General features: G+C 40.1%; 5 protein-coding genes across 10 annotated transcripts; 4 read left to right on the top strand and 1 right to left on the bottom strand.

The window, feature by feature from the left end:
* Positions 1-13,727: 13,727 nt before the first annotated feature.
* LOC129187614 (C-X-C chemokine receptor type 4-like) lies at positions 13,728-15,514 on the top strand. Its single transcript, XM_054787149.1, has 2 exons — positions 13,728-13,814; positions 13,964-15,514. Exon 2 carries the CDS (start codon positions 13,964-13,966, stop codon positions 15,089-15,091), a length of 1,128 nt encoding a protein of 375 aa, XP_054643124.1. The 5' UTR covers positions 13,728-13,814; the 3' UTR covers positions 15,092-15,514.
* A 6,447-nt stretch (positions 15,515-21,961) lies between these two features.
* On the top strand, positions 21,962-66,608 carry dars1 (aspartyl-tRNA synthetase 1). The gene is made up of 18 exons (XM_054786868.1): positions 21,962-22,097; positions 28,554-28,656; positions 30,145-30,174; positions 30,421-30,478; positions 31,861-31,953; positions 36,291-36,393; positions 45,662-45,764; positions 46,242-46,322; positions 48,812-48,871; positions 55,043-55,154; positions 57,183-57,317; positions 60,411-60,558; positions 60,945-61,091; positions 61,216-61,258; positions 64,229-64,309; positions 64,538-64,649; positions 64,794-64,865; positions 64,955-66,608. The coding sequence occupies exons 1-18, from the start codon at positions 22,075-22,077 to the stop codon at positions 65,044-65,046; spliced, it is 1,596 nt and encodes a 531-aa protein (XP_054642843.1). The 5' UTR covers positions 21,962-22,074; the 3' UTR covers positions 65,047-66,608.
* A 1,677-nt stretch (positions 66,609-68,285) lies between these two features.
* On the bottom strand, positions 68,286-71,966 carry LOC129187704 (protein lifeguard 3-like). The gene is made up of 11 exons (XM_054787315.1): positions 71,720-71,966; positions 71,573-71,640; positions 71,438-71,502; positions 71,304-71,357; positions 71,177-71,227; positions 71,051-71,090; positions 69,787-69,824; positions 69,621-69,708; positions 69,161-69,256; positions 69,002-69,055; positions 68,286-68,846 (listed from the first exon to the last, which is right to left on the bottom strand). The coding sequence occupies exons 1-11, from the start codon at positions 71,964-71,966 to the stop codon at positions 68,697-68,699; spliced, it is 951 nt and encodes a 316-aa protein (XP_054643290.1). The 3' UTR covers positions 68,286-68,696.
* Positions 71,967-74,295: 2,329 nt separating this feature from the next.
* Positions 74,296-90,634, top strand: pnkd (PNKD metallo-beta-lactamase domain containing). Of its 5 annotated transcripts, none has more exons than XM_054787893.1 (11): positions 74,296-74,394; positions 74,535-74,672; positions 74,803-74,927; positions 75,790-75,905; positions 76,189-76,301; positions 76,722-76,780; positions 78,700-78,792; positions 78,974-79,137; positions 82,712-82,798; positions 85,162-85,277; positions 88,230-90,634. In XM_054787893.1, exons 3-11 carry the CDS (start codon positions 74,842-74,844, stop codon positions 88,401-88,403), a joined length of 1,008 nt encoding a protein of 335 aa, XP_054643868.1. In that variant the 5' UTR covers positions 74,296-74,394; positions 74,535-74,672; positions 74,803-74,841; the 3' UTR covers positions 88,404-90,634. The 5 variants fall into 5 exon arrangements, with proteins under 5 accessions (XP_054643868.1, XP_054643870.1, XP_054643869.1 ...); XM_054787895.1 differs by having other exon boundaries at positions 74,298-74,394; positions 74,864-74,927; positions 88,230-90,633; XM_054787894.1 differs by lacking the exon at positions 74,535-74,672 and having other exon boundaries at positions 74,370-74,394; positions 74,864-74,927; positions 88,230-90,633.
* Positions 90,635-91,226: 592 nt separating this feature from the next.
* On the top strand, positions 91,227-102,789 carry gmppaa (GDP-mannose pyrophosphorylase Aa). 2 transcript variants are annotated; one of them, XM_054788175.1, is made up of 12 exons: positions 91,227-91,379; positions 91,804-91,901; positions 91,993-92,096; positions 93,518-93,710; positions 93,876-93,935; positions 94,034-94,164; positions 96,976-97,110; positions 97,194-97,291; positions 97,371-97,417; positions 97,605-97,697; positions 100,966-101,134; positions 101,207-102,776. In XM_054788175.1, exons 1-12 carry the CDS (start codon positions 91,340-91,342, stop codon positions 101,305-101,307), a joined length of 1,269 nt encoding a protein of 422 aa, XP_054644150.1. In that variant the 5' UTR covers positions 91,227-91,339; the 3' UTR covers positions 101,308-102,776. The 2 variants fall into 2 exon arrangements, with proteins under 2 accessions (XP_054644150.1, XP_054644151.1); XM_054788176.1 differs by having other exon boundaries at positions 91,229-91,379; positions 91,855-91,901; positions 101,207-102,789.
* Positions 102,790-144,179: the final 41,390 nt, after the last annotated feature.

Genomic DNA, 144,179 nt, shown 5'->3' on the forward strand with positions numbered 1-144,179 from the left:
AGAAAATGTTGACTCCTGTTGCAAAAAAATCCTTAAAATAGCCCAAAAAAGCGCAAAGGAGAGCACAAACTGGGGCAATGTTTACTTGCGTAAACACACGGCAATTAGTGTGACGTCGTGTTTTGGGCATGTGCGTCACTTCCCGGATGCATCGCGTTCACATTTCAAGTCGCATTTATATGGTAATGTGAAAAGATCAGTTGTTTTTTTTTTAAATCTGAATTGAGCATCATAGCCTTGGAGGCAACTCTTTGAAGTGAATGATGGGAGCCGGCTCTTTGAGGTGAACGAGTCAAAGATTTTTCTGTTTTCTGTTTTGTTTTCTATTCAAGCCACATGTGATTAGTCAAATGTGTCGTGCTGTACATGTCGATTGTGTTAATGAGCAGAAGGGCGAGGGAGGGGTTACACACCCTGCACAGTTGTGACCACACAAACAGGAGGGAGGGAGGGGTCCCTTTAAAAAGAGCTGAAATTCCCATCACTAATGCAAAACGTAGTTAGTTCCACCTTGGCCCATATCTCACACCTCCACAATGCTTTGCTTAAATTGCACACTACAAAAAAACCTTGAAATCTAAGCCAGATTAATGTGATATTTTGACTCACAAGAGTTTTTCTTAGTTGCGCAGGCCTCTGCCAAGGCTGGACAATAATGCCAGAGGGAAGTGGATTCCTCCCTATACAAGCATAGAGGCTGATGTAACACAACTGCCAAACAAATGTAGCTGATAAAGTCATAACTGCCGTTATGCAAACAGGTGCAAACAAAACAGCTCTTCGAGCTCTTTAATGTGAACAAGCCGTGTATCAGAGTGGGGTTTTTTTTGCTTCGTTTTTTTTTATGTTGATAAATATGGGCAATTTACGGAAAACTATTTAAAACGGGAGGGTGTCGGGAAGGAAGGGCAAAATTGGGAGTTTCCCAGAGAAAATTGGAGGGTGTGATTTACATAAGTACCAACTTTTTATGACTTCAAACAAAACAACCCTCATGCAAACAAACACAGGCAAAAACGTAAAAGCTGAGGTCATTAACCAGTGCACAAACCAGTGTTATTTTCCATTTAAATGTGCATAAAGCACTTGAAGTGTTCTCCTATAGCAGGGGTCGGGAACCTTTTTGGCTAAGAGAGCCATAAAAGCCACATATTTTAAAATGTATTTCCGGGAGAGCCACATAATATTTTTTAACATTGAATACAACTAAATGTGGGCATTTTTAAGCAAGACCTCTAAAGTCTCTAAAGTTATTCTTTTTATTAACATTGTTATACTGAAGCTATCCAATAATAAATAAAATATTTCTTACCATTAATGCGACTTCTGGTGCTGCGTGGTTTTGCACCGTACTCCGTATCTTTTTCTTTTCACCATCTTCTTCGTCAAAAGGGTCGGCTCTACAGAATTAGCTACTTCTTGACATCTCAATGATGCGCGTAGGCTACCACATTATCCAGTCATAATCAAATTTTGGTGTCTGACCCGGAAAATATCGGAAGGACAGCTGGCACTGGCCACCCCACATTGAGGTAGAAAATGGATGGATGGACTAAAACGCATAAGAAAGTTTTATATTTTGAGCATTATTTTTAACACTGGGATTTCTGTAATGTACTTTAAAGGTGAGCGTACAAAAAAAAAACTAAAATACATTTTTATTGTGTTAAGACATGTTTAAGAGCCAGATGCAGTCATCAAAAGAGCCACATCTGGCTCCCGAGCCATAGGTTCCCTACCCCTGTCCTATAGGAACTAATGATATATTTCAGCATGGCAGCTGGTTGATTCCCTTTTTTTCCTCGGTCACCCGACGCTGGAAAGCTTATCTGCCGTCATCTGTTGTCCATTGTTTCTGTTATCTGAGGTGATCAAGGCTGAGCTGAGCCCCGTTCATGGCTCCTGCGCCATCTTTGCAGGCCAGATGGAGGACCTCCACCTGCAGGGAGTCTGAAAGAACACTTGCTGGGATCTTCAGTCACATACAAAAGCAGCAGAAGGACCTTATTGAAGCTTACACAAGTCATTCACAATGAAGTTCTTCCTGCGGCACATGTAATCCTGTTTGATTGAGGAAAAACCTAAAAAGAGCAAATAATTCATTAAACCTGCTACTGTGTAAGTCATTGCCTATAAACAGGAAAGTTTATGTGAAATAAAACCAATGAAGCCTTCGTTTGCAGGTGTTTTAGTGATATGTGTGAGGCAAAACCACAATGGAGACGTTGGTGAAAAAGGAAAGGGAACACCGATTGCATTTATCATGGAGTCATACTGTATAAAAAAACACCCTTCCTATGCAACATGTTGCATTTCTCAACCCTTCTTGTGGCTTTATTTGCATCTAAGCAGCATGTAGAGTTGCAAACGCTAAGGCACCGTGACCTCCTGGGGGTGCCAGAAAAATCGGGAAAAAATTCACCTTCAATATAATTATATTAAAAGTGCTTATGACTATGAACTCTTAAAATGGAAAAGCTCACACTGATATGAATGGCAATCGGCCCACCATGTGGTTATTTAAAGTATATGAATTTATGAATGTATTTATAATGTACTGTATGTATTTAGTCCCTTATTTATGGGATTTTTATTCTGTGGTACGGGTGTTTCATTTCATTACTATTATTATTATTATTATTATTATTATTATTATTATTATTATTATTATTATTATTATTATTTATTTATTTATTTCCTTATTTACTGGATTTTATTTTGTGGTGAGGCTGTTGGATATACAATTTATCAATATTATTATGTATTTCCTTATTTACAACATTTTTGTTTTTTTGGTAAGGTATTGTATTAGTAATTTATTAATACTATTATTTATATCCTAATTTATGGGATATTTATTTTTGGTAAGGTTATTGGATTTATAACTTCCTTAATATTATTGTTTATTTTCTTATTTACTGAATTTTTATTTTGTGGTAGAGGTAATGCATTTTATAATTTTTTTTAATAATATTGTTTATTCTCTTATTTACGGGATTTTTATTTTGTGGTCAAGCATTTCAGTTTTTTTTTTTTTGGTAATTTGTTAAGCGGGTAATAGGGTGACACATTATTTTACAAATTAATGACAATGTTAAAAAAAAAAAAAAATTCTTTTCTAAGCACATGTAAATTGGCGATGGAGGGGGGTGCCATATAAAATCTTTACTAGGGTGCCACTTTGTGTAGGGGAGTGCCCCTCAACTTAATTGGTTCTTGACCTGTTTCTGGAATATGTTGAGGCTCCATGCCGGAACAGGCAGCAGGAGAATTTTGGGCAGCCAGCATGAAAAGATTACCCGCTTCCACCTGTGCATGCCAACATTGTTGAGTGCCCAGAAATTACCTTGTTAGTATTCCAATGTGCGGAAAAACGAAAATAAATCCTCTGGGTCAACGACCACTACTACTGAAGTGGCGGGACATTTGTTTATGTGTTTCTATTGATGTCTTGCTGTGACCCTGAAATAGCTTGGCCATGCACAGTGGCTACAAAAGTAGGAAAGTATGAATAAATTTCATCATGGAATATAGACCCTCAGAAAGATTTTATATTCTGGGTAAATTTCTTTCTGCACAGCCCTTGCAGTGCATTCTGATTTTAGTTGAGTATGCTGACCTTGAGGGAGGTCAAGGAAAGTGCTTTAAACGAGCCAACAACACATGAAACCTTGGTGAAAAGTAGGAAGTTTAAGAGGGTGCCTTCCAACGATAAGAAGTGAGCTTTTAAAGAGGCTCTATTGTTCAAGCGTTCGCTTCAAACACAAACTCACATGCAAGCAAACAGGATGCTTTTACAAATATTTCCCATTGTGTGGAAATATATAGTAATCCTTCGTATTTGTTTCTGCCAAAAGTGAAGTATTTCCACTCACATTCAACTGTTTGTGAGAAAATATTGAGCTATATTGTCCGTGCACGTCCCCCGGTGAGGCAATTTGATGGGTCTGTTACTGACAGAGGTAGTAGCACAAAATCTAAACAAAAAGCGAGGCAGCATTAAGGATGTTCTTGGGTGAGCCTTGAGTGATTCACAGATAAAGACGTTGTGCATTCCAGGTTGGAATAGTGCACATTATGTGGGTGCGTAAGCATGCAAGGACGTTCATGTCAAAATAAGTCATTGAAAGACAACACAATACGCATTCCACTACATGCCAGACGCCACATTCTCTTATTTAAAGAATAAAATTAACCAAATGGAGAGATTAATACAACTTCATTGGTTATTGTGATATGCAGCTGTTTAAATAGAACTAATAGTTTTAATGTAACTGGAACCTCGCTTTTTGTCATGAATCTGTTCCAAAAGGCCTGAATTGAACATAAAAACGAAAAAAAAAAAATCCCATAATAAATAAGGTAAATCCAATTAATCCGTACTGGACGCCCATAAAACATATTTTATCAGGAATTATTATAGTTCTACATACAGAAAACTATTTGCTACGACTTCTTCCTTGAATTCAATACGGTTTCTCACCTTCTTTATCAAAGTGCTGGCACTTGCAATTTTCTTTGGTACCATGATGGGTTTTATTTTGCAGCCATACTCAATAAAAAAAAGCAGACACTTGTGGTGTAATTGTTTTAGTTAGCAAAGAACTACAGAGTCAACCGGTGGTGACGTCATAGATGGGCGACAGAAGTGGGGGACAATGACTTCCGGTTCCATGCTAACACGCTGCTAACAAGGACGTTTTGTGATAAACACCATATTGTGTGCTAACCAGAAAATAAGTGCAAATAGGGGTAAAATTTTGGCGTGACTTTTCGACATCCACCGAAAAACTCGCTAGCCAGGGCGTACGGTAACGTAGATGCCACTGTAGTTTCATCCATCCATCTTCTTCCACTAATCCAAGGTCGTGTCGCAGGGTCAGCAGCCTAAGCAGGGAAGCCCTCTCCTGGGAGACTTTGTCCAGCTCCTCCCGGCGGATCCCGAGGCATTGCCAGGTCAGTTGAGAGACATTGTCTCTCCAATGTGTACTGGGTCCCCAAGGCCTCCTACCGGTCAAACGTGCCCTGAACACCTCCCCAGGGAAGTGTCCGGGAGGCATCCTGACCAGATGCCCAAGCCACCTCATGTGGCTCCTCTTGATGTGGAGAAGCAGCGATTCTACTCTGTGTCTCCCAGATGACAGTGCTTCTTACCTTATGTCTAAGGGAGAGCTCAGCTACCCTACGGGGAAAACTCTTGTGGCTTGTAGCCACAATCTTGTCCCTTCGATCACTACCAAAAAGCTCATGACCATAGTTGAGGGTAATAATGTACGTTGGCTGGTAAATTGAGAGCTTTGCATAGTCCATTCCAGGATGTCCGACTCAAACTAAAACACAGAATTTTTCCCATAAGAAATAATGTAAATCCAATTAATCCGTTCCAGACACTCAAAAATACTAACTCAGTTTTACAATTATAGTTTTACATGATGAAAACTCTTTGGAATGCATATAAATGCAAATGAAAGGGATAAATGAACATTTAATGTCAGCTTTTACCTTGATTGAAGATTGTTGACAAAGACGGCTATGAGTTGGCGAGATTCACATTGACACCATCTTTGTGTTTTGCTATGAGTTATTTCTTGAATACAATTGTGTTTCTCACCTTCTTTATCAAAGTACTGGCTTTTTCAACTTTGGCCTGGGTTATGTTGCAGCCGTACGCAATAAAAAAAGCTGACACTTGTGGTGTAACTGTTTTAGTTAGCAAACAACTACAGGGTCAATCAGTGATGTCTCAGATAGGCAATGGAGCTGAGGGACAACGACTTCACACTGCAACAACAAGGACATTTTCTGATAAACACCCTGTTGTGCACTAACTGGGAAATATACATACAATTTACAACATGAACCGAAAAATACGCTAACCGAGGTTCCACTGTAGTTTGATAGGTGCAATTTTCAGCCATAGAATAAACAAGATATATTTTTGGCAATAACGTTAATCAAAAACCGAATCGTACCAAAACCGGGGCGTGCGAAAACCGAAGTAACACCGTAATAAATAGTAGCGTCATTAATTTGTTCCAAAAGATACGACTTAAACCGAAACATACGCTAACCGAATCAATTTGTCCCATCGGAAATAATCCAAGCAATCTGTTCCAGACACCTAAAAATACTAACACAAAGCCATTTTTTTAAAGTTTTACAATAGTAATCATAATGTTTATCACCTTCTTTATCAAAATGCTGGCACTTGCAACTTTCATTGGCTCTATTGTGGGTTATGCAGCAAAAGCAGAGACAAAAGCAAAAGCAGAAACTTCTGGTGTAACTGTGTTAGTTTGCAAAGAACTACACAGTCACCTGTTGATGACTTCATAGACGGAGCTGGGGAAAAGGAGTTGCAGTTCCCGTTCCCATTTTGTTAGCACGCTAATAGACTGCCAACGGGGTTTTGTGATAAAAATTAGTTACAAACATCGTATTCAACAAGTAGTGTATAAAAAACCTGACGACACCCGCCATATTGTACGCTAACCGAAAAATGTACACAAACCGAGGCAGCATTTTGGAAAAGACGCTAACTGGGGGGTTAGGCTAACCGAGGTTCCACTGTAATGCTTTCATGGTTTGACAAGTCTGACTTGAGAGCTATTTTATAAGTTTTCTAATAAACGGTGCATAGGCAGGTAGGCACGTTGGAAACTTTTATTCCTACAAGCCGTGTGAAAATGTGAAGGTGATAATTAAGAAGAGGCGTGATTACGACAAATGATCCTGCGGAGGGATGAGTTGCAACTGGAAAGCTGCTGTTGACTGAACGCCGCTGCTCTTTCTTTCCTTTATCTCGCTGGCATTCTTCTGTCTCATTTCAATAGCCATTCTTCAGCCAGCCGCCTCCTCCTCTGCCGTTCACACTTGTGGTGATTTGTATTCTAAGTAGCTCACAGATCTTTTGTATTCCGAGGCCGATAGCAATCTGAATCCTCATGCTGACATTGGAGACAGCAGCTATCCTGCCACAACTGGAAGGGAGGGGTATGTTGTTTATTTTAAGGAGGGGAATCTCTTGAGCTGAAATGGTACAAGGCAATAATCTCCATGTACATACCGACTCCATGGCGGTGCATTGAGAGTACTGATTAAACGTCTCAGAATTGCTCAAAGATGCTTACTTTTTTTTGATGCGATCAAAGAATTAAAGTTAATGAAAAACGACTGAACGTGACGTTAAAGTGATAAAAGCTGAATTTTGCTGATTTCTCACGCAGTAGATCATTTTGGAGCTAAACTGTGACTTTTTTGGCAGTTGCAATCTTGGATCTTGTAAAAATAACATATATATATAATTTTGTGACATAGACTGACTTCGGAAGACGCCGTTTTGTATTTAATTTCCTTTCCCTGAGCCTCTCGATCTTTTTTAACAGACATTAATATAGGGTGACCATATCTGGATTACCAAAAAACAGGACATTCTATATGAGACATGAGATACTCAAATGATACTGGAAGCTTACTCAAAGACGCCTTATAATTTCAATACATTTCAAGTAAGCCTCCTCTGTATGGATGGAAAATTATTATATTGTGATAAAACAAAATACTGTGTATAACCAAAGACACAAATTCAGACTGGCTTCTCAGAGCTTACTCAAAATGTTTTATTCTGCCTAAAATAATGTTTCTTCAAAAAGCCAAAATAACTTTAAAATCTCTGGAATTAAATATAGTGGAACCTTGGTTAGCGTCATTCATTTGTTCCAGAAGGTCAGACGGGTTATTCTCGTGTTGTGCTGTCTACACGGAACCTTTGATGACAGCATAGAAGGGCGACGTAACAGAGTTGACTTCCGGTTCTCGTTGCCATTTTGTTAGCCAGCTAATAGGATGCTAACAAGGAAGGATGTTTTCTGATTTTAAAAATACATTATGAATACAGTTGGACTCACGCAGTGTATTAATAACGCGACAAGACGTAAACACAAGCAAACCGAAATTGGCCTGTAAGAAAACAATTGGTTTCTTTTCAAGTTTTACTGGACAAACAAATAACTAAAAAAAATATGAAATATTATTAGCTATATTAGCAAATCCAGCCCTTATGCCGGTCAGTTTAATGGTCCAACAAAAATCGAGAAAACCAGAACATTTTCATCACTTTCTAAAAAACAACAACAACAACAAACAGGACGGTCAAAACAAGTCGAAATAACAGGACATTTTCATGGAGAAAAAAAAGAGGACGTGTCCTGGGAAAACAGGACGTTTGGTCACAATACATTATAAGACATTCTCAACCAGGCTTATTCTAGTTTATGTACAGTGGTACCTGCGGTTTTGTTCATTGGTTCCAAAACCTCAGACAAAAACTGAAACATGGTCATTTTTCCTATCGGAAATAATGTCAATCCAATGAATCCATTCCAGACACCCAGAAACATAAACAAAAATACACATTATAGAGAATTGTTATAGTTTTACAATGCAAAATCATTATATTATTAAATAAAATAATAATCGCCTTGATTGAAGACTTTCTTTGGCCCCATGGTGGGTTATGTAGCAGTCACACTCAATAAAAACGATTGGACAGTGGTTTGGCAATGCGTAGGGTGCTGTGTTTGGGCACTTGATTCCACGGAATAATACAGCACAGGGCAAACGGACTATTTTCTTAAGTGCAATAGTATCGTATGAAAATACAGTATGAAAATCGGGACAGTGTACATGCAAAAAACGGTGCTTTCAAAAGCCAAGGTTTGACTGTATTGTGTAGTTTAGTTTAATACAGTAAAATGTATTATAAAACTCAATTCCCAGCCGGAAGGCAACGACTGATCCACCCATGTGAAGGTGAAAGCACAAGGCTACACAGTACTGAAAATACACAGTCCAGTTTGTCTAAGTTAAAGGAGTAGCTGAAAACCTGCAGTAAATAAAAGTCATGACTCAGCCACAATCAGGGGTGACGTTTATCTTCAAAGCACAGAGCTACAGTCATACGCTCCAAAAGTGCTAAGAGTTTTAAATTGTCTCTGCCAGTCAGGAGGTCATCATAGATCCAGGTGCACTATGGTTTAGTCTATGTGGAGCCCATCAAATATTGCCTAAGGTAATAAAAAGACATTATTTTCACAACTTGAATAAAATGACGTTTTTGCAAGCTGCGAGATCTGAATGCAGCAGGTCTGTCCGGCTCATTTACACTAATGATGCCCCCCCCCCCGTAAGACTCAAAATACAGTCACACCTCAGTTTTCGTATGCCCCAGTTTTTGTTTGATTTGGTTTTTGTAGAAAATGTTGTCTATTCTTATACTGTCCTGCTTTTTGTACAATATTGCACATAACAAACTAGTCTGTTTACCCAGCACTGTATCGTTCTGTGAAATCAAGCACCTTACGCATTGCTGACTCATTGTCTGTGCATTTTTGTATTGTGTTACTGCTTTAAAAAAATAACCCACCATGGGGCCAAAGAAAGTTGCGAGTGCCAACAATTTGATAAAGAAGGTGAGAAACACTATTGAATTTGATCTCGCCGGGATGTACGGTAAGTGCCATCCATTTCTCATGTCAAACTGTAAGTATTCTCTATCAAACCTATCTATGTGAATATTTTAGGTTTCTGAAACAGTTTCATTGGATTTACATGATTTCCTCTAAGAAAAATTGCCTGTATTTTTGTTTTTGTCTGACCTTTGACAAAACCTCAAAGAGTAAAAGTGGCATGCGGAGTGTAAAAGATAAAATAGTGTGAATAACCAAGCCCACAGATGAAATCCAGGAGCTTACAGACTGATAACGCAACAAATGTCTGCATGTGGATAGCGTTGATAACAGCTGCATACCAATACAAAGGCCTTTCTCTGAGCTGCAGATTCTCCCTGTTCTGCTCCTCAGGAGTCCGACTGAGGACACCAAACACAAAAGATGAGTCAAAAACCACTTTGATAAGCCTCTGAGATGCAGTTGTTTATTTTTATTGTCTGTGACAGTTGAGTTACTGTGGAGTATTTTTATTTTTATTAATTCATTTTGTTGAACTTATGTCCACAGCCATTATTGTATAAAGGGTTTTTCCAAAGTAGAGTTCTCCTTTATGATAAATTGTCCTTTTAAACAAACCAAACAAAAAGTATCTCTGCACAGAAGGGGATTTTTTTTTAACCAATGCAAAAAAAAATTATATATAGATTTGTTTTTATTTTTATTGTTTTATTTATTTATTTTTATTATTTTTATTTTATTTATTTTTATTATTATTATTTTAAAGGAATAATGACAGAGCTTCTAATTAATTTTGTTTGCCTATTTTTTTTTTTTAGGTTGATGCCTCTTAAAAAATCAATCCTCATTTTAAACACACTTGAAATGAAAGTGTCTCCTCACAGAAGCTGATTTTTTTTTAACCATGCAAAAAAAAGTGAAAGGTTTTTTATTTCTTAATATTCTCATTATTTATTTTATTTTATATAATTTATTATTATTATTATTATTATTATTATTATTATTATTATTATTATTATACTGCGATTGGCTGGTGACCAGTCCAGGGTGTACCCCGCCTGTCGCCCGAAGTCAGCTGGGATAGGCTGCAGCATACCACCGCAACCCTAATGAGGAGAAGCGGCATAGAAAATAGATGGATGGATATCATTATTATTATTATTATTATTATTATTATTATTATTATTATTATTGTTGTTGTTTTTATTTTAAAGGAATAATGACTAAGCGTCTAATTCATTTTGTCTGACTTTGTCTGGCATTTTTTTAAATGATGCCTCTTATAGGATCAATCCTCATTTTAAACAATCTCAAAAAGAAAGGTGTCTCCTCACAACAGGAGATTTTTTAACCACGCAAATGAAAACGAGCGGCGAGCAGTGGCGAGAGGCTACATCACTTTTTTAGTTAAATAATGAAACATGAAATAAAAAAACAACAGTCAGGGATGTTTAAGCCTCTGGACATCACATTGATCAGCAACCCACAACAAAAATCTGCCTTTTTGATAATAGTTTGAGCTGTTATTATTCAGGCATGACTGAAGTGTGTGCAACAGCTTCCCTCCCACAGTTGCATAACACCTCACCGCTGTTTTGAAACACAGCTGTAAATTGTGGTGAGGTTTTAGATTGTAGGGGCAACATAAAGTGTAATTGACTGTTTCAAAAAAAAAAGAATGTTGTTGGAAATACACTGTACTGTATCTCACAGCATCCTGATGCTTTTTTAAATCCCACCTTACGTGCAATAAAATCAATGACACACATCAATTTACAAAATCTATCACTGCTCTCATATTTCAAAGACACGGGCCTGGCATTTGCATGTCTCAGTGTGGAAGATTAAGTTTCAGACACCCGCCAGCCTGCTCGGCGAAGGGAGGTGGGTTTGGAGAGGGCCGGGACCTGTCATCAGGAACTTAAGTGAAATCAGAGAGGATTGGCAAAGCCTTGAGAGAGTAAGAGTGGTACTCCCCAAGGCTGTGGGCTCTTTGATTGAAATCCCTCATTATGGCATGAAAGGTACTTTGCAGATCCTCTGGCGGTTATTAAGCTGTGCAGTTTTAAAACTACTTGGGCAGTGCATGAAGGAGCAAGACTGACATCCTACACATGATATGGAGATTTGTCCATGGAAATGCAATGCCTCCATCTGCATTATTATTAAACACACTTGAAATGAAAGTGTCTCCTCACAGAAGCTGATTTTTTTTAACCATGCAAAAAAAAGTGAAAGGTTTTTTATTTCTTAATATTCTCATTATTTATTTTATTTTATATAATTTATTATTATTGTTATTATTATTATTATTATTATTATTATTATTATTATTATTATTATTATACTGCGACCAGTCCAGGGTGTACCCCGCCTGTCGCCCGAAGTCAGCTGGGATAGGCTCCAGCATGCCCCCGCGACCCTAATGAGGATGAAAATGGATGGATGGGTTATTTTGTTGACCAACTCAGCAAAAGCAAAAAGGATTTCAACGAGAGCCAATAGTAGTTTTTGCTTTTATTGACTTGTTTTGCACTATTAACTTTATTTTATTAACTATTGTATAACTATTGTATTAACTATTGTATGCAATAATAAAAAGGCAGGCTTTTTGGGGGGGTTACCTTGCGGGACCACCAGCAAATGGCGAAAAACTGGGAGTAACTGATACGCCCATAAAAACGCATGCTCCCTCCTCCCCCTCCAAACCGGCCTATTAGCTTCACATTGATGTTCACCTCCGATTGGGGATCAATAATCCACACTGCTTGCCTGTTGGAATTCCAGTAACGACTTACGGTAATATATAAGCATAAATTCACCTCGCTGCAAGCTGAGAGGCCGATTTGTTGTACATGTTTCACTTTTGCGTCTCACAGCAACTATAGTTGCGTCCAAAGACCGCCAAGCAAAGTGTGAAATCAGTGAAGCATAAAGGCATAAACATGTCAAAAAATGTGGCCTTTTTTTAACAGAGGTACAGGTATGCTGTACATTTCACCTGTATTATCGCATATTTATCAATTATTACCGACTTGTGGTGAAAGAGATGTGTTTTCTGAAAAAAAAAGGCAAAAAATCCGCAAATTTGAATGCTGAATCGCGAATGCGTGGGGATCCACTATATTGTTACAATGTCTTATATTGTTGTATTCATGTACAGTCGTCCCTCGCCACATCGCTGTTGCCTATCACGTTTAGTCCAAAATACATTAATTAATCATGAAGTTGTCAAGTTATGCTGTTAATATGCATAATTAAGCAAATGTTATGTTGTTTTTGCCTAAATTAAGCATTTTCAAGCATAACATGGATAAATGAACTAAAATACAAATAGATGGCATTCAGAAGATGTGATGATATGTTGTATTCTACACCTGGTCACTAGGTGTCAGTAATGTTACTGGAATGTTTGGTGAGGATACCAGATACTGCCGTAATCCACTCCAAACTAAAACTCCACTCTGAACCCCTGACGTCACTTCCTGTCCTCCACACGTCCGGAACACATTTCATGCAACACACACAAGTACGAGTCTTATTTGTCTTAAATGTCTTATTTTCTCTTATTATGTCTATTATATTGGGTAATACGAGTGTAAAAGTGACTATAGGGCTGTTATTTCATGTCAACAGGGCTCTAATAATGTCAAAAAATATATTTAGAAGGTCGTAAACAGATTTTGTAACTATGAAAATACAGTATTTCATTTATGAATAAGGAATCTTACTGTGTATAAATTCACTTTGCACGGTTGGGTCTGGAACCAATTAATCACGATAGACGAGGGATTACTGTACATTAAAATTGTCCACAAATAAGTTTTGTTGGTAAAAATATTTTTCCTGTGTTTTATTGTGATTATAATCATGATGACTGATTAACGCCAAAACCATTCAATCATCTTGAAACATTTCTTGAAAAAGTACAAGGTACATCATCCTTGTATTTACTTGGTATCGCATCGATACCAACATTTTCAGTATTGCCACCCCAACTTGCTCCCTTTGAAGCCTTTACATCACAATCTTCCCTCAAGTGCTGCTATTTTCCTTTGATGCTTTTTGCTCACTTTAACTACATTTATAATGCATATTATTAATTTGAAGTTTTGCAACTTTTAATCAACAAACATGCTCAGTACCTTCACCTTCTCTTGAGACAGAAGTTGCGCTTTATAAAGTCCACCCGTTTTGGGAACAGGAAGCCCCTCCTGCTTCGGGGGTGGGGTCTGAGGGAGACCTACAGCATTTATTGAGGTGCTTGGAGCAACCACTCACAACACGCTCTTCAGATGCACACATGCCAGTGCTCACTTTGCATTAACTTCTTTTCTTTACTTGAAGGTGAGTTTTTACATTCATGACATAAAGTGTTGAACACTGTGTTTCTCTCCGGTGTTTATATCTAGGGTGAAATATTCTAAATGGTCTGTTTAATGTCTTATAAAATCAGGAGTAAATGATGTAGTTTGTTTATTTTTTATGCTTTTTAGATGGACATGGCCTGTTGCATATTTGACAACAGTTCTGACAACATCTCAGAGGAGTCTGGGGACTTTGACTTGGACTTTCAGGAGCCGTGCGGCCGAGCGCTCAGCAACGACTTCAACAAGATTTTCCTCCCAACGGTTTATGGAATAATAATTGTTCTCGGCATCATCGGCAATGGATTAGTCGTCGTTGTGATGGGCTACCAAAAGAAGGTCAAAACAATGACAGATAAGTACCGACTTCACCTCTCCGTGGCTGACCTCCTGTTTGTCCTCACACTGCCCTTCTGGGCCGTGGATGCGGCCAGAAACTGGTACTTTGGGAGGTTCCTGTGCGTGTTTGTGCACATGATCTACACTGTCAACCTCTACAGCAGCGTGCTCATCCTGGCTTTCATCAGCCTGGATAGATACTTAGCTGTAGTGAGGGCCACCAACAGCCAAGCCACACGCAAGCTTCTGGCGAGCAAAGTCATCTACGTGGGCGTGTGGCTGCCCGCGACTGTCCTGACCGTACCTGACCTGGTGTTCGCCAGGATACAAGACACAGGCTCCTCCAACTTCCTCTTCGGGACTGAAGAGAGCATGGAGACAGCCGACTCCAGGATCATTTGCCAGCGCATTTACCCTCAGGAAAGCAGCCTGACATGGACGGTGGTGTTCCGCTTCCAGCACATCCTCGTGGGCTTTGTGCTGCCCGGCTTAGTCATTCTTATCTGCTACTGCATCATCATTGCCAAGCTGTCCCAAGGCGCCAAGGGCCAGGCGCTGAAAAAGAAAGCCCTGAAGACCACAGTCATCCTCATCCTGTGCTTCTTCTCCTGCTGGCTGCCGTACTGCTTGGGTATCTTTCTGGACACCCTCATGATGCTGGACGTGGTCAGCCCTTCTTGCGAACTGGAACAAGCAGTGGAGAAGTGGATCTCAGTTACCGAAGCCTTGGCGTATTTCCACTGCTGCCTCAACCCCATCCTCTACGCGTTCCTGGGAGTGAAATTCAAAAAGTCGGCCAGGAGCGCGTTGACTGTGAACAGCCGATCTAGTCAGAAAGCTACTCTCATGACGAAAAAGCGCGGGCCCATTTCATCCGTGTCGACTGAGTCAGAGTCCTCAAGTGTTTTGTCGAGTTAACACGACTTCAAAATGTGAGACTTGGAATTAAGCTTTAATTATCGAGACAATACTACAATTTGTACAGATGTAAAAAAAAAAAAAAAAAAAAAGGACATTCATTTGTTTGCATTGTAATTATGTACCCAGTGGGGTGATTTTTTTTTTTTTTTTATACAACGTATCTTTGTGTTTTAGTCAGTTTTGTATTTGCAAAAACTGTGACGTTGTCATGTGGGTCTTTACTGTGAGAGATAGTAGCTGCTCCTGGGAACTGTAAATAGTTTAAAAGAGTCGTTTGTGTGTTCGCACTTAAGTTGAAAGCTTTTATTTATTGCTGTCGTTCACACTGGAAGTTTTGTAATACAAACAAATTGCATGCTGCTTTTTCAACCTTTTATACACGTGTTTTTATGTGAAAATAAACAAATTCAGTGCTTCTTATATTGATTGTGTGTGTTTTCACTCAAGCCTGCTTGTCGCCCCAGGGGTTGGGGGATAGGGTATGCGTGTGTGCGTGTTTGTGTGTTGATGGGTGGAGACTAGGGGTCTCCAAACACAAATGGCCCCACCTGATCTGACTGGAAAGCAGAAGGAGGTCTGCACAAACCCTGTAATTGCAAGAACATCTGTGCACTTTTACATCTTAAGCAGACACGCCACAAATGTTAAGAACTGGTGAGGTTGGTGAGGCACTGACTCCATTGGAGGTTTTTGTTAATGTTAATACAGGTTTACAAAATTTTCCTTGATTCAAAAAATGTTTTCAAACACTTCTTAGTCCCATTTACAGCGGGACCTTGATTTGTTCCACAAGGTCCGACTCTAACCGAAACGGACGCTAACCAAATCTATTTTCCCATAAGAAGTAATGGACATCCAATTAATCCGTTCCAGAAAGCCAACAATGTCAACACAAAACACGTTTTTATAGTTTTACAATTATAGTTTTACAATAGAGCCAAAGAAAGTTTCAAGTGCCAGCATTTTAATAAAATGGTTTAAAAACACCATTAAATTGAACTGAATTCAAGAAACAACTTGTGATAAAACAACAATGTGGTGTCCGTGTTGTGTCTCGCTGCCACCTCGAGTCTTTGGGAACACTCACATCAACAATCACGTCTTCAGTGAACGTAAAAGTAACCTTAAAGGCTCATTCATCACTTTCATTCGTCATTTATATGCATTTAGAATTGTTTTATGCATGAAAAACTATAAGAACTTGCTTTGTCTTAACATTTTTGAGAGTCAGCCATTGATGACATCATATATGACTCCTGGTTCCGGTTTCCTTTTTATTAGTAAGCTATGCTAACAAGTACATTTGTAATAAAAATTCATTAAAAACACAATTTGACTCACCCAATGTATTAATAACACGACAGGATGCATGTCACATTGTACGCTAACTGGAAAATGTACGTAAACCGAGGCAAAATTTTGGCGTGAATTTTGACAATAACTGAAAAACACACTAACCGGGGCAGACACTAACAGAGGTTCCATTGGAATGTAAAAAACATTCCGCCAAAATGTTTTAAATATATTTATAAAATATTATGGGTTAATAATATAAGTTAGAGTGTTATGACAAAAAATACAAAAGACAGTTGAAATGTTTGTGTAAATTAAAAACAACAACAGAAAAAATGGACAGACAAGCAGTGGAGAAAAAGTAATAATACACTTTTTTGATCTGTATAACACAAACTTGAGATGCAGGTGTTTTTTTTTTAAATATACAGCATAGCAGTTGTTAGCATATCTACAGTACATAGGTTGGTTTATGAAATGTAAATGGCCTCTGTACTCTTTGATTTTACCGTACGCGGCTGCCACATTGTGTCTTTGGGAACAGTCACGTCTTCAGTGAAGGTAAAAGGAACGTTAAAAGTTCATTTATCCCTTTCATTTGTCATTTATATGCATTTAGAATTGTTTTATGCAAGTAAAACCACAATCTCTCTAAACTTATGAAAAAGTGTTTTGTGTGAACATTTTTGACAGTGAACCGCTGATGACATCATAGACGGGCGACGTAGCTGACTTCCAGTTCCTGTGTCCATCTAGTGACAAGCTAATAGGATGCTAACAAGGTTTTATGATAAAAAAAAAATAAATTCCGAACGCAGCTGGACTCATGTAGTGTATTATCAATACGACAATACGTATGCCATATTGCATGCTACAGGAAAATGTACGCAAACCAAGGCAAAAAACGAAAAACACGTTAACCGGGGCAAATTCTTAACCGAGGTTCAGCTGTATTTATTCTTTTATTAGCCGACAAACATTTGGTGCTCTTACCTTTTATCTGTAAATGAAGTACATGCACCCTATCCTTTTCCAGGAAAAGTTCTGATACTTTGTTGTAAAAGTCTGATCATTTTCTGTTGAGCTTGGATATATAATCCTCCATCTTGGCAGTCAAATGTATTCATTCAACAGCACATAAAAATATCTTTAATGCATTTGGCTTGCTACTTTCTAGTTGGAGCTGCTGCTGTTAAAGAAAAAAAAAAAAACGCTTTTCTTCTTTATGGAAGAACAGCAGTGACAAGGACCTTCCAGCTCATGCACGCCCCCACCCATTCAGGATGAGGCCAGTACTGCAGCGCCTCCATGTATGACATTTCTCTTTTTTATTATCAGATTAGTGAAAAATTAAATAATGATGTCACACATATTAAATAAATTACACAGGCTATAGAAACACATGCTGACAAACAGAAACTGGTGGAAGCTATGATCCAACTAAATGCACTCACTCTAAGGAGGGCTTTCACACTAAGCCAAGAAGAGACGTTCCCGACACCTCATCTTCAGTTTCTGCCCTGTATTTGATCAAGAAATGTGCAAATTCAGAATTATTTTACTTAGAAAATTGTTAAAAACGACTGGAACCATGCAAGTCATGTCATTTTTTTTGACTGCACATCACTGTTAAGGGTCATCCTTTATAATTGATTCTGTGTAAAGTTCATCTTCGACCCCTTTCATTTTAAGATGAATACGCACCTTCCTATATATTGTAAACAAGCGTTTAATCATTTGGTTCAGAGGAAGGGCCAACGGGTCAGTTAATTTATTCCCTCAACAAATTGAGAAGATGCAAATGGCTGAACAAATTCTTTGTTCACTTTGCACGCTATTATGTGCAATAAATTGCGCAGAAATTGCTCCGTGTCGAGACAAAACCAAATTGACACACAAATTAGTACGTCTGCAGGCTCCTTTTGGACTGGTGACAAGAGTGATGTTCAAGTTGGAGACTAAAGGAAGCTGACAACAAAAGAACTTGAAGAAGAATGGGGCCGTCAAATGGCTGCTGTGCAGAGTCGGCTGCCCTTTCAGCCATCCAATGTCGGGAGCATTTCCATTTCTTTACATGTAAAAAAAAAAAAAAAGTGTGAAGTGCCTCCATCAAGTCAGATGGTTAATGGAACAGGATAAAACCAGGGGAGGTTCTTCAGTTGGAAATGTTCCCAAATGGTTTGGGATTAACATAAGACCTTGACTGCCTTGCAGCATAGGAAGAGAGCTCAGGTGAAGGCTTCACTTTGCTCATCCAAAGCCTTTTCATCTGTTTAGCATTTCACTGAAAAATAATTTGATTATACACATGTGCACTAAATGCTATATGCTTGATTGCAGTAGCCTCAGATAACATCGGCCAATCTGTATTATAAAAATGAAATATCAGTTCATATCGCTATGGGTTTTTCTGCCAATACTGATGATGCAACAAGCTTGCAGCATGTGCACAGTCTGGAATTAACTCCAAGTTTCGCCAAGTTTACAATAAAAGCGCTAGTTAAGCAAAGAATACTTCTAATACTTCTAATCTAAGGAGTACTTCTTATCATTAAGTCTGTACTAGCTTCCTTTCAGTAAGTATAAACCTTGGATATGATTGCACTACATTGTCATGTAGACCTACAAAGTACACTTGGAAGAACAAGATGTGAATAAATATATTGCAACTGATGTGAAACTGATGAGGGGTAGGATTAAATAAGCTTTGCTTCTTCCTACTCTTTTTTTGGACAAGCAAAATTGTGAATTGTACTATGTGATGTGCCACAGTTTGACTCATATGCATGTTCAGGATGAATTAAACCATTAAACCATTAATCTGTTTCTTTCATGGGTGACGTGCTGAATGAGCCAGGTTTATAATTTCACTGATTGTATTAGTTCAGCGTTTCGTACTTTGCACTTTACTTTGTTATTACAGTACATGGATGTTTGTGCCACATTGAAATGTGCAGTTTTCTAATTGGTGTCGTTTCCAGAATTATTTAATTGGATTCTTATTTGTGAATTTATTAAGATTAACTGGATTGTAGTGGTCCGGAGTTTCGTATTTTAAACTTTGCTTTGTTCTTATACGGATGTTTGTGCAACATAGAAATGTGAAGCTTTCCAAATTATGTTGTCCATCCATCTATCCATTTTCTATGCCACTTCTCATTAGGTTTGCTGACTTCGGGTGACAGGCGGGGTACACCCTGGACTGGTCGCCAGCTTCGCCAGCATTATTTAATTGGAATTAAATTTTTTGAACTTATAAAAAAAAAAAAACTTTTATTGTTGATAGCAGCAGAGCATGTTACTTTAGTTCAGTGATTTTCAACTGACTTTCTGGGAGGGTCGCAGACAGCGAGTAAAGAATAACATTAAAATATGTAATATACAACTGATATCTGACTTGGTTATTTTTATTATTAAAAATTATTATTGCAGTTCTAAGTGCAAAGATCTGATTTTGTGAGCTTATTTAGTGCCATTTTATGCATTTTATGCATTCTGTGTATGCATATAGTTATCAAATACTTTCTCCCTCATAAATTTGTCCAAAATGTACTTTGGACTTGTAATCAGGTGTATTAATGTTGCAAAAGATGACATATCAATAAAAAAAAAAATGCATTTGCTTGGCTTGACTTTCATACAAATATTTAAAAAATTAAAAGTAAATACAAATAAAAATGTTTAAGTGGGTCACGACTTAATGAATATTGTAATGTGTGGGTCCCAGGTTGAGACCATTTGAGAACCCCTGGTTTAGTTGACTAATAGTCATGATTTTTTAAAAATAAATTTTGTTAATAAAAAATATTTTAAAACACATATAACAAATAGATAGGCTCCAGCATGCCTAATGAGGAGAAGAAGAGAATGGATGGATGGATATAAAAAATACTATTTATTCATTTTATTTGTAACTTGTACTGCATATTTGTCTTATTTGGCCCAGTGTTGATATGTAAAATGTATCCAGTGGCATCACAATAAAGGAAGCATAATGTTCTTCCATTACACGAGATGTACCCTGACATGATTTTGATGGAAGAGCTGATGCCTATATCTTTATCGCTTGATATCGGGGATAGTAATGAAGTGCTGTATAATATGGAACAGCTCTAGCTGTCATGCGTTACATTCTAAAAAAGAAATCATAACTACATAACTTTAATAGAACTACTTTTACATAACTTTAAAGTGGCCATGAAACAAATCACAAATTGACAAGGCTTAACGTTATTATTGGGTTAAAGGCCAAAGCTGTTGAAATGAGTGGCAAATCGTCTGGACCACCAGTGTGAATCCATGATTTGAGCTTTACGCCTCTGGTCTTTTGCAATGATACTGTAGCACCGAAAAATCCAGAAACGCTAACTCCATAAGCTGATTCAGGCAAAATGTGATCATTTCAAAGGACTCTTACAAGCGCAGAATGAAAGGAACATAAATACCACTAGTTCCTTTTGGGCAGTGACCGCTTCACTAATAGTCTCATTGTTAAGCTGGAAGAGTAAGCAGCAGGAAGACTGTTTCCTGCAGCAATATCTTATGTAGCCATTGTGAAAAGCTTTGATGACCCCCCCCCCCCCCCCCCCAATGTATTCAAACTACCATCACTTACACAGCAAGCCAACCCTGCTAAGCGCACTTGGCCGAAGACAAAAAAGAAACACTTGACTGCTCACATGGAAGCATAAAATTACTCCCATATGGTCAGTACCTGTCATTAGTATACACTTCGGTCATGATTCATGCTATAGTCTATTGCATTTAAATGGTTTTCAAGTACCAAAGAACCCAGGCTTTGGCACTGATAGAAAGCAGAGTGGGGTTTGATTACATATGAGCATAAACCTGTGTGACAAAGAATGACGCGGTTTGATAGCAAGCTTTCTATGACACAAAAAGTGATATTTTATCTGGCATTTGGGTGTTTCTGAGTAAATACTTTGTACATTGTAGGTGTCTTATTGAATAAAAACCTGTGAAATTCAACTTTATTTTTGGTGTTGGTCTGTCATTTTACCAAGGTATAGCACTTAAAGCATGCAGTAATGCAAAACCTTTGAAATAAGTACACCTGAAAAAATGGAAAAAGGACATGGTTTTTTATGTCATAGTCCGCTTCTGACCATATTTTGGTTTATCTACAAGAAAACCAAACTCAGCAATACGGTTCCTCCCTTGGTAACAGACACAAAGAAATCATAACAACAACATACAACAACAATTATAACAAACTAACTGTCTTTAGTGGGGTAAACATTTTCACTCCCTTTTAAATAGACACTTAATTGCTTTGCTTTTACAAAGAACAAATGCCAACTAGTGCATTGAATGTACATTTGAATTCACACACTATTGTATCAGTACACACATGAATACACACTAAATCAAGAGATTTCCAAATAACGCAGCACCTCAAGCTAAGCCCCAATTAGTCTTTTAATGACATCGACAAATAACGTGTTCCATATGTTTTTTATTTTAATATAATATAATATTAAAACATTGGGTGGGAACTCTTCCACCTTTTTTGTTTCTATTCGGAACAGAAAGCAATCGGTATTTGGTGTTCCCGCAAAACAAGCCCGAACTTCCGGATCCTGAGCATGCTTTAACAGCTGACGAGGTGCACGCCTGTCTCCTGCAGTGAAACATTTTCTCTGCTTTCTCCAAGTATATAACTCGTCATGACTAAAGAGGAAGCTCTGGGGTAAGAAGCGCCTCTAAATTAATCACATATTCACGCTGGCACAAAAAATTCTCACTCGTAAAAGTGTTTCCAGGAACGCGAGTTAGCTTTAGCTGGTTGTTGCCTCCACATGCATTAGATTGCATCATCTGTCAGTGGAAGACAACAAATCATTTACCACCCCGTCTCCTATGGTAGTCGTCAGGAATTTAATAAAAAGCAATTGTTTGACTGACCATTGGGCTGTATGTAAAAGTTTGGGCTAACTTACATGTCCTCACGCACGTTTAACCGCATATAAGTCAGCAACAGCAACCTCTTGTTCCTTCAAAAAACACGGAGTCACTGTCGTGTTTGGATATGTTTGCCCAAGAATATCGTTGTTGTTGGCAATACAGCCTCATTCTTGCTTAGAGCTCACATCAAGACTGTTAGTGGAAGTAAGCTGCACCACCCACTCAATCTGTTTATTAAATAACCTTCATAAACCAAATCTTGATACCAAGTCAAACAAGCTCACAAAACCAGGCCTAAATTTTAATTTATATTGGCCATGCTTAACACGTGACAACATTGACTTGACACAATCTTTGCTATTGCATGTGAACTTTTGAATGTGAAGCTTAACTTGAGTTTTTGAAGTCATTCTGCAAAGCCATGTTTGTGATCATCCGCATTCCTCGGCTGTTCTAAGATGAGTATGCCTTGCCCTTGGGTCAGCCTCTTTGCTGTAGTGACTTGGTATTTGGTCTACATGCTGCTTAGGAGTACAATAGAGCAGAATTCTATCATGTACAAAAAACTGAAAAAAAACAACAAAAAAAACCAAATATAAAGTATTACAGTGATCCCTCGTTTATCATGGCTGTTTCCAGACTCGACCATGTTAAGTGAATTCCCACAAAGTAGGATTCCTTATTCATAAATCAAATATTTTCATCGGAAGAGTATGAAAGTATAGAGTATAAAAACGTGTTTATGACCTTCTAGTATGGTTTTTAACATTATTAGAGCACTCAAGACATTAAATAGTACCCCTATAGTCACATTTACACTCATATTACCTAATATAGTAGGGCATTTATAAGAGAAAATAAACAATTTACGCCATAAATCTTACTGGTGCTGTAAATGTGTGCTGGTTCTAGGGGACCGGAAGTGAAGTTGGGTGCTCAAGATAGAGTTTTTTTTTATTATTGGGTCTTCTGTGAGATAATTGAAACCTGCACTAAAAACCTGTTGTTCTGACGATCAAGTCTGGTGCTTGTGCGTCACACCGTACATTACAGTAACATTACTGACAGCTAGTGACCAGTGTAGAATACTACATAGTGTCACAACTTCTTTGAATGCGTCTTCTGAATGCTTTATATTTGTATTTTAGTTCATTTAGCCATTTTTATGCCTAATTTAGGCAACAAAAATGTAAAATGTGCTGATTTATACTTATGTGTATATATAGGTATATCTATATCGTCCTTAAAAATGCTATTTTTTCAGATGATATTGGTTGTATTTTCATTCGTATACAGAAAAGTTAAGTCCCACTATAAGCCTTTCAAACTCATGGATCGGAGCTTCAGGACAAGATAAGAAGTATGTAGGATATAAATTCACTTTAATATCTTAACTGCGGATGAAATATCATTAAAATCTGATGGTGTGAAATATGTACATTTTCCCCGGAATTACAGTGTACATGCAATTACTAGTGCGGCATGGAAACGAATACAGCGTGCTTCTGCAGCATTTATGACATTTGATTTCTTCCCTGGACTTTTTGATGATGAAAAAAAATGTAAACAGCTATTCTGTTGACTTTTAAAACTTAAAAAAAAAAGTTATGATATATTTTGTAGTACGGGTGTACATGCCAAGGTCCGTGGGCCGATCACAGCTTTTGTCTTGACTCAATGTTAAAGCAATGGTAATCAAATGCACTGTTTCCCGGTATGAAATTTGCTTTAACGTCTTTCATACTTGGGGTAGAGAAGTCACTGAGATATCGAATTAAAGTTCAAGACATGTTTTATTTCTTTGTGACATTCCCAACATGTGCACAGCAAAACTTCTGTCAGTGTATTCTTGCTAATTGTTGCACTGTTCTGTCAAATGGCTGCTCTGATCAGGAGGATTATTAGCCCCCAAAAAAGCCCCTGCTTCCATTGGGCCCGGGCAGGTGAGAAAGTTTCAACACCTAATTGAAGATAGCGTACCACATTCATTTGCTGAGGAATCTGCATAATGCCCCTCATTGGGTGCAAAGTGCAGGTTTGGATTGCACTATTTAAAGTAAATAAGTAATCATGCCAAGCTAGCTATACCGCCCTCTGTTCATCTTGATTTTGTATTGCATGTTCAACTATTTTTTCTGTACTCGTTGATAATTTATTCTTAAGTATGTCAGCATTATCAATATGTGGGTTCGAATCTCCGTTGGCCATCTCTGTGTGGAGTTTGCATGTTCTCCCCGTGCGTGTGTGGGTTTTCTCCGGGTACTCTGGTTTCCTCCCACATTCCAAAAACATGCATCTTAGGTTATTTGGAGAAGTCAGCTGGGATGGGCTCCAGCATACCCCCGCGACCCTAATGATGATAAGCAGTATAGATGGATGGAAAATGACGAGGGATTACTGTCCAAAAAAAAGAAAAAGCAATAAAGCTAGAAAAACGATTCAAATTCACATGAAGCCACACACTGAATTTACATTAAATCAGACTGTAGACCCCATTGCATAGCATATTTGTGTAGTCATTTAAAGTACCTTTTAGCAGTGTTTTTCAGTCTTTTAAAAAACGTTATTTATTCTAAAGTGTCTCGTAAATCTTTCTGTTTTAATGTTCGTTTTTCACATTATTTGACGTTGCTTAAGTCAATACGTGATTGGCTACACCAGAGGTGGGCAAACTACGGCCCGGGGGCCACACCCAGCCCGCCAAGCATTTGAATCCGACCCGCCAGTTGCTTCCAAAGTATGGAATATAACCTTTAACATACAAGATGGCAACATGACTTGCAAGTAGTCTAAGTCAATCTGAGACAATCTTTTGATGGTTTAAGATGCTTGTCACACGCAGCCATCCAGACAACTACATCACCCATGATGCCAAACACAAGTCAACAAATATGTGACACACAACTTAACCTACCCACTGCATTGTCTGGGAAGTAAAAAAGGAGGGGCGTTCACCTACTCTTTAATAGTCATCATAGTTCACATTGTATATCGCACATCCTTTATCCATGTCCATTTCGGTTGTCTTATTAAGTAAAAAAAAAAAAAATTGATGTGGTCTGGTGCTTCTAAAAGAACACAGTATAGCAGATTGTATGACAATTTTACAGATAAAATAAGACAAATAATTCCAGGTGGACTTTTAGAATCATTAGCTTAAAATAGTGTGCGTGTATCAATTATATAGTATTCCTCCCCTCTGGCCAATTTTGTTAACTCAATGCGGCCTGTGAGTCAAACAATTTGTCCACCCTTGGGCTACACTATCTATTTGTAGCCTGTTAATTAAGTCCATCCACCTATCTTCTTTGCCACTTATCCTCACAAGGTTTGCGGGTATGCGGGAGCCTATCCTAGCTGACTTCGGACGAGAGGCGGGGTACACCCTGGACTGGTCGCCAGCCAATCACAGGGCCTGTTAATTAAGTATAACTTACTTTGTTTAGACCAGTTGTCAGCACGATGCATTCGACTGAGTTAATTGCGTAGTAAGTTTTGACAGAAATGAAGTAACTTTTAAATGCTCGTACCAAATATAAGATTAGAATCATGTTGTGCTGAGTAATTTGGTCTTGTAACTTACTGTGCTTTGCTTGAAAAAGCCCAACATTACGTGATATAATGATACCATTTTTTTTGCAGCTGCACGTCATGTCAACATTTTTGTTTTGTCCAATTTTTGACCTCTTTATGGGATCAAAATGCCTGAAATCTTGAAAAACAGTAGTATACCTACTTACTGTTGTCAGGATGACCTGAAATACTGTAATTAGGTTTCTGTAACTATCTTTGTTTGTGTGCATTGTGTTTTAAAGGTGTGTTATTAGGTTAGCTGGGGTGCAGCTGCTCCACACTGTAATTACTAATAGTCTAACGATGTTGTTAATCCGGTTAGATGTTACCCAGTTACCCAGTTAGATGTTTGCTCTCAGAAGGACATTGTGGTGTCTGTGTATATTTTTTATGACTTTAGCTTCTAGTTCAGGCTTTATTGCTATTTATAGTGGGACTTTGATTCTTGTTATTTCCTATGACTAAACAGACACTGTTTCTAAATAGCTTGTAGGCTTCCTTTAAGTCGGGACACCTGGACTGGGAGTCATTCATGTAAATAATAAATCCATGTAATAAAAGTTAATGCAAGACATTTCGAGACGTGCAACGTTCAGCGCGTTTATGACACCTGATTAGGGCTGCAACTGTCGATTGTTGTTAGTCGATTATTCTGAGGCTTGTTGTTTTGATTAATCAAGTACTCGGTTAGGTCCTAGACGAACAAAATCAGTAAGAACCAAACACAAAAAATTGCGTATTGGTCCGCAACATAAAAGAAAAGAGGCAAAAATGCAGAATACTGCTTTCTAAAGTCAACGGTGATGTGTGTGTGTGAATATCTTGCTTTGCCTAAAACACAAAAGTAATTGGCCTGTTTTCATGGATAATGAAGGAAATTTACATTTGAGTGAAATTGGAGGATATTAACATTTTTCAATCAAGCAACAAGTAAATATCAAAATAAATTGTTGATTAATTGGATAGGAAACTACCCTAATCATAAACTAATTGTTTCAGCTCTAAATTATATACTAAAATAGTAGGTGTGTCACAAAATCTCAAAAGATTAAGAAATTAAGATGTCTCTTTCAGAAAAAAAAAAGTCTTACGAAAATAATCACATGATAAATGAAATTGAACTTGATCATATTGCCATGTGCATGTCTGTTTTCCTTGTCTCTCACCAAAGCAGGCAGGACTCCTACACTTTGCATAAAGCCATACCCACAAATGTTGCTCACAATAAAGTTACAGATGTCCGCCGTCTCCTGGTGTAAAGTATTAACTACATAACTACTGCACCTCCAGCGTTTTGTGAACACACTTTCCTCTTCTTCAGTTGAGTGTCTTTTCAACTAACGCAAACACCACTATCAACAGAGAGAGGCAGTGTACTACACCAACAGTGACTTACCCCCCCAATTGGTCCCATGACTCCAGTTCTGGTCGGCTTTCAGTGACTAGGAACGTAGTTCCACTTAGTTGGGACATTTAAGTTCGGAATTTTGCTTCTCAAAACAATATGCGTTCAAACATTTGTCTCATAAAAATGCCTATTTGAAAAAATCAGACCTCACAAATTGCTCGGTGTTATATTTGTCTCCCGCCGTATCCCTGCGCATTGTCGCCTCTCCATTCTTGTGTATGTGACGAAGACACTCGCATCTTCTTCCACTGTGGAACACACACGTAAACAAGATGGCCGCGGCGCTCCATCGCGAAAGAAGATGCGAATGTCTTCACTCGCAGCATGGCTCAGGTGGTAGAGTGGTCGTCTCCCAACCTGAAGGGTTTGATCCTCAGTCCTCCCGTGATACGTCGAAGTGTCCTTGAGCAAGATACTGAACCCCCAGTTGCTCCTGATGCTGCGTCATCAGTAGGTATCAAACTGCTTTGAGTGCCTTGGAGGTGAAAAAGTGCTATACAAGTGAAAGACCAAGCCAAACTCCTTGCTTAAATGACCCAGCAACTGACCCAGGGAGTAAGTCACTGTTGATGTAGTACACTGCTGATGGGGATGTCATACCACTTCATGTCAAGAAATTTGAACTGTCCCTTTAAACATCAAGGAAGGAATGTACCAACAAAAATTCCGGGGGGATCTAAGGGTTTTTTTGTCCAACCACTAAAAAAAATTGAGGGCGCACAAGTTCTTACACAATAAAAAAACAAAGAGCAGTAATTTTATGAGAATAAAGTCCAAATATTGGGAGAATAAAGTCATAATATTAAGATAAATAATAGTGTTTATTTCAGGAAAAAATTGTAATATGAGAAGTTAACATTTTTGGGAAATTAAAGTTGTAATACGTACTACAATAATAAAGTCAAATAAAAAAAAAATAAAATAAAGAAAAAAAACAGAAAAAAAGTGTAATGTAAGGATGCGGTCCTCTGTGGAAAAAGTTTGGACACCCCTGTCTTAACCCAACCATAAACGTATTGTGAATTTCAGCAAATGGAAAGGCAGACAAAAGCCAAGATGGCGAGACGTGCGTTTGAATCAGCCCGTCATCTTTCAACACCGATTTAACGTGCATAACAATGGGATTAAAGGCAAAAAGCGGGACATGATGACGGCCCAGAGCGAGTTGTTCCCGGGTGGTCAACGACTTCCTCTGGCATACAGGAGAAATAGAAGGTGGAAGTTGACTTCAATGTTTATGTTGTGTTTTTCCTGTCTCAGGGCGGCAGAGGAGGAACAGCAGGCCCAGTCAAAGAAAGCCCAGAAGAAACAGCAGAAGGAAGCAGAGAAAGCTGCAAAGAAGGCTGAGAAACAGGCCAAGCAGGTCAGTAGTGTATTTTTATTTTAGTTTTTTTCAGTGTGTGTATTTTTCACATCCGTTGCCTCCTCACAGCTGGTTAGACTGTGTCGTGCCGTATTGCTGGGCATTGTGGGTCCAGCAAGGTTGTTAGTCAGCGGGGGAGGGCAAGACTATCCATTGTTCAAGTATTCCTGCCATTTTAGCTTTGTTTACGTCTGCCCAAACAAAGTGTTATTTTCCTCTGCACCAAAGAATGACACGTTAGCTCTCAACACGCACATATCTTATTCCGGTAACTCTTGACAATAACTCTTATCCCAGTCCCCTGTAAATCCACATTATTACCACCAAAATGTAGATGCATTAACACAGCACATGAGGGACATATGTAACAGTACACAAAATTAAACACAAGAATTAAATCAAATGGTAAAAAACTTTATTACTGTCAATTTTGTGGGAGCAGATACTGTGAAATCTTCGGTGGCTTCCTCGGGGTAGTTTGCCTTGCACTTGGGGGACATAATGAAGGGGGAGAGTAGTCCATTTACAGCATGTGTAACAATGTAAATTTACTGTCTCCTCAAAGAAACTCAACACACAGCCATTAATGCCTAAACCCTTGGCAACAAAAGCAAGTACACCCCAAAGTGAAAATGACCAACTTGGGCCCAATTAGCCATTTTCCCTTCCCCAGTGTCATGTGACTCAGTGTTACAAGGTCTCAGGTGTGTTAAATTAGGTGTTACCGCTCTCACATTCTCTCATACCGCTCAGTGGAAGTTCAACATGGCACCTCATGCCCAAGAAAAAAAGAATTTGCTCAACATATAGATTGCCAACACCCTGAAACTGAACCGCTGCACCCTTTTTTGAGGTACGACAGCCGCCACCTTGAACAGTCGAAATATTCAGAACAACCTCAAATAAGACTGGAAATAATCCACAAAATTAACATTTGAAAGGATCAAGATACCTTTTCTTTCTACAGGTTGACCCAGTCATGTTACATACTGTAGATTGTTACATGTATGCATGGCCTTGGGTGAGAACACTATGCTGATGGTTCATTTTGAGAGCATGCTTTCTTTTTTTTGGTCAACCACTTTGCTCTACAAGTTGCTTCAGCAAGGCTTTATTCAGCCAATGCTCCAATATCATCCATCATGTGATTGGATTATCACATCAAGGGTGGGTGATTCCAATTCAGTCAAGCAGCGTCAGGCAGTTCCATACACCCGTGCTCATTTGCATAGGAAATGAAAGTGGCCATCCACCAAGACGCCATCTCTCCACACACATTGAGGCACATTTGCCTTCTTGTCAAGATGTCGAGAATATAGGTCCACTTGTGCTGTTCACATTACAAAGCAATATCTCCAGCTGCCATTCCTCATTGTCTATTTGGTGGAGCAATAAGTATGTAGAAGATCCAAACTGTACCTTTACACACCTACTGGCTTATATGTATGTAATTTCATTTCAACTCACCACCGCCTCTTTCCGTTTTAGGCTGGTGATCAGAAAACCGCGGAGGAAGATGTAAGTATCCTCCAAAGCTGACATACTTCAGCTTCTCTGACACACCTGTTGATTCACACCTTTCCTGCACTTCTTGTCTAAACGCCCCCATGCGCCCCACCTGTCAGTTCTCTGTAGATGAACTTCATTAGTTATCTTGCATGTACTTTGCCACACTGTCGTCAAAGCAAAGTGGAACATTGTTTTGGAGAAAAGCAAAGGAGATGACAATTAACCTTCAAGACCTGTCTGCTTCAAATGTTTCAGGACTTCGCCAAGGATCGCTATGGCGTGACAGCAATGGTCCAGTCTCAAGAAAAACTGGGTTAGTTTGCCAGCTATTTCTACTTGGCATTAACCAAGCGCCCAAAAGCAAAGCTGAAAATACAAATTTAGTATAAAAAAAAGAAAGGAAACCAGTCAGTATTTGGTGTGACCCAAATTTGCCTCAACTTTTTCTCTTCCTATCTGATACCGATAGAATCGACCGATACCAATATCAAGCCGATCCGATATCGGCACAAATTTGTATTCCTTTTTTGTTGTGTGGTATGGTACTAGAAAAGGCTTGATCAAATAATATTACTCATCAAACAAAGAACAATAGTCAGCAACAGTTAGAGATGTCCCGATCCGAGATTGATATTGGATATGGGGCAGATACTAGCAAAAAAAAAAAAAAAAAGTCTGATTATATTGGCCTGCATCTCAAATCTCCAACATTGGCACGTGATATGCGTTTTGTGCAGCTATCCGATATCGGCCCAGGCCACCCATACCAAACATGGTCAATGGATGGCATGTCCGGAGAGTATGCTAGCCATGCAAGAACTGTGATATTTTCAGCTTGCAATAATTGTGTACAGAGCCTTGCAACATGGGGCCGTGCATTTTCATGCTGCAACATGATGTGATTGATGGTTGTGGATGAATGGCATAACAATGGGCCTCAGGACCTCATCACGGTATCTCTGTGCTTTCAAAATCAATAAAAATGCACCTTTTTGTGAAAAGAAATTCTGTCCCCTGGGGGGGGGGAGTGACCAAAAAAAAACAAGTGAGAACTACTATGGCATTATGACACATTTATCAAGATTCTCACAGTTTTGTTGTTTTAGTCACAGTTGAAAGGGCTCAAACTGACTACTATTTAAAAAAAAAAAACATTTATTTTCTGCATGCTGATACTAAACACGTACAAGCTAACAGCCAGACCTGCCCAGAGCCAACCGTGCACCTGTTCAGCTCCATTGGCTGTAAACAAAGTGGGTTATTGCTCACCTGCATATCGACCCTGGCCGTGTTCATGTAGACAGGGTGGCCGGCGGGGAGGCTTTCATTTGGTTTGACAGAGTTTTCAGCCGCTGTTGTAGCCCTTTTTTCCTCCGCTGCAGTCTCTCTGTCTGCTACGTGCAGATAATAAGGACAAAACATGCCTCTCAGTGACACACGTGAGTCCAATTTGTCATAAATTTCTCAGTGGAGGGCCTTCAGGCAGCTTCTGAGCAAACCCACCAACACATCTTATTTATTAAGCAACTCTGTAATTTAGAAAATGTTATTATTTTCATGTCTACACAAGCTCAAGAATGTATTTTCACATTTTTTCCTTTAAAAATGTGAGGTCATACAGAGGTTGGGTGAAATGGATTTTGATGACACTCTTTTTGAAGTAATTTCTTGTTTGTATGTGTGTCTGTGAGCCAGACAGGGCTTTGGTGCTGGTCAAAGACCTGACTCCTGAGAGGGCTGATGAGTTAATTTGGCTGCGTGCCCGCGTTCACACCAGCAGGGCCAAAGGTGAGATCATCCTTCACATTTCCCCCACCGCACCTTAAACAGCCTTTCCTTAGTGAGACAAAGACAAAAATCATGTTTAAGTACTTCTGATAATCTTTGGATAGACATTTGTTTGTACATGTATGCCCTTTGGGCCAATCTTTTAACCTGAATTCATTTAGTCCTTTGTTTTTTTTCTTTGCACTCACTTGAGTTTGAGAAACACTAAAAGGTCTAAAAGAAACATTGTTATGTCTGCTAAGGAGGTTACGTTTTCATTGACGTTTTATTTAATCTGTTTTTAATTTATCACCCTAGATTTATTTTTTGGGATGGCTAAGTATTTTCCCAACAAAGTCCTTGAAATTCCAATTTTATCTGATTTAAACACTTTGAGTTTATATAACGTCAAAGCAGGTTCCCCTCTCCCTCTGATCTAAATTGTGTATTTGTGGTGTAATGCATGTTGCCTAAGCACATCAAAGTGGAGCTGGCAAGTTCTTCTGCAGAATAAGATGCAGTGTGATAAATAACAGACGCTTGAAGTGCTCATGACGTCAAAAAAGTTTGAAAAAAATAAAGTACTCACTTACTAAAACATTTTTGTCACACTGCTGTCATAGATAAATAAACAACTATGAAATGGTAGTGAAATGAAGTGGTGATTTTGACACGCCCTCCAGCGAGTTTTCTGAACCGACGCAATCTTGGTTGTGACGTCACAGCCAGACTACGTTCTGGGAACCAGATTCATACACATACAGCCATGAAGTCACAGCAAATCCAAGAAAGTGACATATTCACACCAATATCACAATAATAACATTCGCTGATATTGTGTTGTGATAACTATATAACATAAACACAAAAATGGCCACGAGTGTGTTTTTTTGACTGTCAGTATGTGACACAGACAACTGGAAAATGAAGGACCAGTTACCCCTAGAATGAAACCCCATTAGTATTATTCTAAGATTCGTAGAATAGATCTATTTAAAAAAAACAAGTATTTAGTCACTGAAACTAACAGACCAACTGCAAGAGGCTCGAAAGACGAGTGACTGCAAACAATTCAGGTCTAGAACACTTTTCCACGGTCCAACGTCTTGTGGGATTTTGTCTTTTTTTTTTTTTTTTTTCTCCATTTGTGGGTCAGTAACATTTGTCCTACGAACTTTGCCGATCTGACGAGGCGAGTGATGTCTTTTAGAAACGTGAACAAGCTTACTCCGTCTCCTCGAGTGTGTTCCAGCAAAAGCCGAACAACAGCAATTCACGAGACCATAATAGTTGAGAAAGCATTGGTGTGAATGTGAAGTCCCGGGTAGGACCGTCTGATGTGTATGTCACTTGCTCTGCCTGCTTCAGACCCGGAAGAACAGCCAATTTAAAGAAATAAAATAAAATTTAAAAAAATTCTATATTTCAGAACACATCTAACACAGGAAATATGCCTTTCAATGTTATTTTTCACTAAGGAAATAACAAGATTAACATGTGTTTTGGTGCCAATAATTCATTCTTATTAATAATAGGTTGGACAAATTTATTAATAAGAATGAATTATTGGCAAGTAGTCAATATGGTTACAGAGCCAACATTTCAACTTCTATGGCACTGATGGAAATCACGGAGGAAATCACTACTGCCATAGACAACAGAAGATGCGCAGCTGCAGTATTCATGGATCTGACAAAAGCCTTCGATACAATTAATCACACTATTTTAATTTCAAAATTAGAAAGGTACGGAATTAGAGGTTTAGTCTTAAATTGGGTTAAAAGCTACCTAGCAAAGAGGAAACAATTTGTAAAGCTAGGAGAATATACATCTGGGAGTCTACACAATACGTGTGGAGTACCACAGGGGTCCATACTGGGACCAAAACTGTTTAACTTGTACATTAACGACATTTGCAAAGTAACTAACAACTTAAAATTGGTCTTATTCGCCGATGATACCACTGCTTTCTGTTCTGGTGAAAGCACACAAGAACTCATTAAAAAGGTCAAGGATGAAATGGTCATATTAAAGTCATGGTTTGACAAGAATAGATTATCTCTGAATTTAAGTAAAACTAAAATAATGCTATTTGGTAATAGTAGAAAGGACACGTACGACCAAATACAAATTAATGGAACGGATATTGAAAAAGTGGAAGAATATAAATTCCTTGGGGTTATAATAGATGAAAAAATGAGTTGGAAATCTCATATTAAATATATACAGCAAAAGGTGGCGAGAAATATCTCTATATTGAATAAAGCAAAATATCTTCTTGATCAAAAATCACTCCACACTCTGTACTGTTCCTTAGTATTACCATATCTAACGTATTGTGTGGAGATATGGGGAAATAACTACAAAAGTAATCTTCACTCACTCACTGTACTGCAAAAAAGATCTGTGAGGATAATTCATAATGCCAAGTATAGAGAACATACAAACCCTTTATTTTTAAAATCACAGATATTAAAATTCGCAGATTTAGTACACTTTCAAACCGCTAGAATAATGTATAAAGTTAATAATAACTCGTTACCCAAAAATCTAATCAAGTATTTCTCAATCAGAGAGGAGAAATATGATCTTAGAGGAAAATTAAACCTAAAACATTTATATGCGAGAACAACGCTGAAAACCCATAGCATTTCCGTGTGTGGAATTAAATTATGGAACGGATTGAGTAAAGAACTCAAACAATGTACAGAGATGAGCAAATTCAAAAAACAATACAAGCAGTTGATGTTTGCCAAATACAAGGCAGAAGAGTCCTGATTGTTCTGTCAGGTTTGTTATTTTATTTTATTTATTTATTTTTTTATTTTCTATTTTATTTTATTTTATTATTTATTTATTTAATTAAATTTTATTTGTTATTTATTTATTTCTATTTATTTATTTATTTTTTTAAAATAATTTTCTTTGTGTTTAAAAAAAAAAAAAAAAAAGCTTTGTTCTTATTTATTTATTTATTTATTTAGTATTGTCATCATATTATCATTATTATGAATGTTCTCTCTTTTTTTGGGGGGACGGTTATCTCACCGTTATCTATTATGTGTTATCCTGACTATCACTGAAAACATGACATGGAATCCAGGAAGTGAACTACATGTACTGTACTAGATGTAGAATGGATGGGGGGTAGGATTAAATAAGCTTTGCTTCTTCCTACTCCTTTTGGACATGTGGAACTGTCAAAAAATGATTCACGAGATGTATTCCATTGTAACCTTCATGTTCAAATAAACTAAACCAAACCAAACCAAACCAAACATGAGCACTTTGAAGCTCATCGGATCAGGTTGCAATTGGAAATGCTCATGTGTTATTTTTGTTGCCAAAAACGGAGCAAAGTTTGATCCTGTCTCTGTTATTGTATAGTCAAACGAAGCGTTAGTGACTCATTGTGTGTGTGTTTGTGAAGAATGGATAGTGTTTCTGTTACAGTTGGGGCACTGTAGACAGATTCCGGCCAGGGAATCCTTTAATCGTGAGCGCCTGGGCAGTTTATTTTGTTCATAGAATGCACACAGAGCAATGAATAACTCCATCCATTTCTGTCTTCTTTCTTCCTCCGAATAAGCAGGGAGAACATTGCGCTGATGAGACGTTCTAGCACAGTGCGTATTGTGTTCTGTGTGATTTTTTTAAAATTACGGTTACAGAATAACCCATCATGACGCCAAACAAAATTGCAATAAAGAATTTGAGAAACACTGACTTTGAAGAAAATTATAAAGGTAGGGTCTGCTGCAGTCAGATTATAATGCTAGTTAGCCAGCTACTGATCAGGGGTGACAGGCTATTAACAATCCATAATGCCAAAAATGACATCTCAATGATGAACTTTGTCATTTCTTCTCAAGATAACTTCCTGAGTCAAGGGTCTCTTCCCCAAGCTCGTGTCCTCTTTCGATCTCATCATTGTGAGGATGTCCGTGTGAACAGAATAACATCCTGATTCAGTCTGCTGTGGTGGGATTATGGCATTGCTATTATCCCAAGCACACCTCCTCCTCATAGGGAACAAACATCAAAGTGCCTGGGTGGTCTGACTGTCTTGTACCTCACGAGTTTGTTGTCTAGTGTTTGCTCTCCTGCTAGGTGTGTGTGTGTGTGTTAGGAAGGTAGCAATCACCCATTCTCCACTCTGTACTCTTCAAAGAGAATGTTGCGTTCACAAATGTTTGACACTTTACCTGTTGAGGACGAGGACGACCCTTCCACCTCAGTACTCCTCAAGCCACACCTTTTGACGGGTTAAAACCTGCATTGTTTAAGAATTAACGCTGCACCTGTGTAATCGCCATAAATGTTTGCATTCCAGCATTATCACTTGGTTTTGTTTTCAGGGAAGCAGTGTTTTTTGGTGCTGCGCCAGCAGCAGTTCAACGTGCAGGCACTGGTTGCAGTGGGAGATCGTGCCAGCAAGCAGATGGTCAAGTTTGCTGCAAAGTGAGTACATAGACCGCACTTCCTGTCAGAGAAGGGGAAAACAATGGTGGGAAAATCCTGAATCCTAATTGTCCGCCGATCCATTTTCACACATTCTAAGAGAGGCGTGGGCCGAGGAAATCAATCATTTTTCACTTAACCACAAAAGCTGCCTTTTAACAGGGTAGGATATGGTAGCGTTTAATGGAGTGGTTCCTGTCGAGATGGCAGATACAGCAATGCCGTACAAGAAATGCACAACAGCCAAGCGTCATTTGTCTTGTTAGTGGTTACTTTGTTTACAGGAGGGCTCATTCATGAAGTTCTTGAAATTGTACACAGCCACACACACACACTTTTTGCACATATTGTGCTTAAAACATCCAGTTGTTGTTAGTAAATGATGGATTGTTGTTTTAAAAGGGATCAGTATCCATTCACTAAAATGTAAGACACTTAACTTCCTTTAATCTGCCAGACCAAAATGATTGTGAAATGGTGTAAAGAAGTGTTATCATCTGTCATGCCCCCCCCCCCCCCGGGGACAGAAATGAGAAATACTATTGCTAATCCGCAATATTTATTCATTAGTACAAACCACTGTATGCATTGCAGGCACAGGCATCGTTCAAGCATGAATAAAGACACTTAACAGGCCTGCCAACTTTGAGGAAATTCTATAGTATTGACTCACCCGCCTCTCGCCCCCCCCCCACCCCCACCCCCACCCCCCCACGCCTGACAGTGCCCCCGAGTGGCGCCGCCCCACATTGAAGAAGCACTGGAGTATACTGTACAAGCTTTCCATATATAGTTAGTCAAATTAATTTAAACAGTGCATGAAAAGCTATGACAAGTGTCACATTGAGGTTGCAGACTGTTGTGATAAGCATAAGGTAAGCTTCTCTACATTGCATGGGGCTGAACAATATTTCATCTTTTAAAAGAGAGAGACATTGCAATATTGAATAAGTTCACCAAAAGCAGTGGATCTGTAATTGTTATCCCATCATTGCATTGTTAATTCATGGATTATTTCATGTACTTCATGAAGGCAATATCATAAGCATCTTAAAGGCTCTTTGAATATGCTTTGTTCAGCTGGAAGCAAAAAATATAAGTATATGCCATGTTTGCCGAACCTGCAGAGATCTTTACAAAGATTTTCAAGTCTAGTGATGATAACCTTTGGATAACGTTTGGTCTTTTCTTGATGGATGATTTAACCCCGGCTATTCAGGGGGGGAAAAAGGACACAAAAACCTGACAGAAATGCGGTTTTATTGAGTGGCTCTGATATGAACGTAATTGTATGCTGTAAAATGATTTGCAGTGGCAGTCCCTATTGCTGTGCTGTTTGCAAAATATGCACACGATTTCCGCTACACAGATAATACTGACGAAGTACAGGAACTTGGAAATCCAGTAACAATTGTTGCTTTTGTGTCCACCACCATCACACATCTTAATTAGCGTGGGAAACTCCTTGAAGCTAGGCTGTAGTTATGGGACCAAATTATTCCACCTTAATAAAACATGACTAAATTAACTATCTATCCTATATATACACAAATAATGTGATGTCAATTGTTATCACTGACATGTTTTATGAGCGCAAGGTTTTATTTGACGCTGAATTTTTAAATTAACTTGATATTGCACAGTTATATTTTTCCATATTTTTTTGATGTGGCGGTGCAAAAAATTCAAAAAATAAGCAGGTTTGGAGTGCACTTCTGCTTTAAATTCAGACAACCATATTAGGTTTTAGTCAGCAGGTTCGGAGAACGTGTCATGTTTAAGTTTTGAGTCGTCTGAGCACAGTGACCTGCAAATGTTTGTGTCAGACTCCCCTGACCTTGCTATTGATAGTCCCTTTCACTCACTTGACCCACTCCATGCAATCATTGTGAAACAGCTCCAGTTTCTTTTCATACGCTGATCTAAGCAAAATAATTAATAATTGCCATGTGCAATTATTTGTGCCCCTTTCTGCTATACTGTATATGGTGGACAAACACCTTTGAACACACCTTAATAAATGAATTCAGCTATTGGGAAGAAGACTAGATCAGCTTTAGACTAGCCTTAGTTACCCCTTCACCTTAATTGTTCATTTTTGACAATTTGTCTTTCCAATTTTGTGGGAACATAGATTGGGAGACAGACCCTCTGTATCCCCCTCATCAGACTTCCCTCATATACGTACGCTCCAAAAACAGTTATAGCTGCCAGGTTCCCCCCAATACAGTTGTTAATACTTGTTAATATTTAATGTTTGCACAAACATCTCTTCTTTAAAGTACTTCCTCTTTCTGGTTCTGCAACGTTGTGGTTGGTCTGTTAGGTTGTTGTGCAGAGCATACTATGATTGAAAGCTATGACAAAGTTGCAACTCACCAAACCCTCGAGCCATGGCAATCCAAATGTTAAGCATATGTCTTTGTTGTAACAGTGCGTCTTGGCATTAAATCTTATACCGTTGGAAAGGCTGTTTATTACCCTTTTAAATGGTGATGCTTTTGTGGGATGAGCAGTGACTTGCACCCATGAAAAATGTGTCAAATCTTCTCTCTTTTATTGCTATTGCTCTTGGCTCTTGTTTTGAGCTTCCGGTACCCCTAGCAGCTAGGCATGGGCCCTGCTACAGTGTTGAGTTGCTGTCTGCTTCAAGAATCGCCACGCGACGTTTGACTGACCTTGGGTAGGGAAACTTCATGCTGCTGTTCTGCTAAACCAAGTTGCAGCATTGTGTGGAGTGCCATCTCCAAACTGAAGTTCCGGAAAATGAGCGGATGTCAGAGACAGACCATGAAGTTGGCGTTTTAAGAAGACTACACCCCAACATGATTGCTTCCTCACCCTGTCAGAAGTTACAGTATGTACCGTCGGGTGTCTTCTACAGGTTTGCAGTCAAGGTTGGTAGCACAATCAACATCAATCAATCCAATCAACAAGCCAATCTCTGGTCTCATAGGGCTTTCAGGAGGTCTGCCATGTTTGCCCTTAACTGTCATTACACCAAGTGTAATGGAACCTAAACATGTGGAGGAACATTAGATTCAGCAATAAGTCCAAATTCGGCCTACTGCAATTGGATCATAGGATCAAAGTGTGGTGAAGATACAGTGCAAGCCAAAAGTTTGGACACATACAATATAACCACATGGTCCCAACCCCATTAATAAGGCAAGAAATTCTACTAAGTAACCCTGAGAAGGCACACCTGTGAACACCATTTCAGGGCCTCACCAAGAACACCAAGGGTTTGCAGCGCTATCAAAAACCAGAACAAGACATAAAATATATGTCTAAAATATAAGATGTATTTAGAGTTATTTCACACTTTTTTTGTTAAGTACATAATTCCACGTGTTCATAGTTTTGAGAATCTGCAATGTAAATAGTAATGAAAATAAAGAAAACGCATTCAGTGAGAAGGTGTGTCCAAACTTTTGGCTTGTACTGTACAGAAAATGCTATGATGATTGCTGCACCCGTGGTGGAGAGAGTGTAATAGTGTGGTGTTTCCCTTCCTGGAAAAAAACAGGCTGTCGTCATTGGAAGAAGGGCTGGTCGATATTGAGCAAAACTCATATCTTTATATATTTAAGTAAGGGGTCTCAAACTCAGTTTACCTGGGGGCCACTAGAGGTAGAGTCTGGGTGAGGCTGGGCCTCATCAAGTATTGGGAGTAAGGCTCACGATAACGATAATATCTATAACGCTATCGGGTATGCTGTAGGAAACACATCTGACATGTTAGCGCACTTAAAGCGGTATCATCCGGCAGTGAACGTTACATCTACAAGAAAGAAAACCAGCTTAGTGCAAACACCGATAAAGTCAGCATATAAACAACCTCTAGCAAACAACTCTGACGGGGCCAAAGCAGTACCACATGGTATTGGAGTGCGTGGGTTTTCTCCGGGTTCTCCGGTTTCCTCCCACATTTCAAGAACATTTGGGGATGGATGGCAAGGGAAGTTTATAAAAATGGTCATCAGTTCCAGACAGTTGATGCCCTTCGTGAAGCCATCTTCACCACTAGGAGCCATGTTCCCACTAGCCTCCTGAAAACACTCGCGTCAAGCATGCCGAAACCAATTTTTTAAGTGATTAACAAGAACGGTGGAGCTACTCATTACTGAGTCCAACTCAGAACATTTTTTGTTCTGGTTTGGAGAGATTTTTGTTATTTTTTGAGCGATGGGCTTAAACTTTTGATCAGCTGATAAACAGCCTATTTCAGTTTAATTGTTGTTTTCAATAAATTACTTTTTCAAAATGTTTTTGTCTCACTCCCCCTTCTTGTTTTCGCATATTGTAGCTCTTAAAGCCTCATTAAGATCCAAATATGCAAAATGCAAATTCTAGCAATTTTTCAACTGGTCTTAAGATTTTGATCAGGAGTGTATCACCCAGCCTTAATTGGAAGCAATCTCAATGTAGAGAGATATCCTAATGAGATTGTACAACCAGTAGCAATCCCATTTTTATCCTCTAGCACAAGGGTTGCTGTCGATCACAGTCAACCAGACCATCTTTGCACTTTGCTACTCGACCCCGGAAATATTAGGAAAATTAAATGCATTACCACATCATCACATCACCTCCCAGCGAGTGACCAACAGACGTATCACCTGGCACGCTGAACACGGCCCTATGTCTTGTCGCTCTACAGACACGCACTGAGTTCTGAGCCCACCCCCTAAATCTTGTAGGTGCCAGTGCATGCCACACTGGCAAGCAGCGAGTATTGCATAAATGCACCTCCAAAAAAAGTTCTAAAAATTGAAACCAGGGATCTTGGGCTCAAAAAGGTTGGTGACCACTGCTTTATCATGACGCTTGGTCTCTCAGAGCGGTTTTTATCAGAGATGACCCAGAATTTGCGAGTGGAGAGAATGGAATGGCCTTCCAGCAGTCCTGGCCTCAGTCCCATTAAACACTTGTGGGATCAGCTTGGGGCCACGTTGGCTGACTTGCAGTAAATGCTGCTTGAAGAATGGGACCCCATCCCACAGCAGTGTGAGACCAGGCTGGTGACCAGCATGAAAAAGGAGGTGCGAGGCGGTTGTGGCTGTGTATGGTTCTTCCGCATGCTGCTGAGGCTCCTGCTTGTTACATGAATAAATTGTTAAATTGCCAATAAGTCATGTTTCTTCAAACTGCAATCATCCAATCTATCAAGCAGCAAACAAGAGTCAATGGCGGAATAAGCTGTTTGGCTTTGGCAGAGAATATTTGGCACATTTTTCATGGGTGCAACCCACACACTCAGCTCTGCAGCTGATCCCACATATGCATGTTCCTTACAAATGTGGCAGCGTTTGAAAACGTAATAAAAAGGCTTTCCGGTGGTATGATTTATTGCCAAGAAGCACTTTTAGAAGAAAAACCTAATCGACTAAATACAAATTTCCTTCCTTTTTGTGCTTTATGTAAATCTTAAGGGCCGCACGGTGGCCTGGTGGTTAGCATTTGGCCACAGTCAGGAGATTGGGAAGATCTGGGTTTGACTCTCCATTGGGTATCTCTGTGTGGAGTTTGCATGTTTTCTCTGTGTGTGCGTGGGTTTTCTGCGGGTACTCCGGTTTCCTCCGACATTCCAAAAACATGAACGTTAGGTTCATTGGCGACTCTAAATTGTCCATAGGTATGAATGTGAGCGTGAATGGTTTGTTGTCTATATGTGCCCTGCGATTGGGTGGCGACCAGTCCAGGGTGTACCCCGCCTCTCGCCCAAAGTCAGCTGGGATAGGCTCCAGCATACCTACAACCCTAGTGAGGATAAGCAGCATAGAAGATGGATGGATGTAAATCTTAAAACAGGTGCGACTATCATTCCCCCGGGCTTTTGTGTCGTGTCCAACTTTGCAAACTTTCGTTTGATGATTGACAACCTAAGACTCAGGATTACAAGTAAATCCTCTCACTGTTGAAGACAGTGATTATATTACTGGGCAAATCTCCTTTTGTCGATTGAATGTCTTTCTCCTCTCACATGCAGTTTAATTAGATGATCGTCACACTCTGCAGGCTCATTGAAGCTTAAGCAGTGGTCAATGCCATTTCTAAGTCTAAAGAAATCTAAACATAACTATATTTTCAGGATATTTTCCAGCTGTCAGGCTTGTGTTAATCCGTGTTTACCTACATATGTCCGGAATTGTCTTCTACCTCAGGGCCCTTCAGCGGGTGCCATTAATATTGGATTTGTTTATCTAACTGAGCTAATAGAGTGAAAAGGATTATGGTAGCAGCTGTTTTGGGGCCAAAAGAGACCCCAGCACATTAATGTTGTGTTCCACATTATTGTTTATAGAACAAAGAGGACTCAAGGGTTAAAATGGAACCGCTTGACTCCCCATGTTGGTATAGTTTGGTATGTGTATTTGTTTCATTAGTTACATTAAGTTACAATAAGGAACATCACATGGTTTTATTTGCACAATGCAACATGTCTGAAAAGGAGGAGGAAAAAGCAGAGTTAACTTAGTCCTACACCTCAATACAGTATCTATCACTGATATGTTTTGCTCACTGTGTTTTTAAAGAAAGAGCTAAAAAAAAAAATCACACTGCAATGTAATATAGATAACAGACAAGACACTACCAACGAATAATTTTGAATAATCAACAACTATGTGAGCCCTAAATGTGTAACTTAGCAGCCGTTTACAACAGTACAGCAAAGCATGCTGGGAAACAGGAAGTGCTGTTGTCGAAACCATATACGACGCAGACGTCGCATTGAACTCTGAGCCTTACGTCAATGTCGCCGCCATATTAGATGTGGCAAGGCTGCGCTGTAAGTGAATACATATAAATGTACTTACTTTCATAAAGCTCCTTTCTACAAAGAACTTTAAGTTAATGCCTCTCGTTTATACAATCAACAAAAATATAAACGCAACACTTTTGTTTTTGCTCCTGTTTTTTATGAGATGAACTCAAAGACCTAAAACTTTTTCCACATACACAATATCACCACTTCTCAAAAATATTGTTCACAAATCTGTCTAAATCTGAGATAGTGAGCACTTCTCCTTTGCAGAGATAATCCATCCCACCTCACAGGTGTGCCATATCAAGATGCTGATTAGACACCATGATTAGTGCACAGGTTTACCTTAGACTACCCACAATAAAAGGCCACTCTGAAATGTGCAGTTTTATCACACAACGCAATGCTACAGATGTCGCAAGATTTGAGGGAGCGTGCAATTGGCATGCTGACAGCAGGAGTGTCAACCAGAGCTGCTCTACCATAAGCCGTCTCCAAAGGCGTTTCAGAGAATTTGGCAGTACATCCAACCAGCCTCACAACCGCAGACCACGTGTAACCACACCAGCCCAGGACCTCCACATCCAGCATGTTCACCTCCAAGATCGTCTGAGACCAGCCACTCGGACAGCTGCTGAAACAATCGGTTTGCATAACAAAATTTCTGCACAAACTGTCAGAAACCGTCTCAGGGAAGCTCATCTGCATGCTAGTCGTCCTCATCGCGATCTCGACCTGACTCCAGTTTGTTGTCGTAACCGACTTGAGTGGGCAAATGCTCACATTCGATGGCGTCTGGCACGTTGGAGATGTGTTATCTTCACGGATGAATCCCGGTTTACACTGTTCAGGGCAGATGGTAGACAGCGTGTGTGGCGTCGTGTGGGTGAGCGGTAACCTTAAACCCCACCCCCCCCATAAAACAAAGCTGCACATTTCAGAGTGGCCTTTTATTGTGGCCAGTCTAAGGCACGCCTGTGCACTAATCATGGTGTCTAATCAGCATCTTGATATGGCACACCTGTGAGGTGGGATGGATTATCTCAACAAAGGAGAAGTGCTCACTATTGTATGTGGAAAAAGTTTTAGATCTTTGACTTCATCTCATAAAAAATGGGAGCAAAAAAGTGTTGTGTTTATATTTTTGTTGTGTACACTCACCACACCACATATACTGTACTTGGGAAACATAATAAGAGAAAATAAGCCATTTAAGACATAAATAAGACTCATGTTTGTGTGTGTTGCTCTAAATATTTCCTGGTGCTTGGGGAACTGAGTGCTGGGGGAGAACAGGAAGTGATGTTGGGAGGTCATAGTTGAGTTTTATCTTGGTGCAGGTTACGGCTGTGTTAGGGATTATTGTGTCTGTTGTAAGATAATTGTAACATACACAAAAAGCCTGTTCGTCAGTTAATTTAGGCAATAAATATTTTACTAAAAATGGACTGTATTCAGCCACAAAACAGCTTTATAATTTATTTATTTAAGTTATATTTATTGTGGAGTTGTACAGGCTCCTGGCCTTGACAGTACAGACCAGAATAGCGTAGTATCAGCTGTGATATTGTCAGGAATTGAATATTTTTATGCTGTTCTGGATTCTGCAACATATACAGGTATGTGCTGATTTATAACATAGAGATAACACATTCACCTTTCACTTGGAACAAAAAGTCACACTGTTCTTTATAATTACGCGCACACACACACACACACACAGAGTTTCATTATGAGTCAGACCAATACACCAACAAACAGTTAATGGGAAATTGTGAGGAAGAGGAATTCCGTTTCACTTAAAAGATCGCTTGGACTTCGCTAAACTTTGGCGGGTGGGCTGGCTGGTCTCTCCAGTGCTGGCATTACAATCGCTTGCATCTACTTCTTTCAGACTTCGCCCTGCTAAAAGGGCAGGTCCAAACAATTTCATCTCATCTCACCAACTTTTCAAATCCAACAAGAATTATTTGAGATGAGCAATGACCAATGAAAATGAATGGAGGTTTGTAAAAAAACAAAATATCTATCAATTATAGTTTTCATAAGAGCAGCAACCATTATATAAAATAGCAGCGTAAATAAGCAGGGTTGTTTGTAGTTCTCATGTGATGCCAGCAATCTTTATTAAAGTTTTTAACGAGGGATAACAAGCACAAACATTTTAGATGGGAGGTTTTATTTCAAGTATGTGCATGTCTTGTTTTTTTTCTCCCATGGCCTGATTAAGATGTGTGGGAACAGTTTACCAGTGTTCTGTCCTGCTGCAACCTTTAATTGCGCCTAATGAAAGTAGATACGTCTTGACACTTAGCAAATACTGTCAGCTGTGGTCTCAGCCCCCGCCATCTCTTGAATGTGCAGCACATTATATGCAAATCAAACGACTGTTCTACTTAATGGGAAAAATGTTCTCATGCAAATAGCCTCCCACTAGATTTTGTTTTTTTTCTTTGTGCTGTGTCGTTTATTTTTTCACTGTCCATCTCTGCCCACCAGCATCACTAAGGAAAGTATTGTGGATGTGGAGGCATTAGTGAGGAAGGTGGATCAGAAGATCGAGAGCTGTTCCCAGCAGGATGTGGAGCTTCACATTGAGAAGGTAGACTAATGGACAATCTGTCACAGTGTCAATCAGTGTTGCACATCACTATAATTTCACCTAATATATCGGCAAATCACTTGGCTCTTTAGTATAATAATCTATGAAACGCCCACACAGTAAAGTGTCATGCATCACTCTTGTGTGCGCTCTCTGATTTTCAACGCAAATTCACACAACACACATGCAGAAACCCAGAGACGTGAGAAGCATTCCATCACTTTTTCAGCCATTCAGGACAGTCTGGGAAATGCTGCATTTATACGGAACAAAGTATTTTTTTTCACCTATCAACTCATGAACACAGGACAAAAATTAACTGCCTGCATCAAATGTGAGAAAATCTCAGCTCTGCAAAGAACTCTTTTTTTTTTTTTTTTTTTTTTTTTTTTTAACAAAGAACTTTCCAGACACACTGAATACTACATCTCGTGAGTTTTTCGCTTATTAAGGTCAGCTTTTGTTGTGCTTTTTCAGATTTTCGTCATCAGCCAGTCAGAGGCCCGTCTTCCCCTGCAGTTGGAGGATGCTGTTAGGCCTGATGGAGAGGGGGATGAGGTAAGGATGTGAATGGAGTGCTAGATTATTAACTCATGGTGGCGGTGGGGTTCTGGTATGGGCAGGCGCATGTTACGGGCAATGTTATTGTTGGCATTTTGAATGCACATATGATACCGTGGCGAGATCAAGAGGCTCATTGTTGTGCTATTCATCCACGACCAACACCTCATTTTGCAGCATGATAATGCAAGGCTTTGTACACAGTTTCTGGAAGCCGATTCTTTCATGGCTAGCATATTCACCTGACATGTCACCCACTGAGCATGTTTGGGATGCTCTGGATTGACCGTCCCTCGCCACTTGGTGCTTCAAATTTGCAGTCTATATCATAGCTTTTACCCACAGGCCATCAGGCTTCTCAACAAAGCTCTCACATACGCCGCACGTAACACACGCGCACACTCATAACACTATTTATTTATTTATTTATTTATGTATTTATTGTTATTAATGTCTCTTCTGTTGTTGCTTAATTTATTGGTATTAATGATTCTTTTGTTCTTATTCATTTTCTTGTGTTTTCCTTCTTTCTTTTTTTTGGGAGAATGAACAGAACAACAATTTCATTGCATAGTATAACACCCTGTTTTACTGTGCATATGACAATAAAACTCTTAAATCTTGAATAAATTATCACTATATATGCCACAGGGGAGTGGTGTGTTTAATTGTGTTAATTGTTTAATTGTTGTTTTCAATAAGTTACTTTTTCAAAATGCTTTTTGTCTCACTCCAGCTTCTTGTTTTTGCATATTGTAGCTCTACTTAAAACCTCTTTAAGATCCAAATGTGCAAAATGCAAATTCTAGCAATTTTTCAACTGGTCTTAAGATTTGGATCAGGAGTGTATATATATCTACTTTTTTTCCACTAATAGCCCGTATTCAACCACAAAACAGCGGTGAAACAGATAATTTAGTAACTATAACCCAATAACTTTTTGGCACACACACACACACACACACACACACATATATATATATGGAAGCAAATTTGATGTAATTTTTTTGCCTAAATTAAGCATTTTCAAGCATAAAAATGTTAAATGAACTTCAACACAAATAGAAGGCATTCAGAAGATAAATTCAGAGACTTGATTGATATGTAGTAGAGATTCGAACCCAGATCTTCCCGGTCTCTTGACTGTGTGGCCAACATGCTAACCACTAGGTCACCGTGTGGCACATTGGTAATTCAAGAAAATTAAATCCGTCGTGTTCAGGTACCTCATTTGATTTCTCTCTCATCGTTTAGATGGTGATTTAAAATGTATTTATCCTTGAAGAGCACTAAGAATTCAAATTAGAGTGCTTTGTGCTCTAATGCAGCGGCATTAGATGCCTTTATGGATGTAGTAGTAAATTCAATTTGAGTTACTATTTGCAGATAATGGTATGAGCTTGTCGCACATTAAACAAGATTCTCTTTAGTGCACACGTCAGTGGCTGATGGCGGCATTCAAAATAATATTTAGACACATTGATAAGTGCTTCATTTTAAAAAACGGTGCATAAAAAAAATGGAACGAGCGATATACTAGCTGCTTTTCCTTTTGTTGTTGTGGCCAAACACTTACGGTGGAAAATTATGTCACAGCAACAGCAGTAACATTTCCATAATGACCTTTCAGGGTGTGTCTGCAGCCTTGCAGTGTTCATGCTTGCAGATATTTTTGACAGCAGTATATTGCTTATGCATGTCCGTTCACGCCAACGCTCATCGTCTTTGATTTGCTAAGGATACTAAATGTCGCTCTTTTTTTTTTTTTTTTTTTTTTTTTTAAAAACCATGCACCATCGAGAAGTGCAGAATTTAGTTTACTTTGTAGTGTAAGCTTAAAGACGGAAAAGTCATAACTGATGCTGGCTTTTGTTTAAAATAAAAAAGAGCCAACTTTTAACTAAGTTTAACCTCTTTGTTTCTGCTACAGTTGATGGATGCTCTTAAATCTGTATAGCACATAACGGACACAATAAGTTTTTTCATATCCAATAGCTGTTGATATATTATAATTAAACTCCTTTTGTCCAGTCACCAGGCAAACATCTGCAGCTGCAGCAAGTATTTTCTGCTGGGAGCTATAACATGTCATTGGCATACTTGAAGCACATGCCGTCCTCAGAGACTCTGGCCTGTTTGCCCGCCTGTCTAACCCTTTGTCCCTCTGCATTGGGCTGTTGGGAGCAGGATGTGGCTACACAGGCTATTAGCTCAAACCCCAGCGGCTCCTCTAAGGAAGCCAGACATGCATGACCCTGGAAGGTCTGGTTCCGCCTGTGATGAAAAATGTACTGTTTCATTTGGGGTTTTTTTTGTTGGGTTTTTTTTTGGCATTTTCTTCTCTAGGTCCAGGTGTCTTGTTTGTAAGCTGATATTTGAAATAAGGTTTTCATGACAAGCATTTCTGCAAGCCTTGGTGCATCACTGACTGTAAAGATTTCTTTAAAAAGAGCATACACATCAACACCTTTTATGTCTTCTTGCAGGAGGGCAGAGCCACTGTCAACCAGGACACCAAACTGGACAACAGAGTGATTGATCTCAGGGTAAGTTGTTGTCAAGGGACCTCTTCCATGAAGAGAGATGTGTAGCTTAGCGAAAGAACTTTGGTGCCTTAAAAGTGACTGTCGCATCATCACAAATCATCCCCGGGCTACCATAATGTCTCTGAGGAAGGCAAGACACTTGGCTCAGGTTAGAGATTTACTTTATATGTGGTATCAGTAGTTCATTTTGTCACAATTTCCACAATTTAATTCCACTTTCCAATTCCACATGTGTACCTATTGTTTAAAAGGAATGTTTACATCGGGTTCCTCCAGCTGCCTAGAGGGTACCAACATTCAAACATATGCAACTTTCTATATCCCGTCTCTTCCTGCTTTGAGTACGTAAGCTATGGTGACGTAACACGCATGGGTTATGTTAGTTCTCAGCTAATGAAAGCAAATTAACGTTAACCACACAATGACTCTGACAATGAAATTGTCAGTCGCTTCTCTGAGATATGATACCTGTGTGGATTGAGAAATGGGTTGTTTTAGACAGCAGTATTGTTTAATTGAGATTGTAGCTGCTACATCAGCCACTGATTAACTAAATACACATGTATAATTTTCCGTCTATTTGAATTAATTTGTGAATACAAAAATTAACTTCTGGTGGTAAATTATGGATCTACTGTCGCACCAGCCAAAAAATGCACAGTGAAGAGGAAAAAAACATATAAATCTCACTGGACTATACAGTATGTCACATTTTTGGGGGGAAATTTATTTTATAAAATCAGAGACCAAGAACAGACATTTAATCTTAAAAGGCAAGTTATAGTAATAACAATAAAATGGAGAACAGGCTAAATGGGCGTCTTTTAACGTAACGTGAATAGGTGGTATGTCGACGTAACATATTTATTTAAATAAGTATTGCCTAAACCTGCAAAGTCATCTATAGTATATTCATCACATTGCCACCTCCCTGAGCGTGGAGACGTACACTGTTGACAAGTCTCTCCCGGCAGCACGTTGTTCAAGCACCCATTTGTGAACTTGTTCCTCTAGCTGTGGCCAGCTAGCTTTTAGTTTTCTTAGCTTTTTTTGTTTTCTTCATTGCAGTTAGAGTATCCTACCTCCGCTTTTCGCCAGTCCATCACAAGTTTCTCGTTCACTCCAAACTTTCTTTCTGCTGCTCAATTACCATTTTAAGATGCATATTTCACTACTTGCAGCTTGCAATCTGCAGAATCAGATTTTCTTTTTGGGGGCATTTGTGTTCCGTCTTTCTACACCTACGTGTGGCGCTGTGAAGGCACACAGATGGAACTATGTGACACTCCAAACCATGGAAAAAGAATAACGGATGCACATAAGTATGCCGTCTTTAGCTTACGAGAAGTGGAATTACGTCTGCGAGTCATTATGGAGTATAACAAAATATCAGGAGAATGTCGACTGAGGTGAGTCATGTTTGTCGAAATATTCAGATATTATGTTGGTTTGTCGTCAAAGCTCACTTAGTAGTCCCGTGACGACGACGAGGCGGTGACAGATTGCCTGTATACACGGCAACGACAAGCTGGCAGTTTCAGATTTTCGCACTCTGGAAGCCATTTTCAAAAAGTATAGTTTCTGGTCACTCAAAACGGCATTCCCATGTGGATGAGAGGCTGAAAGGATAAAAATACTTTGCCGTTTTGACCTGAAAACGGTTCCATCTGGACAGCCCCTCATTTGTCTTTATTAAGTTGATGTTTATACTGTAAATTTTCAGTGGTACAGGAGTGATAGGAGTAGCAGATACTGGCACACAAGCCGAGAGTGCCCTCTCGCGGCTGTCTGTGTGGGGAAAAAAAAACTAATATAAGTCGCTCCGGAGCATAAGTCGCAGGACCAGCCAAACCATGAAAACAAGTGTGACGTATAGTCCGGAAAATACAGTAGTTGGGAGCGATGCAATAACACTCCTTAAAAAAAAAAAAGCTTGCTCTGATGATAAAACAATCGTAGATAATGCTCAATGCGACTTGTGTTTTTTTTTTCTCTCTCTTCCTGACACATTTTTTGACACATGCGAGTTAAGTACGCCAATTTTTCTGCAGTTTAATTTGTAACTGTGAAAAATCTAGGCATTTACTTGTGCAGTCTGTTCTTTTAAATAACTATTGGTAATGTGCTCGCCGGTGGGGGTGCTCTTACATTTTTTGGTTTTAAAAAATGGAATTTCGAGGAGTTTAGTGAGTTGCATACAGTCACGTTAAAGTATCCATTACTGGTTTCCAAATACTGCAACTGCTAAAAGTAGGTATGATGTTAGGGGTAGCCTCAGTGTTCATTTGTCAAATGTCAATGAAAATAGTAATCTTTTTATTAAATTCATAAATTTGCAGTAATGCAATTCATTTCTCTGAACAAGAAAAGTTGCAAGAGATGTTAAATATTCTCTTGGCTTAAAAAAAAAAGTTTCTATCAATGCATTATAAATCACTTCTGCTATAAATCTATGTGGGAGGGATGTTGTACTTAGGTGAGCAACTTTAGATGGAAAGATGTTTGTTGTAATCTGTGCCTCCTACACACACACACACACACACACACACACCATAGAGGAAGGCGCTAACACCACTACCCCACGTACTGTGTCTCACAACACCACCTGTTCCTGCAGCACTTTGAGCCCAGTGAAGCTATAAAGTGGTTCCCACACTGGTAGACAGACACTCGGAAAGGGAACCATAAAACCCTCCCAAGTGATGTAGCTGCGACCATCCTTAAGCACAATGCGCTTTGTTCTAGCACGGCGGAAAAAGGTTACTTGATTTAATTTAGATTGTGCAAATCAGCTAGACTGAACTGTTGTTCTCTTGTTGAGAGGACAAATCTGTGCTCGTTCGTCCCAAGCATTACTTTTGATAGTCTTTAGTCGACCATAAAGTTCAATCTTGTTTTTTTTCCCATTTAGTCTAAATGTGTCCCAATAGCACAGCCTTATATACTTTAATATGCCGCATTGCCTAGCGCATCTAATAACAAACAATCCAGTTAGAAAACAATGACCAAATAAGTTAATAAAAAGAAGGAAAGGTTGTAAGCCAGGAAAAATATTCAGTCAGTGTTGAAACCTGAAACTTGTCTGTGGTAAATTGCCACCACAGTACAGACTGTGCAGTCTTTTGGTTTGGGTCTATTTTCCGCTGCTTTAAACAACTAAAAAAAAAAAAAAAAAAACACATCAGTTAGGCAAAGACGCACTGTACAAAGTGTGCAGACACCCACTCATTTCAAGCATACTTGAGGCAGGAAGCGATCTTTTATGTCTCTGAACAACAGGCTCACATTTATGGTTGTTTTCCGATATTCAACAGATACAGTAGCATAGGCCACAATGTTCCTTATGAGTCATATCAGTTCAGCTCAAGTTCGGAGGTTTGGGCACCAGATTACAGACTTCTTGGTTAAATAGTGACAAATAATTGGATAATTAATGGACAGTGGTATAATCGTCAAGTTTGCAAGTGCCACGTTTTTTTCCAAAATATATGCAGTGGTTCATCGTTTTTGTTATCAATCCATTCCAAAAGGTCAGTCGAACACCAAATTGTATTAACACCAGAACAATTTCCATAGGGAATGTAAATCCAATTAATCCGTTCAAGACAGCCAAAACTGTTAACACAACGAACTTTTATCATAGAGCAATTATAGTTTTACATGCAGAAAACAATGCAAAATGCATATAAATGATGAATGAAAAGGATAAATGAACATTTAACATTACTTTTACCGTTATTGAAGACTCCTATTTGTAAAGATGGCAATGAGCAAAGAGGGAGGAGAGGGAAAGCCACATGACCACCACCTTCTTGTTTTGCTACAACGTCTTTCTTGAATTCAGTTATGTTTCATTATGTTACTGTATATCCAAGAATGCACGGACTACTGTGTGCACACACAGCTGATTCTATCGTACGCATGCAGGAGACAGCGCTTTACGACTCAACACGTCACACTGTCATGGCTGCGCAACCCCATAGCAGTATGCTACAATTTTCTACCTTTTTGGCTTTATGTTACTCTCAGCATTACGCAGTGCGCTTGAGCGCCTCATCACGTTAACAGCCGCATGAACAGTACAGGGGGCGCAGTGCTTGGTAGACACGAAGAAAGGCGACAGACTGAGTTCCACACGTAATAAAGACCATTTTAAAAATTCCTGGTCGGAACCTCTCTTTATTATCCTGATTCTAATAGAACCACAATCCATTCTTCAGCTTGGGTACTCGATTCTGCGGAATGATACACAGGGAAACGGGCTAGTTTGTTGTATCATAACCGAGACGGTGTACGAAAACCGTGACATATTTTAGGCAAAAATGTTTGTCAAAAAACGAATTCTACAAAACCAAGGTGTACAAAAAGCATGTTTTCTTTTCTCTTGACAAGTTTATAATGTCATAGTTGTTGCTCACACTATTATGCAAAGTATGTTATCCTCGTCCTAGTTTGTATATTTGACCATCCACCTCTCAATGGACTAAACATGGAAACTAGCCACTGGATGCAAACTTGCATATTTACATGAAAATGGAAATTTTCAAAAAATCAATAAAGTGTGCATACAATCTCATACAATATGTGCTTATTTTCCACTTTAAAGCCTTAAATATAACTAAGATACACGTTCCACTTTTTTGCTGTCCATCAGTTTACCATTGTTTTTCTTCAACAAACTACTGCCCACATTTATGACACATTGTTCCTTGTGAATAAACTGTAGTGAGTGCATGCATATTATACTAGAGGTTAGTCAACAACAGGGATGGGTAACTTCTGATGTGGGCCAAAATGTCACTGACCCTGACCAAAGGTTGGCCAACCCTATCATTCCAAAATTACTGTGAACCCATTTAGTCAATTAAATGACCGGTTAATTAGACTAAATTAATATTTAAGCCTGTTTTCTTATCACAACAGCACAAAGCAGGCCAATTAGTGCATAAAGTTCACTGACGAAAACAGCTGTTACTACTACAGATTTCACTGCACAACGCATTTGTGGCTAACTGGACCCATGGTTTTAAGATGTGAAAATTGTTTAATGTACAAAAAGCCGACCAATCACAACCTTTACGGTCCATGTCGCCATGACACGAGGTTAGATTTTTTTGGAGGGTGACGGCAGGATGTTTTGGAGGGCGAGGAACGAGCTGGTGTAACATACACTGGCTCTTTTACACAAAAGCAAACAAGCTTAAGACCAACACCTTCTGGTGGACAGTAGTAATTACAATAATCTTAAATTCAATAGTGTTTCTCACTTTTTATCAAAGCTCAGGCATTTGCAACCTTTTTAAAAAAATTTTTTTACAGCCGTAGACTAAACAAAGCACAAGCTATCTGAAAGCCTATTTGTTTAGCAATCAGAAATACGCAGTGCGCTTCAACGCCTCGTCAGCACAGGGTGTGCAGTGCTTTAAATGAGGAAGAAAGGAGACCGAAACAGTAGTTCATCGTTCTGTGTGCGTTTTAGGAACATATAAAGTGCCCACACACTGCCTGGCCTTAATCTGTCTATAATGTCCCAATTCTAACAGAACTATTATCCATTCTTGACACACACAAAGTCACCAACGCGTGGATGCTTTGTTTGGGCTAATGGACTAGTTTGTTTGGTGCACTGTTGAGCCATATAAAAACCAAGACATTTTTGTCATTAATTTTATTCAAAAACGGAACCTGACAAAACCCAGGGTATACGAAAACCGAGGTACTACAGTATGCTGTATTGACATAATCGTCCTTTCTTTCTTGCAACTGTATAGGGCATAGGACTAAGTGCATTAGCAAGGAGTAAAAGAGCTAAATTAAAAGTTTTAAATTGAACAACGCCCACTGAAAGGGTGAGGTCCTTCCTCCTTCATGAGCATCTGGAGTTGAAAGCCAGTAAAACAGTGGGTATTTTACGTGTGCTACTACTTTAAGGGCAGTGTTCAGTTGCGTTTTGACACGTCGTTTCTTAACTGTCACATTTTGGGGACATTACGAGATCATTTTACAGCAGTCTTGGTTAACCGTTTGTTTTACTTTTACTCTTCAAGTCTTACTCCCGGGTTTGGTTTCCGTTTTTTCCCTCCTCGTGGTCACCGGTTTGGTGTTATGTATAACTTGCACGGCTAACTCATGAGAGTAAATTGTGGTAATGTTTGCTTGTCTGTCCCAAAGACAACCACAAGCCAGGCCATCTTTCGTCTGCAGTCAGGAGTGTGCCAGCTCTTCAGAGATACCCTCACCAAAAAGGGTTTTGTGGAGATCCAGACACCTAAAATCATATCAGGTATAAACACACGCACACGTGGAGAATCTGTGACATGAATCCTTTTAGGAGCAGCACCCTTTCAGTATCACTCCCCACAAAACTGTGAGTCATCACTTGACAGTTTTTCGTCGTGACTTCCGGTATGAACTGTCAGTTACAAAAATGAAGAACACGAAAAAAAGACAGTCCACTCTTTACAAAGAGGAATGGTGCCAGTGAGTTTTTCGGTCCTGTACTATAATTCCAAGCATGCATCAACCCCAGTGTGTACTATTTTCACATTGTGGTATTAATTGGTGATTTTGCTGAAGTAAACTGTTAACTTTACCTGTCGGGTAGCTGTCTTCACAGGTGAATTAGGAGAGACAGATGTCTTGGTATAAATAGGATTAACATATCTATTTTAAGTAGCAACTAGATGAAGCAATTTCAGTAGAAATTGTGCAGGAATCTTGACGCTGAACTGAAATATAGAATGAATGTATACGCTGACTGAGGAACGAGTCAGCAACCACTAAGTTGAAAGACGACTGCTCTAGGCCCTGAGCCATGCCATCATGCACAGAATAAGCAGAATGATAAATGTAATGTTAAATTAATTTCCATCAGTAGGGGGCAACATTGAAGTTGGCCCTTTTCAGTGGGAAAAATATTACTGAAAATATTGAAATATGGGCAATATTTGTGTAATATTTTAGAAAAGTTTTGATAGATAGCCTACATGTACTGAGTGAGATTACTAAAAACGGCTGAATGTGAAATGTTGGAAAGAAAAATGAAGACTGAATGTTGACGTGTAAATAAGTTGAATGATTAAAGCGGGATCGAGGAGTGAATCAGCAGTCATCAGGCTGGGAAACAACCAGTCTACCTCCTAAGCCGTGTCACTCTGTACAGTAAACTGAATGTTATAGTAACGGAAAATGTAAATTGATTTTTCCACCAGTAGGTGTGCCTAATAAATTGCCCATTCATTTACAATGGGAAAACTGTGACAGAAAATATGAAATGAATATGACTTTTTTGAAAAGTCCGGAATGCTAGCCAACGTGTCCTGAATGAGCTGAAGACGTTGCCGTTGGATTGGTTTGAATCGGTTGAGAAATGTGGGAGGAGTTCGCAGTTGTAACCATTTGTACTTACAATGTCCATTGAAATATAATAATATTATAAATATAAGTAAATATTTGTAATATATACACCCCCACCTCCAACAAAGAAAAGCTGACAGTATTTGCACCCATGCACATTTCTTCATATTGTTCTGGAACTACTTAATACTTGTCATTTCTAATAATATATATGATTAGTTTTTCTTCTCTTTTCTGTGCTTATTTTGATAACTTTTTGTTAACTATTTTTTTTAATACTTATTTTTCATTGTAACACAGATCGGAGTCAAATTCATAGTGTGGTAACACACATGGTGAATACAGCTGATTGTAAAATAAAATATGCCTCACTGCTGCTGTACTCCTTCCCAATACAACATAACCATAAATGTCACGCTACGATGTTGAATTACCATGAAAAACATGAAACCATATCTGGCGTGGGAAGATGAAATCCTGCACAGTATTCCCCTTCATTTTGAAAATATTTAAAAATTGTACAAGACATTGCTTACGATGTCATGCACTAATCTGTCATTTCTCGTGCACTTATTAGAAAACAACTGTAGAGAAACATGCAAGACTTTCACTTCTTTCTTTCTTCAACAGCCAATGATAGTGACTGTGCTTGCCGCCTCAGAATTCAAAACTGGCGCTTTTATTTGACTGGGAAGCCACAATGTGTACTTGTTGCAAAAACCACATCTTCCTGTTTGCCAACACCCATGACACATACAGTCGACAGTTTGCAGCAGTACGGGCAGTATGTGTCATTGTCAACCACAAATGAGTTGTTTGTGTGGCTTGTCTTGTTAGATTTGTGTGTGGGTATATTATATTGTAAATGTATAGCATGAATCCATTAAAACAAAGTGAGCTCTGAGTGAGTCAGGCCTTCTTCCCTCACTAATATGCTGTCTTTGTCCACCTCCAGCTGCCAGTGAAGGTGGCGCCAACGTCTTCACCGTATCTTACTTTAAGACCAGCGCCTACCTGGCCCAGTCTCCCCAGCTGTACAAGCAGATGTGCATCTGCGCTGACTTTGACAAGGTCTTCTGTGTGGGTCCAGGTAAAAAACAACATCCTCAATCTTAACAGCAAGCAACACGAGTGTGATGAAACATGTAGAATATTAACTGACACGACAAAGCAGTCTCTGTATAGAAATACAGTTTGTACCAGAAAGCTTCTCTAGAGGTCTCGATGAGTCCTTTACAGATAATGAAGTTGATACGGTACAGCGGGGCTCTCTAAAGTACTGCACAGAGGCCATTTACGGCCAGCGGCTTTTTAAAATGATTTTATATAGAAATTCAAAGCACCAAGTGGTTGAGGGACGACGTTTGCCCTATACTGTGTCGTTCTGTGCAATCAAATGCCCAAAGAATTTGTGACTCGGTCTTGTCGTGCTATGCCTCACTTTCACTTGCACGCACTGTGTCCCTGCAGTGGTATGCAATTTTGTGTGCCAGTGGCGTGCCAATGAGTAAATTAGTTGTAAACAGGTGTGAAGTATGTGTAAACTGCGCCGGGCTGCATGAGCTAGTCGTGAATGCAACATGAACTCACCGCAACCTGTGCGCAAGCAGTGCGGGCGGTGTGTATCGGTGCATGTATGTGCGCGTCTCATTCACATGATTGGGTTAACCATTTCACCACCAGCTGCGAGTCGGGGTGAATTCTCAAATAATTTCCTCTTGGATGTTCCTTGTGATTTACTGTTAATAAGTGATCATAATGCCTAAAGTGATGTCTTCTTGTCAGCAATTCCCTCTCCCACACTGTCTGTGTCTCTTTATTTCTAGTTTTCCCTCCTTCCTGCTCTTTACACATTCGCGATCTGCAACTGCAAGAAAATATGCCTGTAGACTTACCTTTCTTTTCTGCATGAGCTTCTTCTCTGGGGTTCAATATCTTGTAGGACCCTTGCAAAAAGAGGAATTAATGACGATATAAGGGTAATTAATTAATTCCTGCTGTTGCACAGCGTTAAACGGGACACAACGGGACCAAATAATGCCACCAATAATGCCACGACTGCTTCACGGATGCGGGAAGTGGTGGTGACAAAGCATACCCATGTGGGAACAATCTGCTTTGTGCGTACTATTGTCTTGCACCAAATGTAAACGGTACCTGACGACAAGGTGTAAATAAATTGTGCACAAGCGTGGCCATCTTGCACAATTTATGGTCATGAATTGCATGGCGAGTACGTAATTTATGTGTAAACAGAACGCAAACTAGTCTTCACACGTTTCAGGCGTGCATTAAATAAATAAATGACACGCATTGCCACGGCAAATTGTGGCACAATGCGGAGGCAAAATGCGTGTAAGTGTAAACGCCGCTTTAGTAATATGCTGCGTGAATCCAACCGTGTCCGTGTCTTTATTACAAAAGGTGCCTGTTAGCCTGCTCTCGACCACAAGTCTCTGCTTTTTTTAATTGAGTATGGCTGCAAAATAACACACCAGGGGGCCAAAGAAAGTTGCAAGTGCCAACACTTTGACACAGAAGGCAAGAAACATTGTTGAATTCAAGAAAGAAGTTGTTGGAAAACATGAAGGTGATGTCCATGTGACTCTCCCTTGCTTTCATCCAAGTGCCTGCATTCGTCATTTATATTATTTTGCATTGTTTTCTGCATGTAAAACTAAAATTACTCTCTGTAAAATGTGTTTTGTATTAATATTTTTGGGTGTCTGGAACAGATTAATTGGGGAAAAAACGAAAACCGAGGTACCACTGCACTTGCCGCGGTTGCTATAGATGCCGTCGCATCCCATTTTGGATCAGTTTTCTGTCAGCAGACTTACAGGAAGTCTACTGAGGAAAGCGTGGGTCTGGAGCAGAGACGAGCAGATGTCATACTTGTCTTGTTGTGTTATTATTATTCAGGGGTCAGAGGGATGCAACTATAGTTTCTGGACTGAAATTGTATGCAGAAACAGAAATATAGTTATACATGTAGAAATTAGGGCTGTTAAAATTACCACCTAACAGCAGTAACTAATTTATTTTCTTAATTACGTTCAAATGTTGAGTGTAATTGACGCATGAGCATCATGGCAAGCCGCACCTCTGTTATGACACCAGGAGGAGGCACAATGTAACGTCCCCACAGTCTGACGCTCTTTTTAGTAATTTTATTCTGACCTGAACACATGAACAGCAATGCAATATATATTTATATAAACACCATATATTAATCTCCAACTCACAAGCACATCTCTATAGTCCATTCAACCTTGGAACGACACTTAATCATTGTCACGAGATGACCGCGAGGTGCGTTCAAGGACACTCCGAACATCACAAAGAACGTCTTTATTATGTGTATCTGAGTAGTCTAAATAAATAGAAATACAAAGAAAAACAAAGTGGATATTCTTATCACTCACTCATGTACATCTTACTGCGGAAGTACAATTTGGTGTATTTAAGAACGCTCATAAATCCCAGAAAATACTAGTACACTCAAAAGGTCATTTCAAATTACGTGCTGTCTTTGAACGCAACCCCACATTGCTTACACTAACACAATAAATGTGTGATTCAAATGTTCTGCTACTATTAAACAGACTTTTGTTAGGCAAATAGATTTTCAGACGTGTTTTAAATTATCAGTTCACTTGCCGCTGTTAATACATACATTTCATCATCCTGTCAAAATGGCCATATACCACACAGTGGCAAATCATTAATCGGGATTAATTTGAAAACTGATAAATTTGATTAAAAATTACAATCATTTGACCTCCCTAGTAGAAATATATAGTTGGCTATATATTCCTTAGACACAAAGAAAAAATGATGTGGTTGTTGATGCAGCTTTATTAAATTGCTGTCTATGTACGTGAGGTGCATACATTTACTATTCTCCTGATGTTCAACAGCAATTAGATGGCAAATTATATTTGGCAGCTAATTATTGCTGTTGTGATCACAGTAATGGTCACACAGTCATGTCATTCATCATAAATGTACCTGCCAGTCATCAGGAGGGAGTGAGGGGGAAGTCACCCAAACAGCACCTTTACATTGGATCACATATTAATTGGATCCACAAATGTCTAGAAATACTTAAAAGTAAAGCTGGACTTGCAACGGAGTGGTGAACAAAAAGCATTTATGAAGCTTCTGCTCCTTTTTGTTGCAGTTTTCAGGGCGGAGGACTCCAACACCCACCGTCACCTCACTGAGTTTGTGGGTCTGGATATTGAGATGGCCTTCAATTACCATTACCATGAGGTGATTGACTCCATCACTGACACCATGGTCCAGATCTTCAAGGGGCTGAGAGACAAGTCAGTATTACTTCAGTCCGTTGTGATTTCGAGTTGTAATGTCAACGATGAATGAATATGAGATAAGTTCTGGTTTTCTGAGGAAACATAAATCTTGACAAGATCGTTTTGTGAACCATTTTGGCTTCCTGACAAAACTATTTCAGCAGTTCAGATTATGTTCTGACAAGGATTGCTGTCAGATTTGTTCTTGCAGATGTAACTGCTAGTAAGAGGATGTTCCATGTGGTTACAGTGCCTTCTAGTGGTGGGATTCAGTAATGAGAAATAGGCTGCATTACTTGCTCCTTCTCTAGGTTCGTTTTGTCCTGTTCAGGATGAATTGATGGATGAGCGGAGCGAGTAATTCCTTGGTTGTGGTAACCTTTCCTGCCTGTTTGCATCAGCTTCCAGACTGAGATCCAGACAGTAAACAAGCAGTTCCCCAGCGAGCCTTTCAAATTCCTGGAGCCCACTCTGAGGCTGGAATACACCGAGGCCTTGGCCATGTTGCGCGCAGCCGGGGTGGAGATGGGTGACGAGGAAGACCTGAGGTCAGATATTGTCACACCTCGGCAAAATAAAATCAAAGCATAATCATGAATAGAGAAGCTTTACTAGTTTTTAAGATGCCGTTACATCACACGTTACTAATAGAAAATTGGTTTTGTTCTTCAGCACACCAAATGAAAAGCTTCTTGGCCGCCTTGTTAAGGAAAAGGTAGGTACTGGAGATGCTCCATATTGGCATTCTTACCGATATCCCATATTGTCCAGCACTATCAACCAATAGGCAGCAGCTCTTCCCTCAAACTAAGGTTGTCTAATGAACACGTTACGCTTCTCCTTCTGGATGCATTTTCACAAATAAATACAATTTGTGCAAAATCAAAGAAATACTACAATGTGCAATACAATCTACTGTATCTGTCGAAGTTGTAGAAAAAGTGCCAAAACACTGCATGTGGCTCAGAATGATTCATATTAGTGATATTAGATTAAAAGTATTGATGGAAGGCGCCTTACTCCTCCCTTGCATAATCAGCGCTTTATGTAATGTTTTGCACGACAGGCTGGACGTAAATTTTGGTTTTCCTTAGTTATCATGTTGTTTCCTTTTTTGTGCTCTTATTTTGGTTTTCTGTATCCTGTTTGGTGGAATCGGTGATTGACTTTGTGGTCGTATCATCCGACTTGCGGACATATGTTTTGGACACTCAGGTGAAGAGAGGGGCAGAGCTGTAAACCGATCACCACCTGGTGGTAAGTTGGCTCCGATGGTGGGGGAGGATGCCGGTCAGACCTGGCAGGCCCAAATGTATTGTGAAGGTCTGCTGGGAACGACTGAGTCCCCTGTCAGAAGGAGTTTCAACTCCCACCTCTGGGAGAGCTTCGACCATGTTCCGAGGGAGGTGGCGGACATCGAGTCTGAATTATATTATTAATTAATTATAATTAATTATATTCCGTACCTCCATTGTCGAGGCAGCTGATTGGAGCTGTGGCCGGAAGGTGGTCGGTGCCTGTCGTGGCGGTAATCCCAGAACTCGTTGGTGGACAGCAGTGGTGAGGGATGCCGTCAAGCTGAAGGAGTCTTATCAGGCCTTTTTGGCTCATGGGACTCCGAAAGTAGCTGACTGGTATCAGTAGGCCAAGCGTTCTGCGACTCTGGCAGTTGCTGAGGCAAAAACTCCACCATCCGGCGTCTCAACACTGTGTATGGTGGGGATGGTGTGCTGCTGACCTCGACTCAGGATGTTGCGGATCGGTGGAAAGAATACTTTGAAGACCTCCTCAATCCCACCGACACGTCTTCCTATGAGAGCCTGGGGACTCCACGGTGGGCTCTCCTGTCTTGAGGTTGTCAAAAAGCTCCTCTGTGGCAGGGGTGGATGAGATCCGCCTAGAGTTCCTTAAGGCCCTGGATGCTGTAGACGTGTCTCGGTTGACACGACTCTGCAGCATCGCGTGGGCATCGGGGGCAGTACCTCTGGATTGGCAGTCCGGGGTGGTGGTACCCCTTTTTAAGAAGGGGGACCGGAGGGTGTGTTCCAACTATCGTGGAATCACACTCTTCAGCCTTCCTGGTAAGGTCTATTCAGGGGTTCTGGAGAGGAGGATCTGCCGGATAGTTGAATCTCGGATTCAGGAGGAGCAGTGTGGTTTTCGTCCTGGTCCAGGAACTGTGGACCAGCTTTACGCTCTCAGCAGCGTCCTTGAGGGTGCATGGGAGTTTGCACAACCAGTCTTGTGTTTTGTGGACTTGGAGAAGGCATTCAACCGTGTTCCTCGAGGAATTCTGTGGATTGAGTCTCTGCTTTTTGCAGATGATGTGGTCTTGCTGGCTTAATCAAGCCGTGAACTGGATCGGTTCGCAGCCGAGTGTGAAGCGGCTGGGATAAGAATCAGCACCTCCAACTCTGAGTCCATGGTTCTCGCCCGGAAAAGGGTGGAGTGCCATCTCCTGCCCCAAGTGGAGGAATTTAGGTACCTCGGGGTCTTGTTCACGAGTGAGGGAAGGAACTCGAGATAGACAGGCGTATTGGTGCGGTGTCTGCAGTGATGCAGACTCTACATCAGTCTGTTGTGTGAAGAGAGGGTTGAGTTGAATTCACTGGTCGATCTACGTTTCTACCCTCACCAATGGTCATGAGCTTTGGGTAGTGACCGAAAGGACAAGATCGCGGGTACAAGGGGCCGAAATGAGTTTTCTTCGTAGGGTGGCTGGGCTCTTGCTTAGAGGTAAGGTGAGAAGCACTGTCATCCGGGAGATACTTGGAGTAGAACCGGTACTCCTCCGCATTGAGAGGAGCCAGATGAGGTGGCTTGGGCATCTGGTCAGGATGCCTCCCGTACGACTCCCTGGGGAGGTGTTCAGGACAAGTCCGACCGGTAGAAGGCCTTGGGGAAGACCCATGACACGTTGGAGAGACTGTCCCAACTGGCCTCGGAAAGCCTCGGGAGGAGCTGATACCATTGACTGGCCCCCACTTTCACCTGACCTAAATCCAATAGAACACCTCTGGGACATTATGTTTATGTCCTTCCGGCGCCGCCAGGTTGCTCCTCAGGCTGTCCAGGAGCTCATTGATGCCCTGGTCCAGATCTGGAAGGAGATCCCCCAGGACACCATCCGTAGTCTCATTAGGAGCATGCCCCGACGTTGTCAGGCATGCGTACAAGCACGTGGGGGCCACACAAACTACTGAGAATCATTTTGAGTTGCTACAATGACATTTTAGCAAAATGGACCAGTCTGCTGCATCATTTTTTCACTTTCATTTTTGGGGTGTCTTTGATTTCCCCCATCTATAGGGTGATCATTTTCATTTCTATCAAATTATGTGGCATCATTTTGTTACTAATACATCACCCACTTATTATCAGGAAAGATATTCAACATCATTTTTCCCCCAGTTTAGATCTGATGTGTTTTCAAAGTGTTCCTCTAATTTTTTTGAGCAGGGTGTATATATATGTAAATTGTTTTTTTTTTTTTTTTTAGCCTTTTTATACAATATAAAATAAAATATATACAAATATCAAAGTGGCGCCCTGCATCCTTTGATTTTTTATTTTTTTTATGTGGTCCTCTGTGGAAAAAGTTTGGACATAACAATCCACTGTTTGTTCACTCCCTGTATGCTGCCATCTTTTATATATACAGCAATTATTTTCCCCTTTTCTTCAGTATGATACTGACTTCTACGTGCTGGACAAGTACCCTCTGGCTGTGAGACCTTTCTACACCATGCCTGATCCCAACAACCCCGTAAGTCTCTCACCAGCTCACATGTAAGCGTTCCCAGCTACGCAGAGAACTGAGCAGCAAGATTTTACTTACAAATATTGTCAGATCAGATGTATAATGATGGCGTATTCTATGAAATTGTCACTGTATTGCAAAAATCTTTGAGTGAAAGCTGTTGAGTGATCGGTTTAATCTTTTTATCCTTTTTTGCATGAACCAGTATTGTTAATGTTGGGTTTTTTTGCGCAGAAATGCTCCAACTCGTATGACATGTTCATGCGTGGGGAAGAAATCCTGTCTGGAGCCCAGAGAATCCACGATGCTGAGATGCTGACGGAACGGGCAAAGCATCACCAGATTGGTAAGCTCTACAGTTACTGCTGTTGTCATTAAATGAGGTTTTGTCTCCCTCTGCAGGTGACAATAAGACATCACACCAGAAAATGTGTGCATTTTGTTTGAGCCATACTACCAAATATAGTCAGACATTTTTTTATCATCACAGATCTGGAGAAAATAAAGGCATACATCGACTCGTTCCGCTACGGTGCCCCCCCACATGGCGGTGGAGGCATTGGTAAGGAATTCATGAGAGAAATACAGTTGTCATGTTTAACAAAGATAATACAAGTTACTTGGCTCATGAGTGACCTGTGCCCCTTGCAGGCCTAGAGAGAGTCTGCATGCTGTACCTGGGGCTCCACAACGTGCGCCAGACCTCCATGTTCCCTCGTGACCCCAAGCGCCTGACACCTTGACCGTTCGGCCGTGTGGCGCCATCTTGCTATATTACCTGTCTATAGGATGCACATGGGTGATGGGAATCTACTAATTCACAACACTGAAAGAGAAAGGGTTTAGCAGCTAGTGCCACCTAGACACTAACTTGCAACTGTGATTCATTTCTATGAGAGATTGAAGTCATTGCAGCAGTAGGGAACTTTATTGCTTGTTTTCTACAGTTGCCTTACAACACGGAACAGTGAAGAGAAGAAGAGGACACTTATGTTAGGTTTTAAAGATGCACTTGCAGTCCTTCTTTTGGTCAACTAGGAAGTAACAGCATCCCTTCTCAAGAAGGTAACTACTAGAGGGTCTCATCTAAGTCCTAACTACCTCCAGCTAATCATCATGGCCTCCTACAGTATGTAACTACATCTTTTTTAATCAACTTAAATTGAAAAATCATGGCTCATAAAAATATTTTTCAACCCATGAAGCTGAGCTCTCGTTTATTCATTTTAACGCAGCGCTTTTCTTTTTACTCCCATTTTTCACGAGCTGAACTCCAAGATGTTAAACTTATTCTGCATACACAAAACGGACCATTTCTCTCAAACATTGTTCACAAACATGTGTTTGTGAGCATTTATAATTCATAATTCATCCACCTCACAGTTGTGGCATAACAAGATACTGTTTAGACACCATCATTATTAGGTTGACAACAATAAAAAGCCCACTCCAAATTGTATAAGCTGATCCAAAGCATCCCAAACACGCTCAATTGGTGACATATCTGGTGAGTATGCAGGCAATGCAAGAACAGGGATGCTTTCGTACGCAATAAAAGGCCACTCAAATGCTCAGCTTTCAGGAATTGTGTACTGATCCTTGCAAAATATATCATGCTGTAACACGAGGTGATGGTCGTGGATGAATGGCAGAGCAATTGGCCTCAGGATCTCACACGGTATCTCTGTGCACTCAAAATGGCATAAATAAAATGCACTTGTGTTCATTGTCCATAACATACGCCTGCCCAAACCATGACCCGGCCGCTCGATCCGCAAATTGATGGTATTTTGAATTTATGGCAATATCGTTATGAGATCCTGAGGCCCGATTTTGTGCCATTTATCCACGACTGTCGCCTCATGTTGCAGCATGATAATCCTTGGCCCTGTGTTGCCAGGATCTGTACACAATTCCTGGAAGTTGAACATTTTGGAGTGCCCTTTTATTGTGGCCAAGCCAAGGCACTTGTGCAGTAATAATGCTGTCTATTCAACATCTTGATATGCCGCAGCTGTGAGGTGAATGAATTATACATTTGTGAACATTATTTGAGAGGAATAGGCCTTTTGTGTACAAGTTTTGCATCTTTTTGAGTTCAGCTCATGAAAAATGGGAGCAAAAACAAGTGTTGCGTTTATTTTTGAGTATATTTTATTCCATTGAGGTCCCGACCGATTTTTCCCAGAATAAATTGGAAGTTAATACAGTAATCCACTTAGCCACTTAGCGCTTTGAATTTTGCTGCTTCATTCTATCATGGTTTTTCAAAAATATTAATAAATCATGCAGTTTCATGAATAAGACCTTCAAGCATAAAAATGGCTGAATGATCTAAAATACAAATCTAAGACATTCAGAAGTCTCATTCAAAGACTTTGTGACGATATGTAGTATTCTACACTGGTCATCACACATTACATCAGTAATGTTACTATGTTTGGTGAGACACACAAGCACCAGACTTGGTCACCGGAACAACAGGCTTTTATTGCTGGCCTGAATTAGCTCACAACAGTCACAATAATCGCTTACACAGGTTGTAACTCACACCAAGCTAAAACTCAACACTGAACCCCCGACATCACTTCCTGTCTGTGCCGCCAGAACACATTTACAGCACCACACACGAGCATCAGTCTTATGTATGTCTTAAATGGCGTATTTTCTCCTTTAGTTCTACTATATTGGGTAATACGGGTGTAAAGGTAACTATAGGGGTGTTATTTCATGTCTAGAGGGCTCTATACTATATTATGCAAATAATTTTTTTCTCTGATTTTGCTAAATAGACATTTTTTGCCTGATGATGCTCAAGAGGTTCTTAATTGGGTTAAGGTCAGTGGAACACGGGGGGCCCAAACCATGACTTTCTCTCCTTTTATGCCCATAACAGCCAGTGACAGAGAGGTAGGTATTCTTTATATCATGAGATGGCGGGTGAAGGTCACTTTGCTACAAGGTATGGTTATTCATATTGTGCCATGGAAGAAAGTGGTCAGTCAGAAACGCTACACACTTTGCTGAGGTCATTTTCACACCTCCTATGACCATAAAGGGCCTACCGACTACCCCCAATGATTCTGATCCAAAACATGACTCATCCACCTCGTTGCTGACATCACAGCCTTGCTGGCCATACTCTTACTTCATCCATCCGGACCACCCTAGGTTGCACGGCCCTCATCAGTAAACAGGATTGTTTGAAAGCTAATCTTCATGTATTTGTTGGCCGACTGCAACCATTTATGCTTGTGAGTATTGGTTAGGGGTGGCCAAATGGTTGGTTGATGTGGAACGGATGCCAGCCTGTGAGGCTGTGCAAGTGTATGGTGGTAAAACTCACTCCCTCTGCCTTAAGAGCTGCGCTGAAGACGCGGTCGACAGTCTGGGCTTTTGGCCGTGTGGTCAGCGCTCTCACCTCCCATTGCGAAGGTCCTGTGTTCGAGCCCCGGTGCGGGCGGTGCGAAACAGGGTGGGTTACTGATGAATAACCACAAACCTCTGGAGGATCCTACACCTTGAGGTTCATGGGACTTCAGAGGCACCAGCAGCTTCAAATATCTGTTCGCTGCTTTGTAGTGGCTTTTCAGCAGGTCCTCTCTTGATTCCATGAATTTGTCTGGCAGAAACCTTTCTCGATATGCCTTTTGTCAGCACAATCCCGACTGTCAATATGAATCAGCCACAAATTTCTTCACCGAATGTTTTCATGCCTTGTCCAAGGCATTGCAATATTTGACGCTTTTTTGTCAGCAGAGATCCTTTTTTCTTTCCTATATTGCTTGAAATCTGTGGCATGCTTAATAATGTGGAACATCATTATTAAGCAATTATTAAGCAATTAGTTTATGACAACCGTCATAAACTAATTATGACAGTTGTCCGAGATTGATGTCGGTCATCCAAAGAGCCCCAAGACACAATGGCATCCATGAATTTCATTGAAAAACAAAAACTTTTATTTTTATGATGCCAAAATCTTATTTGCATAATAATACGGAACACAGTGTAATGTTAAAAACTATTTAAAAGGTGGTAACAGGTTTTCTATGCTCTAACTACAAACAAATTCTATAAATAAAAGGATTAATTAAAGGAATCCTACTTCGTGGAAATAAATTTAGCACAAAACTGAAACTGAAACTAATAAACCGCCATAAACGAGGGATTTAAAGTTTTGCTCAGGCAATTTCCTGCCATGCCTTTTCATATCCAGCACAACAACAACCCAAAGTGCGTAAGTGTTAACAGCAAAATATATATTTTTAGCAAGAATCACATCACATTTAAAGCTGGCAATGGAACATACTTTACAATAAACACTGAATCATGTCAGCCGTTTGGGCTGACATGATCCCAGGAGAAAAGGTTCCTCTCTCTCTCCGTGAGCTTATTCGGTAGCAGCGCCACTTATTTGGAGGATGAAGAGGAAAATGTGAACAATGTCAATGTAGAGAGACAGCGCTCCATAGACGTACTCTTCGGGGCTTATCGCCAACTCCCGGTTTCCAATGAGAAGCTGTGTGTTGTATACTAAAAACTAACAAGGAGGAAATACAGCAGAGGTCGGTCATCAAAATAAATGATTTTTTTAAAACGTAAAATACATGTTAATTATAGTAAACATATTACAATTTATGTATTTTATGAATTATAAAAATTACAGGATTATTATTATATTCACATATAACTCACCAGGGTGTAAACGATGGCTCCGATGGCAGCATAGAGCATATGGAGCCAAGGCACCTGTTGAGTGACATGAGAAAAGGCCTCTGAATGGTAAATTGGTCAAACGGATGCACCCTGGGAGGAACATAAACAGACAGACTCCATCCTAAAAGAAGCCCTTACATATTGGAAGGAGAGCACGACGGCTGTCACAATCCCAATGATCATGAGCAAAATGGCAGCAATACAGAGAAACCCCCCGCAGGAAGTGAAGTCAACCTGGGATGAGAAACAATTCAAATGGCAGCATACAATTCCATGCATGCAGCGTGCTGAAAGGCAGCCAGAAACATTCTAAGGAGGATTATAATGAGGTATAAACTCAACAAAAAATGGGTGTCAAGTTCCCAACAGCAAAGATGTGACTTCTTTTTTTTTCATCTCGCTTGCATCAGACAGAAAAAGACGAATTCACATCTCCAAAAAAATCTTATAAATATTTAAAAAGGTACACGGTTCACAGTTGTAATGCGAGACAAAGGCGTTCTTTTACACTGACAACAAAGACATTCTGTGACAACCTAGAGGCGGCTCAACCACACACACAGAAGCTCTTTTTTTTTTTTTTTTATCTCCGTCTTACCTTGGTTTGGAAGCAGAAGACTGTGACAGTGATACAAACTAATGCTGTTATTCCCATGGCAAGAAAGACAGCTTTGGTTTCATAATAACTGGAGGAGATTGCAACAAAAACAATTACATCATGATGAGAATGTGCTGTCTGTGGGAGGGAAAAGTCCAAAGCAAACCTTGAAATTGTTCCCGACATGTAAGACAGGGCAACAGTCTGCAAAAGGAAGCAAATTAAAAGAAATCATGCTTTTTGTTCTATTCATTTGCAGAGCATCGCATGACAGTTATCCAACTACAATATTTTGTTTTTTGAAATACGGATCTGCTGACAAAAGTCAGATTTTTAATCGGATTAATCACAGTTTACAAATTAATCACAATGTCTGAAAAATACCCAGTTTCTCTGTATTTTATTAACAGAAGCATAAATGACAGGACATGATTATATATATTTAACATTGTCTATTAGCAGATCCAAATGTATTGAAAATGCGCATGAGCTAAAACATATGACACATCATAATATACAGTACAGTAGTTCGTATGAGATAACACACTTTTATCCTGCACAATTATATTGGGCTAGCCAGTGGTTCTCAACTGGTGGATCGGGACTCAAACTTGGGTTGCCGATTCATTCTGGGTGAGTCGCAGACAGAAAATTACATAAAAATATGCAATATACGGTACAACCGATGTCTGACTTTCTTTTTTTATGATTACTTTGAAGTAAAATTGAGCAACATTTTAGTCATCTTTCTTTTTGGTACGTATTCATTGCACAGTTATAAGTGAAATATCTGTTTTTGTGGTTGTATTTCATGCAATTTTGATATTTCATTTTAATTTACGCATGATTGCAGTTACATTCTTTCTCATTTCCTTGACAAAATGCCGCAATAAATACGTCGAAAATGCATCTTGAACATGTAATTATGTGTGTTACTTTTCAAAATATGACACGGGTGATTTTTAAAAAAACAAATACATTTGCTTAGTTTAAATAAATGACAGAATTAAATAAATAATTATAAAAACAATAATTGTTAAAAGTTATACAAATTAATATAACTAAAAATGTTTTAAATAAATGTGGGTCCCACGTTGGGAACCCCTGACCTAAGCCATTTCCCTTTTTGTGTGGAAAACCACGGAGTTCGGAGTGTCCATGAACGCACCTCGCGGTCACGTGGTGGAGAAAGAGGACGTTTTGTGAGTGACAGACGTCGTGTTTGCGAGTTTGAGATACATATTTGGTGTTGGTATTGAACACTGCTATTGCTGTTTTCAGATAAGAATATGAAGTTTAAAAAGCGCGTCAGACTCTGTGGGGACTACTCGCCGTCACAACAGAGAGGCGTGGCTTATGCTAACGACTGTAAATGCTAATTAGCCACCACCGTAATCAAGTTCTTTTCATCCATACACAACAATACTCACAAATACTCCCAGCAGTACAAGATTCCATGGAAAACGCCTCCTACACAATTACAAATAATATACAATATATATATCTGTAATTAAAAAGAATACTAATAATTTATAACCATTGAGGGCAATGCTGACCTTGGCTCTTTGCAGCAAATAAGAATGCAGTAAACCATAAAATAAACCACACTATAAAGAGACACAACTCTGACATTGTTATTGTGTGGTAGCATTTTAGAAAAATCTGGGTTTTTTTGTAACTCACAGAGATGCCCAGTAGATGCCAGGATACCTGATAACAAACATCTTCACTGGATCACTGTGAATGCACACATACAGTATTAGAGTAGTAGTAGTAGTAGATGACTATGGCGTGACATGAACTGTGTTGACACTTACACAAATGTAAAGACTGCAACAACGGAAAAGGTGACAGTGAGCTGAGCTGCTAAGATTAAATAAACCTGCCAAAAAAGCACACACACAAACGGTTCACCTTAAAATAAAATGCACACATGAGATAAATAGCCTCACCTTTCTGATGAAACCATGCCGAACGGATGTGCTCTCCCACTGCGTGTTCAGAAAACCATCCATGTCTCCTGCAAAGTTAGGATGAGATAACATGCAGACTTTGAAATAAAGATGGCTGCGATGAACATTGTGATATTCCGTCCTAACCAGGGTTTGTTGCAGGCACCCCGGCAGACAGAGTGGGTATTGTGCTGGGCATCCCAGAGCCAGGGGCTGCCCACATGCCGGGCTGGGCCCAGTAGCCAGGGGGGCCGGGGTACATGCCAGGACCGGGACTGTACGATGGAGGCGGTGGATAAGCTGAGCCATGTTGCAGCTGGTCCGGTTCGTTTCCATTCTTGGGCTGCTGTAGAGCGTCTTCATAGGTTGGAGGATGATCTAGTTTAGATGTCATACCTTCAACAATCAGGTTCAGCGGGATGTTACTGTTGTCATCCTTGCGTCTTATTGAGGCTTGTGTACGTTATTAATAAATAGTCACACTAAAGCACAGGTCAACAGTCGTACATCACTTGTGATATGGCATTCAGAAATCTACAGCATGCACGCTACATTATAGTCAAACAAAAATACAAAGAGTAAAAAAGACTGTGGTTTTCCGTACCTGCTTTTTCTGCAATGTGTCCTCCTGTACTTTCCTTCTCTTTCCCAGCTCAGTATAACATCCCCTCTGTAATAAGATCTATGCACTGTAACTTAGTCTCTGTACAGGGGCATTGGCTGGATGCTCCTATTGCGCAGGGAGATTCAAATTCTTTAAAACAATAACATTTGTTATGTTGCCCTGGCACTGTGTATATCATGTAAAAAGAAGAATAATAGTGTAAATACTGAGGAGGACACCCTGGAGGCCTTTCATATTGTGCACTGTACATACGTAAACCAAATTTGAGGAAGTCTATTAGAATATCTAATCTAAACTCTCTAAATACAGCAATGCGCAATGCAATGTGCGAGCGTGTTTTTGCTGTTTATCTGTTTGTTTGTGTTCAAAATAACTTAAAAAGTTCTGAATGGATTTGGATACAATGTTCAGGAATTTTTGGAAATGGGATACGGAAGAACTGATTAAATTTTGGGGGTGATCCTGATCACCGTCTAGATCCAGAAAGTTTTTTAAAGGATTCTTTAACATTGTGAGATAGGACCATTTTCGACATTTGTGAATACAATTCCACAAAAAAATGGTCAGAGACACATTTCCAACAGGTTCTACAGTACAAAATATCAAAGACTGAAAAATGTAGGATTATTATTTTGGTATGAATCACAATATGGGGGAAATTATGGTGCTTGACGGAGGTCTGCGCTCTCCGAGTGCTTCTCCAGCTTGTAATATTTTGCATTAATTATTTTCTTTAAAGGGTCTGTATTAATTAGAATAAATGTTATTGCTTGTGTTGTCCTGATAACCTGCCAAGATCATGCTGAGTGATTTTGAATGTTTGGGTTTTTTTTTTGCATTCTGACTGTTAGACCTGAAAATTCGATACCAAGTAAATATAATGGCCGGCATCGCTGATGCCAATTTAGATACTTTTTACTTTGTCTTTAATTTGTTGATAATGTTTGCAATCAAAATAAAACACATGGCAAAAATGTTCACATGACAAAGATAGGTTGAGGAGCTCAGCCATCCGGGAGGGGCCCAGAGTACAACCACTGCTCCTTCACATCGAGAGAAGCCATTTGAGGTGGCTCGGGCATCTAGTCCAGATGCCTCCCAGACACGTCCCTGTTGAGGTGTTCCGGCCATGCCCAGCCGAGAAAAAACCCTGGGGCAGACCTAGGACATGCTGGAGGGATATGTCTCACAGCTGGCTTGGGAATGCCTTGGTGTCCTCCTGATGGAACTTGAAGTCTGAACTTCCCAACTGAAACTGCTGCCCCTGTGACCCGGACAGGGTAATTGGATGAAAATGGAATGGTATCTGAAGTAATTCACACTACATTGGGCTGCATTGCTATTGCACAATGTAATTGTATTAATTTGTCCCGTTCGGGACAGATGAGTCAAATAAAGGCGAAGGATAGTGTAACATTGCATTTATTATAACCTAAATAGGTCACTATAGGCCGTGACCCCACCGTGTATCTCGGGCCTGTTGTCAGCTAGCTAAACACAACAAACCATAAACAGAGAGCGTCACTTCCTGCCAGTGGAAATGACAAAATACATGACTTTGCTTAGGACTATCTATGATAGTACAGATTTAAATCATAACCACAGACCGTGTACAGTATAGGTTGTAATGCAGTCTTACCTTAAATAAAGTAAAAGCACTGTTGGAAAGAAGCTTCACTGGCAGAACTACGCTCCCACCTGGCTGTACAGAAGCAATGCAAGTCAGGCTCTGTGCAGCATGTATTTACTAAAAGCCATGTACTAAAGGGGTCAAATTACCACACATTGTAAGGGTTGATAACACAAAGCGTGAAATTATCCGACAAATATTTATCGACTGTTCACTGTGCATAGCTAATTTGCCAACCACCAGTAAGTACCTTTACACAATCAGACTTCAGAAAGTCTGAACTATCCTTTTAAGATAACATGAAATACGATCACTTTCTCCTTAGTTGGAGAATGAAGCCATGGCTAAACACAAAACCTACTATGACGACGCATGAATACCAAAACTATCAACGGGAGATTTTTGTGAAAAAAATGAACTGTGTAGATTTTGTCAAAGGTCTCATTTAAGCTTTACATTAATTCAACAGAGATGCGGAGGATTTTTCACACGAACACAACATGGATGAGGTAGTTGAGGGAACAGCACGTGTCTGAGGAAGACCTACAGCGAATGGAATGGGACAAGGTATTTATTACACTGATAGGGAATGCTTCATTTGACAAGTAACACACTTTTTTTTAGTTTTAAAGATAATTTCTGGTTGCTGTATACGCAGGTTGTAATACAGTTGACCTAAGAATTCATAAAATCTGTCTTAATCTTAGATTGACTCCAGTGTCATACAACTCATGTCCGATGAGCAGTTGAAGGAATATCTACCATCCTATGGTGATCGGCTGGCTGCAGTATCGTCTGGATACTGCAGACGAAATGGAAAATAATCTGGCTGTAGCAAGTCCAAGGTTTTTGATACTTAGAGGATGTTTAATTTGTCTTTTATAATCAAACCATGTTAAATATTTTAAACTACTTTTTTTCATTCAATTCCCAGAACACAATTTTTTAACACATGGCCATTTGTATGTTTTACAGACGTGTTATTCGGCTCTCCTTCACTTCATTGTGTCCATTATGTTGCATTGCCTCTTTATAGCCAGGTGGGAGCGCTGTTCTGCCAGTGGAAGCTTCTTTCCAACAGTGCTGTTACTTTATTTAAGGTAAGACTGCATTACAAGCTATACTATACACGGCCTGTGGTAATGATTTAAAGTTTTACTGTAGTAGATGGCCCTAAGCAACGTAATGTAATTTGTTCAGTTCCCATTTGGCAACACTGGTAGGAAGTGACGCTCTCTTTTTATGGTTTGTAGTGTTTCCGGACCGCGAAGTGAAAGTTGGAGCTGCTGGCTGACAGAGAGCTCGAGATATACGGTGTAGTCACGGCTTACAGTGCCCTAATTTAAATTATAATAAATGTCGACACGTTTTGGTTTATTTACTTCCGGGTGTGGGGCGTCGACGTGACGTCATCACGCTCCCCTCTGAGAGGCTATGGCGCTTCCTGACTGGATTATTACTTTGACTGTCACCGCATCTTTCTTCTCCTTGTGTTTATGCGTTCGCTTCCGACGCACTGGCCAGATACTTTGGAGGAAATTGTTTAGCACCATCATGGCTCGCACAGAGAAGCCGTTATTCAGAATCGCGTTAGTATAACCTGCCTTACTAAAAACAGTGTTGTGGTTTATAGCGTGGCAACATTAGCTTTAGCTTCCAGGCCGTTAAACTAACGCCGCGTTCATGATTGTAGGAATTGAATGCTGGTTGCCTGTGAACATATGACTAGATTTGACCCCTTTAAGCAGTTAATGTACCATATTTGTTACAGTTCATCCACGCAAATCTAATACTGCAAGTAAAACTTTGAACGATCGTTGGAAACATGTTGATGAAGTCTCCTAACATTGTTTTGTTTAATCTGAATTGTTGATTAATTTCCAACTAATTGCCATTTATGTCACTCACTGTCTTTTTTCCATTCAGCTCTAATATTAATGTCCCTGTTTCCTCGTGGCGCAGGTACACATTATACACCAGGACCAGACTTGGCTACATGTATTACAAGAGACAAATGAGGAAAGCCCGGGAACGCTACCCTGCTGGACACTCCACAGTTCTGCCCATGGAATTCAGTGGTATGAAACATAATATACGCACTGCCTGGCCCATTAATAAATGTCACCACCTGAATTATAACTAAATAGGGTTGGGGTTGCAGCAGTTGCTCAGGTCTGGTACAATACAAGTCATCAATAAACAAGCATAAAATAAATGTTCTGACATTGCTTGTTCGTGACCAGGTAGTGTATATTCATTTTGGAAGGCTCTTGTAGTTTTGCTTGCATGTTTAATTTAGGTTGAATCTATCCACCAATCAAGATGATGTGTCACATTGTGTATATTTTGTCTTCCATACAGGTATGAAGATAATACCGATCTCTGTACTCTCCGACAACTACAGCTATCTAATAATTGACACGACCTCCAGCGTTGCAGTAGTTGTAGACCCTGCAGACCCTCAGACTGTTCAGGTGCTTTTTTGAGTTATGCACATGTTGCATTTTTTTGCTGCTAGTAAAGAAGGCTTGATTTATGTCAGTGCTGGACAATGTCTTGCATACAGGTGCATCTCAGTAAATGAGAATATCGTGCAAGCGTTATAAGATATAATCATCAAAATTAAGAACTAAATTATTGAGACATTTCACTCACTGCAGTGAATATACAGATTAGAAGAGTTTCACTTTTTGAATTGAGCGACTGAAATGAATTAAATTTTCAAATATTTTTTTTAATATATTGAGATGCACCTTATAACATCACATAACATAACGTAACAATGTCCTTACAGACTGAGCTACTGCCGCCTTCTCCCATTGACTGATTGATTTAACAAAATAATGCATTTGCAGTCATCCATGAAGTTTATAATAGCTTTCATAACTTCCTAGGCAGTCATTCAGGAGGAAGGAGTACGACTAGAAGCCATACTCTGTACACACAAGCATTGGTGAGTTTTTTGTATGTGTGTGTTCATTTTAGCATGGTGTATAGATACAGTAACAGACAGACATGCGGCTAAATACTGTAGTCGGCACCGATCATTTATGAAAGTCGAATCCAAATATATTTTGGTTAAAGTGTCTGACATTGGATCATAATAATAACAACAACTAGAAAACCTGTCAGTTTCCTAGGATCTCACGATGGTCTTTTAAGGAATTTGACCTCCATTAGGCACCACGTTTGTCCCTTTGGGACTTTGCGTTAAGCTGCAAACAGGGTTGAACGTGCCCTCGCACTGTGTGTATAAAGGCAAGGGTACATACTGTCAAATGTACAGAATTCATTTCTGACAGTGTCATCATGCTGGTGGGAATATCTTGAAATCAGATATATAAAATGATAAAAAGCAGTAAAATGTGCCATCAATATCGAAGTCCGACCTAGTGGACCCACTTATTGAGTCATCAAAGCAGGGTCCCATATATGAAAGCACAGACTAAATCTGTTCACAAACTATCGTCTGCTATCTGTTTAGTATCAGTGGTTCAGATTTGAGCTCGTTGGGTCAAAGTCCCGAGGAGGAGTTCGGCAAAATACGACCTTTGGTCTGTGCCGTGAAAAGACTGATGATGGCCCACTGTGTGTTTTCGAATACGGGTTGTACTGACTTTTGGGAGCATCCTGTCATGAAAGATGTCTCCATCACAGTTCATGACAATCCGTGAAACAGATGGTAGGGGTAGATGTAAAAACATTTATATGGGCCAGTTTTGGGGGTCTGTGTTTGAGACCACTGAAATATCATGTTTTGTTGGGCCTGATGCCCTTGCAAATTTGGGTGAGTTTAATGTTAAGGCCTCCAAAAATGTGAAGATAAAGTATGTCCTTCGCAAAGGCTTTGCTTTTAAGCTCGTGTCCTAATAATACATTTAATTTATAAGCGCCTTTCTTGACATTCAAGAGCACTTTACAATATAAAGATAGAGATAATACATGTATAAAACCCACATACAGTCCTCCCTCACAGTTCGATGCTTCATTGCGGCTTCACTCTATCACGATTTCAAACATGTATTAGTTAATAAATCATGGTTTTTCATGGTTGACTACAGCCTATTAGTCGTAAAAAATGTATATTTTAGCAAATTGTACGTATTTTTTTTTACCTAAATTAAGCATTTTCAACCGTAAAAATGGCTAAATGAACTAAAAAACAAACCTAAACAATTAAAAAGTGTGTTGTGAAAGTGATATATTCTACATTGATCACTAAGTGTCAGTAATTGTTCGGTGAGACAAGCACCAGACTTGATCGCCGGAACAGCAGGTTTTTATTGCAGGTCAGAACATGCACAATAATTATAACATAATAATAGTAATCATAATATTAACATGGGCTACTGGTGCTGTCTGTAACACATGACAGCCTAAAACTCAGCTCTGAACCTCGACGTCACTTCCTGTCCTCTACACATTCGGCACACATTCACTGCAACACATGAGCACAATTTTTATTTATGTCTTAAATGGCTTATGTTCTCCAATTATGTCTACTATGTTGGGTAATACGAATTTACAGGTGACTATAGGGGTGTTATTTCTGCCCAGGGCTCTAATAATGTTAAAAAAACTTATTTAGAAAATTGTAAACAGGTCTTTTATGTCATAACTACGAAAATATTCCATATTCCGTCACTTATCACGGTTAACTGTGATACACGAGGCATTACTGTATAGTAGGGGTGTTACAACATGTCACGAGATTAAAACGTGACAACATTTCTCGTACAGAATAAAATGTCTGAATTATTATTAAATTTATCGCAAATTTTTGGTCAATATTTTTGTCTCTCCACAAATGAAGTACTAGCCAAAAGGGCTTTGTCGAGTCAAATCACCATAGCCTGTCTTTTTTATCTGCAGGGATCACAGCGGGGGAAACAAATGGCTGAAAAGGATTTACAGCTCATGCCGAGTTTATGGAAATGCAGCTGATAACATTCCTGGTCTGACACAGTAAGTTCTAGGTGGCTCAGATAAACTGCACTTGAGTGCATGTTGTAGTCCTGTCCAGATTAAATCATCTTTCAATCGTCGTGATAAATTTCCTATGATTTTTAATGTATGCTTCTATGTTAACATGCTGCACGAGAACTATATTTATTGTATAAACAATATTTTGTTTCTGTGCTGTCAGCCCTCTGTCACACAAGGACTCGGTAACAGTCGGCTGTTTGCACTTTAAGGCCCTCTTTACGCCAGGTCACACAGTGGGCCACATGATCTACCTTTTGGATGGCCGGGCGATGGGCGCCCCCTCAAGTCTTTTTTCCGGTGACCTGGTGTTCCTGTCAGGTTGCGGTAGGTTACACAAACAAGGGGAACAATAGGAGAATGTTTTCTTTTTGTTTTTTTTTAACACTAAATGTGATAAAAAATACACACAAAACGAGAGGTATCATAAGTGGCTCCCTCTAGTGCAGGAGTCACCAACCCGTCGATCGTGAGCTACTTAGTCGATCTTTGGGAGTTTGCCGGTCGATCGCGGGAACATTTTGTTATCACATCAGTGCCTTCACCTCCCGGAGAGCGACCAACAGGCACACATTTTGTTCACTGAACACAACCCTACGCCTCACTGCTATCCAGGCGGCAACCCGCAAGTTTCAGCAAGGAGCCAATTCCCCAAAACCCGGCTGGAGGTACACTAGTACACCGGCTCGCCTCGTCTCGGGGGCAGAAGCCCAGACTTCCCGGTCCCCGGCCACCTCCTCCAGCTCCATCGGGAGGACACCAAGGCGTTCCCAGGCCAGCTGTGAGACATAATCCCTCCAGCGTGTCCTAGGTCTGCCCCGGGCCCTTCTCCTGGCTGGGCAAGCCCGGAACACCTCACCAGGGAGGCTTCCGGAAGGCATCATGACTAGATGCCCGAGCCACCCCAATTAGCTCCTCTCGAAGTGAAGGAGCAGCGGCTCTACTCTGAGCTCCTCCCGGATGACCGAGTTCCAACCGTATCTCTTAGGGTGAGTCCAGCTACCCTACGGAGGAAACTCATTTCAGCCGCTTGTATCCGCGATCTCCTTCTTTCGGTCACGACCCAAAGCTCATGACCTTAGGTGAGGGTGGGAACATAAATCGATTGGTAAATTGAGAGCTTTGCCTTCCGGCTTAGCTCTCTCTTCACCACGACGGTCCCGTACAGCGACCGCATTACTGCAGACGCTGCGCTGATCCGCCTGTCGACCTCATGCGCCAACCTTCCCTCACTCCTCAACAAGACCCTGGGATACTTGAACTCCTCCACCTGGGGCAGGACCTCATTCCCAACCTGGAGGGAGCCATCCACCCTTTTCCGACTGAGAACCATGGCCTCAGATTTGGAGATGCTGAGTCTCATCCCAGAAGCGTTACACTCACATGCAAACCGTTCCAGTAAACGCTGAAGGTCACAGCCTGATGAGGCCATCAGGACCACATCGTCTGCAAATAGCAGAGACGAGATCCTAAGGCCCCTGAACTGGATTCCATCGACAAATTCTGTCCATGAAAATTATGAACAGAATCGATGACAAAGGGCAGCCTTGGCGGAGGCCAGCGTTCACCGGAAACAGGCTTGACTTACTGCTGGCAATGTGAACCAGGCTCCTGCTCCGGTTGTACAAGGACTGAATGGCACGTAGTAGCGCGCCACCAATCCCATACTCCTGGAGCACCCCCCCACAGGACACCGTGAGGGACATGACGAATGCCTTTTCCAAGTCCACAAAACACATGTAGACCGGTGTGACAAACTCCCAAGTACCCTCCAGTACCCTTGCAAGCGTGTCGAGCTGGTCCAGTGTTTCGCGACCAGGACGAAAACCACATTGTACCTCCTGTAGCCAAAGTTCGATTAACGGTCGTACTCTTCTCTCCAGCACCCTGGAATAGACTTTCCCAGGGAGGCTGAGGAGTGTGATCCCCCTATGGTTGGAACACACCCTCCGGTCACCCTTCTTGAAAAGGGGGACCACCACCCCAGTCTGCCAATCCAGAGGTACTGTTCCCGACTTCCATGCAATGTTGAAGAGACGTGTCAGCCAAGACAGTCCCTCAACATCCAGAGCCTTGAGGAGTTCAGGGCGAAACTCGTCCACTCCCGGAGCTTTGCCACTGGGGAGCGTTTTGACTACCCCAGATACCTCAGCTGCTTCAGGAGTCCCACAAGCCTTCCATGCTCGATAGGACTCCTCCTTCAGCTAGACGGCAGCCGTAAGCTCTGGTGTCCACCATCGGGTTTGGGGCTTGCCGCCATGACAGGCACCGACCACCTTGCAGCCACAGCTCCGATCGGCTGCCCCAGCAATGGAGGATGGAGTAGAGCCCATTCGGACTCAATATCCTCGTCCTCCCCCGGGGTGCAGGCGAAGCTCTGCCGGATGTGAGAGCTGAAGACTCAACGAACAGGAGACTCTGCGAAAACGTTCCCAGCACACCCTCACTACACGTTTGGGTCTCCCGGGTCTGTTCGGCATCCTACCTCGCCATCTAATCCAACTCATCACCAGGTGGTGATCAGTTGACAGCTCAGCCCCTCTCTTCACCCGCGTGTCCAGTACATGCAAACGCAGGTCTGATGATACGACTATAAAGTCGGTCATAGACCTGCGGCCTAGGGTGTCCTGGTGCCATGTGCACTTGTGGACGTCCTTATGTTCGAACATAGTGTTTGTGATAGACAAACTGTGGTTCGCACAGAAGTACAACAACATCACACCGCACGGGTTCAGATCGGGCAGGTGACACTGTCATTGGCCACATGGGCGTTGAAGTCTCCCAGCAAAACGACGGAGTCCCCAGTTGGGGTGCTCTCCAGCACCCCTCTGATGGACTCCAAGAAGGCTGGGTACTCCAAACTGCCGTTCGGTGCGTAAGCACAAACGACAGGCACCTAGCCGGGGGGGCTATTAATAAGGCCACACCAGCTCGCTGCCTCTCCCCTGTTGCAACTCCAGAGTAGAACAAGGTCCAGCCCCTCTCGAGGAGTTTAGATCCAGAACCCAAACTGTGGGTCGAGGTGAGTCCGACTATATCTAGTCGGAATGTCTCAACCTCTCTCACAAGTTCGGGCTCCTTCCCCGCCAGAGAAGTGACATTCCATGTCCCAAGAACCAGATTTGGTCGCCGAAGACCAAATCCAATTATAAGGCATTCAGAAGATGCATTCGGAGTTTGATGAAATATAGTATTTTACACTGGTCAGTCGGTGTCAGTTGTGTTACCGTCATGCAGTGCTTCTCAAATAGTGAGAGGCAGGGAGGACTTTCAATATTAGTGCAGACCTGCCAACATGTATAAATTAGTTGTACTCAGCGTCACTGCACATTTTGCTTGTTTTAATTTCGAGGTCAGTCTGTACAGTACAGATAAATCAATAGTTTCTCAATAGTATTTCAAATCAGGGTTGGGGGGGGCACGAAAACATTTTGGTCCCCCATTGGTGGCATGACAGAAATAATTTAGAACCACTGCTGTAATGACACACAAGGGTCAGAGTTGATTCACTGGACAAACAGGCTTTTATTGCAGTTTTGATTTATCTCAACAGGCACAATAATCACAAGCTGAAACTTAACACTGAACCGCCGACATCAGTTCCTGTCCGCCTCTCTTTCAGGTCCCCTAAGGAATACATTTATAGTAACACGCACAAGTCTTATGACTTAAATGGCTTATTTGCTCTTATTTTGTATTGGGTAATATGAATATAAAAGTGACGAAAGGAGTGTCATTTTATGCCTAAAGGGAACCAATTAATACAATTATCAGTTAAACCAATTACCACTCAGATTTAAATACCCCCCAAAATGTATTGTTGTATAAAAAATGCAAGACATTATTCAATATCCTATTTAAAGCTGAGAACTACTTGAGTCAAGAAGGTTGTCGTTTACAGGGAGGATGTTTGAAGGCAGTGCCTCAACGATGCTGTCATCTCTGGATACAGTTGGCTCCTTAAACGATGACACACTTCTTTGGCCTGGTAGGAACCTTCCACACAAGTCGATGTTAAGTTAATGTATTGTATCGAGGAAAAGGCTTCTTGTTCGTCAGCGTTCGCTGACGAAGCTCTTCGGATGAGGAGCGAAATGTCCGACATCTTCTTCACAGAAGTACAGATGACGTCTCAAGAAGCCTTTTCCTCGATGGACAACTCCTGTACGACTGAGAGCCTACACAGACTTAATGTATTGTAAACATTGTGTATTGTTTTTGAAGTTCCACCAGCTCAATTTGTGTATTGACTATTCTCCAATTAACGGCATTGCATAATGGAGTGCACACTTACAGTATGTCACAAAAGTGAGTACACCCCTCAATATTTTTTTGTGGCTACCATTATTTTCCAACACTGCCTTAACTCTCTTGGGCATGGAGTTAACTGGAACTTCGTAGGTTGCCTCCGGAATCCTCTTTCACTCCTCCATGATGACATTACGGGGCTGGTGGATGTTAGACACCTTGCACTCCTCCAACTTTCGTCTGAAAATACCCCACTGCAGCAAGGCACTGGTCATCTTGGCGATGTGTTTGGGGTCCTTATCATGTTGGAATGCTGCCCAGTGGCCCAGTTTCTGAAGGCAGGGCCACATGCTCTGCTTAAGTATACCACGGTACATGTTGGCATTCATGTTTCCCTTAATGAACTGCGCCTTAAACCGCTGAACCAATGCTGGCAGCACTCATACATCTATTTTCCAAACATAACCTTTGGATATGATGAATATTTGCCTCAACTCTTAGTATTTTTATAACTCTTCAACTCAGACATTCCTGTATTTAATGAGAACTGAGCACAAAATAGCATAAAGACAATGAGCACATTGTTTGAGTGGAGATGTGCTTTGTAAATAAAGTACAATTGAAATGTTGCCAGTCACATAAAACGTGAATAGCTCACCTCTTCTTTCTTTTTCTTTCTTTTGTCAAAGTAGTTTTAATAGTGCTGGAAGTTGGCTGCACCTGCTCTGCGCTATCATAAACCTGGACACTCAATTTATACTGTTATGTACCAGTTTCTATGAGAAAGAAATTTAAATTGTTATTTTATTCTGTTAATTGGGTTATTTTTAACAAAGTAATATCTTATTGAACAATCAATTCCTCATGCATTAGTATTATGGTCTTACAGTGGTCTAGTGGTTAGCATGTTTCCACACAGTCACAGCCTGGAGATCGGGAAGACCTCGGTTCGATTCTCTGTTGGGCATTTCTGTGTGGAGTTTGCATGTTCTCCCGTGCGCGCGTGGGTACTCCGGTTTCCTCCCACATTCCAAAAACATGCATGTTAGGTTAATTGGCGACTAAATTGTGAGTGTGAATGTGAGTGTGAATGGTTGTTTGTCTATATGTGCCCTGCGATTGGCTAGCGACCAGTCCAGGCTGTACCCCGCCTGTCTCCCGAAGTCATCTGGGATTGGCTGCAGCATGCCCCCGCAACCCTGATGAGGAGAAGCGTCATAGAAAATGTAATTGATGGATAGTATTATTCTAAAACAGGCAACAAATTACACAGTTAAAGGCAAAAAAAATCCAGAAATTGGCAACAGGGCTGCACGGTGGCTGAGCGGTTAGCATGTTGGCCATACAGTCAGGAGATCGGGAAGACCTGGGGACGCTAAATTGTCCATAGGTATGAATGTGAGCGTGAATGGTTGTTTGTCGATATGTGCCCTGCGATTGACTGGCGACCAGTCCATGGTTGGGTCTTGCCTGAAGTCAGCTGGGGTAGGCTCCAGCATACCCCTGCGATCCTAATTAGGATAAGTGGCATAGAAAATAAATGGATGGAAAGTTAAACTGCAGTTCATTTACAGATTTTATTTTATTATTATTGAATATTTTTTGCTGCTGACAAACTTCTGCTCCACACTTCAGCCCATTCGTTGACAGTAACGCACAAATTAAGTAGTTTGCCAACCCACATTAACTCCTAAAGACTAAGAAAGGCGATAAACACCAAAGATGAAGGTGGCCAATGTGTATGTGAAAAGAGGTGGTATTGGAGATAATAGTACTTATCAGTAATACAGTGAAAATGAGAGGAAATGTTAATGTTTACTTTGCAAGTCGATTTCGATGTGCGACATAAATTTTCTGCTTGCGTGCCTAAAATTTTAAGTTAAGGGCCAGTGTGCTCCTTATATATATATATAAAAAAAAAAAAAAAGTTGGTGTGGAGCCCTGCACTACTTTACATTGTATCAAATATATTGTATCAATATAGAATAAAATATTTGCAGAAATATGAGGTGTGTCCTCACAGTTATGAAATTGTTTCTATGCTGGTGGCTGTGCTTCTGTTCTTGGGTTCACATGGATGTGTGTATGCTGGTCGCCCCTCAGGTCATGAGTATGCAGAGGACAATCTGCTGTTTGCTGCTGAGGTGGAGCCACACAACGCTGTCAGGGAAAACAAATATCAGTGGGTGCTGCAGCAGCGAGGCCAGAAACTGTGCACGGTGAGAATGATATATTGCCGCTCTAGTCATGCCTCCCAAGGATGTCAAGCCAGAAAGAATTCATATTTTTTAGAACTTAGAAAGGAAGCCTTATCACCTCCCTACAGTACAATGTGTCAAGGCTGTCAGTGTGCAAGTGCTCGTTCTCCTCACACATCCTCTCAGCTGGATGCGATACAATCTGTGCGGCGTGAAGGGTCATAGCTAAGCGATGGTTGCACCCATGTTTGTTGGTCCACGTCTTTTATGTTTCTGAATATTATGTGCAGGCTTTGTAAAATTTCAGTTGTTAATGTGTTTACAACTGTGTAATACAGAGAATCATTTACTACAGCCTCAACTTGGACCTTTCTGGTTGTTTTGAAAATTGATAAAACGCACTATGGATACTATTTTGGTTTAATATCCAATCTTATACCTAAATTGTACTATGGTGCTTAGTTTTCTCATTTTCATTAGGGTTGCTCCTGTCAGGGTTTTGTCCTGCCAATTTGAAATCTGACGATACCGAACACATGGATTAACTGTAATTTTAAAATTTATTTATGATGAGTGCTATCGGCCAGGGGTGCCGTATAAGGGAAAAAAGTTCACAATTCCAAGGTTCCCTGCCACTCCCAGACAATAGGTAATTACTAAAAAAAATAAGGGGGGGGGGGGGGGTGTTTTGGGGGTAGGCAGTTAATAATTTGGACAAAAACATATTTTCCTTACTTTTTCAAGACAACATATCTCACTGGTGAAACTTACAGAGGATGAGACAACTTATTTAAGGAGACTTTGAATGTGAGAGTACATTGTCTGGTGGAGGTATAGCAGGACTTCCACACAGCACGTAGGTGGGCTCCAAGTGAGAGAGAAGTCGGTGAACCTGGTGTCTTCACCCACTGAGAAAGGCAGGTCATCTAGTCCTATTAATTAAATTTGTTTTTGGGTTATTTGCTCAGCCTTCTGACTGTCACGCACATACAGTACGGGCGAGTGTTAGCTGCGTTAGCTGCCGTTTAAATGATTCTGCACCGTGAGACCTCAAAAACTCACCATACTCTGTCAACATCTGTTTGTTCTTCAAATGCCGTATTAAATTGAAGTTGATTAACATGCTACCCCCGCAAGATAGTTTTCGTGGCATGTTTTTCATTTGATATCACTCTCACAAATGGCAGATAAGTGCTACGCGGCAGACATGTTCGTTCTGGCTTCGGGACGGCTGCGCAGTGCGAAGTTAAGTGGGCGGGGGATGCTTCTCCAAGACGTTAGAGCAAGACACTACACTGCACATAGGGATCATGATTGGCTGTAGGCTTCAATTGTACTAGCCAGAGGTGATCAGCGTTGAAAGGCAATTATCAGCGTATGCCAATCATGTGCTTTTTCACGGAAATCGGCCGATATTGATTGGTGGCTGATCAATTGGAGCATGCCTACTTTTCATAGTAGATCTTTTTTTTTTAATTAACAGGTTCAAGGCCTGGTAGTTCCATCAAATACATGAAAAGCGTCCGTAAAATTTAATATATAAATATCCGCAACACAAAAGCCAATTAAATTTCATTCACTCATAATATTGTTAAAAAAATGTGCATTAACTGCTTACTTGAAACAGTTCAGTTGTTACGAGTCTCTGGAAACATGGTTGGTGGGAGGGAATTCAACAACCTGACTGTTCTTGGGATGGAGGAAGAAAGATGACACTGGGTGTTGGGCTTGGGAATATTAACTATGTAGGGGTGACTACTCGCCGAAGATTGAGTTATGCATGCTTTTGTTGTTTCATCAGGCATGGATGGTTTCATGAAGAAGTGCCTGTAAAAACTTTCAAAGGGATGAAACTTTCCTCCTATGTTCAATGGAAGAATTCCTGCTCTAAGTGGTTCAAGAATACCATCTTTATCCTTCATGATAAAGATGATACACATGTTTCAGCAGCTTGGACCGGGCATGCAGCTAATCTTGATTTCTCCACTGAGCGTCTGACAATGTCTAATTTCCATTTCACTTTCTATGCGCTGCCACCAGACGCGTCTGCCTCACTGCCTTGGGAGACACAATGGAGGTTAAAGTGAAACAGTTGGCTACAAAGAACAAAAGTGACGTCGTCCATTGTCCCGTCAGTGTAGCGATGCAATTACGTGTTACCCCACCAATGTATTAATTCACCGACATATTGCTCGGCCCCGCGTACGTACCTAGTTTGTTTTGTATGGTGTTAATTTATGGCAGTGCATACATAACCATAAAACTCCAACACTGTAAACCGAAGATAACAAGATATCTTCAAGCATAAAGACTGCAACTCCAGCCGTGAGCACGTAGGTGTATTTCCTGCTCCCCATACCAACAAAAGAAGAAAATAGAGCAATAGTTATACTTTATTAAATATGTGAGGGAAATGATGAAGTCGAATAGTGTGCCATTTGGGGTGTTTTTGAAATGCAGTGACAGTTTACACGTAACACGTGTAACACATCCATATCACTTTTTTATATAATTGTCTGTTCTTAGGTTTCATAAAATCCCGAAGGATTACCAGCCAACAAAGCATGTTTTCTTTGAGCTTGATGATTACTTTTGATAAGGTGCCGCTAAGAGTAGTTGCTCCATTTATGATTCACACTGCATAATGGGGGACTATTATCCATCATCAGCATCCTTCAAGGTATTTTGTATGCACACCATACAGTATTGTTTAGTTTCTGTGACACCGCCCACCCCCCCTCCCCCATTACTCAAAGCCTGCTTAAAATGAATGAATGAATGAATGAATTACAGCTATTCAGTCATTATTGGTCCATCCATCCATGATAATTTCTTTACATATTTCTTGAACTTGACAGATACGTCTGTTTCTGTTGAAACTGAGACAGTTAAGTTCAGACAGTTAAGATATTTTACGTGTCTATTTGTGTTGTCCTGAATCTGCTCAGTAAAAACATCACACTTCATTCGCAGAGTCCCTCCACTATCGGAGAAGAGAAGGCGTACAATCCTTTCCTGCGCAGCCACTGTGCAGAGCTCCATCTGGCGCTGGGCCTGCGGCAGCTGGAGGAGGAGGACTGGAATCAGTTCCGGGCTCGGGTGCTGGAGGAGCTACGAAAACACAAAGATCAGTACAACAGGAGATAAAAAGAGCTGGGAACAGCCGAGTGAGCACAGCAATCCCTGTTGCTATTTCTAACTGTAGACTGTTTTAAAGAGATTGTGGGCATTTGCAGGAGTTATGATCTCAGACCCTCGTGAATAACAGAAAACCCCAAAAATTACCTATTTTTGACACACTAAGCGCTGTAGTATGCCCTACACATGCATTTAAATGGTAAAATGTATGGTACATTAGGTACTCGCCACTAATGAATGATAACATAAGATGATCCTGGTGAAATTGTCGTCCTGGTGAAGGACAATGCTGGAATTGTAGACACGGTCTAGCCTTTAGCCTGGTCGTGAGGTCGTCTACCACTCTACATCTCCCTCGAAAGCGGCGCCGCTTCCCCGCACGCTGGTGGGTCGTCATGGCAGGCATTTCTCCAAGCCGCATCTACAGTACATAGTCCACACTGCTTGCCTGTTGTCATTCTATTAACTTGTGTTCACCTTGGAGTTTTGAGGCCGGATTGTAGCGAGGTTGACTGTCGGAAGCTATCCACACAGGGCGCCGCAATCTTTTTCCGTCATTATGCTGTACATTTTGTGATTTATTATCCCATGTTTAAAAATTCTTACCGCCTTAGGGTGAGTGAGGTGGGTTTCTGTGGGGAAAAAAAAAAGCCCATTTTCTGAGAGAAAAAGCACAAAAGGGTGGGTTTTCCCACAGATTTTTTTTTGTGGGGAGAGTGGTGGTATGGAATTTGCAAATATGCTGAATTGCGAATAGAGTCACTGTACAGCTGTTTCATACATTTACAGAGGCATTGCATGTGATTTTGTTTTTCGTCAGTGACTATGTACAATCAAGTCACAATTAATATTTTAATGAATAATTCCCATCCTTCCACATGTATATTGTGATCACGCTTTGTTTACAAGCACAGCGTTTTGTTTTTGTTCTTTGTTTAATGAACATTCATTAATGTTAATTTGCACGCTAGTAGGTACAACCACATTCCCCTGTGTACAGGGGTTAAATGAACAAATTAAATGTTGTATTATACTGTGTTATCTACTTCACAGCCATTGTTAGTTATAAAACAAAAAACATCTTGAAAAGCCTTTTATACTGTATATGAGGCACAGACCTGCTGACATGTCACCATTTTCACATTGTTTTTTTTTTGTATGCACTACTGAATATTTATATTTTAGATTGTGAATGAATCGGATACATTTTGGATAGCCTTTACATCAGGGGTCTCAAACTCAATTTCACTGGGGGCCAGTGGAGGTAGAGTCTGGGTGAGGCTGGGCCGCATCAAGTATTGGGAGTAGGCCTGGGAATCTCAGGGTACCTCACGATACGATACAATTCACAATACATCCATCTGATAACACCACTGTTAGTTCAGTGTTGGTGTTAATTTGCCCCTGTAAGTATGTAAGTAACACTAAGCTTGCCCGGATGTTGCGGGCTGCAGTTACACTACTCTTTGATGTCCAGTCGCGGGCCGCAGGATACGATTTGGTGGGCCGCAAATGGCCCGCAGGCCGCGAGTTTGAGACCCCTGCTTTACATGGTATTGAAGTCATTTTTTATTTTATTTTAAATGTATCTGACTGCATTAGTTTGATAAGAACAGTAGCTTCCTATTGACATTTCACTTATGAAGCAATAACGATTGGGTCTTAGCTGAGTAGGTTATTGCTTTATTATATAGCTTCACTGCGAGTTACTAAATTTATATGGTGCACTGTGTTTTGAAATGACTAATTTGCACTAATGGAAATGAGATGCTTTCTTTCTTGAATGACAAGAATGCGATTGATGGTGGCACTCATCTTATACCACAAAAAGATACTAAAAAACAGCTTGACATTTTGGGAAATTTTGTTTGTATACATAACTGTATCTTGTGATACAGTGTTCGGAATGATTGTGCTGGTGTCTATTAGGAACATGATCTTCATTTTGTGCATTTAATGCTTTCATGAAGTCAATAGAAAAGGTATCTGGATTTGTGAAAACTCTTTAGACCCCTATATTTCTGCTGTAGAAGAGTTACAGTATACCGAAGCACAGTCTCCTCCGGTGACTTGTTGACTAAAATGTTACTCTTGTTTGTTTGATGCTGTTGTGCATCTGATTTGCATATGTTTCAGTTAGGAATACCACCACATGGGAAACAGTTTGACTTTAGGTTATGTTTTAATGAGGAAATATTCAAGTAAACATCTCCAACTGTGTGCAAGCTGTTTGTTGTCTTATTTGGTGCATTCTAGCCTGTCAGCTGAGTTCTTTTTCCCACTCCTTCAACCTCTCTCAGCTCAAGTAACATAACATACATAAATAAACAGCATAGCATGAAGTCTGTAGTCACATTATACATACATTATTAAACACATGACTGGAAATTTGACAAACAGGAAATACTTTTAATCACGCGGGTGTCAAACTGCAAATTACTATGATAATATACATTAGTATGTTTACTAGAATTATCTACTGGTCTAATGTGTCAGCTGTCTCTGGTTTGTATAGACAATGGATAGATCGACTCTTCTATGCAATGTTAAAACAATGGGTCACAACATTCTTTAAGTGATACAAAATAGATAAATAGGTTGATTATTGACAGTACTACAGACATTAAAATAATAAATAATTACAAAATACATAACGAATAATATTCGCATAGTAAAATATAAAGTGGAAATGTGAATGTCCTGTGCAACGTGCAATATTTTTTTGTTAATATTCAATCAATATTTTTTTATTATTCGTGCTCTACCGCTTTATGTCCCTAGGGTGCGCTTTAACTGATTACCCCAATTTATCACTTCCGCTCCATGTTTTCCACGTGACTGTGACGTCACATTTGTATGCGGAAGTATGGATCAGTGAGCGGCAGTAGAGTACATCTAGCACCTTATTTTGAACAAAAAGAAAACAAAACGTTCATCTCTTCAATATGCTGAAGGCGGTTATTTTAATTGGAGGCCCTCAAAAAGGTGAGAACAAAGCTCTGTTGTCCGCGGTTTGTTGTTTTTCGGTGTGTAAGAATGCTAATGCTAACACATAACGCTAATTAGTTTCTGTATGTGTCGATGACGTGGCGTAACGAAAGGGACCGCACACAAGTAGAAACAACTACAGCGTTAACATTTGATTGAATGGCCGTTGTATTGTGATTGCACGCACATAGCAACACTTGTAATATGTTGGTTATGTGATCATGATAGCTTTTAATCAGTGCAACAGTGACACCTGTTACTGATGTTCGGGATGCATTCAGCAGAACACACGCGCACACGTTGATTGATATCTTTACTGTCTCTAGAGGTTCTGTTGGTGTTACATCTTAAATTGTTAAGTCAATTTCCTCAAACAAAACCTCACTTTCATTTAAATTCTGTGTGATACATGAATTGGCAGGCACAAGGTTTAGGCCGCTGTCATTTGAAGTTCCCAAACCCTTGTTCCCAGTAGCCGGTGTGCCAATGCTGCAGCATCACATTGAATCATGTGCCAAGGTGGGAATAAAATGCTTTATCAACTTTACTGGACTTTTGTGTACTTTACATGGTATTTGTATCAAATACATGTTTTTGGTTTTCTTCATAGGTGCCAAATATGAAGGAGATACTACTCATCGGGTTTTACCAGCCAAATGAAGAACTGACCAGATTCCTTTTTAATGCTCAACAGGAATTTAAAATTTCTATCAGGTGAACAAGAACACAGATGACGTAAATGTCAGTTTTCATAACTTCTTTAAGTGTTTCGTTGTCATTATAGTTGCTAGTCTATTCTAGTACGGGGATCACCAACCCGTCAATCGCGATCCACCAGTCGATCTTTGGGACTTTGCCGGTCCATTGCCAAAATATTAGAAAAAAAAGTAACATTACATCAGTGCCTTCCCCTCCCGGAGAGTGACCAACAGGTGACCACTGAACACGGCCGTACACCTTGTCGCTCTCCAGGAACGCAACCCGCAAGGTCCAGCCAGGAGCCCAGTCCCCAAAATCCGACAAGAGGCACCAGGATATGCACGTACAGCGGCTCGGCTCGCGCCGCAGCATTCACAGGTTTAGCAACAGGGAGAGATAGAGTGACGGAGCGCAGCGATGTGCCTGCTGACACAACAGTAATTATTGCACGGTAATGTGGCTCAAAGTTAGCCTTTGCTACCTCAAAATTAAGGCACAAATATAACTCCATAGATGTGTACCTCTAAAAAGCACGGCTTGTTAGGACTGACTTGTAACGCAGCCCCTCTCCCCTCAACCACCATCGCTCGCCCATGACACTGAGCCAAAAAGAGTTGTAGTTTGCTCACAGAGCCGACGCCACAAGCCCGACGCCGACGAACATCCACAAAAGTAGAGGTGGCCAAAGTGAAATACATAAAATACATAAAATCTTAACGACGTGATATCACTGCAAGATGTGTGTGACTTGTGTGTGTGACTTCACCAGGATTAGCTTCTCCAGTCAACTTTCTTAAAATCCGACGTCAAAACAAGTTAAGCAGTGTGGATTATGTAGACACGACGTTGAGAAACGCCTTCTCTGACAGCTAGCCGGGTCGACCCAGCTGTCTTCAGAGCAGGGGAGCCTCCTACTACTGCTAGCTGCTTCATAGTGAGGTGGAGGCAGCCCCACAACAGACATAAGCACGATTTTCGTGCTAGCCTGACGACCAGGCCAAAAGCTCGGCTGTCACTCCGATACTATCTGTTCTATTGCTCATCTTTCATTATCATTCATTAGTGGTAGGTACCTATACATTTTATTATTTAAAGCTGTGAGGCATATTTAGGGTCTCAACCTGGATATAGTGCATTTACCTTGTTAGCTTCCGTCGCTCGACGAGAGAGATGAAGAGTTCTAGAGCTAAATCTAACCTAATAATTCCAGCAGTCACTTTAATTGCAAATGTTGATCCGAAATTGGAGGTGAACATCCACATCAAGCTAGTATGAGGGTTTAAAAAAAAAAATGACATGACATTCTTATGTGTATCAATTACACACGGATTTTCACCAATCACTGGTAAGCTCGGAACGTATATACCCCGCGAAAAGCGGAGATCTACTATATACTGTATAAAGTTGCTTTTAAAATACTTGACTGTGCACCACAGGTATTTGCAAGAATACGCAGCCCTGGGCACTGGAGGGGGCATCTATCACTTCCGAGATCAGATCATCTCTGGTGGTCCCGAGGCATTCTTTGTTCTTAATGCTGATGTGTGTTCGGCATTTCCGCTGGCAGAGATGCTCAGCTTCCAAAAAGAACATGGAGAACCAAACAGCTTTGTTATTCTTGGAACAACAGTGAGTTACTGTGATTGGCAGTTCTTACTGTCTTTTGTACTACAGAACCGCTTTTTCTCTGCTTTTATCTAATAATATACACTTGGCATTGCTTGGTATTTCGTTATTCTGGAACATTTGTGCCATATATATGTATATATTCACTGTGCCGTATTCCTTCCACAGGCAAACAGAAAACAATCTCTGAATTATGGCTGCATTGTTGAAAATGAAGAAACAAACGAGGTACATAACTTTTCTTGACGTCTGCATATAGACCTACATACTATACTCATCGCAGTTTCCACTTGAAACTGTAACATTTTATTCTGTTTCTTATTCAGGTGTTGCATTATGTGGAAAAGCCAAGCACGTTTGTGAGCGACATCATCAACTGTGGTATCTACCTCTTTAACCCTGACATCTTCCAGCATATCGGCACCGTTTTCCAGAAGAATCAACAAGAAATGCTGCTGTAAGTTGCAGAACTTCCCGTCAGGGGTCTGCGGGTGGGGGATAATGCATGCTAAAATAGTATCATGTTTTCGGTTCTCTTCATTTGTCTGTTTTCCCCTTCCCTCCCCACCATGATATCTGTTTGCTCGCACAATCATCAGTTATCCATATGATGGGTAAGTTGGTACATGTTGACTGCATGGTGTGGTTATAGAACACATTGTTTGGTGTAAGCTGCGTAGCAACCACCCATCTTAGGGCTAAACTAGCATAGCATGCTTTGTGAATGTTGTCCATGCAGTCCTTTCGCTCACTTTGTCTGGACTTTAAGTAGATTAAGTAAACAATGAAGGCAATGGTGACACACAGGCATAGTTAAAAACTTTTCTAAGCATTGTATGGGTTCCTACACACACACACATGCTAAAAGTTAGAAAACTGTTTCCACAGGTCTGTTTAAGCATTTGCTATCACATTATTGCACCTTCAGCTCACAAATAAGTGTAACGGACGCCGGCTGGTGAGGCTGTGCGATAGTACGTTAAGTAAGCCTCACTCTGATGCCTTAAGGGCTGCGCTGGACAATGACTTGACAGGCCGGGGCTTTTACAGTAGCTTGTTGCCTAGCGCTGCGCGACTTAACTCTCATTTAGTCCTGGGTTTGAGTCCCAACGTGCGCATTTTTTGTACACTGCACACATTTTTACCCTTAAATACGCTTTCATGGTTTGCTGCTCTTCAGGTATGCATTTTGCTGAGTTCAGTCTGACGTACCACTCCCAAAAAACCCTCAAGCTGCAGCAATGCTGACCGTTGATGGCTGTGATTGGTCAGCTTATCGAAAATCATTTATTGTCTGCACACTCCTCCGTGAACACATTCTCCTCCGATTGCAGGTCAACATTTCCAATAAAAATGACTGAAGTGCATTGATTAGTTCCTGCTGCGATAACACTCCCCTTCAATCTCTAATTACCATTGTTCGCTTGTTACGAATTAAAATAGTTGACGAGAGTTGTGGTTGCTCACAGAGTTGACATCACGTCACATGCTCAAAGAACTATAAAAGCGGGGGTCCCCAAAGTGCAGCCCAGGGGCCATTTGCATTGTTCTTTGGTTATTAGAAAAAAGAAATAAAATGAAATAAATTAAACCAAAAAAAAATTTAAAATAGAACAAACGCATAATGCAATGAGAAAAAGCTAAACATTTATCACTTTTTTTCGCCTTTTACAAAATAAAAATAAAATAAAAATTAAAAAATATCACATTGCCACGTGCCAACTTTGAAGACATTTTATCGAAAGAAGAGTACCCATTGTGCAATGCCTGACTGTGCGGTTGACCACTGTTACATAAGCATGAGGTTACTGACGTTTGTTTTTTTTCTTTTCTGCACCACTGCGCTGCTGTTGTACTGCACGCCAACACAGCGAATGCAATTGAGCCTGATGAAATCAGCCTAAACAAATATTCACAAAGACTACCCTGCATTCTGTTTACATGTAGAGGTAAAACAAATACATTTAGCCATTTTTTATGTTTTCAGTGTTTCTTTTGTTCACTGTCCTGTGCTAGATATTGCACACGGCACTTCCAACTTCTTTAAGAATGTCAGTAAAGGTCAAGCCCGACTCTGCATACTAAATCAGCCAACAATCTACCTAAACGAAGATTAGCACAGAATCAGCACAATTTCTGAACTCATCATGGAACTTAAAAGTAATGGTAGTTGCTCGGCAAAATCTCACTGGGACTACTTTGCCTCTAACCACACCCCCTCCTTTTCGGCAAGTCTCCCATTATGAGTGGAATCCTTAAAAATATTCCTTTAATCAATATTTAACACACTGTTTCATCTCTTGGCTCTCACAATACACTTGAACAGAGATAGTGATTAGTATGGAGATCCATCCCCTTCAGGTTTTGATCACTTGTACAGATGGGCTTTGGTTTGAACCTTCCACTGACACAAGTGGTGCATTCTAACTCTAATCCTGCTTGCATTCAATTATGACTGCCGCCATAAAGAACAACAGATTAATCATGATTTGTCTCTATTTTTTAAGACAAAATAACAATATTATAAATAGCACTGTCAAAGTATTAACAAAAGAGAGATTAATTAATTATGCTCTGTAGTGATATCATTTTAATCAAATTCTTTACGATATTGTGACAGATCAAAATATTGTGACTGGGTGTTGAAGTTGAGCTGCTTCCATGGTGAAAAAACTCCTTACACAGAAGACATACCACTCTAACTTAATGGTGTCGTCGGAGCGTTTTTGAAATGTAAATTTGTAATTCATTGTACCGATAACTTTCACATGCTCCTGCATTTTCATGTCTCCTCTCCTCTCCGCCCCTCACCCTGCCCTCCCAATTACAATCAGTTGATGCTAAACAAGCCCAAACACATTGACAGCCAGTCAGTGTTCACTTCAGAGAGTGACTCATCACAGTTTTCCACCCCCAACAACTCAAGCACAAGAAGCTCAACGCATAAAAACTGAGTTTATAAATAGGCATAAACAAACAGTAAAGTTACAGATTAAAAATGTGATTAACACAATAAAAACGCAGTAAATATGACTGTAATTAATTTATTACAATTATGCTTTAATTTGACACGCCTAATCATAAATACAGATTATTCTATTTAGATGCTTTCTCTTCTCCCAAAATGCATCCACTTTTTCAGCTGGAAGTTAATTTTACCAGCAAAAAAAGGAAGTTGATACAAGCCATATGGTAATAAAAATCCATACAATTAAGTTTTACATTACTTTCTGTCATCTGAGCTTGAAATCTGTTGTGTCCCTGGCAGAGAGGAGACAACCAATGGTTGGCACAGAGCCGAAGCCATCAGGCTGGAGCAGGACATTTTCACTGCCCTGGCTGGACAGGGCAAGCTCTACGTTTTTAAAACACTGCGTTTCTGGAGCCAGATCAAATCTGCTGGGTAAGTGTGAGAGATTCTACACTGCATGAAGTTAAGTTTTGTGTCACCCTCGAGCCACTGTAGGTATTTCTTTTATTTTGTAGGTCTGCAATTTATGCAAGCCGGCTGTACCTGAACCAGTATCACAAAAGTCATCCTGAAAGGCTCGCCACGAACAAAGAGGGAGGCCCTAAAATAAGCGGTACCTCTAATTCTCGTGTTAGCGTCACTGCGAACAAACATTGCACCCACCCAGTTTCTGATGTATCTTCTTTCTCAAGGTAATGTCTATATTCATCCTACCTCCAACATCGACCCCACAGCTGTGGTAAGCGTCTTTCAGCTTCCCCTGTGAAAACACTATTGCACATCACAAAGAAAAAAAAATACCCTATTGTTACAACTTAGGTTCTGCTTATTTCTTTGTATCACTGATAACCACCCCAAATTGCAACAGTAGTTGCAATTTCATGTAATCTCTCTTTTTTTATTTTTTATTTTTTTTTTAAATGCAGTTGGGTCCTAATGTCTCTATTGGCACTGGGGTTACTATTGGTGCTGGGGTTCGAGTCCGTGAATCCATCATCCTCCATGGTGCAACTTTACAGGTAAGCTCCTAAAGCTAGCTTGTTAAGGTTTTTTATCTATTGTCACTGTAATATAACGGAAGTAAACAGGGATGCACCAATACACTCACTTCCGATCCGATCCCGATACTTGAGTTTGGATGTCTGTCGATACCGATACAATTTCGGTAACAGATCGCTCTTTGCTTTAATATGCAACCACGCCAAAAGAATATCCGTGAATGTAGCTGTCTCCACACACGCACAAAAGTGCTCAATCTGACGTGTTTGTGTTTTCACAGTCGGACAACACGGAACTCCTAACATCGTGCATAACTTCCAGGTTGCGACATTATCATTATTGTTGATTCTATATGGCGCTGTAATAAACCTCTCTCTACAGGCAAATATGATATTAGGTAGCAACCCGGAAGTTTTGTGTTGTATAGATGTCAGACTGTTTTGTGTGGCCACAAGCGCATCAGGTGGAGTGTGTGTGTGTGTGTGTGTGTGTGTGTGTGTGTGTGTGTGTGTGTGTGTGTGTGTGTGTGTGTGTGTGTGTGCGTGCGGCCTGACAGCTACATTCACTGATACTCTTTTGGCTATGTTTGCTGATATTCTTTGAGCTACGTTTGCTGACAACGTTACAGCACAGCCATGGCTCATGGATCAGATATCGCTGCAGGTGGTATTGTCAATTTCTGATATGGGAATTATGCTGGTATCTGAACCTGATATCTATACTGGATAGGATCGGTCTCATCCCTAGACTTAACACACAAAGCAAAACACTTTTGACAATTAGTGTTGGACAAATTACATAAAAAAGTAATTAGTTCTAGTTCCTTTCCCAAAAAAGCAATTGAATTAGTAACGGAATGAATCTTTCATAAATGTAATTAGTTACCAAGGAAAGTAATTATTGAGTTATTTTTTTTTTGGAAAAACCATCAAATATTTGAAAGAATTTGGATTTAGCTTTGTAGTGGTGTGTGCGATCATGAGGTTAAGGCTAAGGAGCTGAGCTTGTGACTTGAAATTCTCTACCAAAACGTTAGCGGGCAGTGTTTTCCCCAGAGGGAGCAACCACAACTCTGTGACTAGCCAATTAACTGTATAAGTAGTAGTACCAGTAGTGAACAATGCCGACTAAAACAACATCGAGATCGCTGATATAGATATCAGTGCATAATAACCCACCACATTTCAGTGGTGTTGGAACATTTGAAATTGTTATTAAGTAGATTACCCTTTTTTAAGTAAAAAATACTAAAGCGATATAGACCCAAGACAAATCACTGAGGCTGGATTTACACTGCAGGTCTAAGTGCCCAATTCTGATTTAGTGCCCATTTACTATTTACAAGTAACAAGTGACACACATGCATCATCGCTGTGTACACTAACTGAAGACAGAAGCACAGATGTGTTTATTTGTGTCATTTGGGCAAACGCGAGCGTGCATACATATCTGAAGAAGCCTGATTCCAATCTGAGGTTATTCAATTTCATGTGTTTTCTACTTCACGCTGCCACTATAGGAAGCAAAAAAAAAAAATAAATGGAATTGTGTCACTTGAACCGTGTCGTGTAAATCCAGTCACAGATGAGACACAGCTGGTAGAGCACAGTCCAGGACACAAGAGAACCTGGCAAACAAGGCCAGGTGCAAGGCAGACCATGACTCACAACAAGGAGCACAAAAGATGAAAAGGAAGAGCCTCAGTACAAATATGGATTTCACAGCAATGTAAATTGATAAATTAAAAAGTAAGTCCAATCAGGTCCTGATTGTCTATGCCAATGCTTGGAATTAAAGAGGCAGTATTGAAGTTTGAAGTTGAAAGAAATTGTCTTATGTACATTCCTCGACTATGATCTAGGTCAAGTTTTTGTGTAAGTCAGATCTTATTCCTAACGTGACAGGTGTGACTGTGTGTTTGTCTGGGAAGGGGACTGCTCCGTGCAGAGAGGACAGTTGAGTTTGCTGTTGTTGTTTTGGCGTGGCTCGGCCGACAGTAGCCTGTTTTGTTTTTGCAATAAAGAGGTTAATTGATCACCTCCTCGTCATCCTTATAACGTCCGGGTCGACGTTAGGATATGACCTTTATCCTTGACTGGTTAGAGTAGTATGGCTGCGCATGAGTGTATTTTCCCGCTCAAACAAGTTCTCAAGCACATACATAACAACGAAATGCCAAAATTCGAAACGCTGTAAACCGAGGACCACCAGTATTCTAGTAAAGTCATCTCTCACCACTTCTCACTTCAAATTTTGTGGCTTCACTCATTCACGATTTTTCCAAATTAATAAATTATCACTGTTTTGTGGTTGGCTACGGCCTATTATTTGCCAAAAAATATGCATATTTAATAAAATTGTACATATTATTGGCCTGAATCAACCGTTTTCGAACATTATAATGGCTAAATGAATGAAAATACAAATATTAGGCATTCAGAAGATTCATTCAAATGCGTAATACGTAGTATTCTACATTGGTCACTGCATGTCAGTAATACAAAACATTGATACAATAGCCACCACTGGAAGTACCCTGTCCAGAAAAAAAACAAAAAACAAGAAGCTCTCCCATTGATGTCTACCGTAAATTCCAGACTATTAAGCACACCTGAATATAAGTCACACCCACCAAATTTAAACACTCTGTGTTCCCGGCATCACTCGTTAGCTCCAGTGATGAGATGTGAGATGCTGTAGTAATTCTATACTTGATCAAACTTACGTAAGATTTGTCAGATTAAAACACAATCGCTGCATAAGACCTCAAAACATGATACTAGCGTCCACTTCAGAAAATCACTACTTTCTGACTCTGCACTGTAAGCATAATGGGAACTGTAGTTCTTTTGGTCTTAAATTAGCTGCAGGGTTCACAGCTTGTGAAAAAAGTTGAGATTTATAGTCTGGAATTTACGGTAATGTGTCTTGTTTTCTGTTATTGTTTCTACTATATTGGGTAATAAGAGTGTAAAGGTGTTATTTTGGGGATTATATAGGGGTGTTATTTCTAGAGGGTCTAGAGGGCTCTAATAATGTTATAACACCGTATTTGGAAGGTGGTAAACGGGGTTTCAATGCTATAACTACAAAAATATTCCATTTATAAAGAAGGAATCCTGCTTTACGGAAGTTCTGGAACAAAATAATCGCGAAAAACACAGGGATTATTGTACATTGTAATTGTATTGTCACTTTTAAATATTTTTAGAAGTGTTTGAGGGTGACATAATTTCTTACCAAGTCTCTTGCTGGTTTATTATTTCAAATATGTTTTTTCCCCTGCAGGACCATTGCTGTGTTCTGAACAGCATCGTAGGTTGGGATAGCACTATTGGCAAATGGGCACGAGTAGAAGGAACCCCAAGTGACCCAAACCCCAATGATCCATATGCAAAGATTGACAGTGAGACCCTCTTCAGAGAAGGAAAACTCACACCATCGATTACTATTCTTGGTAACGTTGCGGTCATTAACTGTCTTGGAGTTTTTTTCACATTTTGGTGACCATTTTTTTCCTCACCCTCAGGTTGTAATGTGACGATTCCGCGAGAGGTAATAATACTCAACTCTATCGTCCTCCCGCACAAAGACCTCAACCGCAGCTTCAAAAACCAAATTATTCTCTAGTTAATCTTCCTCACGCTGTATTTCCTCACTGTCACTGGCGAGGGATACGGCTGGCCACATGCAGACAGCGCACGCCAGTTGAGTTACTGTATATAAGATGTCAAGTGTGAAGATATGGGACATTCATTAAAGCGTTTTGAAAGATAGATTTTTATGTATTTGTCCCTTGAGGCTTTATGCATCACTGGGTGTCAGCAGTATTCAAGAAAGACCAATCATACATGTTGATTCACCTTGAAAAGTTATTAAACTGTACTAAACTGTTAAATTACAGCCAGTGCAAGAGTAATATATTTGTTGGATGGAAATATGATGTAAAAAAATGCATTTTATAGATGACCATTTTATATTTCTCAAGGACACACTACAGAGTTTAGCAGTAATTATCCGCAAATACAAATTGTGCTGTTATTTTTAGCATTAAGAGTCACTTAAAACTGAGTACCGGTACAATAAATCAGCGACTTGATATTTACATTGCAATCAAGTAGCATTGTGTTTTCTTTGTATGTGTGCTTTGCGGGGTGGGGGGGCAAGTGAGAGTGTTGACAAAATCAACAGCACATGGTTAAATGGAGCATTTGCAATCACTGGAGAAGGTCTACCCATTGACGGATACGCCACATTAGCATTTACTTAACAAGCCCCTCAGCACCCACTTCTGCACTTTAGTTTCAATTATTGCTACATTAGGGAGAAATAGAAATTGGGATTCTGGAGTTGCCGTCATTCCTGCTAGCAAATTCACTGGCATTACTGCATCAGATAGGATTAATTTATGAAAAAAACAACACAAACCCACCAATTTACAAAGTGAAACAGTGTTTCCAACTTGTGTGTATTTTAGCTGCAATACTGCTTTTGTTTTTCACTTTGGGTTAATGGTGTTTGCTATATACTGTACCGTGCTGTGATTTCCTCAAGGATATAGGGCGTTAATGCTGTTTTTACGCCTCTACAATGGAAACACTGGCTGTAATTTCAGGGAAGGACAAGCTGTCAAACACAATCATGTCAGTAAAATAGTTCAGGAGCTTTGTACTTCAGAACCTTGCAGGTAAAAAATGTCTCCAAGGGGAATCACCAGGGTTCAGCTCCCTTATGTGGAATTGTAGTGTGTGTGTGTGTGTGTGTGTGTGTGTGTGTGTGTAATAAGACAAGTAAATCAAAAACATCGGGGGTAAATATGACTGAATCACAAAAGTAATTTCTGCATACAGTATATATCCAGCTGCATCAAGTCTGTATGAGTTGTGGTTTTGATTAAAACATGTACATATCTTCTGATTTCAGCCTCTCAAATGTGAATATTTTTTAATTTCCTTAGTAATCCATGAAAGCAGCCCTATTATCTTTGTGTTTTAGGCCAAGCAAAATATTCACACACATCAGGTTTGACTTTGGACAACAGTGATCAACATTTTTGCCTCTTCTGATATATTTCGCAGACCAAACCACTAACTGTTTGTGTTTGGTTCATATTGATTTGGTCTGTCGAGGGCAGAGGTGTCCAAAGTGCGGCCCGCGGCACATTCTAAAAATAGCGTTTAAAATGAAAACAAAACAAATAACAAAAGAGCAAAAAAATTTAAAATCAACAATAAAGTCAAAATATTAAGAGAAAAAAGTCGGAATTTAACAAGAATAATGTAATATAAGGAAAAATAATTAAGTTTTAGTAGCATATTATAAAAAAATATTGAAATATGAAATATTAAAGATTTTTTTAAGTCGTAATATGAGAAACACATTTTTAAAAAGCAACAGCAAAAATGGAATAAACAGCTGTAATCTTGTAAAAATAAAGTCAAAATGTTAAGAGAAAAAGTACTCTAACAAGAAAAAAAATCAAAATTTTACGAGCATAAACTCCTAATATTATGAGGCAAAATAATGTCATATTAGTAGCATAGGCTAAAGTTTAAAAAAAATGTGAATAAAGTCATAATGTAACAAAAGAAAATTTACGAAGATTAAGAAGAAAGTTGAAATATTTAGAAAATTTTAAAAACATCTAAAATGGAGAGCGAAGCTGATACTAATTAATAGGCTTTTTCACCTTTAGCACAAAGCTGAGATGCAGTTTTTTCTTACAATATATATAACGTCTTAGCATATCTACATGTGTTGCTTTACAAAATATCAAAGTGGCCTTTGCATCCTTTCAACCAATCATTTGATTAAGCGAAACAACAGTCGACAAAGAAAATACCGTAAATTGCGGTGTAGAACCCGCGCCCACTAAATTGTGAGGAAAAAACTAATTTGGACATATATAAGCCGCACCGGTGTGTAAGCCGCAGGTGTCTGTCATAAAATGGCATATTGTGGCGCGCACAAGTCCGTGAGGACCAGGCAACTCTATTTGACAGGAGCCAATCATGAGCTATGAAAAAAGTCACGACAAGCTTGTAAACCTATCGGAAATTGCAGGTCATTACTCAATATAACAGTCTGCCTCGCGGTGTCATCTCACAAAGAACACTAACGTCATCACACAGCAACTTTACACTCAAAATGTATATCTAATAAATATACAAACATGTACAAATGCGAGTTAAAAAAAACATTTTAAAGTTTTTCCATAACGCATTTCGTCTGAGCAAAGCATTTCATTGGAGGACAAGCAGCATAGAAAATAGATGGATGCTGCAGCAATACTGCCTCTGTCCATCAGCGGGAGCCAGAGGAGCCCGGGGGAAGGCGGACGTCATTGCAGCGCCCCAATGAATGCGTTGCTCGGACCAATGCATAATGGGAAAAGGTTTTTTTTCCCCATTTTTAACTCATATTGGTACATGTTTTTATATTTCGTAGGTATACCTTTTGAGTGTGAAGTTGTTGTGTGATGAGTTTAGTCTTTTTTTGTAATATGACACCGTGAGTTAGACTTACATTGTAATACTGTTATTTCTAATGACCTCCTGTGATTTCCAATGGGTTGACAAGCTTGTTGGGAGTCCACCGATAGCTCGACATTGGCTCCTGCCAAAGAAAAAGACCTACCGTTTCCTCACTGACTTGCAAGCAGCACAGTATTTAAACAATTAGTAGTAGTCGAAGTAAAGGAGCTGTCACGAGATTAGAATTTAGGCATACATTAGCCGCACCACTTTTCAAAGTTTAAGAAAGAAGTAGCGTCAAATACACCGGAATTTACGGTAATAGTTGCAGCCCGACAAATAAGTCAAACTCATGGTAATAAAGGCAAAGTCAGACCATGACTACCATGATAATAATATCAGCTACAAAAGTGTTAAATGCATAAGTTTGAGTCTCCATTCTTTGAGGTGCCTACCACAGGCGGAGACTTAAAAGTAGCTGCTCTATCGCTCACATCTCTGCTGTATGCGCGTGTGTTTGCATATCAAGCAGGGCACATGACCGATAAGAATAAATACCTGCTAAATGCACTTCAAAAGTCCACTTTTGCAACGCATAAAGCACACTTCAGAGTTTGCTGCTCCGCCTCAGGCATTCTCTAAAGGAGATTGAAAGTTGTCAGAACAAGTCACATGGGAAGGCGATCAGCATAATGTTTTTTTTTTGTTTTTGTTTTTACTGTAGTTTGCCCACATTCCTCTCCCTAATTTAATTCCAACATGAAGCCAATGTGCAAAACCATTGGGGAACATCTAACATTAAGATTAACAAAGGCAGAAAATGAATAGTGGATTATTGCTTCTTATCGCGTAATGCTTATGCTTATTATAGCATAATCACACGCGATACGCAACAAGCACATCTTGTTAAGTGATAAGAATAATTGGCTGCATTCCCGGTGGAAAATCCTAATGAAAGGAATAAAGAAAATACAATAAGCCTTGGTGGACGTTGTTTCCGGGCAGCTGCGTTTGTATTTGCGTGCGTACGTGAGTGAGCGCGTGTCGGTTTGGGAGTGGAGGCGTGTCGGACTATGGGCGACGGTCCAGGGATGTTTCCACCTGAGAGGACAGGTGGAGGGTCTACATGCGTGTAAAGTGAGAGGAAGATGCCTAACAGAAGCCTAAAGGGCTGACAAATGAGCTGTCAAACAGGAACTGACATCTCAAACTCACACATGGTGAGGAAAAATAGCATTTGGCTGTCAGGCATCGCCGGTGAATGCTAATGTTTTTGCTAAACTGCACTGTGAAACACTGCAAAGCGCGCCAGTTGCTTGCCTCGTTCCCCCAACAGGTGCGAAGCAGGTGGTTTTGTTCCTCACGCTGCGGATGTGCCGTGTTTCCCCAATGTTGAAGTAGCCGATTTAGAGGGATTCAATGTGTGAAGCCCCCGAGGGATTAAAGCGCTAAAGATAAATTAGGCTAATTTGCATTTCTGTGCCAAATATTGCAGAACACTGTTAGCAACCTGCTGCAAAGGTTTATCAGTGTACATCATGTATGTTGCAGTACGGAAAACTGTGACACAAAGGTCAAATTAAATTATATACTGGAGCATTTTACAAAACTTCCTTGATTGATTACAGAAAATGTGACAGTTCTTTTAATTGATCATTTTATATTAGATGACAGCAAATGTCATGTTTTTATTTGGAGACCACAAACTAGTTGACACCACATATGACAACATGTGTTTGAATGCGTCATTTGTATGTTTGCAAATGCCCAATTTATGCAAAAAAAGATGTGACATTTGCTGAAATATGCATATTTTTGATTAATAATAGGCCGCATTCAACCACGAAACAGCAATGACTTATTCATATATTTTTGAAAAAACGTAATTAGACTGAAGCCGCGAAATTCGAAGTGTGAAGTTGCGAAGAGTTACTGTACATCAAGTCAGTAAACAGTATAAGACCATGTAACAATATCAACAAATGAATACAATTATTTTTGCCTTTTATTACATATTTAAGAAAAATAAAGTCAGTAGTGCACAATTAGTAAACTGTATGTAACAAATTGTAACATTATGAAAAACACAACAAAAACAAAACGTTATTTGTGAAAATAAACATAGTATAGGGAAATGAGAAATAGATCATTAAGAGATGTTATTATGCTAGTAGCGATCTAGTTGTGATACTACTCTTGGTATCGATACCATTGGTATTTAAATGTTTCACCCACCCCCTTAGAATTTGTTTCCTACCTCTTAGTTACCTTGTTAGGCTTCCTTATCAATGAATGTTCTTCTTGGACTTATTTTTGTATTATATTGTTATATATTATATTATATTATATTATGTGTCAGTTTAAGCACACTATGTTGTCTTTCTGTCTGTATTGATGGGACAGACCTGACCAGACCTTTCTATCAGGTGGCCTCGGTGTGGTTGTGGCTGTGCTGGTTGATGTTGGGACAAGCCTGGCTGAGGAAGATACTGCTGTTGATGCTCTTTGTGCTGCTGATGGCTTGGAAAGAGGGCTGGGTGAGAGCTCTGCTGCTGCCCGACAAAGGCTCCGGTCACACATAGAGCGATAGGAACGGCCGTATTACGAGTAACTTCCTAGCTCCTCAACAAATATTTGCCAGTTGTTTTTTTGGGATTGAGCTCCACCCCATTCGCCGGCAATCGTCGTACAGGATAGTTATGTAAGTGGGGGGGTTTTGCATGCTGCAAACTGGAGATGTGTAGTTTGCAAGACACCAACTCTTCTTGGTATTGGCAGATAAACAACTGAATAGTGCATTGCAATGGCGCCACCACCAACACTGTAAAGAGGGTAACCACGAGTAACCAGTCACCACGTCTAATAGGAATTGGTCTGTGTATGTGTTGGACCGTAGGTGTCCAAAATGTGGCCCTGGGGGCCATTTACACCCCGCAGCTGTATTTTTATTGGCCCGCGGCACAGGCTAAAAATACAGTTGAACAAGAAAACAAAACAACAAAAAAAAAACAGCAGCAAAAATTGAAAAATCAGCAGTAATTTTACAAAAATTAAGTCAAAATATGAAGAGAAAAAAGTTGTAACCTAACGAGAAAAAGTCTTAATTTTACGAGAGTAACGTCATAATATTATGAGGATAAATAACGTCATTTTAGGAGCAGAGAGTTGAAATATTGAAGAAAAAAGACATTATTGTTTTAAAGTCGGAATTTTATGAGAAGCAAACAAAACGATGAGTAAAGTTGTAATTTTTGGAAAATTTGTTTGTACAAAAGTAATGTTACCAGAATAAAGTCAAAATATGGGAATAAAGTCGTAATTGCGAGAAGAAAATTGACAATAATAAAGTTTAAATAGTTGGAAAACGTAAAAAACAGCAGCAAAAATGGAAAAAAAGTCAAAATATTAAGAGAAAAAGTTGTGACGTTGTATATTACGATATGGTAGCATAAAGTTGAAATAGTAAAGAAAAAAATCTTTTTTTTAGGCGGAATATTATAAGAAACAAACAAAACGATGAATAAAGTTGTAATTTTTGGAAAATTAGGTTGCATAAAAAGTAAATGTTACGAGAATAAAGTCAAAATGTTAAGCGAAAAAAATATTTTTCCAATGAGAAAAAAGTTGAGATTTTACGGTAATGAACTCGTAATATGAGGAAAAATAATGTCATTTTAGTAGCATGGAGTTGAAATATTAAAGGAAAAATATGGTCTTTTCTTAAAAGCTGTAATATTATGAGAAACAAACAAAACAAAATAAAGTTGCAATGTTGGAAAATTAGGTTGGGGAAAAAGTTCTAATATTATGGGAATAAATTCCTAATATTCCGAAAAGAGCGAAGAGCAAAGTTCATAATAATAATAACATGCTTTTTCACTTATATCACAAAGCTGACATGCAGTTTTTTTAATTAATAACTTCTGAGCACATTAACAGGTGTTCGTTTACAAATATCAAAGTGGCCCGTGCATCTTTTCATTTTTCAGTGTGGCCCCCACCCCTGTCTTGCACAATTTTTCCCATACTTTTCTTTGCTTGTGGCAGCGTAATGCATTTCTATATGAATACTGAAGCAAGACAAATCACAAAGAGCTGAATGACAGCTTTGTGTTGTGTGATTGTGATTGCTGTCATGCGACTTTGATTGCATTAGTACATGCATTTTGATGAAATATGTATTATGTATTGCACTGCGTCTCTCGTACTGTTAAAGACTGAGGAGGAAAGCCAAGTCGGAATCCTCAGAGTGAAAACCGTCTTAGTTCCACTTCTCAGCAGACTGAATTTCCATCACACTTCTCAGCGGCTCTATCCCTGTCTTTTCTTTGGTCAGTGCCTTTTAACACAGGATTTAAGGCAAGCATTGGATAGAAATAAGAGAACTCTTTGCAAGTGGGCCAGTGCAATTGCATATTGTTATTTGAGGAAAGTGACCATTACAGTTCTTTTTAAGAAAGATTAGCAAGCGGGGGACAGGAAGTCGGGGGTTTGGACGTGAGTTTTAGCTTGTTGTGGGTTACAGCCACAACAGTAGCCCATGTTACGGATTATTGTTCCTGTTGTCAGGTAATTCAAACCTGCAATAAAAGCTTGTTGTTCTGGCAAACAAGTCTGGTGCTTGTGTGTCTCACCAAATATTACAGTAACATTACTGACACCTAGTGATCAGTGTAGAATACTACATCATCACAATGTTTTTGAATGCGTCTTGTGAATGCCTTATATTTATAGTTTAGTTCATTTAGCCATTTTTATCCTTTAAAATGCTTGATTTAGGCAAAAAAAAATGTAAAAGTTGCTTAAATATGAATATTTTAGGATGAATAATAAGCCATATTCAACAGGGAAACAGCAGGATTTATTATTTAGTATGTTTTTTAAAAACCTGGATAGCGTGAAGCTGTGAAATTTCAATGATATGATATCGGTGTCTTGGTGATAAATCTGTGATATCAATATTTTATTTTTTTATTATTAAGCTTTACCCCAAGTACAGGGGTCTGCAACCCACGGCTCTCTCATCCTTCTGCTGTGGCTCCAGCTGATTTATGCTTCTCTGTAGTCACTAAGCCGTCCTGTTTGACGCCATCGGAGTTGAGCGTGTGCCGTGCAATTCTCCACCAAAGTGCTAGGGGCAGTGTTTTCTGGTTAGCCAACTCTGTGAGAAACCATAATGCAACTATTTTGCCATTGCTCATTAGCTTCCTTTGTTGCTAATGAACAATAACAACTAAAGCCATACGAAGAGCGGTACTGCAACTAATTGATGTGTAACAGCCCTCTTATTGGGAATGTTGATCAGAATCCGAATCAGCTTTGTTGGCCAAGTACACTAACGCAAACAAAAATTTGACTCCAAAATTGGTGGTGGTGGAAACATGACTAATTGGCAGCTGGCAACAGGTGTGGCTCGTCACTCCACCAGGAGTAACAGGAAGACAGAAAAGGAGCATGCCAATAAGTTTAAGGACAGTATATATATGTAGCGTTACCTTCTATTTAGTGGGCAAATGGGTTTTGTGGCTCCGAGTGGGTTTTAATTTCTGCTGAAGGTTGCCGACCCCTGCCCTAGTACATAATGTTTTCATTATAATTATAATTATTACAGATAACTTTACCTAACTTTTTATATTTGAAGTAGTAAGTAACACTTTCTCATTATGGTGGAAATGTAATGAGTTTAAATAGTAATTAGTGAAGTAAAATACATATAAATTAAATATAATTTGATGTCATATAATATGATAATATAATTTTCTTGTGAGAACATTTTGGTAATAGCAAATCTCATTTTTGTTTTCACGTGTATAAATGAAGAACGAAGGTTTCCTTGCAGTTTGAAACCAGTGAAGCCAACAAAAAAATATACAACTGGAAAGCTTGGTGATTTCGTCTTGCGTGGGTGGGCTCGTTGGTCCAAAAGCAGCCTTGTGCAATAATCATTTCATGTAAACATGCATCTGCATGTATAAATCAATAGTGGTCAGTCAACAGAAGAACTTGCGAGATGGTTGACAGCGCTGGCCTGTCATACAGTAACGATGCATCTTGTGATGATGTGCTTCGGTTGCATTTGCAATGTTCAATTCACTTCAGTTTATTTACATAGCGCCAAATCACAACAGCAGTTATCTCATGGCATTTTACACATGAAGGTCACAAATGAAAACAGAGAACCAACCGAAACCCCACACGAGCAAGGACTTGGCGACCGAAGGAAAAGCCTCCCCCTCTGGGGAAGAATCCTTGAACAGAAACCAGGCTCTGTGGGGCGGCCGTCTGTCTCGACCGGTTGGGTGAAGACATAAAAATGGAGTAGAGGGACAGGTGATGAGATGAGTGCATGTGAATACAAGCGCTTCTGCTGTGCTGGAGACACCTCCTGCATTGGAATAGACTTATGTACAGTATATTGATATCTTGTCAAAGTATATTCAAGCATGATGCATTACGCTCGTCAACACAGGCTGCTTGTGTACTATTAAATATCGTGCAGGTTTTCCCCCACGCTAGTTTATGTGATTAACGCACAGAATTCCTGTTGTAACTTCGTTATATTTTGCTTGACTCCACACATTGGTGACGGTGAAACTGTAAGAATGCAGTTTCCCCACAAAAGAAGAGGAGGAAATACGTTTATGGAGGGAAATGAAGGGCATTTAATTTATGACGCCGCAAGAGGTTACTAATAATTCAATCAAATATTCAAGAGCGGTCACAGTGAAGTGCAAGTACAGGTAAAATGTAATTGGATTTTTATTGATGTAATCGTACCTTTTTTAATTTCAGCTTCACAAGTGTGTTGTTTGTGTCCAATAGAGGGCACTGTGGTATTCTTTGAGGCCAGTGTGCGTGTGTGTGTGTGGGGGTGTGTGTGCGCGTGTGTGTCACTGTTGGATAGTGGTGTTTAAGCAAAGCGGTGCTGCATCTGGTTGACTTTATGGCACTCTGTAAATAATCTGCTGTATAACATTAGACTTTTATCCTTTGACTATGAGGACATGCCACATTTCTTTTGGATTGGAACAACTTTTGAAGCTGCTGCCGAGAAGATTGGGGTCCCACTGTGCTTCACAGGCATCCATAATTGTAGATGTGTGTGTTGATTTTGTTTGTTTTTTTATTTGCGGAGTCCAAATGAGTAATACAAACAAAGATGAACCCATAAAAGTGTGCACACCTCTTTATTTTTAGCACACCTGTGCAATGATATGAATGTGGGCCGGCACAAGCTGACCACCCACAGCACTTGCATTGCTTTAAAATGCCTTCTTTTTCTTGCATGATCACGATTATTTATTTTATTCACTGTTTTCTTCCCGACTTGACAATGCTGCTGCTTTCTCTGGCATCATCTGCACATGACTGCATATTGACACTTTCTGATGATAACCATCAACTGTGTGTTGCATTTCATTTTTTTTTAGTAAAAAAAAAACATGTAACATAAACAACTTTTATTAGACAGCTTTGGAACCACAGATTTTGTTCTATATTATCACTGTTTATGTTGAACGAGTCGAAAGGAGGACTTGCGTAAATGTAATACTGGCGTCTGACGACGTGCAGATGCTTATGAGCCAACGTATATTAAGAAAATAAGGTCTTGTAAAAGGAACACGGCACATCAAGTCATGTTTCATACACTTTTATCTATGTGGGGACAAAAATGTCAATATTGCAATATACAATAATCCCCCGTTTATCATGGTTAATTGGTTGTAGGCCCAACTGTGATCAGTGAATTTCAGCAAAGTAGAATTCCTAAATTCATAAATGAAATATTTAGATAATTACAGTATAGACAGCCTATTTACGACCTTATGAATACGTTTTTTTCAAAACATTATTAGAGCCCTGTAAACACGAAATAATACCAATATAGTCACCTTGACAGTCATATTACCCAATGTAGTAGAAATCATAAGAGAATATAAAAGATATAATATTTGTACAAAAATATAGTTGGCTACTTTGGAACCCATCCCCGCGATAAACGAGGGAACACTGTATAAGACGCAGGACCAGCCAAACCATGAAAAAAAGGGCGATTTATAGTCCGGAAAATACGGTTCCCGAAATTTCCTTCAAAATGCATATTTTTAACTAATAATTGGCTGTATTCAACCACGAACCAGCACGATATATTAATAAATATATTTTTGAAAAAACGTGATAGAGTGATGCTGTGAAATTCGAAACGCGAAGTGGCCAGGGATTACTATAGAGGAGGGAAAATAATTATTTCATGAGTCTACTCCCTTACAAAGATAGGACTAATCAATTTTTACACACATAATATTGGCAAAAATGCAGAAATAAAAGATGAAATAAAGGTGATATAAAGTAATTTATATTTGATTGAGTGAAATATGTATTTGATCAACCAACCAGCAAGAATTCTGCCACTTACTTATGATTTCTGTGCCCACAAATTAGTCCTGTTCCTTCAGCAAAAAGCTTGTTAAGAAAAAGACCACTGTTTGTGCGATACTTTGAAAATGGGAGAAATATAAGATAACATTCCATTGAGGCATTGAGGACTGATGAACGGGGACATGTACCCCAGAATGTTTGTGACAACCACCTGGTCTCAGCCAAAACACTGACGATAGGTCATGGATGCTTCTTCCAGCATGGCAATGACCCGAAACATACGGACAAGGCAACAAAGAGTGGCTCAAAAAGACAGACATTAAGATTCCGAAGTGGCCTAGCCACCCTCTTGATCTGTGGCGAGAGCTGAAAGTTTGAGTTGCTAAGTGACAGCACTGAAAACTTGTAGGATTTGATCCACTCTGCAACAATGTGAACAAGTACACAAAATGCCTGTGTTTGCCAACTTCTCCGCCAAGTCACGTTTTGCTTGAGGATGAAATGTTTATTTCACAATACAAATTAATTTATCGCCTTTTTTTAATGTGTTGCTATTCTGTCTCTAATAAAAGTAAACCTACTGTAAAAAGTATGTTCATGTAAAGGGGTAAACAAAATCAACATGGGATCAAATACGGTCAAACCTCGGTTTTCGAATGCCTCAGTTTTTATATGATTGAGTTTTCGATGAAAATTTTCAGCAAAACTTTGCCATACATTGTCTCTGTTTATCGTACAATATTACTGTTATATTTTACCCTTTGGTACGTTGAATCGTGTAGAATTATTAAAGATGTGGACGGACTACTGCCAGCATTGCAAATTCATTACAAATTCAGGCATTTGGGTCACACACCCAAAACCAAATCTGGCGATACTTAGTTTACACAACACCACGGTATCCTGCAAGGCACATTCATTTGACAAACTCAAATGAGAATGTTACACAAACTAGCCCGTTTTCCGCCTTAACAATGAATTCCATCCTGGCGAGAAAGAAGAAATCAAGGAAGCAAACGTTGTGAAAGGGGTAAAAACCAGAGATCACAATCAATCAAAGATGCTGACAAGGATATCCTTGTCCATCTCTGCTCCTGTCTTCCCAACTAGAGGCTTCAATAAAAGTAAAAGTGATGTTAAATGCATTGTTTTCTGAATGTAAAACTAATTGCTCTCTTATATAATGTATTTTTTATTCTCAATATTGGGTGTCTGGAACAGATTCATTGGATTTGCATTATTTCTGATGGGAAAAATTGCTACAGTTTTTGTACAGAGGATTTATTTCTTGTTTACCAGATGCAGTTGGTCGTATTTTGTCAGGGTGTCAGGTGTTGTTGCAGCCCTGTGGCCATCTCCATACTCATTGCAAGCTCTTGTTCTTCCTTTTGCACTGGTGCGGTCCCCCTTTAAGCTTTGCCTCCAGGCTGTCTGCCTTAGGTCCCCTGCTTCATGACTCATTAGTGGCAGACTATCCACACAGTCTTACCTGCCTGCCTGGAGTCTCTCTCATCTTTCCCTGTTGTACACCCTGCACTTTTGTCATCTGTCTTAATGTTCTGCCCTTCACTTTTACTTTTCACTGCTTGTTTATTTGTTTGTGCCCACTGTCATACTCTCTGTTTATGTTTGTGGACATCTGCCTGTCTAATACACACCTTTGTACAATGCTGTGTTTCCATCTCTTTCCACAAGATTTAACAATCCTTTGACCCCTCTGCAAACTACAGCTGCTGTTGTTTTTTTTTTTTTTTACACACTTCACTACAGGTGACTCCAATGACTCACACCTGACTAACACCTTGAAGCACTAACGAAGCCTCCAGTTGATTACAAAACTAACATGTCTGATGCGGAAGTGTCCGATGACAAAGACACGGAGATGAAGATCGGTCGGCATCAAACACCGAATGGTAAGTGTAAATGACATTGGAGTTGTTTAGCCTTCAATTATTGTCTTAAATCGGCTTCTTTAATGAATGTGAAGGTCTTTAGAGCCTTTTTCATTGTGTATTTTGTTGCCGCCCCGCCCCCCACCATCAAGATATTGCTATGAAAGTGTGTTTTTTATAACATGTATAATGCTTTGAATGCTTGTCGCTGTGGTGGCACAGTGTTTAGAACACAATATGTAAATAAGACATGTCTTGCTCTGTTCTGTGGCAGCTTTGACGGCGTCCTTAGCATCCAAAATGTGTTTATACCGTACTTTCAAGCCAAATGCTTCTTGTAACGGTGTTCCTTCATAGCAGTCTTCAGTGAAATGAACATTGCAAAGACCAAATGTGAGGCGGTGGTCCATTTGTCTCTTGTTCTATGTACTTGCTGCGTTCATTGTAGTCTTAAACCAGTGATGCCCATTACGTCAATCGCAAGCTACCGGTAGATCGCCAAGGTAGTTTGGGTTTGTAGATGTCATATGACATCGGTCAGCTGACATTAAGCTCCCCTCCTGATTCATTCCTGCTCGCCCGCGGTGTTTCAATCCACACATGCCACACACCCAACCTTAACCCTAACCCATGCAACTTTCGTCTTTATTATTCTGATTACGGATAAACTCACTCAGCGGTAAGATATCTATATCTATAACAAAAGTTATGTGTTCACTTGTAGCGGCTAGTTATGTTTTTGATGGCTTTGCTTTGTGTCCTGAACTCCACTACAGAAATTTGTGTTTTATACACTTCCTGTTTCTTAAACTATTATTTCATGATGAATTTGAAAATGTGCCCATTGCTGAAATTGCGTAATATGTTGCCTTGACTTCGGCTGCATTGTTTTTTTTATAATCATTTTATATCATCGGAAATGTTTGATAGCAAATGCTAACTGGATGTAATACATGAACTGTGTGTCCTAATGAACGCTACGTAGCTATTCTGACGGACATATTACCAGTACTCAGGTTATGTACACAACTGTTGAGGAATCATTTAATATAATTATGATATCAACTACTTTGATTACCTGAAAACTTTGAGAATGTGAAGTACTAATCATTATTATTTACAATATTTCAAAGTTGACCTGTTAGAGCTTATAAATGTTATATATGGAGGGTTCTCCGATATTAACATAAAAATGTGATATCGGTCAACATCGGTATTGTTTTTTTTCCCCTACAATGAAAGCAGACATAGAGACATAGAGTCACCAAATTGCAACATTGCTGAATCATGTAGTTAATACTGTGCAGCTCACAAGCCTATGAGGCCAAAGTACTTAACATCCGAGTTATGTTTCATAGAAAGAGGTTGACTTGTAACTTGCATGCTTTAAAGGTGCGCGCACCCCTGATATATACATGTATAACATACATAAATACGAGGAAAAGGCTTCTTGAGACGTCATCTGTACTTCTGTGAAGAAGGTGTCGGACGTTTCGCTCCTCATCCGAAGAGCTTCGTCAGCGAACTAATAAGTGCTGGTAGCCTAGGCCTTAAATACAGTAAGAGTGGGCGGAATTGGTGTGCCAACACCCTCCTCCTATTGGTTCGTTACACTAAGCCTGGGCGGAGTAGTGGTATAATCCTATCCTGTTATTAACACCTCCGATAAAAGGGAAGTGTCGCTCCCTGAATAGGGTATGAACGACTCTGATACTGGCTTGTTAGCATCTATTGTTCTGGCTCGGCCCTGCCTTCACCTCATTTGCAAGACTAAGAGCTGTGGGTTTTGGTCTCAGTAACCTGCTGAACACAGGGTCCAAATTAAACCTCAAACCACCATTCCGATTCAATGATGGGTTCTGTTGTTTGACAAAAATAGCTTCCTTTACTCCTCTTTCAAACCATCTGTTTTCTTTGGCCAAAATCTTTACCTCGCTGTCCTGAAATACATAAATACATACTCATATGTTTTAAAATAAATATAGAGAATATATATACATTTTCTATACATTAGGTCCCCAACTTACGAACACAATTGGTTCCAGACGACCGTTCTTATGTCGAATTGTTCTTAAGTCGGGGAAAAGGTAATATTAGCAATGATATAGGTACTACATGTACGTGTATGCATATACAGTATATGTGTATGTATGTACATATGAGTTTGGATGCAGTAGTAATATTAAACGAGGATAATTAATGAAAAAACAATAATAAAAATGACATAATAATACGTAATGATAAATGTTATTTTCCTTTGAAGAGGAGTGGTCGAGCATACGTCATTGGGGAAAAAAAGGACAAATGGTCGTCGTCGTTAGACTCTTCTAAAAGAGGTAGTGTTCTGTGGGTGGTGTAGAATTAAACAGGCCTATTAACTCTTCATAAACTTTAATCACACGCTCTTTCCGGGTTGTATCATAAAGCTACAACGTAGCTTTTCTTCACTTCTCCTCCTCCCGGTCTTCCTGTAACTGTTGGTCCCATTAGCAGTGTCACAGTGCCCTCTACTGGTCAAGCATGTACAGTAGCAGTATAAATATGTGTTCGTATCCGCGAATGTTTGCTAGTCGGATGTTCGTAAGTTGGGGACCTGGTGTATTTATAGTAGGAGGTATGTCTTTGGGATTTAGTCATTTTAAAAGCAGCTCGCAGGCTGAAAAAGCATGAGCACCCCTGTCTTAAATCTTCGTCTTTTGGAAAAGAAAACAAACTTGCAGTATCACTCGGACACTGAACAGCCAGCGGCAACACAACGTTTTGGCATGACTACTATTTTGACGAAGTCGATGAGCTACCTCCTAGAAGGGTTTGTTTACTAGGCGTTAGCTGAGAGTACGTACGTAATTGCAAAACGTCATACGTAAAAAAAACTGAGGGCCACCTGTATTCATATGTGTATCTCAATTTTCAAACAGATTTAAACCATTTATGTTTTAGACTTCTCTGCATTGTCACATTTTGACAAGAAGCTTTTGAACTGAGCACTGATGAAAACCCTTGCGCTTTGAAAAGAGTTTAACTTTGTTGAGTTGTGTTAAGTACTTTGCTAAATGCAGAAAGCCTTCGAAACATTGATCTGTGTGTGTGTGTGTGTGTGTGTGTGCGTGTGTGCGTGTGTTTGCAGCACTATTATGGTGGCAGTGCTGCATAAGTAGTTGAGGTGAAAATGTGGCAAACCACAATGCTGTGGGATCCACTGCTGGCTTCACTGATGCAGGAAATAGATTCAATGTACAACATTATACCACTGAATAGTTCATTAGAAGAGTTTTAATGGAATTTAACCCAGCAATAGAGCCTCCATTAAAAATGTAACTTTTTTCATGTAAGCTATGACAATATCAAAATGATTTGGGAATAAACAAAATGTTATTGTTTTAGTTTATATTAAATTCACATGTTGTGATCCGATGCTTTTCACTGTAATTGGCAGAAACACAACACAGGATGGAATGAGAATTATTCTTGAGTTCATATTTACTTATTCCTGAGAGTAGGATGGGACGGTAGTGAAAATCTGTTTTATTGAGAATTTGGTGGGTTTCGGTACAAACCACCAGCCAAAGTCAGCTGGGATAGGCTCCAGCATACCCCCGCGACCCTAATGAGGATATGTGGCATAGAAAATGGATGGATGGATGGACGGTACAAACCACTTGTCACAAAGACGGGAAATCCAGCCAGAAAACATCTAAAAAAAAGCCTCCACGAGAAAAAAAAAGAATAAAAAAGTCAATAAACTCTTAATATTATGAGGAAAAATAATGCAATTTTAGTAGCCTAGAGTTGAAATATTCAAGAAAAAATACAGTAAAGTCGTAACATTATGGGAAACAAAAGAAAATGTTTTCAATTGGGTGAGAAAAAGTTATAATACTATGGGAATAAAGTTATAATATTATGAAAAAAAAAATTGAAGATCATTTAAGAGGAAAGTTTAAATATTTGGAAAATTAAAAAAAAAGTTCATATTAATAATAACAGGCTTTTTCACCTGTAACACAAATCTGAGATGCAGTTTTTACTTAAAATATACGTAACTTAGTAGGGCTGCTCCAATCAGGGCTTCATGCTGCCGATTCCGATACCGACCATCCATGAGTGTGATCATCCGATACCGATCACACAGATTAACTGTTTCAATTTTATTTATGTGGTCGGTAATTTATTAAAAAATTAACTTTTGGGTGGATTGTCTTTTGTTTTTCCAAAATTTACAGAATAAAATAATACAAAAATATCTTTATTCAACAGAAGTCTGTCCTGCTCTGCTTAGAACAGAATAAATTCAGTGTCCAGTTTGCAGGGGTCTCTAACTTCCCTCCCTACTAGAGCTGCTAAATTGTACACTTCTTTATTTACCAAGCAGATCTCCACTCGGATAGTGTGGCCATCTTCTTTATGCTATTTTGTGGTCATTTTTCATTATATACTGTAAGTCTGAATTCAACAGTTCTAATAAAAAAACTACTGAGAGTTGAAGGGAATATTCTTTGACCCTTTGAGCTACTCAAAATCAGCTGATATAGTACCACCATCATAAGGCTGGACACGCTATGTTTATGTTCATTAAACAAACACGCACAAATAGCGTTTTGAAGACGAGACATAATTAGTATAATGATAACAAGAGAGTAGAATTGTCAGTATAATACTGTATAAATCAAATAAAGGCAGGCATAATAAAGCAAGACTCTTCTGCCTTGTATTTAGTAAACATCAACTGCTTGTATTGTTTTTTTTAAATTCACTCATCTTGGTGCTTTGTTTGAGTCCTTTGCTCAATCCGTTCCATAATTTAAGTCCGCATACTGAACTGCTGTGGGTTTTTAGCGTTGTTCTCACGTATAAGTGTCTGTGTAGGCTCTCAGTCGTACAGGAGTTGTCCATCGTCGTTCATACCCAATTCAGGGAGCGACACTTCCCTTTTATCGTAGGTGTGAATAACAGGATAGGATTATACCACTGCTCCGCCCAGGCTTAGTGTAACGAACCAATAGGAGGAGGGTGTTGGCACACCAATTCCGCCCACTCTTACTGTATTTAAGGCCTAAGCTACCAGCACTTATTAGTTTGCTGACGAAGCTCTTCGGATGAGGAGCGAAACGTCCGACACCTTCTACACAGAAGTACAGATGACGTCTCAAGAAGCCTTTTCCTCACGTATAAGTGTTTCAAATTTCGTTTTTCCCTAAGATCATATTTCTCTCTTATAGAGAAGTATTGTATGACATTTTTGGGTAGAAAGTTATTAACTTTATGCATTATTTTAGCGGTTTGAAAGTTTACTAAATCAGCAAATTTTAATATTTTGTGATTTTTAAAAATAAAGGATTTGTATGTTCTCTATATGCGGCATTACGAACAAAATAGTTGCCAACTTCAAAAAGTTAATACGTACCCAATGAACATGATATCCGCTTGTAGATTTCCCGTGGGACAAAAGCGAGCTCCGAACTAACCGCATTGCTTGTTTATTAAAAAAAAAAAAAAAAAATCACTGTGGTAAATATTCACATTTGGAGTCGGAAGACGAGAAGCTAAGGGGACTTTGAGATTACCAGCACTGTGACGAGCCTATTGAACCACTAAAGTTTGATCTGAGGGTCTGCCCTGCTTATTTTGTCATGGGCACTGTCCTCAGCCTTCACTCTTGTATGCCGTCCAGCGGCCTCCTGACTGCATCAGAACACCTCAATTGCATGTCCAAAATGTTTCTTTGTACCCCGCTTTCTTTTGATTATGTGCCCGGTTTTAACCGCCTGCTTTGCTTTTCCTCCTGCCTGAACTTGCATCTGTTCTCCTGGTGCAGGATTACATGCTGCCAGTTTGGCAGTTCTGCAGAACAAGCTATCCTCTGTTTGTTCCACCTTGGACTCCACGTGCATCACTGCTCCCAACATTCACTCTGGCCATTCTCAAATAAAACCTTGCTAAATTTACAGTTTTTATTTGCACCCTCAGTTCGACGGGGTAATTTGCTCAGTACATTTAGCAAAAACGAGCAATAATCAAACAATTTGAATAAAAGTAACATACTTTCCACCTAGGACTAATGCCAATACTTTACAGACTTCCAGCGCCTCCTTATCCTCGTGATGCTGGGTAACAGGGGTTATCAGTCAGCTTGTTAACCAACAGGCTGCACAGGGGAGAGAAAGGTTGGAATGGATGTTCCTTGCGATTTCACAGCTGAAATCATAACATCGTAGACTTTGGGGTTGCGTTTCCATTACTTTGTACTGGATAAGAACATTTGACTACCCAGATTGTTTAAAGAACTTAATTATGCTCAAAGGCTGTATGTCTGACTTGAAGTTTGTCAGTCCTTTTTTGATCTTCTTTGTTCATGCTTCTGCAGAACAACCCTTTTTGTGCACAAGCCCAGTGGACAGCCTCATCAAACATTGTTTTCCAACCAGCAGCAAACGAAACTGTTGGGACTGCTGAAAGATATCATTGTTGAATATTGAATAGTGGGACTTCAATCGTGAGCATATTAATAACCTGTGAGAGTTTTCCAGTGTCCTGTGAGGTTGTGTAATTCTTTGTTCAGCATGAATCTTGGCAAGATGCTATTAATAAGGAGTCAAAATGAACAATACTGTAAAAAGACATAGAAGACAAGCTACCCCAAGGCTTAGCTGGAAATGATATAAAATGCATACAATACCTGCAACTTTTCTTTAGCTTTTATATTCTTAGTCAGTGGGCTTAGTATTGACTGGGGAAATGCTGATGAATTATATTTACAGTCTCTGTAGATAGCTTTTGAATTCCTCCCCAATGATACTGTTAAAAATTGAACATTTCCAGGTGATGGGAACTGAAATTCACTCATAATTTTAATATAATCAATTGCAAAAGTTACAATAATGAGTGTCACCTATGTGGAAGCTTAGCAGGTGTCTTGGCTGTATTTAGGTCCAGGTTGTTCATTGCACACCATTGAGAGATTTCAGAACCCTGTAGGTTGACTTGTCGTTGTCCATGATGAATCCTACAAGGTCTTCAGTAAACTTGACAATGGTAGTGCTGGGGTGAATGGCAGAACTGTTATGTGTGAAGAGGGAATAGAGAAGGGGACTGATGAGACATCCCTGACGTGTCCCCATGTTCAGGATGAGAGTGGAGGTGTTGTTTACCATCCTGACATTCTGGGGTCTGTTGCTGAGGAAGTCCAGTACGCAGGTGCACAGTGAGCTGTTGATGCCCAGGCTGCTCAGCTTTGAAAACAATGTGCGGAATAAAACTGTATCAAATCCACAAGCAGCATCTTCACATTGATGATTACTTGTGTGTAGCTATTTGGTGGTAGTCATACAGACAGCTTACTGTGTTCTTCTTGGGCAACGGTGGCTGACTTAAGGCAGGTGGGGACTACGGGAGCGAGAGGTTGAAGATGGTGGTGAAAACCTCTGCTCCCTGGTCTGTGCATGCCTTAAGCACACCTTCTAGACCAACTGCTTTCCTCGTGTTGACTCTGGTAGGGTGGCTCATACCTGGTGCTGCTTCGGCTGGATGGGGATGTTAGTCCCTTTCCAAAAGAGTAGGATAAGTGTAGGTGTCCCAGTTGTGCTGGTCAAAGCGGGCAAAGAACTGGATCAGGTGCTGTCCGTGGAGTCAGCTGAGATGCCACTGTCCTTGATGCCAGTGAGTTCTTTCCTCTGCCACATGTTCCTGGTGTCTCTGCAGTGTTCTTCGATGCACTGTTTGTAGTCCCGCTTGGCCTTCTTGACGCCTCTTCATGGCCCAGTGTGCCTCTTTGCAGACATTTGGTGTTTGCAATCCAGGAGAGTTTCCCTGGCAACCTTAGCGTTAGCTTGTGGCGGCATTGACCACAGTTGTGACGATTAATGTGAATTTTCTCCACAGATAAAAAGATCTACACTGCAGCATCAGATACTGATTGTTTGGACAGCAGCAAATGTTCTTAACTGTGGCGTTAGTGCACCAGCTCTTGTTCACATATGCACACGGTCTCATTTCTTACTGGACTCTGTGGTTCTGTCCGCTCTGAAGCTCTGCTAGCTGAATGGCAAAGTCTGGGATAAACAAGTCCAACCAAGTCTCTGTTATTACCATCGCACAGTAATCCAGCCAGCGAATGGTAATCTGCAGTCGTGGCTCATCTATCTTGCTGTTGAGTGACCAGGAGTTGGTGAGAAAGATTCTTGGAATGGCCGTTTTGAAGGTCTTAGCGTTTAGCTTAGCCCCCTTTGCCCTCTTCTGCTTCCTGTTCCACCTGCGCCTGTTCAGCAGGATGATGGTGAAGAAGAGATCGGCTGATCTCCAGCGGAGTGAAATCTCGGCTATTGTTGTTAATGGTGGAGCTGCTGTAAACCATTAAAAGCTCAGTTCAGTTCTACTGTGCTACAAATGCGCCACAGGTGTTCCTTTCAATAAAATGGGAGATAAGAACACACAAAAATAACAAAGAAACTGCTCAAATTACTCCTAAAACTGCTAAAAGTCTGTTCACGCTGCCATCTTAGCTAGAAGTGAAAGGCAATAAACTTCATTTAATCCATCATTTTGTTACTGTTTACAGACATGGACATATTAATTAGCTGGGTTTTAGTTTTCAGAAAGCCATTATATAGAAATATATAATGATTATTTGTCATGTTCTTGTGTATTTAGAATTGATAAATCCTTCAGCTCTACAAGCTCAGTGACTTTGGAGTTTATTATTATACTGTATACCCTCAAAATGACTGAGATGAAAAAAAATCATTATCGCTGTAAAATGAACATCCATTGTTGGGATGCGATGTTAATATTTGCACAATGCGGCTGTAATAAACATAATAAGCAGATTACGGATGATTATTATTCGCTGCTGCATTGTTCAACGGACCATGTGCTAGCTGCGACTCATGGCCACCGATGGCCTGACATGATTAAACATACAATGGAATGTGAAAAAGGAGCCCCTATCTCTTTTTCCCCACCAATACACAGTTTCCTTTCTTGCTTTCGATAACAAAAACAACAGGCTATCATATTGGTACTTGCATGTAAGTGACGTCGTTGTTATTTAAGACACGCTGGGCAACACTTTGGCAGTGACGCCTCCTCCAAGGCGGCTCAGTTTCCCCTTACTAATGATCTAAATGCTGAATAAATTCCCAAACACGTTACCGTATGGCTTTCTAAAAGACCTGGGGCCTCATCTATAAAGCTTGCGTAGTGGTGATTTAAAGTCATATGTTAGAAATAAACACTCAATGGAAGCCAATAAAGATTTATCCATCATTGCATGAAAACATCATGCTGTTATTGACTTAAAAACATTTGTGGAAAGTGTTATTTTACGTAACACTGATGGATATCATTTGTCCATCCATTTTCTTCCGCTTATCCAGTTTGCGGGGGCACCAGTCTCAATAGGGAAGTCCAGACTTCCCGGTCCCCGGCCACCTCTTCCAGTTCCACCGGGAGGACACCAAGGCGTTCTCAGGCCAGCTGTGAGAAATGATCCCTCCAGCGTGTCCTAGGTCTGCCCCGGGTCTTTCTCCCGGCTGGGCATGCCCGGAACACCACACCAGGGAGGCACCTGGACTAGATGCCGAAGCCACTTCAGCTGGCTCCTCTCGATGTGAAGGAGCAGTGGCTTGACTCTGAGCCCCTCCCGGATGACCGAGCTCCTCACCCTATCTCTTAGCGTAAGTCCTGCCACTCTACGGAGGAAATTCATTTCTGCAGCTTGCAGCCACGATCTCATTCTTTCGATGAGGACCCAAAGCTCATGACCACAAGTGGGCGTGGGAACATACAGTAGATCGACCGGTAAATTAAGAGCTTTGCCTTCCGGCTCAGCTCTCTCTTCACCACGACGGTCTGATACAGCGACCGCATTACTGCAGACTCTGCGCCGATCCGCCGGTGGACGTCTCACTCCAACCTTCCCTCACTCGTGAACGAGACCTGGATATCATTTGTCATTTATCCATAAACACCATTACGCACCGGTGTAGTATCCAGACTAAAAGATACATGAAAAACACAATGCAGCGCTTGAATAATTTATCATTTTATTTTATAATCATGATAATATTATGTGTTGGATTAATATTAATTATAACAAACATCAATTAAATACTTTTATAGACACAGAGCTAATATATCCTCAGTGCTCCCGCTTGTGTTTGGACAATTTATCAATAACATTTTTAGTTGCATGTAATCAATTTATTTACCACGGCCTTTATTTGTGTGGATAGTGTCAGGGCCGTGTGCGTAAACGCACTCTTTCCTTTTCCACAAATGATGGGGTTTTCTTTTGTTGTGCTTTGAAGTAACACACTACATTAGTTCCTCATAAAATAATTACAATATACTGCACCTAATACTTTGATGGTGTTAATATCATCAAGTGAAATATTTTTAAACTATCCATCTGGAATTACAGCAATTAATTTTCAACTTCAACTTCATACCCGTTTTGAGTCTTTGCGTCCACCTTAAAAAGATTTTGCTAAACTTGTATTCATCTAAAATATAGTATCCATTTGGAAAAATGTACAAACATGCTCACTAAAAATGGAATTGTGTGCCTCCATCATTCGCACAGATGACAGCGGACCGGCTGTCACTCAATCTTTGTTTTATTTGTTATGCCAATGCGGCGTCTTCCAAATTTGATACTTTTTCCAGTATTTTCACCTCTATCTCCGTGAAAGTCCGCTTCTTCATTGTAATCATCTTCCCACCTGTCGTGATGCCAATGCACTCAAAGCTCTTTAAATATGAATGCCGCATTCATGAGTTACTTTGCATTGACCTTCTTTGGTGAAGTGGAGGTGTGGAAAGGGCATGACTTGAGGCGGAGTTGCATACGCACACTTCTCAAGGTGGAATCGATAAACCACAAATTGTGTGAATGTGTGCGTTCACCACTTTTTATACACTAGGTCTGAATATTTTGGCCGTACATGCATTTCGGGTTTCTGGCGCACGCAGACTTTTAGTCAGATTTCCACGCACATTTTTATAGATGAGGCCCCAGAACTGCGAGATCTGAGCTGATCTTCAAATCCCATCTGTACTTCTTTGTGGTTTATTTGATAATCACTGTCTGGGGAATCAGCAACAGATCTTTAATTTGTCCAAGAAACCTGTGATGCATGGCTCGAGGTTCAGTGACAGCTTTTCGTATTGGCCTCCATAAGGAGTTCCACATGGGAGTGCTGAAAGCTACAGAGCTAAAGGGTTGATCTGGCATAATCCAACTGACAATCGAGCAGAAGGACGGAGTAGTAACCTCAGCATGGACTCAACCTTCATTTACTTTGTATGATCAAAATCCAACACATTGCCTGTCTTTCAGATATTGTGCCCATGCCCATCATCCATTCATTCTACTGTAGTAAAATGAATGGGAACGTTGGACACGGGTCATCCATCTATCCATCTGTCCATTTTCTTACCACTTGTCCTCATTTAGGGTCACAGGTGAGCTGGAGTATGTCCCAGTTGACTTCAGGAGGTACAACCATGACTAGTTGCCAGTCAATCACAGGGCATAAGTACAAAAGCCACCGATATGCAGAGATGTTCCAATGGAGATTTAAACTCACGAGCTCCTGTCTGTGTGGGCAAAATGCTAACCACTCGGCCTGTACAGAGGTCGTCCTTCCCGAAAAATCTTCAGACGAGGGACACCCTTTTCAATGTGCACACTAATGACCATCCCCAACCAGAAGGATCCAGAAAGCTTATCTATGCAGCGATTTACTGTCCAGAGTCCAAAGGATAATCGGTATAGAAAAAAACATATTGTTTAATTAGAATTCACCCCGTTGTTCTACTTTCTCTCCCTGCTTGCTGTCCTATCTCTGTGTCAGTTTCTTCTACAGTACTTCTCTCTCTAAATCGTTTTGCTCCACCTCCTCCGACTCTGGCTCCCCATGTGCTGACTTAACTTGCCTGATGATCGTTATCCTCTTCAGCCTCTCCTGCTGCCTCGCCCCTCAAGGAGTTCTAAAGCCAAAATTAACACGTTTAAACCCCAAAGTCAAATTCATATAATAACTTCCAAGATTTCCAGATGATTTTCTCTGACAGGGAAATATACGTTAGGCCTCTACAGTACATATGAGTGTTTTTATGAAATTATTGCTGTCAATGCTGTCAACAATCAGATCTTCAGTGACGGTAAAGGTAACCTTAAATGTTTATTTATCCCTTTTGTTCGTCATTTATATGAATTTTTAATTGTTTTCTGCAACTATAATTGTAAAACTGTACAAACGTGTTTTGTGTTAAAATTTTTGGCTTTCCGGAACAGCTTAATTGGATTTTGTAATTACGTAATTTATTTCTGTACGCCCCAATTTTTGTATGATTCAGTTTTCATTGACAATTTTCACCAAACTTTTGCCTCATTTTTTAATAAATTGTACATGGGTGTGAAAGGTTGTCTGTATGTGCCAACTAGATAGAAATGACACAAGGAAGAAGCGTATTACCATTAACCCAGTATCTACTGTATTCGTAAAAACTACAGATTGTCACCAAATAGCCTCGAACACAGCAGCCACACACAACCAATCGGGCCGATGACACACCTAATGGAAGTAGCGGAGAAAGTGGCGCACCATCACCTCATATTACCTCTCTGACAGTCTGTCAGCCTGTCCGTGTTCATTTACTCATCTGATTGAATGACCGTCCGTGTCAATTAGACACGGGAGTCGGATCCAGATTGAAATGCATGATGGAAAACATCATAGATAGGTTTTTATGTGAGGGACAAGACAAAGTAATCATGTAAAAGTGACTGCTGATTTGTTGACATCAGCGATGCTGTGGCAACTAGATGTTTGCAGGAAAATGACAATGTGTAAACGTAGCATAATTGAGGCGCCTCTTGCTGTCATTTATGGGAATATGAGTCGGCACATAATTGGTGATCATGGTCTTGGTTGCAGTGTAAGATGTTGGCAGTTATTAGGACGGTAACAAAAATAAAAGTAGGGTGACCAAATGTCCTGTTTTCCCAAGAAATTTCCTGTTTTCATGTCCTGTCCTGGTTGCGAGCCCTCTGGTCATGTCCCCCTCCTGGTCTGGAGCTAATACTTTTCTTAAAGACCAATTTTTCCAACACAGAAGAGATATTATTTGATTCCGGAGATTTTAAAGTTTTTTTTGTACCAGTGATCTTATCAAAGAGAGATTATTTTAGTCATAACATGTTGAGTAACCTCTGAGAAGCTTTGTTATTTGTGTCTTTGGTTGTAGATCGTTACCATTGATGAAAAAGTACGGTCCAACAATTAAACCATTTCCAACAAGACCAATCTTGTCGGAATAATGTGGATATCGCAGTGTAGAAGAAAGGAAATACTCATTTTGCATCACAGTTTGATTTTGAGTTAAATTTGAACCCTTTACTTTTTTTTTGAGGAAATTTGGTTATTGCCCACCGGAAAACGGGCCTGTGTTCAGTCATGCATGCAATTATGCAATCAATTTTGGTATGGATCGAAGGATGATGTCCATACCAACATATGCAAATGGAGACATTTCATTAAAATATTCAATTGTAACTTGGCTACTTTTTGGAGAGTCTACTTTTTTTTTTTTTTAATACACACACAACAGAAACTAACACAAACACAAACATACAGACACATTAAGCGTACATTGTTTGTACAGTACATACAACATATTTGGCGTTTATTTTTATAGTGGTAGTTTTTTCTCCACAAATGTGTTTTGCCACTGTGCTTTCAAATTAAAAGTACATTCTGAATCCTCAGGTTTATTAGTACTAAGACAGATAAATGTATTGTAATTGTCAATCAGGAAACCCTTTATCGTGTTTCTAAGAACTGTGGGATTCATTAGAAATTCCTCTCGCATACCACTGAAAACATTTTACAGCAGCTTTCTTCAACTTTCTTTGCATAAACCTTGCATTTTTAATGGGCTTCTTGTTTGTTGGTGATGGATTTGAGGAAAGAGCATTTTGATTATTGTTGAACATCCTTTTGTGCAGGTTTTGTCCAACCTCCCCTATAAAAGCCTACCACTTTTGTTTTTGTAATCAAGAGCTTCAGATACCATTTACCCTTTCTATTCCTACTCTAATTCAAGACAGTTTGTTACATGTCAATAACTCATGATGTTTTCAGTGATGCACATCTAAAGTATGACAGGCTAATTAAGTCAAAACATGGGCTTGTATACTACATACTTGGACAGTTCAGTGTGCGTAGGAGAATATGGAAAATTGTTATCAAAGTGTGTGTAACCCACCTGGTCCAGTCAGCCCAGTGTTTCACCCGAGCCTGAACTAGAGTCTGAAGAGTCAATAGTGCTAGTTAAACGCCCGGAAAGTCAACTAGATGTCCAGTATGACTCTTAAGGTATCAGGGAGTGATGTTTATCATGGTGCCCTCGCGCTTGCGCACACCCGGGGCTCGACTCCACCGAATGAGAGTTGAGAGCGCTCACCATTGAGCTAAACGCGTGAGCTGTCAACTCGATGTCCAACATGACTCTTAAGGCATCAGGGAGTGAGCATTACCAACACACATCTGCACAGTCGCACCAGATGGCTGTGTGTTCCACTCACTCCCATAAACCTCACCCTCATTCGGGTCATGGAACCAATGTCATCCACCTGGTCCAGCCAGCCCCGCATTCCGCCCGGGCTCAAACCAGGGTCCGCAGAATGAGGGCCAAACGCTAGCCACCAGCATGACTCTTAAGGCATCAGGGAGTGGGGTTTTCCAATGTACTCTTGCACAGCTGTATCAGCTCACTCTGTAAACCTCACTCTTATCTGGGTCACAGCACCATTGTAACCCGACTAGTCCACCCCTGCGCATGCTTAGGGCTCGAACCAGGGAATGAGGGTTAAGAACGCTCGACATGGAGCTAAAAGCTTGAGCTGTCAACTCGATGTCCAGCGCGGCTCTTAAGGCATCAGGGGGTGAGGTTTACCCACGTACGTCTGCACAACCACACTGGCTGCCCCTAAACTTTACTCTAATACTCTCACCTGGTCCAGGTAGCTGCACGTTCTATCGGACCACAAATTGGGGCCTGCAGAATGACAGTTGAGAGCGCTAGCTATTGAGCTAAAAGCGTTGACTCTTAAATTCAATGTCCAGCGCAACTCTTGCGGCATCAGGGAGTGAGGTTTACCAACGTACTTGAGCACAGCTGCACCGGCTGGCATCCATTACATGTGTATACCTGTACATAGTTTTGACTAATGCTACCGCCCTTCGCCTTTCCACGTCACAGGTTTGATTCCCGGCCATGGCCCCAATACCCAGTCAATTGGAGATGTCCAGTGTTGGTCCCAAGCCCGGATAAATGGGAGGGTTGCGTCAGGAAGGGCACCTGATGTAAAAACTAACTTGATGTGGCGACCCCTGGCGGGAAACACTAAAAGAGAGATTTTTTTTTTACTCTTTCTCTTTGAAATTGAATTCATGGAGTCATGGACATGGGTTCTTCTGCCATTCCATCACCTCTGTGCACCCTACTTGTGATGGAGATGCAGATCTGGCACATACCAAATCCTCTACTCTATAAATGTTTATGGATGATGGGAATAGGGAAACTTTGAAAGACCTCAATGGACCTACGGAGAACTTTAATGTGTGCGGCCAGTTGGAGGTGGAACAGGCTGGTCAAGTGTTCAGCTCGCCACCCGTGAGGCTTGGTGAACTTTCGTTGCTTTGAGAAGCACTACTGCACGGCTAAAGACTTTTGAGTCTGTTAGTAATTTTCTCACTTGCCTTTGAACTTAATCCTTTCAGTAGCAGCTTTGGCCTTCAGGCTCAGACAGTTATATTGGATGTATGAATAAAGCAAGAAATATGCATAAAAACAGTATATTGAAGAATCAAAGGCTGACTCCCCAATTTTGTTTCACCTGACTCTGAAGCGTGATTGGTATTCGTAGAAGGTGGACAATAGACTTCCATACGGATGCTGCATCTGCCACTATACAAGATGTGTGTGTACACCATTTTGAAAGAACATCAATTGGAACTATTATATCGATCATGACAGGAGCAGGACATCAAAGCGAGAAGCTCTTTTTGATGCCCACACCATACTGTAGATTTTCTGCATCTACTTAAATTAACTTTGGCTGGTGGTTTCCAACAGCGACAACACTATGAGCACTCAAAGAATGGATTAAAAGAAAATACATCTGTCTTAAATAGATTAGTGTTCAGTGATTGATAGACGCTGTCATAGGTATTACATTAACAATTTAATTGAAGTTTATTATTGTGGTGGAAGTTTGCAGTGGTGTAAAACTACACTGCATTATACTGTGAGCCGTTTCTTATATTAGAACTGCGTTCTCATATTTGGCTACTTTAGTAAGTCTAAATGTTAGACAGCTCTCATTAATTCCTGAGGTATAAGGGTTGTTTTTCAGGAGGACTACCCCACATTAGTTACAGTTGCTTATCTCTAAGGCAAACTAATGCGTGGGCTCCCTGTGTTGAAGGTAGTGTGCACTGCAGGCCAGGAGTCGCTAACTCGTGACTACATTTTGTGGCCCCCTATTTGACATAAAATTTTAGTGTAAGTGCGGCCTGCGTGCCTTGAATTTTTTTTTTTCCTTAAACGAAGAGACTCTTTGATTTGGCAAGCAATACTGTCGCTGAACTCACAGGCTGGCTTGTCACACAGTGAAATAAAGGAGGGGTGGTGCACGAGACAGAGCACTGACTAAAATCACGCTGCGAACACAAAGATGACAGCACAGCATATAACAGGTAGGCAAACACACACAGGGCAACTACTGCTACAATGGGGATAAACATGTGTAATGGATGCCAGCTAGTGTGGCTGTGTAGTTAACCTCGCTCCTTGAACCTTAAGAGTCGTGATGGGCGTTCAGTTTACAGGCCAATCTTTAAGCTCAATGTCTAGCGCTCTCGACTCATTCCGAAGGGCCTTGGTTTCGAGCCCAAAGCAGAAGGCGGAGCTGGCTGAACCAGGCAGTAACTTAACCAACTTTTTACCAAGTGCAGCAAAGCATGCTTGGAGCAAGCTAAAGTCTTTTAATGCCAAAGATGTCTGACGTCTTTGACTGCCAAAGATGTCCACTGACGTCTTATGCTTTGTTCCGAGGGAGCTACAGATCAAAGTCTTATTCATCTTGTGAGTGAATTTCTGACTTGTAGGCGATGTATTTCTGTCCCAGTAGAGGGCAACAGTCTCTTTTCCTCCAACCGGCAGCAACAGATTGTCTATGAAGAAGACAGATTGTGGGTTGAGAGAGGAAAATGGCGTGCAGAAATCGAGCGGAGACAGAAAATACAGGCAGCTGACACTGTCACAGAGCTTGTCTGGTGATGGATCTGCCTTTAGTAGTGACTCGATCGCAAAAGATAGAGGTGGGATGGGTGATGTAGGTGACGTAGACACAAATGCAGTTGACAATGGCAGCCGAAGCAGCAAGGTAGTGGTTAGCGTTGCTGAGCCATGTGGCGCGACACCGGAGCCTGACATCGGAAGCAGTTCAGAGTCGAGTGACTCAGAACCCGACCCTGATCCTTCTGACAAGTGGCTGCCGTCTGGATCGGTCAGCAGCAGGGATTCATCCCCACATCCAGCAGACCCCACCGTCACTCGGCTTGAATTTGCTTCTCTGCAGAAAAAGCTAATTTTCTCTGTTTTTTGGTCAAAATCAGGTGTTTTTGCTGAAACTATGCCAATATCGAAAGACCCCAAAAGGCTAGAAACAAACTTTTTTTTCTGATGAAAGAAGAGAGTTAGAGGTTTTTTTAGATAGTTTCAATGTTTATGTAGTCCTAAAACTCAATATTCAATTGGTCCTGAAAGTTCAGCAAAAATGCCCAAAAACTCTGGCAGTATGGAGCTATCTGCTCTGAACATGGCTGCCAGTCAATGGGTTAATGGGAGCAAGCTGAAGTGCCTCTGGGCAACTCAAGAGGGCCACAGTATTTTATTTTAATTTTTTCGTGACAGCTTCTGGAGGTGTTTGCTGATAAGTTGAGTTTGAGACCCTTGCTTACGCCATACGCCGGGACCATTCCTCGACTGGCATACTATAGGATTGAGGATGTCTACCTCCAGTGGAGATGAATTGAAGAATGCCATCCTCTCCAAGTGCAAGAAGACTGGACCTAGCAGACGAGACTGAGGAGCCAGCATAGTCAATGTCGCAGGTGGCAGTAGCATCAGAGTGAATGGCACACGAGCATTGTTTAGCCAGAAAAAGACACATGGTCGGCAACTTCAGAAAGAACCCGGCCCCTACAAAATAATTTACCGCAGCTAGTCATCAGTACAAACAGGAAATAGCGTCAGAGAAGAAGGGATCTTTCAGGTTAATCGGAAGAGATCTAATGATACTGGAGGCCCAAACCAGAATTGGAGGCCCTTAGCTGATGTGCCTCATCTGAATACCAGGAGAAACATCTTTAAGGTTGGAAGTTGGAATGTAAGAACATTATTGAAACCAGGCAAAGTGGAAAATCTATTCAAGGAAATGACAACACTGAACATTGACACCATGGGATTAAGTGTATCAAGATGGACAAAGAGTGTAAGCAGCGGAATTATGATGAAAAGACAATTCTCAAAACCAGTAATTGGATTTTCAGAAAGAATTATCGGAATGAAGGCAAAGCTGACATGTTTACATGTCACCTGCAGATCATAGTAATGATGAAGTAGAACGAATCAATAACTTCAAAGATTGGAAATGAGGCAAGGCAAGTTTATTTATTTTATTTAATTTATTTTATATTATTTTAGTTTTCTCAAAACATCGCGTTCAGTACTACGAGCAACCGACGCAACACAAGCCATTTTCAACTCTGTCTCGTCAAATGCACCATGTACATAACACCAACATAGTCTACCAACGAACTTTGAATATCATACAAACCAAAATATAGCGAAATGGAGAACATGAGCTGCCTTCGAGCCAAGCAAGCAGAGAGTCACTGTCTGTATTGTGTCTGTGTGTGAAAGAGAGGCATGGCTCCTCTGTCTGGCTGTAGCGAGTCGCTCTAGGGAGGGGTGGTCGCTGTGTGTGACTAGCCAGTCACAGAGTGTGAAGAGTGACCACATTAGTAGTTTTCCTTCATCACGATTACAGATAATGACAAGCTGTACGCGTTTCATGCTCGTAATCTGCAAAAATGCATTATCCGTAACGGATACTAGTCTAAATCGAGTGTCCGGCTCATCCCTATCACACATCTTCTGGGAGACTGTTCCACAATTTAGCCCCATCAACCTCAAACGCAGCCTCACCGTGTTTAGTCCTGACTCTGGGCACCGGCATTTGACCACTCCCTGAGCTTCTCAGAGCCTGAGATGGTTCATGTGGCTCTAACACGTCAGAGATGTACTTTGGTGAAAGTGTATTCCCTGAGCGACAGGAAGCCAGTGCAGAGATCGAAACACTGGACTGATATGGTCATATTTCCTGTTTCTAGTCAGGACAGCATTCTGGATTTAAGTACTAGCAGTAGCCCCATAGGAAAAGTTTAGCATCAAGAAAACTAACAAAAGAGGAGAAAGATTATTGTTTGCTGAAGAGCACAACCTAATCATCTCAAACTCTTGGTTTCAACACCCAAAATAACAAATCTATACATGGGGAAGTCCTGGTGACATCTACAGAAATTATACGCATTATGGTGAATGAATGTTTTATAAATGTTATCAAGGATGCAAGATCGTGTCTGGGGGCAGGCACTGGATTAGACCACAATCCAGTGTTTTGTCAAATTTTGATTACATGAATGAATATCAGTAGAGCTAGCAACAACGGAGCAGACAATACTGATGTGCTCATGAATAAAGACTTGAAAGAAGATATGCATTTGAAGTAGATAACATCGACAACTCACTGACTGTTGGAAAGCCCATACAAATTTGAAGAAGAGGAAATTGTACATGAAAGGACAAAAATAGTCAATGACTGAAGCGGCTGTAAGCATTCTTTCTATAAAAGAAAAATGAGCCAAGAAAGAAAGACTGACGGAAGAGATTCAAAGCAACATGTAAAAGAGACGTAAAGCAAAGAATGTAGAACCAGTAAAATACCATCAACTAAACAATGAGAAATGTAGAGAAACTAAAGGTAGAACATCACAGCAAAGAGCTGCACAGGAAAGTCAAAGCTATGATGGGTAAAATAAAAAAGCAATGTGGTAGCAAGTGTGCAGAAGCTAGAAATGGAAAAACGCTCTTTGAAGATGAAGATATTGTTGAAAGATGGATGGAATACATCCAGGAGCTGTACGACGATCAAAGTGGATTACCACCGAGCATGGAACAAGAAAATGATGAGGAAGACTTAAAATTCTTAAAGGAAGAACTTGAATATTTAGTCAAGGGAAAAATGGAAAGGAAAAAAGAAACTGACTTGACAACAACAGAAATGTGGAAAGCTTTAAGCATTCCTGGAGCTGATCACACGTGGTAGGGTGGTCGTCTCCCAGCCTGAAGGTTGCGGGTTCCATCCTTCGTCCTCTCGTTATCATGTCGAAGTATCCTTGGGCAAGATACTGAACCCCCAGTTGCTCCTGATGCTGCGTCATCAGCAGGTAAATATGCTAATAGTGTCAAAGCGCTTTGAGTGCCTTTTGAGGTGGAAAAGTGCTATACAAGTGAAAGACCTTTTAAAATCTCAGAAGAAACTTCTAAAGGCGGCCAAAATGTGATACACAGATGACACTGCACTGCTTGCTTAAAATGAAAACAACCTGCAAAACATATTGGATACCATCAACGATGTGGGAAAAATAATGCAACTACAGACCACGTCCATTCATATTACAACAAAAAACATCAAAATGCCCACAATTAACATGAAAATAGATGGTGGAGATATTGAGGAATTTAAATACAGTTGTCCCTCGCCACATTGCGGTTCAAATTTCGCGGCCTCACTCTACCATGGTTTTTCAAACAGAAAAACAGGCTTTTAGTGCAGGGTTAAATTAGCTCACAACAGGCACAATAATTAGAATACTCATAATACAGTCAAACCTGTCTTAGCGGCCACCTGTATAGAACGGCCACCTGCTTATAGCGGCCACTGAAAAATCCCCCGCAGAAAATTTACGTGTTATGGACCCTGTGTATAGCGGTCACCTGTCTAACGCGGCCAGCGGCCACCCATTTTGTATCCCTTGGTCAATATCTGACTGCATATAGCAGCCAAAATACAAACTCAAGCAGAAGCTTCATGCACGAAAAAGTTTCGTTTTTTTAAGCAATGAAGCCGTCCTGTGTAGACTTTAATTACTGAGTCCTAGCTCAGTCACAATCATTCACAAGATCCACACAAACTGTCAGTTGTTCCACATAAAAAAAGCCATAAAAAATGTCACTGCCTGCAACAAGCTCCAAAGAAGTTTTTCTTTGGAGCTTGTTGCAGGCAGTGACACCGTTTATTTCCTGGTGTGAGACAATGTGCACTGGTCAATACTGTAATGCGCGCACAAATTCAAAATGGCCACCAACCTGTCTATAACGGCCACCTGCCTATAGCGGCCACTTTTGCCGTTTCCCTTTAGTGGCCGCTATAGACAGGGTTGACTGTAGTAACAAGACAGGCTACTGTCGTGGCCGTAATCCAGCTAAAACGCAACTCCAATTCCTGACGTCGCTTCCTCTTCCACATGGCCGGAAGACATTTATTGCAACACACAGGAGCACAAGCCTTATTTATGGCTTAAATGGCTTATTTTCTCTGATTATTATTTCATGTCTAGATGTCTCTAATGTTAAAAACTGTATTTAGAAGGGCATAAACGGGTTTTCTATGCTCTAGCTATGAAAATATTCCATTTATAATCTTACTCTGTGAAAATTCACTTATCACGGTTGCGTCTGGAAACGACCACGATAAACGAGGGATCCCTGTGTTTGGGAGAGAAGAATCATGTGACAAAAAATGAATTGTAGACTAGCTATAGCAAAAAGGGCTTTCAGTAATGTACTCATCAAGAAAACTAGCCTTAGAATGAAAGTTGAGAATACTTAAGTGCGATATAACATCTACTTTATTATACGGGTATGAAACTAGCTAAATCAGTTGCAGAAAGATTGGAATCATTTGAGATGTGGTGTATACGTAAAATATTGAAGGTGTCCTGGAAGCAAAGAAAAGCCAACAAAGAAGTACTATCAACGGTAAGTCAACAGAGAGTGTTTTTTTCGACATTATGGAAAGAAAAAACATGTTCTTTGGGCACATAAGCAGACACGGCCTGTTTCAAACCCCAACACCTAGCAGACCAAGACACAAATGGATTGAATACATCACCACATGGAACAATACATGCTATCAAGTAACAGCTAAAAACAGATCAGTATGTGTATATGGATACAATACACAACTTACCTGATTAATAAATGCCAGAATGTTCTCGGAGAAGACACTTTTAACGTGTGACATGATGCCTGGACGCATCCCTGTGTGCAGACATGCATCAAACAGCTGTATTTTAACACTAAATCTTCATGTTTGGATACACAAATGAATGAAAATAGACTGAAACTCATACTTGTGTATTTAGTTAGTCTGTGGCTGACTCCGAAGCTACAATCTTCAAGCTAGGCATAATTAGCATAATAATTAAACAACACTGCTGTTTAAAATACCACATTTCTCAATCCACACACATAATTATAGTTGCACATTAGTCACACATAGTTTCCAAGGCAGAAGCGTATTACAAAGTATTCAGTCCAGTATGTTGTTTATCATTCAATTTGTGTGCCTAACTGCGCCACAAAATCAATTCAATGAATTATTGTAGCCATTAGGTGTCGCCAAAAAACCCACCACCACCACCCCACTTGAACTTAAAGGCACCGCATGTTAAATTACTGCATATGATGTCTATATTTTGATATACAAGTCGCAGCACCAGCCAAACTATGAATGCCCTAGATGCACACTGAGCATGCATTCATTTTGTGCATCAACTTTCCAGACTAGTTGGGAGGAGCTTGCAAATACATGTATAATCATAATGTATGTGTTTCCTTTTTCTTGCACAAGCTACAAAAGTAGTCAGACTACTTGTCACCTGGGTCGGGTGGATTATTCTGTGGTCTTTACAACCACCTTTTCATTTGATTAGCGATCGTGCAGCATCAAAGCAGATTCACTCTGCTTCTGTGGTGTAAATAACTCCCCCCAATCTCTTCCCCACATCCATGGTCACAGTGCATTAAGTCGGAAGGCTTTATCAATAGTGCTGACGTTTAGGTGTTTAATTAAAAGCCCGCTCACGCAAACGGTTGTTTACTTGTCTTTAAAAAAGTGTTTATTGTAACGTTCGTCTCAATCTAGGAGTTAGGGTCAATGATTGCAGATCATTTTAATGTCAGTCAGTCGTATTTTGGAAATATTGCTAACAATGAATGGCATACATACGAAAACATTGGTTTGGTTCCAGCCTTAACAAGTACGCACACCTTGATTTTTTTTGTTTTATTCTATCAAGTATATTTGGATAATTTACAGTCATTAGCATATATGTAATTATATTATTAAAGTGATAGTTCTTTTAAATTTTGGTTCTATACACCACCGTTTTCATACATGGTCTTGGTTTTCATACAATAATGGAAATAACAAACTAGGCCGTGTGTCCTGTACTGCATCGTTCCACGAAATCGGGTGCCCAATCAAAGCACCCTATGCATTGCTGACTCACTATCCGTGCATTTCTTATTGCGTGTGTGCTAAATAGCTCGCAATGGTACCAAAGAAAGTTGCGAGTGCCAGCAATTTGACAAAGATGGTGAGCAACACTATTGAATTTGATTTGGCCAGGATGTACGGGAAGTGCACATCAACAGTAAGTTCCATCCATTCCTCATTTATAATTTTTTTTGCATTGTTTTTTGCATGTAGAACGATAATTATTCTTAAGGATGTCCGATAATATCGGCCCACCTATATTATCGGCCCGATATTGGTGTAAAAATATAATATCGGTATCAGGTTTTATTCTCTATAATGAAAACTGATATATCCCTTTAAGCACCAAAGTCGCAAACAAGCAACTTTGCTGAATTTGCTGTTAATATGATGCCTCATTGAGTTAATATTTTACACATGGCGGACATCTGCAACTTCAATCTGAGCAACATTTGTTGGTGTGTTTCGATGCAAAGTTTAGGAGTTTATACCCGTGTGAGTGCGGGAGTGAGTCCGCTTACAGTCCACATGAAGCACATACTTCAACCAATGCTTTGCTTATCCATGTTCGGGGTGGCAGGACGTGGTGGGTTTTTAAAATACCACTAATGGTGAGGGGTGTAGCGGGAATGTTAAAAAAAAACGCGGGAGACTCCTCGGCATAAAATGCTCTGCTGCTAGATTCACCAAACTTGTGGAGTTCCTCGAGCCATGCTGTGCCATGCCCGATCACAAGTATTTCTCAGATGTTTGCTCACGTCACTTGTACAATGTTGTTTACAGCCACATTGAGAATCTTATTGCTGATGCTGTATTAGCTTCACAACATACGTGTTACTTCCATGACAGGAAATTGGTATCAGAAATTGAAAGTTGGACAATATCGGATATCGGCAAAAAAGACAATATCAGACATCCCTAATTATTCTGGATAAAATAAATTTTTTGTTAATGTTTTTTGGTGTCAGGAAGGGATTAATTGGATTTACATTATTTCCTATGCAAAAACTTTCCTCGGTTTTTGTATGTTTTGTTTTTTGTCAGACGTTTTGGAATTATTTAACGTCAAAAACCGAGGTACCACCATAATTAATGAAAATGCAGTGTGAAGTATAGACTTTCAGCTTTAATGAAGTTTCTTGAAACTATGGCATTTATTACTTTACATTTATGACTTTAAATTACAGCAATTTTGTGCATCGTAGCTCCCTTTTCAGGGACATATTTGGACATTTAACATCACTGTATTTCACTGTAAGTGATAACGGAAAGACCCACAGACTGTCTGCAAGTGAAGACCCGGTAAAGCATCCACGGGGAAGAAACTCAGAATGTGGTGATGTCTACATCAACAAATTCTTTCATCTTCCAGATATGTCTGAACCTAACTGAGGGGAAGGGAGATGGGAGAGTGTAAATTCTGACTGACTTAAGGTATCTTACTTTGCAGAACACATACTCGGGTCATTTGGAGTCTATTCAATTGCCATAAAACTGATACCTTTTTTGTACTTGACTTTATAAATAACTATGGAGACATACCAAGATGTGAGAAGCTGAATTATGGATGTTACAGTAACACACTTTGTGGCCTGACCTTGGTAAGTGCTACCTTGCATGTTTGTGGCCAAAATGTGTATGAATGTGTCCAACTGTAGCACATACAGCTTTATTTTTGTTTACTCATCATGCAACTGTGGCTACTTGTCACCATCTTCAATGACACTGAGCCTACTTGCCTACTTTGTCCTCTTCAAACCACACTATCAGTCAGTTGACAATAAAGCATAATAAGACATACTTGGATGAATTTAGTGTGGAACAACTTGCGAGCCCTGACCTGACCTCAACGCAACAAAAATCATTTCACTAAAACAGAGATTTTGTTAAATCACTGACCTCTGGCCTGTTTTTGTCCTTCATTGTTGACTGACTATGTTAAATTCTGGGTGTCCATTAGTATTGTCATGGTTCAAACAGCTGACCTTAATGCAGCTGGCACTGGTTTAATTGCCACTCAATGCCTCGTTTACAATTGCTCTGGAAATGTCTGCCAACCAGTCCAGAGGGTACTCTACCTTTTGCCCAGAGTCAGTTGGGATTGGCTTCAGCCCTGCTGTGACCCTGAACTGTATAAGCAAGTATAGAATGGATGGATGGATGTGGTAAATTCCTTTTGACAGTGCTTCATATACATGTTAAACGTGTCTGATACGGGTGTCACAAGATCTCGCGGGATTAAAACACGAGGTTTGTCTGTGTTTGAACTGTCTCACGATAATAAATAACTCACTTAATCGCAAAATAAGTGAAAATGAACTTGATAAGTTGCCGGCATCCCTATATTGCCATGTGCATGCGTGTCGGTTTTCACTTTGTGCATTCATTTCAGCATCTAGATGTCATCTTTGTCTCTGTGGGAAAGGAGCGGCCTCTAGCATATACATACCCACGGCAAAAGTGGAGCTTTGTGAGGAAAAAAATGTAAAGTAACATAATAGAAGTTAGAAGGGGGAAAAAGATGCTTGGCTAAGCCAAATGCCACATCCCCCGTGAGGGAATTTTAATAATGAACAAGGTGAGCCCATCACAAACGAGCCTGTATGGCAAATTTATTTGAAAGTGGTAGCAACATAATAAGGCAACAAAATTAACTTGGCCAACTCAAATAACCTGACCCAGTTTTCCCATCTGGGGGAAAAAAACATCGAGACGCAGAGCCTTCGTCCCGACAGTCAACACTCCACTGAGCCGGTTGGTCAGCAAAGTCTATACAAACACAACTCGGCAGACTCCTAAAATACAAACAGAGCTCTTTAATATAATTGAAAAACCAGCATTTCAAGAAATCCTTCAATCGTTTGACGGACAGTACGAATTGCCTGTGAGAAAATATGTCAAAATATGTCAAACGGCAATTCTGCATCATTACCAAGTGAAAGATGACATAATAAAGGAAATATTGCATTGTTATGATATATTATTTGTATTATTATTAATTATATAATCATATAAGTGGTTTATTTGGGCAATAATCGCTAAATAATAAAATTGTTTAGCATCAATTTTTATGGACAATGAACATTTCAAAACGCATTTGCATTGCTTTGTGACTGGGTTAAATAAAAAGGTTTGTTGTCCAGTCATATTTTTTCATCGTACTTTTCTTAAAATTAATGTCAAAATCGTGTCTCGTCCCGTGGACCCAATCTCGTGTATCGTCTCGTCTTGTGAGTTGTGTGTCTCGTGACACACCTAACGAAAAAGAAAGTGATGTTACATGTTTTTGTCCATTTCATTCATCATTTATAGTTACTTCGCATTGTTTTCTGCATGTAAAACTATAATTATTCTCAATAAAATTGATTTCTCGTTAATATTTTGGGTGTCTGGTACAGATTTATCGTTCCTTTATTTCATATGGGAAAATTGTCTTTGGTTTTCGTACTTTTCCAAGTTTTCGGTTGACCTTTTGGAACAAATTAATAATGAAAACCGAGGAACCGTTGTACTGCATGTGTCCTGTGATTAAACGTAATTGAATGAATGTGTCAACTCTTGGAATTATTTTTTTCTTGACTATTGCATGGACGTCTATGCAATACGTACATTTAAGGCGCTAACATTAATTTGCAGTGCCTCCCGCTCAGCAAGTAACCATGGCAACTCAGGGCTGAGTTTTGTGGGAGTAATTGCTTCAAATCTCTGCATACTTTGACCAAGTTGCCCTTTATCCAAACCTTAGGCCATATTAATCATCTGTTTATTCTGTTTGCTTTGTGGCCCGGCTCGGTTGGAGTCCCATTGATTTATGAAGCAGGCCAGCCGGCTACGAGACAAGAAATGCTGATTGCTGCCATTTCATCCTGTAGGTCAAGGTGACACCAGCATCAAACCGTGGACTTTAAACAGTGGCCATTTCTCTAGACATGTCATCATTTTTATCAGACACCTAGTCTGAGAAATGTAAAATGTATCTGTGTGTGATATATGTAATACCCAAAGCACCGCACAGTATGATGCAATGTGGTTCGACACCTCTAGACTATGATCTTAATTGTAAGTGGCAAAAAAAATGTTTCTTATCTTTCGAAGGCCCTATAAAAACATTGACTTTCAACACAATTCATGTTTTCATTTCTCACGTTGAACGTAAAAATTCATCGCTACAGTTGACCTGCAAATAAATTTATTTGGCTATAGTGAAATATAGTGACACAGCTATAGTGACACTTACGAGTTGTTTCAAAAAACGTAAAATGCTAGCAAAACACAGCATCGGCAATTTGCATTGCTGTTTTCTGACCGTACAGTAACACCTCATTTATCGTGGCTAATTGGTTCCAGACCTGACCGTGATAAGTACATTTACAGTAGACGCCCCTACGACGTAAATAGTCCGTTCTGAGAACATTTACATGATAGGGTTTTTACGTTATACGAAGCGTAAAATACATGTAAATAGCCTAATCCGTTCCAAGATCTTCCCAAACTCACACCTTTTGGCCCTTCAAAATATTAAAAGTCCACCAAATATGGTGGGAAAATATAAGAAAACGTTAGCATAAACATAGTAGAGTAACATTTCAATATAAAATAAGGTAATAAATAAGATTACTGTAAATGAATAAAACTGAAAAAGTTTAAGGGCGACTACGATGAGGAAGGGAGGTTGAAGGGAGAAGCATGTCTCTCACACAAACTCACGTACGCGCTGTATAAGTCAGCCAATGAGATGAGAGCATAGGCGGTGCCCCGATAATCAGCCAATGACAGCGTGAAGCGTCAGAAGGCGTCACCAAGTGTACTCTGTTAGTCATGGAAAATGTTTCCCTCTCTCTGTCGCGCAAGCTATTCAAATGGAATTTCTGTACTTGCACCGACTTGACGCTTTACGTGAAATGGAATTTCTTACGTAATACGATGCAAAAACTTTACATAAATTCTTTACGTTCAGTGGAATTTACGTAAAAGGAGGTTTACGTTATGCGAGGTCCTACTGTATATTTTTACGTTTTTTTTTTTTTTATAAAGCAAATATTTTATGTAGTTGGAGCATAGAAAACCTGTTTACGACCTAAATACTCTAGACTTGAAATAACACCTCCATAGTCACCTTTACTGTGACGTTCTGCAGGACAGGAGCGAGCATCCCCTGTCCTGCGCTCTTATTTTGGCGGGCTGTGCCTTCTCCGGGGAGGAAGAGGCAGCCGCTTCTCGCCTGGTGGCCACGCACCTGCGGCCAATTAACATTTGTGGCGGATAAAAGGCCAGCACGGTCGAATGTGCAGCGCTGGCTCATTGTTGATTTTGTCGTTACTGTTGATGTTGCTAGTGTTCCACGTCTCCTTACCGGTGCCGTCACTTAAGGGAGTTTACTTACTTGTTGACATTCCCATCGTGTTGTTTTCCCACAGAGCTTTTTCTCCTTCTGTCGCTTTTGGTTTTGTTCCTATTCTTTTATGAGTTCCTGCACCTGTGCAATTAAAATACTTTTATTTGCACTTCACCGCCTTTTCTCTGCATACCGGGGGTCAAGCTTTCGACAGCAGCAAACTTGGACGTGACATTTACCCAATATTGTATACATAATAAGAGTAAATAAGACACATATTAGACATATAAATAAGACATAATATGGACACATGTTAGCATTGGGAGAGTTCATTGTTCCTTTTTTACTTCTGTTTCTGTTTCCGGGTATTGCCTCACCAATGTAACATTACTGACATCTAGTGACCAGTGTAGAAAAGCACATATCATCACATGTCTTTCAATGCATCTTTTGAATGCCTTTTATATTTGTATTTCAGTTAATTTAGCCATTTTTCTTCTTGAAAATTCTTAATTTAGGCAAAAAATATGTAAAATTTGTTTAAATGTGCATTTTTTTACGCCTTCCAAATAAAAGCATACCAGTAAAATAACACGACTACACCACAAAACCAACCCCTGTAAGTCAATACCTTCATGCTCTGTTGTTAAATAACGTTTAAACACATGAGATAACGTCGCACATTTGTTACGACACAAACCAAAAAGCTTCTTTGAGGCCAATTATGC

Source organism: Dunckerocampus dactyliophorus, chromosome 9 (genome assembly GCF_027744805.1).
Source record: "Dunckerocampus dactyliophorus isolate RoL2022-P2 chromosome 9, RoL_Ddac_1.1, whole genome shotgun sequence".
Taxonomy (NCBI): domain Eukaryota; kingdom Metazoa; phylum Chordata; class Actinopteri; order Syngnathiformes; family Syngnathidae; genus Dunckerocampus; species Dunckerocampus dactyliophorus.

Excerpts from the sequence above, each read along its gene's own strand:
- LOC129187614 (XM_054787149.1), top strand. The coding sequence starts at position 13,964 with ATGGACATGGCCTGTTGCATATTTGACAACAGTTCTGACAACATCTCA.
- dars1 (XM_054786868.1), top strand. The coding sequence starts at position 22,075 with ATGACTAAAGAGGAAGCTCTGGG. Across the intron at positions 22,098-28,553 it reads ACTAAAGAGGAAGCTCTGGG|GGCGGCAGAGGAGGAACAGC; the intron begins GTAAGAAGCGCC and ends TTCCTGTCTCAG. Across the intron at positions 45,765-46,241 it reads TGGAGCTTCACATTGAGAAG|ATTTTCGTCATCAGCCAGTC; the intron begins GTAGACTAATGG and ends GTGCTTTTTCAG.
- LOC129187704 (XM_054787315.1), bottom strand. The coding sequence starts at position 71,966 with ATGACATCTAAACTAGATCATCCTCCAACCTATGAAGACGCTCTACAG. Across the intron at positions 71,641-71,719 it reads GGTGCCTGCAACAAACCCTG|GAGACATGGATGGTTTTCTG; the intron begins GTTAGGACGGAA and ends CTAACTTTGCAG. Across the intron at positions 71,358-71,437 it reads GTTGCAGTCTTTACATTTGT|TGATCCAGTGAAGATGTTTG; the intron begins GTAAGTGTCAAC and ends GTGCATTCACAG.
- pnkd (XM_054787892.1), top strand. The coding sequence starts at position 75,262 with ATGGCGCTTCCTGACTGGATTATTACTTTGACTGTCACCGCATCTTTC. Across the intron at positions 76,781-78,699 it reads CTCTGTACACACAAGCATTG|GGATCACAGCGGGGGAAACA; the intron begins GTGAGTTTTTTG and ends TTTTATCTGCAG. Across the intron at positions 79,138-82,711 it reads GGTGTTCCTGTCAGGTTGCG|GGAGGATGTTTGAAGGCAGT; the intron begins GTAGGTTACACA and ends TGTCGTTTACAG.
- gmppaa (XM_054788175.1), top strand. The coding sequence starts at position 91,340 with ATGCTGAAGGCGGTTATTTTAATTGGAGGCCCTCAAAAAG. Across the intron at positions 93,711-93,875 it reads TTGTTATTCTTGGAACAACA|GCAAACAGAAAACAATCTCT; the intron begins GTGAGTTACTGT and ends TTCCTTCCACAG. Across the intron at positions 101,135-101,206 it reads ACCATCGATTACTATTCTTG|GTTGTAATGTGACGATTCCG; the intron begins GTAACGTTGCGG and ends CCTCACCCTCAG.